Source organism: Lytechinus variegatus, chromosome 6 (genome assembly GCF_018143015.1).
Source record: "Lytechinus variegatus isolate NC3 chromosome 6, Lvar_3.0, whole genome shotgun sequence".
Taxonomy (NCBI): domain Eukaryota; kingdom Metazoa; phylum Echinodermata; class Echinoidea; order Temnopleuroida; family Toxopneustidae; genus Lytechinus; species Lytechinus variegatus.
In genome coordinates this window covers 3937963-4082141 of record NC_054745.1, presented here as the reverse complement: position 1 = coordinate 4082141, position 144179 = coordinate 3937963, and the positions used below count along the sequence as shown (strand labels likewise).

Sequence of the window (144179 nt, the reverse complement as noted above, 5' to 3'; positions counted from 1 at the left end):
TTTTTCTCTTTTTATTAAAACCAACTTTTTGCTATTATTATTATTATTTTATTCGGCATTTCAACAAAAAAAAGTTTACAATCAATTTACAGGAGAAAATACAATTACAGAGTGGAAAGGGATGTTTGCAGAACAAGTCTAGGTTGCCTGGAAAAGGAAAAAGTTAAATAACTGTAGCCCGCAGGCTATCCTTCCCGACCTGGACCTGTATGTAAACACCCCAAGAATAAAAACATGTATATAGATTATTATATTAATACAAGCAATAATTCATATAGAAAAAGCATATTGAAATTGATATGTATAAGAACAATGCAATATAGTGTGATTGAAACGTAATTAAAGGGCAACTTAAAGAAGTTGTAGTAAATTGGTATTTAGATATACAATTGAATTAGCCAGGTAAATATAAACTTTAAAGAACATTGTATTGGGGAAGGTGTATAAGCAGTAAAAAAAAGGGAAACCTCATAAGATTTGAAATTAATAAAAAGAAGAAAATATGAATATTAGAATAATGTACCGGTAAATGAGTGTATATTTAAACAGAAATTTGTCAGGTTAACAGTTCACTAGGAATTACAATAAATATACATTGTTTAACGTAATTCAAACTAAAAGTATATAAAAGCAAATGGATTAAAGAACATTAGATTAGACAAATTAATGCAGTGAGTATAGGAAAGATGAAGCTGACCAATATTCCATTCTGTTGCTCATAGAGCCCCCCCCCCCCGCAGTAATCATTATACATCTTATTCAAATAACTCAGTCCGTAAGCATCTTAGCCATGGATTTAAAGATCCACAGACCAGGACAAACTCGTTTCGTAGACTAGGTGTTAATTCCTCCCACACTCTTGGGAAATAGTGGATTGGGGAGCAGTGTAACCTTTGGGTCCTAGCCAGCAGGTGTCTGAACAGTACATTTTCTTGATGACGGTCGGGTGAAACAAGAATCTCATCAGAATTATAAGTAGCAGAAACGTATTTAGAAAAAAAAAACATTATGAAACACCTCAAATTATTCATTGAAACCTTTTCTGTTACCAATTTGTGATTGATCATTGTTTAAAAAAAAGAACTCATCTTACCTATATAGGAGCACATGATGTGGATGATCACATGATTTATGACGAGCTGAAAGCAAAAATTTATTTCTTTTTATTTATTTATATCTTATTTATGTATTCGTTTATAAATTTACTTATTTATTTATTCCTATATTTATTGATTGATTAATTAATTGATTAATTTATTCATTTATTCACTATTTCATTTAATCATTTATTTATGTATGTATCTATTATTAATCTGTTTAGGCGCGATAGCTCAGTCGGTAGAGCGGGGGATTCGTATTCCGGTGACCCGGGTTCGATTCCCACTTGGTGCGCTAGTGCCCTTTGGTAAGGCATTAATCCTCAGTACCAGGTCCTTCGGAGGGGACCTTAAGCTGTCGGTCCTCTGGTTGCTTGCTTACAAGCATTCATGCTTTCTTAGCAATCAGGTAAAAAATCACCAATCTGATCTGATCCGACTATTATTCGTTGATTTACCCAGAGTAAATTCTTCAGGATAAAGCTGCTTCACATAAGAACGATGCACATTTAAAATATTATCATATTAAAATATAAAACAGGAAAATTCTATAAGAAATACATTTTGAAAAACAACAAAACAGTAAAAGATGGCTGAACAATAAAAAATAACACAAAAACCATTTTGTGAAATAGAAGAATGAGGTTAACAATTCAAATTTTAACTATGTTTGGGATAGTCATGAGCCATATCATGCATTCACAAAGTCTGTGAATGAAAGGAAAAGATTGCCCTGAAAGAAGAACGGGGTTTATTAACAGCAGGGAGAATAAAGAAAAAAATATTGGTGAAAGTGTGATTAAAATATATCAAAGAATAACACAGTTATGAAGCTTCATTTATCTTAATTTGTGACGTCATTTGTGAGCAGAGTTTCATTACCATCCAATATAAATGCCATAAATTATCTTTTAAAGGCGGATCATGAGGAATAATAAGGGCTTCTCATAGCAGAGTTATATGAAACGAAGTTTCTGATGATATATTCACAAATTCGCAAATAATTACACTTGATGTGAAAACTGTTGATGCCAACAAAGTGCGTACAAGGGCACCATTATGTTATGATGGGGAGGGGGGGGGGGGGCCTAAAAATGTTGCTATTTTTCTCACTTGAATAACAAGGGTAATCGTGTAAATTAATGTTTCGTGTTGGGCAAAATAGGTTACTTACCGCTTTGAAAGACATGATCCACTTAAAAGTCACCAACACGGAATAAGACACAAGTGATGATGGTGATGATAATGATGATGATTTTGATGATGATTATGATGACCACGATGATGACGGCGATGATTAATGACGATGATGGTGATGACGGTGGCGATGCTGCTGATAATTTTGACGTGGATGATAGTGACGATGACGATGATGATAATTTTGATGATGACAGCGACGACGATGACGACGATGATGATTATGAAGATGGTGCTGATGATGAGGACAACGAATTAAATCAACGACAATGGCGACGATGGTGCATGATGCTTGTTGTGAAGATAGATAACACCACCAGTGGAGATGACTGTCGGAAGGCTTCTAAAGTGGAGTTCTCTTCAAAAGACTCAATATCTTGCATGTCGTATCACTGCGCATGCTCAAACACACTGCTGCAGATCAACGACATAATATTATCACCGATAAACCTACATATTGTAACCCATATATAGGCCTAAAGTAGGCCCGTAATTAGCGATCAATCGCTAAATGAAATAGCCTATCAAGACCATCCTTCCATGCGCGTTTTGCTCAATAGAGTGACCAGGAACCAATCAGAAGTCTTCTTTCAAATTAGCGATCAAACGCTAACCTTTGTCCGTGGGCCCAGGAGTAGCCTTGGTTCGAAAATTCAAAGATTTTAAATATTTATTGTGTGTAAAAACCCGAAATTCTCTATCCGCTCGTTATTATCACAGACCATGTAGACGGAATGCAAATATTCAATATATCAGATAATAGCATACGAACATAATAACATCATAAAAAATCATAACAATCGTGTATTCATCCTTTTTTAAGGAAAATTGATTTATATGGCTTCAATGCAATTGGGTACCAGATTATATTATTACTGCATGAACCCCCCCCCCCAGTGGCGTACCTAGGATTTTCCAAGGGGGGGATTCGTCTGCCCAAAAATTTAACAAGCAAAAAAAAGGTCTTCAACCACAAATATAGGATTTCGTACCAGAAAAAAAATGACAAGGAAAAAAAAAGGTTTTCAACTTCTCGTCAGGGGGGGGGCAGGGATAGGTCCCTTGTGCATGGGTTGTGACTCACCAGGGGGCAGTCTGCCCCCCCGTAGGTACGCTAGTGCCCCCCCCCCTCCCTGATAAAACTGCAAAACAGTCAATCGCCTTTATTGGGCAAGTGGGCATGCTGCATGGAAGAACAGTACGTCATGTCGACTAAACTGAACACCATGGGCTATCCATTTATTTTGTGTGTGTTTTTATACAGAAAATAAATACTGTACTATACTACTGTCACCTTCCGAAATGATGGATTTTTCTCATACCTTCGGCAATATTTTCATTGTTGAAACAATTTTTCAGATTTTCCCCATTATCTTTCAAATTGCATGTATTGCCTCATTCTTGGTCATAAAAAACATGTGGGAAGTAAGAAGAGAAAAATGCATGGCACAAGGCGCCGTCTTTAACCTCTTTGTATATTTTAAACTTTTTAAAGTTTAAAGAGAGATGAAATAGAAGTGATGATAAATTGTTTTATGTACTAAAACGATAGCCACTTAAATTTCATTTGTCATTTAACGGCATGAACAACCGGTATAGCCACTTATAGTATTATTTATTGTATCAACGGTTTAAATCACCCTGAAGGAAAGTTATTTGTAAAACTAGAAGGAAAAGGTAATCAAACATAATTGGTGAAGATTTGAGGACAGTTCATTGAAAATTAAGAACGATATTAGAAATTCAAGTTTTGGATTTGTGACGTCACTAACGAGCAGATGTCTCCTATACGTATGTTATGTAATGTAAAATTCATGAATTTATTTTTTTTGGTTACACTTCGTAATTCCGAAGGCTCTTTATTCCGAAGGTTCATAATTCCGAAACACGTAAATTTCCTATACCTCGATGTTCGTTAATCCGAACATTTGTGGCGTTATCCCGAAGGTTCGTTAATCAGAAAACGAAATAAGGTTCGTTGTTCCGAAGGTTCGTTAGTCCGAAAACGAAATAAGGTTCATTAATCATTAGTTTTCGGACTAACGAACCTCCGGAATTACGAACCTCATTTCGTTTCGGATTAACGAACATTCGGAATTACGAACCTCACTTTGTTTTCGGACTAACGAACCTTCTGAATTAAGAACCTCATTTCGTTTTCGGACGAACGAACCTTCGGAATTACGAACCTTCGGAAATACGAATGTATGCGCATTTTTTATGGTTCGTGATGACTTATTTTTGTTAACTTTTTATAAATAGGAAAGGATGTGAAATAATTTGTCTATTGATGCACTAGATGAAAATACAGTACAAACCATTTTCAATTTTCTGAGAAAATGGAAATTTATTGACTTTATTGTTATATTATCATTTAACGATTTAATTCAATTCATTCTAGTGCCATTTAATTCATTACTACTTAATTACAATTTAATGACAATTTATTGACTTTGTTACCATAGGAAAAGTGCTCGCATATGAGCATTCTAATATTTTTTTTTGATTCTTTGATGGATTTTTCTCATTCGGTAATATTTTCATTGTTGAAACAATTTTTCAGATTTTCCCCATTTTCTTTAAAATTGCACATATATATTGCCTCATATAATCCCCACCACATATGTAAAGGTCACGAGGAAAATAATGTAAAATATATCAAATAAAGGGGGAAATCTGAACAATTGTGTCCAAAACAAATGGAGAGTTGTCCACAAAATCAGCCATTTTGTGTAGCATGTTTGCCAGCATTTTAGGATCCCATAAATTAAGTACAATTGTACCTTTTAAACGTCCATAACTTGCTTATTTCACAACTGATTTTGATGAAACTTGTTTTGAATTGTTCTTTCCAATAAGTTTGCCTCTCCTCTTGGGTTTTGGTTTCCTTTAAACACAAGGCAGCACCCCGGAAAGGACGTTTCTATTGTAAACCGTAAAACACGTTGAATAAAACATTAAGTGAGACTTTTCTTCTTGTTCATTTCTCACCTAAAAACCTTCATTTTGGAGTGATATATATATATATATATATATTTAGATTTTGTGTGGGCTTGATAATTTTTTTTTCCAACGAGCACCCTACTAAAAAGGCTTCCCCAGGTTCCTGATACAGGCAAGTAGACTTTTAAGTCGAGTAATAGCTATAGGCTTTTACATATTTTTTCTTTAGAATGGATAAGGAGGGTTTATAGCATGTTTTAGCAGGTCGTATACCAACAAGAATCGTTATTTATTGTATATAAGATCGACGGTGTTAACAACGTGATGAAATTTATTGATATATGCTAAGTAAACTGACCTAATTATGAAGTCAATATATTTCCTTCTGTAAGGATCCATAACGAATGAGCCAAACACAATATGCAGTAACACGGCAACTGCATGACGTAGCTCTCTGTTTATAGCGTCTTTCTTTTCTTCATTTTGGAATCTTTTTACCCTCCAGCCCCCCTGGTTTTTTTTTGTTTTTTTTTAAACTTTGCTTGGTGTTCTCTAAAAAATGATGAAGATGATTATGATGCTGATTAAAACAATAGTGATGATGATAATGAAGAGGAAGATAATGACTATTGATGATGATGATGACTATTGATGATGATAATGACTATTGATGATGATAAAAACTATTGATGATGTTTTGATTGTTTTATTTCCACATTCCAATAAAGTCTTACACAAGTGAAATCATTTTTTTTCTTAGCATGACATAATAAGTAAATGATATAATTGATAACATATACATATATAAAATCTAATAATCTAATTAAGATATATTTATACCTGATAAATTTCTTTTTTTTAATTGTTACAAAAATAGCAGAAAAAATAATATAAATATACATATATCAACATAGTTCATTTTGAAATGTGGGGGACCTTCATCTTAAGCTTAGAGTTTGAAATTGATGAAGACCTCAAAGGGAAAGTGGACGGAAAATGAGACAAACAATGCAATAAAAGAGAATTATCCTTTACTGCACAAAATAATAGGAATATTACCAAAAAAGTAGATAGGGAAAGAAAAATTAAAATGAGGAAGTTATAATCATAATGATGATGATGATGATGCATGGTGGTGGTGATTATGATGTTGTTGATGATGAGGATGATACAGTGACGATTACAGTGATAATGATGATGATGACGACGATTACTGATAGTACTGTCGTACTTCTCTAAATCATTTATTGATGAAATGTATTTTGAAAATGATATGTAGTTACCAGAGTGGATGTAACTCCTAGAAGTAATAGGGTAGTTAACAACCAATGCGTTTTACGATTTTATTATGCTAAACACAGTTTATCGTGGGTTTTTGTTGTAGTTGTTGTTTTTGTTGCATTAGCTTTTAGCAACATAACTATACTTTTGTTATGAAAACATCTGCATTCATCATTGTAAGGATGTTCATTTTTACACATATAATTTATGAATTGTTCATTTTTAGATGCACATTCATTATTGTTAATATGTTCATTGTTATGCACATTTCATTATGTAAATAAATGTTGAGACTCTCAGACTTCCGAGAGTCTCAACTTCTCTAAATCATTTATTGCTGAAAGAAAACACGCCATGGCTATAGGAATTGAACCTAAGTCAGATTGAAAAACGAGATCAAGACATCGGGTATGTAGACCACGCGCGACGCCCAAAGTAGATGATGATGATGATGATGCCGTCGCGATGATGATATGTTTATGATGATAATGATGATGATGATTATGATTATGATGATGTTGACGATGAAGTGCATGACAATCATATTGATAATGATGATAATCATGATGATGATGACGATTACATCGATAATGATAATGATGTATGATTATAATACATAGTGATGATATGAGGATGAGGATGAGGATAAGATGATGATGATGATGATGGTGATGATGATGTTGATGATGATGATGGTAGTAGTGGTGGTGCACTGTGGCGAACGATGATAGGCCTACATTTTTTATGATGACGATTCGTGCCTTGATTGCATGTATTTCCAACTTCTGATGCCTCAATATTATATAGACCTCCATATACATGAGGGAATATTTTCGAGCACGTCTGTCATCTGCACTGTCTGGCTTTTGACGAAACCGTGAAAACGCCATCTACTTTCAAATACCGTACATCGCGGCTGAAGTGTTCAATTCAAACATGGCGCCGTACAGTGGAATCGTCATTTTGATATCAGTTTTTGTCACATTTCATTGCTGCGATGCCATGATAGATGGGCTTTACTGTGGCAAAGAAAATTGTTACGACGGTAAGTGTATTTTGCTCACGATTTCTTTGTTTCCAGGCCTACCCTTGTTATTAGCGTAGGCCTAGACCTCGGTTGAGAAAAGTAAATCTCGCCAATTTTACTTTAATTGCAGTCCCACATGTTAATAAATGAGTTTGCTAAAAAAGTTTTAGTAAAGCGGGTTGCCAGGAACAAGCGCCAGAATTGGAACGCTGATATAGGCCTATGTGTTGAAGTGATTGCTACACTAGACTTACTTTTCTTAAAAAGATATTTCTTCCAATGTTTCTTAGCTAGGCCTAGGGAGTTATATTTGGCCTTATAAATAAATAATCCCTGTGACTGTAGTAGTCACTAGTGTATCCACTTGTTCACTGCTACCATCTGGCCTGTGGAGAATCTACAGGTAGGACTATGGTATGCCAATGCTGTATAGAGCACACACTCTAAAAAAATCATTAAAATATCACTTTTGTGACCCAAATTACTAATTTTCATACAGTTTTAATTTATTTATCATTAGTAATGTGGGAATAATTTTTGTATTCACCAGAGCGCTCAAAAACTTGAATTTTGGGCATATTTTTGTGTACGCCCTCTATTGGTGGAAAGTAATATGGCAAGAAAATTTTCATTTTTTGATCTCTATTTTTAATTAAGAAAAAATGATATAAAGAATCAAATTTAAATAAGAGCCAAGCAGTATGAATTAACAGGTCTAATGAAAACTGTCAGTGTAAAAAAAATCAAGCATTTGCCCCAAAGAAAAAGAGAAAATAAGCCAAACATTGCCACCCTTATTTTGTCACACATGGAGATATAACTGAGAACAAGGTTATATTATAACCTTGTTCATTGAATGAGTGAGTGTATCCCACTCATTCAATGAACAAGGTTATAATATAACCTTGTTCTCAGTTATATCTCCATGTGTGGCAAAATAATGGTTGCAATGTTTGGCTTAATTTCTCTTTTTATATGGGACAAATGCTTGATTTTCTTACACTGTCAGTTTTCATTACAGGCATTCATCATATAACTTGGCTCTTATGTAAATTTAATTCTTGAAATTATTTTTTTCTTAATTAAATATAGAGATTGAAAAATGAAAATTTTCTTGCCTTTCCACCAATAGAGGGCGTACACAAAAATATGCCCAAAATTCAAGTTTTTGAGCGCTCTGGTGGATACAAAAATTATTCCCAAGTTACTAATGGAAAATAAATTGCAACTGTGTGGAAATCAGTAATTGTGGTCACAAAAGTGATATTTTAATGATTTTTCAAAGTGTGTGCTATGTAAAGCATTGGCATACCATAGTCCTACCTGTAGATTCCCCACAGGCAGGATGGTTGCAGTGAACAAGTGGTGTATCCTGAAATAAGTTGCCTCTCTTCTCGATCATGTGTACATTTCATCATGTGTGTTAACCCAGGGGAGCCCAGGACCTTACATGTAATTCCATACTCACCTGACTAGCGTGAAGTATGGTCAAAATAATTCTCCGAATAAACAGTTAAAACAGAAATCAAGCACTTACCATGATTATATGGATGAAGGTTTAACGAGTGGCAGTTTCCTGACATCTGGGCACAAACTGGAACCTAAAAAAACCCGAAAAGCTCTCTCCTACCCCAGTCTCGATCGGAAATTTTGTTACGATTCATACAAAAATGGAAAAGAGTTCCCTGGGTTACATGTGTGTGTGTGCGTGCTCGCTTGCTGTGTAACTTAATAAATGGGAGAGGAAAGAAGTCGCAGCCTCTGACGAAATGAATGGCAGTGAATGAAATGGTGACCAGGATAATGGCTAATGCCATTTATTTAATATTTGCCATGTTATTTTGTTAAATAGTCTGGCATGATTGGATTTCCAATTGAAACGATTGAGAAAACCACGAATTTGGAAGGAAATATCAAAATGAGATGTTCTGAATTCCGAATGGAGTGTTCCAAAAATCATAAGTCAGCTCAGTTATCATGCCTATTATTAAAAAAGGAATCTGAAAGCTGTGTCTGATTCTATGCTGTTTTTTTAACATCCAGCTGACAGCCTTATGATAAAAATAGTCAGAAGAAGTAAGAAAACATTTGCAATTGTAAGTTCAGAGCCCTCTGATTTACATGTAATGTTAGGCTTTGCCTGAACTTGTTTTGCATTTAAAATCGAGTCAAGTGCCCCATATTTGACAATATTTGTGGTTCCAAAAGATTTTATTTATTTCCACCAGTGTTTGTTGAATACATGAAGGCCTATAAATGTATATTAACAGTCTGTTCATTTATTGTGTAGTGTTCTAATATTTCTATTATTGTTGTTGAAAGATCCATATTTTTATGTTTCCATCTAGGATTTCAAGACTAATGAAAACTGGGCAACCACTATTTTTTTAGCCTGGCTGTTACAGTAAAGTATTGCTTTGAAATATTTTGCTAATTTTTCTTATCAGCGCACAGTGTTACTGTTTTTCTCTCAGATGAAATAATGCACAATGATAATTTACTTAAGTATACAAATTTTACAAACTATGGATTTTGAGGGGTTGTTTTTGTTGACTGCTTGACTTAAGACTTTGTAACCACATCCACATTCTTTGTGTCTAATAGTACTTTTCCTTTTTTTTAATTATTTCATCCCTTTTCAGTTCTTGGTGTCTCCAAGGATGCAGAAAAGGTAAGAACACTGTAAATCAGGGGGCTGTGTCACAAAGATTTAAAGGAGAATGAAACCATTGGAACAAGATAGCTTGTGTGAGAACAGAAAAATCAAAGAAACAGATCAACAAAAGTTTGAGAAAAATCGGACAAATAATGAGAAAGTTATGAGCATTTGAATATTGTGATCACTAATGCTATGGAGATGGCAAATTGGCAATGCGACAAAGATGTGTGATGTCACTTGTGAACAACTCTCCCCATTACTTTAGTATATATTTCACTTGAATTGCCTCTTTTATCACATCTATCCATAGATCATGTGTTCTTTTTACATGAGGGCATGTAATACATATTTTTTAAGAATACATCATGGATAGAGAGTTTGTATCATCATAAGAAAAAGCAAAAAGAGACATTTTGAGGGTATTTTATAGTCCACCAAAGGGAAAGTTGTTCATCAGTGACATCACACATCCTTGTCGCATTGCCAATGGGAGGATCTCCATAGCATTAGTGATTGCAATATTCAAATGCTCATAACTTTCTCATTATTTGTCTGATTTGTCCGTCTTTTCATTGCTAATCCCTATATTCATCATTGAAAAAAATAAACGGGGAATGCCACCGTCGGAATGAAAATATCAAAATCCCTTTATACTTTGTTCTCTTTCCTTTTAGCTATTTAAAATGAAGTGAATTATCACTTAAATCCCAATTCAGGTATTCATACTTTACTTACTCACATGGGCAAATGTTCATTTCAGTGGGTTTGAAACTGAAAAAGGGCAGATTTTAGGACTGATTTTTATGTGAATAAAAAAAATGGTCAGGCAATGCTGTTTTCAACAAGTACACTATATTCTGTATTTTTTTCAGTCTGAAATAGCCAAGAATTACAGACAGCTCGCTAGAAAGTACCATCCAGACAAGAATAAGGTAATTATCTTTTATCTGATTACCCTTAATGTTTTTTTACATAAATTACTAAATGATTTTTTATTATGATTAATAATATCAGTATTATTGGCTATTGTGTTCATTTTTTTTTCAGATATGGTAGAGTATTGGTTTAGCTTTAAATTGATACCAATTTCATGACAATATCTTTCCGTTCAACTAAGATATGGTATGTTTAAGTGAATGAAGATTAAAAAATGTAACACCGCCACTTTTTTGTGGGGCGAGTTCAAGACACATGGCCATAAGTGCTTACCAAAGTGCTTTGCTAATATCCTGATGAATTATTACATGTATTATACAACTCCCAAGAATGTTCTGCAATCTAATTGGTCCAAATCGGATCACATGATATTTAGCGAATTGCATCCAAAATGCACTCTGACATCAGAGTGCAGGATAGTGTGAGGTCTGGAATGATCTAGAATTATCTAGAATTAAGATCAAAATATGGTTTTTGGGGCAACTCAGTAACACAGGGGAGGGGGGGGTGTACAAAACAAATAATGCACATATTCTTGTGCATAAAGGACCTAAATAATGAACTCTGTGCTCGACTCACCAAATGGATATACAGCACTCTGTCCTGCAGACCTCGGTGCGGTATATCCATCGGCTCTTCTCGCACATCGTTCATAATTTGGCCCTGCTGCATGCGCTTATGTGCATTATTTGTATACTATAATGTCCTAATATCCACTCTTTGTTTATTTCACCACAATGTGTTTTTGGTATTACGGTAATATACTGCAGCCTTAGCATATTAAGTGAACATCTCTCCATATATCAGGGGCTGGTTTCATTAAGGCGACTGTTGTAACTTTGCCATTATGGCTACTACCATGGCAACAGTGCTCAGCAGCCAATCAAAATCAAGGTTACCATGGTAGTTGCCATAACAGCAAAGTCACAACAGTTGCAACTCTTTATGAAACGTGCCCCTGACCTACATCTACATGTATATCTCAAAGGTGTTGTTCCTTTCTTATGTGTAGGATGCTGGTGCCGAAGAACGATTCCAAGCAATAGCCACTGCCTACGAAATCTTGCGGGATGAGGAGCAGCGAAAAGATTATGATTACATGCTGGACAATCCAGGTAAAAACCTTTTACTGCTTGCAAAATTCCCAAATTTGTTAATGTCGCAGTTTTTATAGTTTTACAGTCTTTATAAAGTTATTTGGGATTCCTGTAAGGTGCTAGTTCTTCTAAAATTATGCCTTGAGTTGATGTTGGGTAATGTTCAGCTTGTGAGAATCAATGCAGCAAATAGGCCTTATCTTTCCTGGTAAACAAGACCAAAGAAAGGTATTGCAGTTGTCAAAGTCTCCATGGAATCATACAAAAATTATTATAACTAGTTGAAATTTTAAGAAGAATATTGATGATAATCATTTTAATAAGTTTCATGGTCTACTAGTGGTTATGACTATTGTCTTTCAATCAGAGGGACATGGGTTTGAATCCCATCCATTGCATGTTTTCCTTCAGCAAGAAATTTGCTGACATTGTGCTGCACTGAACCCAGGTGAGGTGAATGGGTACTAGGCAGGATTAATTCCTTGAATGCACTGAGCGCTGGAAGGCAGCTCGAGCTAAAGCCGGGGTATAAATGATAACAGCAATGTGCCTCAGAATAGATTATTTCTAGATAGATGGCGCTAAATAAATGCCTATTACTATTTTTATTACCCTGGTTATTGGATCCACGACTATTCCACACATAAAGTGCACCATCTCCACTCTCGGGGAGTATCCTGGCCAGGCAACTGCTTATCGGTGCACACGTGCCAATCCAATCCATAGATGTTCACATCCTACTGGGTACCCATTTAACACTTGAGTGGAGAGTGACAAACGTGGATAAGTGCCTCTTCAAAGGACATCAGCCTTGGGTGGGATTTGAACCCTCAACCCTTGGTTTAAGAGTCAAGTGACTGAACCACTACACCATCACAAATGATATTTCTTGTTATTTGTTTACAGATGAGGTTTATAGACATTACTACAGATATTACAGACGCAGGGTAGCACCGAAGGTTGATGTAAGGATCGTCATCGCTGTCTCCATCAGTGTCGTCTCTGCAATACAGGTATGTTGTTTGTGCTGTGGCTGAGTGCTCGAAAGACCACCGCACACTTTGCAATTAATTGGTCTGTGATCCGATTTGGGAACAGAACGTAGTAGAATTTGATGCTGATATTAAGACATGGAATATCATTCTCTGTAATGTTCTAAATCATTTTACAATTACTTTCAAATCTGTTGCTATGCTATCATCATAGCAATAATACAATTGACTACGGTTTAAAACTTATTTTTGGCTTTTACTCCAAAATGAAGGTTTGCAATCATTCAAAATTGTTATAACTCGAGAAGTATTTGGTTTCAGATCAAAGAGATTTTTTTTTTACTCTATGTTAAATTTATATTCTGAACAATTAGATAATTGTGATATCTACCTCTGAAGATGAGTTTCCCTTTTTGTGTGATGCAATGGGTGATTTCAAGTATAGTGTCAAAATCTTGGGTTGGTGTTGTGACAATACCAACATCAGCCACAACACTACTTGCAATGATGCTGGTGTTGGGATTGACCACTGAAATTATGACGCACTTCCGGCAGTTCTTGGTTGAGCGTGTGTTAAATGTTGTTTACTGAACCAAGCACTGCAGCTGGTGGTGCCGATCTATGTGTAGTTTCCCATACACCTAGGTATTGGAATAATTATGATTTCAAGTTCGGTGTTGGTGTTGATAATCTGCAGTTCACGAAAAGGAAGCAAACGGGATGAAACATGTAAAATTAGCTTTTACAGTTAAATGCAAAACAGCTTTATACAGTTTGATAAAATGTAACATTATTATCTTTTGACGTTGATTCTTTCTTGCGTACAGTTGAAATGATCGGCAGCGCAGTGCTAAGGCATGACGTTATGTGCTATCGATATCGCGATTGGTATCATTCCTCTAAACCCAGCTCGGTGTTGGAGCTCTGTTCAGCAGCATTTTCACGCTCTCAACACCAACTTCAAACTACCCTCTGTATAGTCTCATTCTAACCGTAGCATTTAAGGCATTTTCATTCTTTTTTCCTTTGCAGTATTTTAGTTGGTGGTCTAGGTATAATACTGCTATAAAGTATCTGGTTACTGTTCCAAAATACAGACTTAGGGTAAGTGTTAATAAAGAAATAGTGTCAAAATATGATAATGTTGAGTCGATACTTGTGTTAGCCTTTACAGCAAACTATAGAACACTTTTTTTTTTTCAGTGCCATTATTCTTGTCAGGAACACTGATGGGATTAAAAAATTGTTGCTTGAATTAAAATTTGCATCAGATTTTCACTTAAAATCATGCTTTTGAGCAATATTTGGTCTAGCATGCACTTTCACAATGTTGTGTAACATTACTTCTGAAAATCATGTAAAAATCAGGCATCACAACTTTGATGATAGACACAAACCTAAACATTGTAGATTTATCATTAAGAATCAAGGGTGTTGTAGAAGAGATTGGCCCGTTTCAAATAATCTGCCCTTCTGAAATATTGTAGAACTATCTTGAAGTTATAGCTAAATGTCTATATATTTTTATCATGTTTATTTTGTGTTAAGGTTAAAAAAGTAGCTGCAGCAAACAGTCATGAGTATTAAGTCTTTAAAATCAATTGAAGGTTAATAACCACCATATTATCACAGATCTAGATCTGGTACATTGAAAGAAGCTTATCTGTGTGAAATCAGGAATAATCTGAAAACCGATAATACACAAAGATGCATATGTGGGACAGTGTATTACTATTGCTTGGTCAAATACCCAACATTTTATGTCCAGAATTTTTGTGTTTATTTTGCTCATTTCTCAGTAATTACACAGATTTTCTCAGAGCCCATAGGCACTTATTCTTTATTCATGTGTACAAACACTTAGTTTTTCATAAATTTTATTTTATCCTGTTCATTCTCATATTTAGATTGTTACCACAACTGGCAGTTATCTTAAATGTACTTTATTGTTTTGTTTGTAGGCACAGGATATTGCCAAAAAGCAAGGTTTACTGAATGACTCGGTCAGAAAACGAGGGAGGAAAAGCAAGGTATGACCAAGTGGTATTGTATGTGAATTACAGTTGCCAATTTGAAGAACAAGAGCAGGGCCCCGTCTTACAAAGATTTACGATTGAACCGATCAACCAAAACTATGGAAAGCCAGCAACGTCAACATCTATAATGCATGTTTGTTCAAAATGTTATCTAGAGCGATTATAGTTTCGTTGTTGAAAATTCAGTGTGCTTCTCTCTCTTAACAAAGGACATTACGCAAATTTACTGGAGAAAACAATCATGACATTGTTGGATTTCCGTATAGTTTAAGATTATCAGATCAATTGTAACTTTTTGTAGGACTGGGCTTTGATCATTAGGGCTTCAGAATATAATGAGTTGCGTAGGTCGTGATACAGTAATAATAATAAATAATTTCCACATTTATATAGCGCTTAACACATCGGAACGACGTCTCTATTAAGCGCTTTACAGATAGACTATTACCCCGGTCATCGGATCCTTGCATGCCCGCATACAATGTATACACCTTCTCCACTCCCTGGGGAGCATCCCAACTAGAGTTCCAAGACTCAATTGCTAGGCATACTACATAGACTTTCACATCCTACCGGTACCCATTTTACACCTGGGTGGAGAGTGGCAAATTGTGGATTGACGCCTTGCCAAAGGACGCTAGGCCATGGTGGGATTCGAACACACGACCCTCTGGGTCAAAAACTAGTTATAGCAAACTAGTTATTGGCCTATTAGCGACATTTACATATTCAAATTATATTAAAACGCTTCTTGATGTTCAGGAATAGCACATCCCTTATCCACATAATGGAATATTTCAATCATGATTTTGCATCAGATATTGCTGGGCTTTGTCAAAACACCAAAATATCACTGAGAATCATGGGTCATTGGCTAGTAAGCAGAAAAATGTAATATGACTACTTAAAGGGATGGTCCAGGCTGAAAATATTTATATCTTAATACATAGAGTAGAATTCACTGAGCAAAATGCCTAAATTTTCATCAAAATCGAATAATAAATAATGAAGTTATTTAAAGTTTAAAGTTTAGCAATATTTTGTGAAAACAGTCGTCATGAATATTCATTAGGTGGGCTGATGATGTTACATCTCCACTTTCCGTTTTCTTATGTTATTACATGAAATAATATTTTTCATTATTTCATACTTGTGTGAATAATATGTCACCCTTATAATGAAATAAGTTACAGCAATAGATATCTAATGCACTATTAAATCAGTTATCAATCAAATTTTTCTAGTTCTTGGAGGGAAAACTTTGAATAAACCTAATATCAAGTAATAAAGTGCAAAAGAACAAGTGGAGATGTGACATCATCGGCCCACCTAATGAATATTCATGACGACTGTTTTCACAAAATATTGCTAAACTCTAAAATTCTATAACTTTGTCATTTGTTACCCGATTTTGATGAAATTTTCTGCATTTTGCTCAGGGAATTCTACTCTATGTATAAGAATATAAATATTTTCAGCCCGGATCATCCCTTTAAATGAGCGAGCTGCTTTCCCACAATATTTTTTTGCAAAGTGGATTTGCTATGTCTCTGAAAATAATGTCCTTTTGGAAGGGGCAGTGCCTGGGCATTTTACATGGGAGGGGGGAGGGGGTAAGCACCTATTAAGAAAATTAAATTAAAGAAGTAATGCAGAGTTACAGTATGTCCAAAAGTGTGTTCACATTTTGGAACACAAATATAAAACACTGACACACATGAACACATCCCTTTTTACTCTCCTGTTTTCCCTCTTTGTGCTCCCCCCCTCTTCTTTCTTTTCTTTTAAATTCATTACTCAAGAGTAGGGGAGGGTACCACCCCATGCAGTTTCTTATCGGAGCATTTTGCGATTTTCCATAACACCCCCAGAAATTGTTTAAAGGTATGTTTGAATTTCAAAACTTTTTGTGTTTATATCTTCTCTTTGTTATTACAGGAAGCTATGCGAGAAGAAGAGGAACAAATTTTAAGACAAGTAGTAGAAGAAAATGCTGATATACGGTGAGGATTATTATACAGATATTGCCTACCTAGAGTTTGAATATAACATTTCCTCTCCCTGACGGAGAACACCAAACTTGAAATCACCCATTATGTCTGAGGTGGGCAAACAATTAACAGTACTTTTCTTCACCTAATTTTTTTTTTTACAGGGGAGGATACAGTAAACCAAAAATTACAGATGTTTTATGGGTCCAGTTGATACTGCTTCCCGTCACAATAGCAAAATATTTCTACTGGTACGCTCGGTGGACGTGGAAATTTACGATACTAAGGGAGCCGTTTGGCCTGGAAGAGAAACACTACATCATTAGAAAATACATGCGGGTTACGCAGTTACAATATGAAGTAAGTATTTTTTTATTTTCTTTACGATGGATTTGTAAAAAGTTAGCTATTCTTTTGCTTCTGTGATTAGCTTTTGACCAAATTGTTGCAATGCATCATTACTGATATTTTCACTAATTGAGAGTGTAGATATGATTGAAAAGGGTACATGTAGAACAACTTGACTTTTAAAGTGATCGCACCTGGCAATTCCATGAAAAACAATCAGCTGCCCTTTTATATAGTTCTTCCAAATAAAAATAAACTTACCAATTTAAGGTACTTGCAAGCCTAGACCAATAGCTTCAGTCTCTGTATTTGGTTGTTCCACTGCGCATACATTCGTAATTCCAAAGCTTCGTTATTTCGAAGGTTCGTCATTCTGAAGGTTCGTATTTCCGAAGGCTCGTAATTCCGAAGGTTCATTAGTCCGAAAACGATATAGGTTTGTAATTCCGAAGGTTCTTTACTCCGAAAACGAAGTGAGGTTCGTAATTCCAAAGGTGCGTTAGTCCGAAAACAAAATTATTAACGAACCTTATTTCGTTTTCGGACTAACGAACCTTCGGAACAATGAACCTTATTTCGTTTTTATTTTTCATTAACGAACCTTCGTAACAACAAACCTTATTTCATTTTTGGATTATCGAACCTTCGGAATAACGCCACAAATGTTCGAATTAACGAACCCTTTTACGTTTTCGGATTAACGAACATCGAGATATAGGCAATTTACGTGTGTCGGAATTACGAGCCTTCGGAATAAAGAACCTTCGGAATTACAAAGTGTAGCCTTCCACTGAACTACATTGGCTCCACTCACCAATTACAGAGACCGAAGTTCTAGCTTGATCTGTACAGGGACCTAATGGCCATATGTCTATGTATTAAGTTCGGAAGTGAGAGTTGCGCGACAGCCAAATTAAGTCACTTTTTGTGCTGTATACTGCAAGCCATGACTGACACATAGGTTTCTAATAATACATTTACAATTGGTAAAGCAACTTCAAGTATCGATTTTTGATGGGAAAAGCTGGTCATTTGCTTCCCGACCAGTCACAATACAGCTTCTCCAGCATAATAATTTAAGCATTTTTAAACTCTAAATTCTTTTTTTTTCATTCCTTTATTCCATAGGGTATAGAGGAGGCAGAAAAGGAGATGTTTTTGAAACGAGAATTATGGATACCTGAAAATTTCAAGGTAACTAAAGATTGAGATCATTTGGAGGAAACAAAGTGCTCTCATTTCCGGTGGGTGACCTCCACCGGAAATGAGAGCACTTTGTTTCCTCCAAATAATAGGCCTTTGAAAGCTAATGCTAAGATAATATAATTCCCAGCTGACGGTCATCTGTACACATTAGCCCGTCTGAAAAATAGGTTGCAAGTGATCAATTCCGATAGCAGCCATTTTCTCCTTTGAGAAACACACGCTTTCATTCGACGGGTACATTTGTTTAGAACGAGGCCGCCATGACACCATGGCAACTGACGTCATCGCTTTGGTACTCTATACAAACTTGATTCTATTTTGGATGATGTACAATACAGTACCTGGTACTTCTCATCCCACATGAAAGCTAATGCTACACACTATATTTTTGGATCATCCCAAACTGATGAAGTTTCCAGTATCAGTAGCCACTCCAGGGGGCCTTTGCATAAAGCTGTTCGTAAGTTAAGAGCGACTTTAAAAATGACTGGTGATCCTTTCTTAGCGCTTAACCATCGCCAATTCAAGATACCACTTACTGCAAGAAGGGATCACCAGTCGTTCCTAAAGTCGCTCTTAACTTACGAACAGCTTTATGAAACACCCACCAAGGTCCCATAACACAATGGTTAGCGATTGATGTAATGCAATCAATCGTAAAAAAAATTGAAGATTGGGTCCTTTCTGCATGTATTTTCCTGTTTTCTGTTTCGTAGGTTTACAAGCAAGAGAAAGAGGAACAGATGAAAGCCGATCTTGCTGAGAATAGTCGATATAAAAGCTACCGCAGATACATGAAGAACCATGGCACAGGCAGAATGACCTTTCAGGAATAAAATGTTAACTCCTTGGATGCTGAATCCTCTAATTCCCTTAGACTTTGTACCAATGCCTCTCGGTTCCGGTAGTCTACAGTTAAAGGTGGAGTAAACCCCCCAAAATGTGGTTTAGTTTCAATTGATCTAATTCTGATTCGTCCAACTACCAACTCATCTACTATCATTTGGTCTACTATCGGTTCGTCCACTGTCCACATGGTCTAATTGCCATTTCGTCCACTCAATATTTTTTCTACTAATCAGTTGGTCCACCAGCCATTTAGTCCATATACCATTTGGTCTAATTGAAGAAATGTATATCTCTCGCATGAATTATCATATGATGGTTGAAGGTTTAATGATGGTATGGACAATCGCGGAAGCGTTTTAGGGTGTTCTAAGTAAGTCCAGTGCCCCGTCTTACAAAGAGTTATGATTAATCCAATCAATCATAACTGTATGGAAATCCATCAGTCATAATTTATTCTATAGGTAATTTGCACGATGTCCTTGGTAAACAAAAAAAGCACAGTGAATTTTCAAGAAAACAAGGAATGCATGAATATAAATCATAGTTAGAAAATATTTTGAACAAATATGCATAAGAGATGTTGATGTTGCTGGTCGTCCATAGTTGCGATTGATCAGAACAACGCAACTCTTTGTAAGACGGGCCCCTGGAAAGGACTAATAAATGGGGATAGAAGTAAAAATGAGTGTAGTCCTTTATTAAAAGGAATGTAAACCAAAATTGGTTTAGAGCCTTGTGTTCATGTATTTGAAACAAGGTTAGCTTGAGGCAGAAAGATGAGTGAAGGCTTTAGTCTACGAAATGACAGTGTTTTTTTTATCTGTCTCAAGGAAGGGTTAAGTTAGAAAATTGATAGAATATTGAATTAAATTGGATTCGGAATAAGAATTTGTGGATGCTTTGAAAATGCAATCACTGTGAATATACGCTTCAAGGCGAAGTTCACCCTGAAGAAAAGTTTCTTGTAAAAAAAAAATATTAGTGAAGGTTTGAGGAAAATCCATTAAAGATTTAGGAAGTTATTTAAATTTAAATTTTGGATTTCTAATGTCATACATAAACAAGCAGCTGCCCCATATGATATGTAATATAAAAAATCCAATAATTGAAATTCAAACAATGTTTATTTTCTTTGATGGATTTTCCTCAAATCTTTGCCAATATTTTTAAATTGTTTTTTGTGTGCAATGTTTGCGATAATCTTGTCGTCAGGGTAAACTTCCCCTTTAAACCCATAATTAGGAATTTAGGGAGTCAATTGTGTTAGAATAATCCTTGACTCTCTATGTATGAACACCATTGATTCATCTAGTGACATGAATTTGTTTTATGATATGCCTCTTCAAAGTGCCTTTTCTCTCGGTGATGGGGACCTTTTCATCAACATTTTTTTCTCTGACCGACAAGTTGTCAGATCTGACAGCTTTCCTTGATTCTGATTGGCTGATAAGCATAGTTACTATGGTAACTGCTGGACAGGTCCGTTCATGCAAGGCTCCCCAGTCCCCAGTAATGTGTTAGTTTATATTATGTTGTGAAGATGAATTGCAGATGTGTCTGCTATTGAAGGTCAAGTCCAAAAATGTTGATTTGAATGATTTTAGAAAATCAACTAGCATAATGCTGAAAATTTCATCAAAATCGGATGTAATATATTAAGAAAGTTATTACAATTTAATGTTTCGCTAATTTTTCATAAAACTGTGATATGAACAATTCAGTGACATGTACATGAGACAGTCAATGATGTCTTTCACTCACTATTTCTTTTGTTATTGTTTGAATTATTTTTCAATTATTATTTTTTACTGATATGATAAGGACCAACTTGACTGAATCATATAGTATTTAAGTCCACCCCAGAAAGTTGTTGATAGAGATACTTGTAAATCAAACGAACATAATACTGAAAATTTCATCAAAATCGGATGTAAAATAAGAAAGTTATATGCACAACTCATTGATATGCAAACGGTAGAGTCGATGTCACTCACTATTTCTTTTGTTTTTTTTAATGTTTGAATTATACAATATTTCGATTTTTACAGATTTGACAATTGGGACCAATTCCCACAAACTAAAAATAATGGTAATTGAACATGTTCAGGGAGGAATAAAATTTCGTTCCACATGACGATGAAGAGAAAATTAGAATTGTTCATATTTCATGTAATGAAATACAACAGAAATAGTAAGTGGATGACGTCATCAGTCCCCTCATTTGCATAACGACCAGGATGTGCATATAATTGTTTCGTAAAATTAAGCAACACTTTAAAATGTCATAACCTTATTTTACAACTGATTTTGATGAAATTTTCAGTGTTTGTTGGATTTTTCTCCTTACATTAAAACCAAGTTTTTATTGGGGTAGACTTGTCCTTTAACATTGCCAATTACACATATTCAGTAAGGAATTAATTGTTGTTTCACTTGACAGTGATAAAAAAATTAGAATATTTCATATAACAAAATACAAAAATAGTGAGTGGATGATGTAATCAGTCTCCTCATTTGTATACCGACCAGGATGTGCACATAAATGATAAATGAGATTAAGCAAAAAAAACTTTTAAATTTCATAACTTTCTTATTTTCCATCTGAGTCTGATGTTAAGCTTGTTTGATTTTTCTCTATTTCAAATCAACTTTTTTGGGGGGTAAATCATATTTGGATCACAGAAATCTGTAAAAATTTGATGAAACTGAACTGTTTGATGAATTTCACATGACTGCTTTATGTTGAAGGTTGAAATGTGCATACTCGGTATAACATTTTTCATTATTAACCGCATCAGACATCTGAACAGGGCAACTTTGATACATTGTTGCCTGCTTAAGACTGGGATCAAATGGCCGGTCAATAAATTTCCAATTGTTTATCGATGGGCCCAATTTATTGCCCGCTCAGCAAAGTCAGTGAGAAAATGCGTGGAAATGTAGCAGGCAATAAAGCAGAGCTAACATCCGGGTATTCTACGTGTTTATGTATGCGTCCTTGAACTGCGCAGTGCTATACGTCACAATGTTAATCAAGTTGAGACAACGCTGGATACTGCATCCCTAGGCCAGGGATGCGTCATTTCAATTACGTCACAATGGTAGTTTAAAGGCCCAGTCTGCTCAACATGACAAACTAGATTCTCATTCTTAAACTTTAAAATATCTAAATATAATAATTTTTGCTCTAGATGTCTGATTTTGTTAATATTTGCGATATTGACTGGCTTGGGGCCAAAAGGACATACATTGCCCTCACTAAATTGATATCACCCTCGTCTATGACTCGGGCGATATAAATCTAGCTGGGGCGATATATGTCGTATCGCCCCGAGGCCAGTCAATGTTGCTTTTTTTGAAATTGTGTATAGTGGTGAATATGTGGGTCTACAAAGGGTTAAAATACCTTTTCTGTCGATTTATATTTCATATTTTGATTACACTGGAAAATGTACAATTTTGTATTGCTCCTCTGATTTTCATACTGAAGAACTTGTAATGAGGGTTATCTATTTATTTCCTTATCATTTATTGTTTTGAAAACAAGCATTTATAATGATAATACAGATTATATAATTTCAGTGCATATTGAGCTTGAATTATACCCCTCTTTTTTGTTATCTTTTTCTTTTCCACGGCATTATTGTTTTTATGCTGAAAATACATGTAATTCATTGAAACGACTTAGAAAACATGCGAAATGGGTTCAAATAGTTATTGGGGAATTTTAAAACTTCGTTTAAAAAAAATTCAGGGGATTTTCTTTTCTTGAAAAGCTGGAAACCTTGATATAAGTAAAATTTTAGAGGGAACAAAAAAACTTTTTTGACAAGCAAAAAAAAAGGGTTATCAACCCCAAATTTTAAGGGGGATGCAGGAAACTAAATTGACAAGGAAAAAAAAGGTTATCAACTAAAAATTTAGGGGGAAATTGTCCCCCACCTCAAATATAGGGGGGACACGTCCCCCCGCTTCCGCCACCCAATATTGATATTGTTATTTTGCATTTGTTATTATAACAAGGCTTATGAAAAAGAACCCTGATAATATCCACATCTTCACCTTGAAAACACTTGGTCTTTTCTTCAGAAAATAAAATAAAATTCCTTAATGTGACCCAAATAACCCAAATGGGGCCCCATTTCATGAAAGTGTGTAACTCCAGCTTGCGCTGCTATTTCTATGGACAGCCAAGCTGGACAAAGTCAGGTTTGGCAAATGCAGATGAATGAACTTTGCTTGTATGAAGCACATGACTATCCATAAGCGATTATTGTCCTGCTGGGCTTTCTGTAGAGATGACATGGAGATTTAACTTTCATGAAACCAGCCCCAGGTTTCCATCATATAAGGATTTTTTTTTAAGCAGCTGTTAGAAACAAACAATTGAATTTACGTATCACCAACCTTAATAAACGCTGTTGAAAGGATTTGGAACCTTTGAGTTAGTTCTCACCTTTATTACCAGAGCTTGTGTCCAAAATAACACCTTTTGATAAAACAAATCTGCTGTATAGAGCAGATATATTCTTTTTTTAGTTCGTTTCAGCTCATATCATGATAGAGACAAATTATACAGGCACACCTTAAAACTTTTTATGGTGTCTCACAAAGAAATATTTAATATTCAAGCTTTTTTTGTCATGACTCATGCCTGCCAACTGAGTATATGAATTTAGGTAATGACCTGAGTCCATCTTTGTTTTCTGTGCAAAATTTGAGAAGAAAAAGAAAAAAAGGTTTTCAACCAAAAATGAAGTACATTTCGTCCATAAAGAAATTGACAAGCAAAAGAAAGAATAAAAAGTTTTAACTTTCTGGGGGGCACACCTGCGTTTTTAACATCAGTTTTAGATAAGGCCTACAAATTTGAAATTTGTAGGCCTTATCTAAAAATGCTGTTAAAAACGCAGGTGTGGACGCATACATTCGTAATTACGAAGGTTCGTTATTCTGAAGGTTCGTATTTCCGAAGGTTCGTTATGCCGTAAACTAAATGATTATCCTTATTTCGTTTTCGGACGAACGAACCTTGTTTCGTTTTTGATTAACGAACCTTCGGAACATCGAACCTTATTTCGTTTTCAGATTATCGAACCTTCGGAATAACGCCACAAATGTTCGGAATAACGAACCTTTTTATGTTTTCGGATTAACAAACATCGAGGTATAGGCAATTTACGTGTTTTGGAATTACGAACCTTCGGAATTACAAAATGTTATCCCGTGGATCCGCCAGTGGATAACAACATATTTGAATTTCCCAAACTAAGGACGAAACTGCAGTTCCAGTTCAAAGTTTGACAAAGACCTCACAGCTATTTTTTGTCATTTTATGATAATTGTCAATTTATTCACCACCTTTCATGGTGCACCATGTAGGGTACCAAAGTTTGACGTCATCATTTTTCACTTTTTGATAAAGACAAACACCAAATATAATCCAAATGCACGTGCTTATGTATAGCAGTTGCAACAAGTGAATACAGGAAAAAAAACACAATATGGGTAGGTAATCTATTAAGCACTATTTTTTAGTAATAGTTACAATATAAAAAGTGCAAGTATCATAAACATAGAGGAACTTGTTGCAATATGTCCGATATATTTGAATTTTTATTTCCAGTTTGAAATACCAAGCATAATGTTAGAGCTAAAATGCTATGAATTTGCCTGATATCATTTCATATTAAAGGATCTGAACGTTGTCCCTCGGAAATAGATTTACTGCAAAACAGCTAATCTGAATACACCGCCTACGTAATGAATACCATTCAGGTATAAGAAAGAGCAGTGGGTCGAGTAATGACCCTTGAGGTACACCTAAATGAATGGGCTGTATTGCGGAAGGTAATTACCAATCTAAACTGTTGACCTTGTGAACCACTCAAAAACCCTTATTCCACAGAGATTATTACATTCACAGCAAAAAAATATAGATTTACGCTATCAAATATATCCATAATTTCACTGATTTCTTGACAATTTGGTGTGTTCTTGGTTTACAAAGGATATTTTGCAAATTCCCTGTAGAAAAAATTATGAAACTGATGATTTTCCATAGAGTTACGATTGATCGAATCAATATCAACTCTTTAAAAGACGAGGTCCAGATTTAACAATGTGAACAGGATATCACAACGGTATACCGGGCATATGATGAAACAGAGGCGAAGCACCCTCATCATGAACTGAGAGTGTTTGGTAAAATCCCCGACGGAGTCATACCAAAGACTTAAAGGTCAAGTCCACCCCAGAAAATTGTTGGTTTGAATAGATTCTCCCTACTCCCAAGGTGGTCCAAAAATTCAAACGAACATATCGCTTCACATTTCATCGAAATCGGATGTAAATTAAGAAAGTGATTTGCAAATGAGAGAGTCGATGATGTCCATCAATCACTTTTTCTTTTGTTTGTTGTTTGAATAATACAATGTTTCAAATTTTACAAATTTGACAATAAGGACCAACTTCACTTAACCATAAACTGTTAAAATAATGGTAATTCCACATGTTCAGGGAGGAATAATGTTTCACTTGACAAGGAGAAAGTTAGAATATTTCATATGATAAAATACAAAAGAAATAGTGAGTGGGTGACGTCATCAGTTCCCTCATTTGCATACCAGCCAGGATGTGCATATAACTGTAATGTGAAATTAAGCGAAACTTTAAACTGTCATAACTTTCTTATTTTACATCCGATTTTGATGAAATTTTCAGTGTTTTGCTTGTTGGATGTTTCTCTTTTTTTCAAATCAACTTTTTTGGGGGTGGACTAGTCCTTTAAGAATTGGTGCCTTCTGTGAGGTGACATTACATTTTCTCCGGCGACAATTGCTCCCGGCTTAATTTCTAATGTAAGATGAAGGTTTAGGGTTAGGGCTAACAGGGTTTAATGTTGGGTTAAGGATAGGGTATAGTGTTAAAACCAGTTTTATTTGGTCATTCGATTAGCGCTAATCGAATGACCAAATAAAACTCTGGTTTTAACACTATACCCTAGAATTAGAGCGGAACAATCGTCGCCGGAACAAATATCGTGGAACATTCTGCGATGTCGATCAGTGCCTCATTCAACAACTTCATATCTACGTTGGATGTCCGCACCTTTATCATTGTTTAGAATCCCCGATACCCTCGATCCATTTATCCCCTCCCTATATTCATGGCTAACAGTCCTGGGTCCCGTCATACAAAGAGTTGCGTTGATCCGATCAACCTCAACTATGGAAAGCCAGCACCGTCAACATTTTAATGCATGTTTGTTCAAAATATTGTGTAGATCTGGGTCCCGTAACACAAGGGTTAGCGATTGATCGTACACTTGATTTTCACGATTGATTGATACAGTGTAGTAAATGGAATCAATCATAGAAAAATGTTTTACGATCATTGCTAAGTTTTGTGTTACGAGCTCCACATGTATGTTCATACAGTAATTTTTTGGTAGGTTCAGTGCGCTTCTCTTCGCTTACAAAGGACATTATGCAAACTTCACGTAGAAAAAAAAATTACATTGATGGATGTCCGTATAGCTGAGATTGAGTGGATCAATTGGTAACTCTTTGTTAGACCGGAGCCCCATCCTACAAAGAGTTAAGATTGATCCAATCAATCACAACTATGGAAAGCCAGCAACGTCAACATCTAAAATACATGTTTTTTTTTCAAAATGTTTTCTAGTTATGAGATATATTCCTACATTAACTGTTTTCTTGACAATCCAGTATGCTTTTCTTTGTTTTAAAGGACATTGTTCGAATTTCCTGTAGAAAAAATTGTGACACTGATGGATTTCCATAGAGTTAGGATTGATTGGATCAATCGTAACTCTTTGTTAGACCGAGCAAGCATGTTTTATTTTTATAAAGTGCGGCCCAGAAAAAAAAACGAAACCGAGATTAAGCGATGATTTATCATAACTTCATCACAAATACATGCAGTAGACAAATGACTTACCAATGTAAAGTTTAGAATCTCTTCTGTCATCTGATATTACCTAGATTATTCCTCATTCACACATGAGTGAGCAAAAACAATTTGAAGAAAGGATACCAAAAAATCATTTGGCGAGGGGTATCTGGATTTCAAAAAGAAAATCACATGCCTAAAAGTTCAATATCCGCACTTTTATTTGATACCTTAATCACAAAAAATGGTCAAGAAGTAAAAATGTTATGTTCCCTCGAAAAATGCTTGTATTTCCCTAATTTCATTAAATAAAACGTGTTTTCACCGGTTTCCCACAGAAGCTGTCGAATGCATGGTTAACAAAAGACATCGATAAATCTCGGTTTCGTTTTTTGAGGGCGCACTGTATAGCTGTTTGTAAGTTAAGAGAGACTTTAAGAACGACTGACGAACTTATCTTACGCGCTAAACAATCATCAATGAACATTATTCTAATGGTGAATATCATTTACCACAAGAAATTCTCAACGTTCCAGCCCGGTGGAGTCACTCAATCTGACTTGGGGACCGCACGACTGTTACCAAAATCAATGTCACACAGAGATCTTCTTCATCATGATCATCATCTTCATCATCTGGTACAGGAAGAAGGTGGTGACCTGTAATTCCCGGTCTGGTTTTAGTCTGGTGAATTTATTAATGTACGCATGCTGAGGAGTGGGAGTCATGGTAGATCAAAGCAATAATCAAACCAGTAGTTATCTACATGCCTTAGGCTGTTGCATAAAACTTTTTACCTGAGAAAACTCTGGTAAAAAGTGAAAACTAAGGTTAGTCTAATTTCTGCCATTGACTTAAACGCAGGGCAAAAACTCTGGTAAAAATAACCTGAGTTTTCTCAGGTAAAAAGTTTTATGCAACGGGCCCCTTGTGAATGATTCTGTTGTTGGCAAGTTGACTATACTTTCAGGGAGGCTGTTCCAATCATCTATCACTCTTCTGCTAAAAGACTTGCTCCGAATGTCCAGTCTACAGTGCTCTTTCGGAAGTTTTAGGGAGTGTCCCCTTGTTGATCTGCCTACTGATTTTGTGAAGAAGTGATCTAGAGGGAGATTGATTAGTCCATACATTCACTGGTGGACAAAGATCATGTCTCCTCTTCTGTACAGCATGGAGTACAAGTTCAATTTTTTGAGTCTGTCTTGATATGGGACGTTCTTCAGCTCTCTGACCAGCTTGGTTGCCCTTCTTTGGACCCTTTCGATCCTCCTTGCATCTTCTTTGAATCTGCTATGCAGGGCCACGCGTGTTGTGACGAAAAAAACAATCACTGCTGTAATAATTGTTTTATTAATAAATAATGATTTTATTACCATCATTATTACTTATGATTTCATTTACCCTTCATTCATCATCATACATTACGACCAATTCTTTGTTTATGTCGTCGTTATTCAGTATAAAATAAAGGGCAGTACAGGCAATTAAAAAATCCAAGTTACTTTATTTTCGAGAAAAGTATACAAATGAGACACGTAAACGCGTGCATGCAGGATGATGAGAGAAGAGCCAATGGATATACCGCATCGAGTGCGGAATATCCATTTGGCGAGTCGAGCACAGAGTTCATTATTTAGATCCTCTCTGCACAAGAATGCGTGCATTGTTTGTTTTATACACCCCCCATGTTGCTGAGTTGCCCCAAATGCTACATCTAAATTCTGGAGATAATTCCAGACCTCGCACTATCCTGCACACTGACGTCAGAGTGCAGGATAGTACTTTTGGTATGACGTCAGAGTGCTGGATAGTGCGTTTGGGATGCAATAGTGCGATTCGCTGAAAATCATGTGATCCGATTTGGACCAATCAGATTACAGAACATTCTTGGGAGTTTTATAATACAATATTAATTACAAATAAACAATATGACAGGAAAATGTACATATACCTTTATAAAGAAAGACTGACTGTCATCATACCAATGCACTTATCGAAATAAGCAAAACACACAACACCAATGGAAGTATACACAGTAAAAAAAATAAACAACGCTGTTTGCTATAATATGAACCTTACAGTAATTGTTGAAACAAGTGTTTAAATCTTAAGAAACAAAGTTTAATTTTCAATATCTAATCTTCAATAAATTCAACATGATTGTTTAACGGTTAAACAAATACTGTAGCGTTCATGTAGTAAACAGCGTTCTAGAAAGTATTACATACGTTCAAGTAGCTTTATTCTTCCAGCTCACATTAGCCATGTTAGCCTATACTCCTTAATATCATGGATACAAAAACTCAAATCAAGACTCCAATTGGAAGATATTCATATCGGGGGAAAATGGTATTTTTTACTTTGTACGACACTTGCAAGACAAAATGCAGAAAGCTTTATAGCGACAGTATTATTGGGATTTCAGACAAGCCACTCTCCAATAAACGCGTCCCACATTTCATTAGTCTCGTTGACAGCCTTTTGATGGGTGCTGTAATCCAGACAGTCCGCGTGGAACACAGATACCCCGCGTAACTGCTTTTCTTTGGCCATCTGAACACGTAGAGCGAGACTAGTTGCGTTGTCGTACCATACTTGGTGGGTTTGCCCAGTTTCAATGTCCTGCACGTATGAAGAGAATGATAATAACGATAATAATTATGCTGACAATAATTGAAATGGTAATGGTTATAATGATGGTATTGTTGGTAATACTACTTTATTGATGATAGCAATGATTATAATAATAAACGAAATAATAATCCCTGTCATATAAATCATCATCATGCATAATAATAATAATAACTAGTATTTAGTACGCTCTCCATAGTTAACTAGCGTTTACAATCGATTTAAAACAAAACTATATAATAATTACAATACAAATACATGCAAAAGAAATTAATTGGAAAAGAGGTATGTTTGTAGAAGTTTCTTGAATTGAACTAAAGAGTGTGATGATTTAATGAAAGTGGGGATGTTGTTCCATTCATCATCATCATCAGAATAATGATGAAAGAACGACTTAACTGTTTCCCACACTGCAAAAACGCCGGTGTTAACACCAGTCCGGAATCTATATATGTCCACACCAATGAAGTGTTGAACAACACCAGTTTCGTTTTGGTGTAACACCAGATAGGTGTTTATACAACACCAGTAGTATTAAAATAGCATCGATTTGATTCCAAACTGGCGTTGTTTCAATACTTCTCTCGTGTGGACGTATAGGCCTATGGATTCCAGGCTGGTGTTAGATTAATATCGGCGTTTTTGTACAGTGCGACCCTGTTAATGGTCACAATAAAGTCACTTCATTATCTAAATTCATGATAATTTCCCGCATCTTTGCCTAATTATGTATTTGATATCTGGCCCATTTCAGTGTTTCAGCAGCTAAATTCAATACAGAGTGAGCAGTTCCGCCACTTTTCGGTTTTATCGCGGTTTGCCTGATCGAAAATTCTCGATATTTTTTTTAATTTCCTTTTTTTGCAAAGCAAGCATCCTAAGCTCGACCCCTTTATTTATTTAATTTATCTATTTATTTATTCATTTATTTATTCGGCACGTCAAACATATTTAATATTTACAAAGTAATATCAAACATTACATAAAATGACATAAAAATTATACAGGTACGTGCAATACTTGATAGCAGTTTGCCCAGTGCATCAGTTGGTGGCCAGGGAAGAGGAGAGCAAACTTAATCACTGTGACCTAATGGTCCCTCCGCCCAGGATAAAAAAAATCTTTTACTTTTTCCCCGCAGGTGATATGGTGCGATGAATTGAGTTGATTGCTATGAATTCAACGGAGGGGGGGGGGTAATTCCCATCCAATTTTTTTGATCGAACCCACGACCTCCCGTTCATGAGGACGCGGACGCTCTAACATAGAGCCACCATGTCCGGTGAGCCACCTATCGGGACGGTGATCAGTGGGGCTTTCAGCGTGTTTATTTCCCCATGTTTTTTTAAAAAAGAAAAGAATATTACCTTGTAATCAAAGTAAGGTGATTCGTAAGAGTCACTCCACTTCCCACCTGTTGTCGACTTGTCCAGGAGTTTCATGATGTCGCCAAATCCTTTTTGATACTTTACAGAAAGATTCTTGTACATGCATACGTCACCCTGTGTGAAAATGAGGGATATCATGGAGAAAATATTAAGATGTGATACTGGCTTTTGAGTTGAAGGATCTTAAACACGAAAATTTCCATCAAAATCAAAATAATAAAAAGCAAGAAAATTACCGACATTTTGTGACCAGCCAAACCAAGAACAGTAATAAGTCACTAGGGGAGGTTCTTTGTCATTTTAGCCAAAATAGCAATTTTGCCCTAAAAAAATCGAAACATAGAAAATTTACTTATTCGGAAAGGGTAAGTTTTCTTCACACTGTCGAAGTTATGAAGTTGATAAAGATACAGGATAGAAGAGCTCCTTCTACATAATTTTTTTTGTGGAAACCTTGAAAGTTCAAACGAGATTGCATAATCTAAACATATCATGGTGGAGTGCACCCTTTAGTTTTTACCTTTCAAGCTGTGAGGGTTATCGATGATAAATTTTGGCAAGTGATATATATACCATTTCAAAGCTTACAGAGACTTCTGTAATATTTTTGGCGTTTTACTGTGCTTTTGGAGTCACTGGTCACATTCTGTAGTTATAGTTTTGTTTGAGCTTGAGTCATATACATCGGTTTCACTTCGTAATTCCGAAGGTTCGTAATTCCGAAACACGTAAATTGCCTATACCTCGATGTTCGTTAATCCGAAAACGTAAAAGGGTTCGTTAATATGAACATTTGTGGCGTTATTCCGACGGTTCGATAATCCGAAAACGGAATTAGGTTCGTTGTTCCGAAGGTTCGTAGTCCGAAAACGAAAGAAGGTTCGTCAATCATTACGTTTTCGGACAAACGAACCTTCGGAATCATACGAACTTTCCGAATAACGAACCTTAGGAATATCCGAACCTTCGGAATAACGAAATTTCGGAATTACGAATGCATGCGATATACATCACCTCTTCTATCGTTGAACAAGGAAAGTCATAGCCGTACCAAGGTACAATAAGAACAAGTTTGCTCGAGGGAACACCGATCTGGATGAAATCTTCAACACCTGGCATGCATGACAGTGATAATGGACATAACACACTGTAAAAATGGAAGTGCTGATTTAGCACTTAAAGTGCTTGTCGTAGTGACTGCACTACGAGTGCTGATTTTTTAGTTCAAATTTAAACTAGAAAATCAGCACTCGTAGTGCAGTCACTATACAAGCACTTTAAGTGCTATAATAGCACTTCATGTTTTTTTTTACAGTGCACTGGGTGTAAAGCGTAGGGGGTTCGTATATCATACAAAACGAAGAGCTAATTTAGCTCTTAAACATGTTACAGAGCGGGTATAGTGACTGCACTTCGGAGTGCTAAGTTGTCTAGTTCAAATCTGAACGAAAAAAAATCAGCACTCCGAAGTGCGGTCACTATACAAGCACTTAAAAAGCTACATGTTCATTATCCCTTCGTAGCTCATCGGTTTTTTTTTAGAGTGTATAAAAAACACTAGAATCCCCATCTAACATGTCTAACCTGAGTAGGGTGATCGGTCTGATACAGATGTGACAATGATTGTCGCGGTTAAAACCATTCAGGGTTTGGGAATGTATCAATATAATTTTTATACAGAAACTCGGTACAAAGATTTACAAAAAAAGGTCCGCATATCCTGAGTTGTTGACATGACATTCGCTCCGGTCAGAGGGCATAGATCAAGAGTTAGGATTGGAATAGAATGTTAGGTTCAGAATAATGTAAAAATTAGGATTAGGGTTAATTTTGTTTGGAGGTAAGGTTTTATGTTTGGCTTAACGTGCAGATTGTGGCCGGAGCAAACATCATGGAGCAAAACTATCCATATTTAAGTTTTTGTAGATGCTTATTTTTTGTTTTAAAAAAATGAGGGACTGAGTAAAGATCCCCCACCCACACACGTCTACTCCGCGTCCCCTGTTACGATCTGCGAAGGGGCATCATTTATGATATTGGCAGAGCATCTGTATGTACAGCTACGTTTCGAATCGGCCACTTCTCTGTGTCACCTCAATGACACAGATTACTTAAAGGACAAGTCCACCCCAACAAAAACTTGATTTGAATAAAAAGAGAAAAATTCAACAAGCATAACACTGAAAATTTCATCAAAATCGGATGTAAAATAAGAAAGTTATGGCATTTTAAAGTTTCGCTTATTTTCAACAAAATAGTTATATGAACGAGCCAGTTACATCCAAATGAGAGATTTTGATGACATCACTCACTCACTATTTCTGTTTTATTTTACATGAAATATGAAATATTTGTATTTTCTCGTCATTGTCATATGAAATGAAGTTTCATTCCTCCCTGAACACATGGAATTCCATTATTTTAACATTTTGTGCTTCAGGCAAGGAGGTCCTAATCGTCAAATTCGTAAAAATTGAAATATTGTATAATTCAAACAATAAAAAACGAAAGAAATAGTGAGTGAGTGACATCATCGACTCTCTCATTTGGATGTAACTGGCTCATTCATATAACTATTTTGTTGAAAATAAGCGAAAGTTTGAAATGTCATAACTTTCTTATTTTACATCCGATTTTGATGAATTTTCCAGTGTTATGCTTGTTGAATTTTTTATTGTGCTTGTCTGATTTTTCTTTATTGATTCAAATCAACATTTTTCTGAGGTGGACTTGACCTTTAAGCTTGATGATTATGATCATGATGACCCAGAGCATTTTCTTAAGCAATTTCTATGTTTAAAACATTCGCAGGTTCGTCATCACCATCATTATCGTCATCATCATTTTCGTCATTATTATATTCATTATCATAATTGTAATCATCACCATCATCATCATAATCATAATCATCATCGTCATCACTATCATCACCATTATCATCATCATCATCATCATCATCACTGACATCGCAATCATCATCGCCATCATCATCATCATAATAATTTTCGTTTTTATTATATTCATTATCATAATCATCATTATCACCACCATCATCATCGACATTATCATCACCATCATCATCGCCATCATCATTTTCTCGAGCAATATTTATATATTTTAATTTTCATGTTCATCATCATTATCATCCCCATCATCATAATCATGATCATCATCATCATCAACATCATCGTCATCATCAACATCCCCATCATCACCATCATCATTACCATCATCATCATCATCTTCACTGCCATTGCCATCACCATCATTCCATCTACCTCTGATTGTCTTGTTGAATGGTGCATTGGCCATCGCCCTGCCATCGAAGTCCAGTTCGTCGTAGGCCATGATCATGATGTAATCCACGATCTCGCCGATGGCATGGTAGTCGTAACACCGCTTGAAAATTCTGCAGTCCGGTGTATACGGGGAATCTAGCGTCACCTTTGGGGGGAGGGGGTTGCAAAAAAATAAGTGTAGCGCCTGTACACTAGTAAATGCCGAGGTGAAGGACTGGAACGTGTCTACTTAGCAAGATGTATAGGCCATTTTCACAGTGGAACTGAGAATTCACCCAAAGACTTTTGGCTAAATCAATTTAATAAGAATCATTTAGCGTATTTTTAACATTTTCATTTGGACTTATTCTTTTTTTTTTCAAACAATACTGAACCTCCTGCCTTATCGCTATGTATATTTGATTTTCATCCCCTCTTTCAAACCCTCACGCACCTGCACACACACATACACATACACACACCTACCCACCTACGCATTTTCACCATTCTATCTCCATTTTATTGTCTTATTTGTATATATAATCAACTTGGCCTGTTGGTGTCTTTATTACACTACAAACTTAAAAAACTTCAAACTGAAATATCGCTATGATAATATTAATGATTAAAAAATAACCAAGCTTAGAATAAAAAAAACATAAATACGATTAAAATCACTGTGTGATTTTACCTAATATTTTCACTGGCCCGTATCCTGATGTCGGGTTTAACTTAAACTCAGGTTTAAAGTTGTGGTATAAGTATGGATAGCCAAGTTTTACATATATCACTAACAGTAAAGATATCATATTTCAGCTCATTTGGCTCTCAAATCATTCATAATTGTGTAGGAAGTATAAATAGCTGATTGTCTTCACCATCGACGAATCAGGAAGGAGCACAGTAAGCATCAGAAACATACAACTTAATATTATTTTTGATAATTTTGGCCTCCCATACTTAAACCACAACTTTATATGATCACAAACTGACCTGTGAGTATGGCATGGCCTTCGAAAACGCATCCTTTATTTGTTTGACCATCTCAGTTAGGACACCTGCCTGTGACTTGTCTAATGGTTGTTCAAAATCGATGTTAAATCCATCGGTAAAATTACCAATAGCCGACTCCACCGTTCGCTCAATCCAGGCTGTGCGGGCGCTCTCATTGAATAGGGTATCCAAAGAAAATGTTCCTACAATGAGCATATGAAAGAGTTTTTGTAAATTCCTTTTGACTATGATATTGGACACTTGTGATTTTCATGCCTTTATAAACGCTATTGGAAATATCATAATCTCCCAGAGCATGTTTCACCTTGTCCACATTGTTTGTTAACAATGTACAGAGCCTCCTAAATATGTCAGTTATACATGTATGCCTGTGGGGTACCCCAAGGATCTGTTTGTGGACCTATTTGTTTTATTTTATTTAAGTATCTGCAATATCTTAAAACCGAAAGTCGTTTACGCAGTGGCGTTCAGAACTCCAGCAGCATACTGAATAACATAACTTGTAATCAGTGTAGTAAAATCACGCGAAATCGTCATTATGCAAACAAGTAATAAAATGAGGTCACCACAGTGAATAATGGTAATGCTATATGATGATAATAATAGCAGTGCCTGCTGGGAGAACAGTTTTCAAAACTGAAGTGGCTTCCCTGGGTAAATATACCTATATACATGTATTATTATTAATGCTGAAACAGACACTTTTCTGACAAATGATCTCACCCATCATAACGATCCTGACTCCTTTGGAGTGAGCATGGCACATTATCCGCGGATCAAATCCCTCCCGTACAATCACGGCTGTAATATTGTCCCAGAAATAATGTTTCCAGTATGCCCCACTTCCAGAAAAGGCCACCACCTGTGACAGAATCATCGTTGATGAAAATGATGACAAAATGTTCGATGTTGATGATGGTCATTACGATATTCCTAATCATGATTAGGGTGATTATATCACCATTATCTATTTCATTATTGTTCATGATTAAAATACCACCTTCGATCTCTACTCCTGTTTACTTGCTAAACCATGGCAAAGTATTGCTGAGTTAGAGAGAGGATCATGTATTTCATGTATTTTTATTTAATTTACAATGCATACTTTTCTTGTCATTCTTCTATGTATGCATCCAAACTCAGTAGAATTGCATTCACGTCCTTACGAAAACACTTCTAAATTAGCAAGTTTATAGCATTACGAAGGTCGACTATGTGTAAACAATAATTGGTATTCCTGATTATATGAATTACTGCATAATTGCCTCCCCAACTAAATAAATAATCAATAATAAATAGATTAATCAAGCCAACATAAAAAAGGTAGTATATACTCAACTGCCCATGATTATCATGTAAAATTAAGGTTTTTCAATTGATTTCGTTTGTGATTATTTGCGAAACCCTAACCATATTAGCTGGAAGAGCCGTGGTGTAGTGGTTCTGACTCTCGCCCTTGTAAACAGAGGGTCGTGTGTTCGAATCCCACCGCGGCCTAGCGTCCTTTGGCAAGGCGTTAATCCACACTTTGCCACTCTCGACCCAGGTGCTAAATGGGTACCCGGTTGGATGTGAAAGATATTGAATGCTTGAATTTGCCAGCGCCAGCGCGATGAATGCAAGGAATGCTCACCAGGGAGTAGAAATTGTGCACTTTTTGTGCAGGATTGAAATGAATCCAATGACCGGGATGATAATAAGCTGTAACACGCTTTGAGCCACTATTCTGGAAAAAAGCGCTATAACAAATGGTTATTATTATTATTATTTTATTACTATCATTATTATTATTATTGTTATTATTATTATCATTATTATCTGTATCCCTACATTAGTTTTATGTAATCAACAAAATTTAAAGGTCTCCGTCCTCTGAGGTGCAACAACAAAAGTGCATCATAAATAACTTCCTTCTCAGAACGGAAACAGTGAGCAATCCTAAAACTACGTGTAATTCAGGCAGGGGCGGATCCAAGATTTTTTCCCTTGGGGGGGAGAATCACATTTCCAGAGGAAAAAAATTGAGAAGAAAAAAAAGGAAAAAGGGGGGTTTGAACAAAACTTAAGGGTATTTCGTCCATGGAAAGATTTGACAAGCAAAAAAAACACACACACACACAAACAGGTCTTCATTTTCAAAGGGGATGGGGCATACTTATACTTATAATACAAATTTCATTGTGCCTCTCAAGGGGAAGGCGCGGGCAGGCTCCCCCATCCCCCCCCCCCCCTTGGATCCGCCAGTGCCTATATTAGCGTGGTGGAGATGGATTTATGATCTCCATAAATTTTATCTTCTGTTTTGAGATCTCTCCAACTGATATTTTGTACCCTCATTAAAATTCGAGTCTTTGTGCCATCTTGTCTTTCTTTGCGGAAGGCCTTCTTCTTTGTCCAAGTTAATTGACACTCTCTTTCTATACATGCCCGAAACAGGGATAGTTTTGTGGACAGAGGAATACTTAAGTGAATCCCAAATCAAAAGCAGCTCATTACATGAATTCCATGCAAGAGCTTTCCCCGATGAAAAGTCTTTTCTCAAGTTTTGTTTATTGAAATATATTTATTCAGGAAAAACACAAGATCAGTATAAAAACACTGTTTTACATCAAGGTCCTGAAAAGGTTAAAAAGTTACACAAAATTTCTAAGCTGGTATAAGAATACGTCCAACTGCATAATTATAAAAAGCTAAAAAAAGAATGACAGTGACAGTTCCTATTACGCAATTTATTGAGAATCAGTGTTTAGGTATATATATGAACCTAAATAATGATTAAAAAAATCATCCACTTCTTTAAAAGCCTCTTTCCTTGTCAGTATTAGTCTGCTATGCATGCAGACTCTGAATGGCTCGTGAGGTGGGATCTGCTACTGGTTTGCGAAGCAAACCAGCCTGAAAGGGCGAGCGAAGCGAGCCATTTGCCTCAGTAGACCTAGTCTGCTATGCAGACCCGTTGAATCAGCTGAGGTACACACTGCAGATGTGGGTCTACATTTGTAGACTATGTCAGTATTGATGCATGATATTTTAGAAGTCTGTGCAATACCTCATTTCCATTTATTGATATTATACTGTTTTTCTGTTTTACATGTCAGATTGCCCTATAAAATTGTACTTGATTTGTATTGCTTTATATTACTTTGTATTATGTTTTAAATGGAAATGAAATAAAAGAATTGAATTGAATTGAATACCCACCTCCTTCTCCGCCTTGGTTCGAATCGGCTCACACAGCGTGTGATTGGAACAAGGACATGATGTCGGGCGAAGAACTTTTCCACAAGCAAAACACAGCAATCCAGTCATCAAAAACAAGAACATAGCCAGTAGATAAATCTGCTGCAATTGCTTGGACGCCATTTTTCGTAAGAATGGCTACGCGATCATGAGTTCCGACTTAAAGTCATGCATGCAGTCATGTGAAATGTCCTATAGACCCACATATTTACATTATATCGCGACCTTGCACTTTAATATTAGGCCTATTGTTTATATTTATGATAGGTATATCATGACCCGGGAGTACAGGGTCCATTCTCTTTTAATGCATTAGAGGGGGCGGGTGTCTAATGGGGGTGTTGCAAGAAGCTTGAGATAAATTGCAAGTCAATCTTTGGTCCCTAAAATCAATCACAATTATGTAGTTAATCGCAAATTAGTGATTGATTGCTAATCAAAAGCTTCACTGTTTAATAAGTCCCTCATTTTCATTTTCACATGCTAACTCACGGTAATCTATAATTTGTCTAATCATCAAATGTGTTTGGAACAGAAAGAATTATATATACTCCGACTATTTCCTATATATGAATTTGTTAATCAATTATTGAAGTATTCTTATGACACTTATTCTGTTATGTACATTCATACATAATTTATGTATATATATGTTTGTTATGTTTATTATCAGAAAATGGAAGTGAAATAAACTGAAACTGAACTGAACTAATTTGCTCCTTGAAACAAGAAGTTTAATATAATTTGCTACAGCTAACGTTGGTCTATCAGTTGTAAAAATTGCAACAGAATATTTGCAATTGATCACAAATATTTTCTTGCAACATCCCCTTAGAGAGGGAGATGGAGGGAGGGAGAGGATGAGGTGGAGAGGGTTGAGAGGAAGTGAGAGAGGGGGGAAGAGATGATGAGGGGAATGACTTACTTTTGAGATATACAACCGAAAAGAAAAAAATGTAAAGAACGGAGCAATAAAAAAGAAAGACAGAAAAGAAAATAGAAATTAAAAGAAATGGCTTGAGCACCTAACAAGGTGGAAATGTGCGCAATATAAATATCCTATATTATTATCATATCCCCACTTGTTATTTTGTATGAAGTTATTTCAGTTTATTCACTAAAATATTGTCCCCAATCAGGTACATTGACAAAATTATTGATTCAACTTAATTGTATAGGGAGATGTTACACATTATCAAGAATTATGATACGCAATAACTGTAGATTTCCATCTAATAACAAAATGAGAAGAAAAAAAGAATAATCACAATCCTATGGCTATGTTTTTTTTTACGTTTTTGTACAATACTGAATAAAAACCTTTAAATGCGTTTTCATTGTGTACAGAAATATTTTTATGTTTATCTTATAGTTTTCTTTTCCTTTCCCTTTTCCCCCATGCACTTTCCTCCTTTTCTTTCCTTTTCCCTTTCCATATCTTCCCTTTTTCTTCCTTCCATTCTTTCTTCTTCCTTCCTTCCTTCCTTCCTTCATTTCTTTCTTTCTTCCTTTCTTTCTTCCTTCCTTTCTTCTCTCTTCTTTTTTCTTTCTTTCTTTCTTCTTTCTTTCTTTCTTTCATTCATTCATTCTTTCTTTCTTTCATTCTTTCTATTTTTCTTCCTTCGGCCTTAATTCCTTCCTTTTCTTTCTTTTTTCCTTCCTTCCTTCCTTCATTTCTTTCTTTCTTTCTTCTTTCATTCATTCATTCTTTCTCTTTTTCTTCCTTCGGCCTTCATTCCTTCCTTTTCTTTCTTTTTTTTCCTTCCTTCCTTTCTTCTCTCTTTCTTTCTATCTTTCTTTCTTTCTTTCTTTCTCGCTTATCTCTTTTCCCGTGTTTTTCAATGATTTTTTCTTGGTGAAATCCGCCAGGGGGGGACGTTGCTCCCTTTTGCCCCCCCGCCCCCCGCCTGTTACGCCACTGCCAATAGCCTATACGATGGGGGAGAGGGGCTCTAAAATCATGATCTTTTTCACTCCATGCACCGAAATAATGTTTTTTTTTTAATGTTACAACATTGTTATCCTTATTTTTTTTTATTTTTTTAATATAATTTTAAATTTTGTAGATCTGATTTTACTTAAAGGAAAAAAGTCCACCCCCTCAAAAAAAGTTGATAAAAAAGAAAAATCCAACGAGTATAACACTGAAAAATTCATCAAAATCGATTGCAGAATATAAGAAAATATGACATTTTAAACTTCTCTTAATTTCAAAAAACAGTTATATTCACATCCTGGTCGGTAGGCAAATGAGGGGACTGATGACATCACTCACAATTTATTTTGTACTTTATTATTTGTCATTATGAAATAGTAAAAAAATATTCCAGTTTTCTTCCTGTTAAGTTAGGCTATGTATATATGAAGAAATACTTCTTTTTTTTATACATTTTATGGTCCATTCAAGTTGGTCCTTGTTGTGAAATCTGTAAAAATCGAAATGTTGTTTAATTCAAACAATAAAACCAAGAGAAATAGTGAGTGAGGGCATTGGCGGCGGAAGCCAATAAATTTAGGGGGTGTCCACCTGAAATTTTGGGATGGACACATGTAAAGAATGGGAAAAGCGCCCCAAAAATTTTTGACAAGCAAAATGAAAAAAAAAAAAAAAAAAAAGGTCATCAACCTAAATTTTAGGGGGGGACAACACACGTTTCAGGGGGGGCCACGTGAATTTAGGGGGGGACGCAGGAAAAAAAATTGACAAGCAAAAAAAAAAAAAAAAAAAAAAGGTTATCAAAAAAAAATTTAGGGGGGGACCGTCCCCCCCACATAAAATTTAGGGGGGGACCGTCCCCCCCACATAAAATTTAGGGGGGACACGTCCCCCCCGTCCCCCCCGCTTCCGCCGCCTATCAGTGAGGGACATCATCGACTCTCATTTTTTGCTTGCTTGTCACTGAGTTGTGCATATTAACTGTTTTGTGAAAATTAAGCGAAACTTTAAATTGTCGTAACTTTCTTATTTTACACCCGATTTTGAACAAATTTTTAGCGTTATGCTTGTTTCATTTTTCTATTATGATTACAACCAACATTTTTCTGGGGTGGACTTGATCTTAAATCTGTTCAAATCAATTGATTTGTCAGAACCAAGCTTCTGAAACAGCCCTTCTCTCCCCGGAGACGAGGTTGCGACAAGCCGATGTTTCGTAATCAAAGCGCGCGCAATTTATGTAAACATGATTTTTCACGTGCATAAACACGACATATCGACCTATGGCTATGGTCAAGCTGCATTGACATGTGTTCAAGCGCAAGCTCTCGCTCGACTGGCTATCAGATGCTGAATCTGCTATAAATGATTGCAACCAAAACATTTTATAAATCAGCTAATATGGCACCTGTAACTCGCACTCGAAATCCAAGACCAACGCGAGAAGGAGGTCCCGCAGCAGCCGAATCAACGTTGGCTTCGAAGAGAGCAAAACGGGTAAGTGGGTTCTTAGTCTTCTTCAATAATGTCTTGATTTCACCAGGTTTGATCTCGGTGTTCGCGGCGGCCGCGCGCGCCGAGGGATGCCGGGATCTTCCCGGTCTTTGACTGGTAATGAACCGAGCCGTAGCCAGGCTATGGACGGAGCTGTCACTAATTTCTCAGGACTTTTAGCCTAACACTTTTAGCCTCACATATCAGTGTGTTACTAGTAAACTATGAAAGGGATGGTCCGGGCTGAAAGTATTTATAGCTTAATGAATAGAGTAGTATTCAAATGCCGAAAATTTCATTAAAATCGGATAGTCTAAGTTATTAAAAATGAATTTTAAGTTTATCTAGATCTAGGCCTAGGCTAGATCTAAGTTGCAGCAATAAATTCTAATGCACTAAATCAGTTGTCAATCCAATTAGGTTTATTCATATTTTTTCCTCCAAGAACTAGAAAAATTGGATTGACAACTGATTTAGTGCATTAGATATTTATTGCTGCAACTTAGTTCATTATAAAGGGAGACATATTCGCACAAATATGAAATAATGCCAATGGAATAAAGTATGATTTTATATAATATTATTAATTTAAGAAAAGGGGAAGTGGAGATGTGATATCAACAGCCCACCTAATCATGCTAATTAATATGATTGTTTTCACAAAATATTGCTAAATATTAATCTTCAATAATTTGTTATCCGATTTCGATGAAATTTTCAGCTTTTTGCTCAGTGAATTCTACTCTAATAAGATATGAATATTTTCAGCCTGGATTATCCCTTAAATGTGCCATTCACTGTAATCAAGTGAGTGCCATATTTTTTCAGAGTCTGTATTTGTTTTATTTATGAAAAAAAGAAAGAATCACTCCCATGAGGCATGACACCTGAGACAATGATACTAAACCTCGCGACCATAAACAAGCTGAACTGACATAGAATCACTCATGCATGCAATGCACTCCTCAAAATTCAATAGGCATAACAATAGCTGTACACCATTGCATGAGAACGTGTTCATGGCACTCCAGTGGATGCCCAAACATGTGTTATGGTACGTTAAGGCAATTCTAGAAACATGTCATTCACCAGAGTAAATTGCATAGCCTCCAAGTGGTTTTATAATGATAAGAACCTGGAAAACATTACAAGAGTGCCAGAAAGTCCTCATTGTATGTTAAGGCTTTCCAACACTGCAGATATATCAATGGAATTAGGTTATGAAAATTAGCCCCCCCTCCAAACTTTTTTTTAATTTTCATCTTTCTATTTTTGGTTGATTTTTTTCAGACTTCTGTTTGTTTGAAAGCGGAGACGCTAGATGCCGACTCATCCCCCGCTGTCAGACGCTCACCAAGAGTTATGAAAAAGGTGGCGAAGGTGTCCCCAACAAAGACAAACATCTTAAAGGAAAATGTTAAGAGAGGGAAGGGAAAGGTGAAGAAGGAAATCAAGGAGGAGGAGGAGGATGAAGAAGAGGAGAATATGGATTTCAGGCCTCTGAAAGAAGAATCAGATGTTGAAATGGTATTAATAATATTCATTAACTTAGGGTATAGCCACTACAGTTAGGAATAATAATAATAATAAGTATTGTGGAAGCGCCCTCGTGAAGTGGTTCTGACTCTCGTCTTGTAATCAGAGGGTCTTGTGTTCAAATCCCGCCATTGCCTAGCGTCCTCTGGCAAGGCGTTAATCCACACTTTGCCACTCTCACCCAGGTGCTAATTGGGTACTGGTAGGAAACAACCGTCGTCGTGGTTGGTGTAGCATGTTTGCGCCTTATCGGCTGCTTGAAATGCTATGAATCCAGTAACCGGGTAATAATAATTGTGAAGCACTTTGAACAGTCCTAAATTGATAAAGCGCTGTCCCCACCCCCTGGATCCGCCAGCGATTGAACCCACTACCTCCCATTCATGAGGCAGGCGCTCTATCACTTAGCCACCATGCCCGGTAAAATCTAATTTATAGCACTGAAAATAGTAGTAAATTGCAAGAGAAGTTTTGCCTAATTGTATGAAGAATGCAGTTTCGCCTGATGTATGTATGAAAAATCATCTTTTCCCATAATACCTTGCTTTGGCCTTTCCTAGATTTTATTCTCATTTTTTTTCAGTGTTGTTTTGTTGCATCATTAGTTTTGTCTTCTATGTTTCTGTGTAGGGAAGTTGCTGTAGAAATATAATTATCTTTAGGGGAAGGCGGGGTAAGTTGAGCATAGGGGCAAGTTGAGCCACCAGACCCAGGCCAATAATGAATGAGCCAGACATTGTGGTGGTGTCATGTATTGATGACCCATAGCATAACCCCTAACCCCACCACATTGTTTCCAACTTTGAAACAAAAACTAGTTTTTTAGAGGGAAAAATATGAATTTCAGCCAAAAAAGTAAAAAAGAGTGTGAAATAGATAAGTGCTTTATAAACACACATGTCTTTAAATATAATAAAGACATGATAACAACATTATTAGTCCAGGTATGGATCTTCATTCTTGTCATTGTCTTTTATATGATGGATGCATAATAAATGTGTGGATACAAATTATCGCACTAAGTTCGGACTGGGGTAAGTTGAGCCAAACAGCATGGGGCAAGTTGAGCCATGGTAATTCCTATGGTAATGTATCTTAAAAAACAAACCATAAAAATCCATTGAAATGCAGGCTGAAAGGAGCAAATTTACATAACTGCTCTTTTCCTTTTACAGGATGTTAGTATTTATAGAGAATTAGCAAGTGAAAAGACTTTAAACAAAAAATTGACATGCTGGTTCTCCCCCATACATTTTGTACATAGTTTTTGTGGCTCAACTTACCCCAGAAGGTGGCTCAAACTTACCCCATATATGGGGCAAGTTGAGCCATTTGACATCGTTTTTTTCGAAGGTCACGATGACTTTCAGTGTGGGGATAGAAAGTTATATATAGGTGGAAAATATTTCAGAAGAATTAAATTTCAAGGCAAGGTACATATTTCGACAATATTATTAATCATATCAATTCTAACATGCAAAAAGCAAAAACTGTCACAACTTACCCCGCCTTCCCCTACCGTGTTGATACAGAGCATAGTTGAAATCTGTTCAATTTGTTTAACATTTATCTTCCTATTCAATATTTCATTAACACAGAGTGATGGTGAGGAGACCCTTCCAGGTTTATCAGAATACGAGAGGAGGAGGATGGAGAACATCTCCAAGAATGCTGAGTTCTTCGCTTCTCTTGATATCTTCAAGGTCAGTTTCTTCAGGAACAGTCGTATCGTTCCGTGCAGACCTTGCGGGTTAGTTGTGGGCAATCACTTGCAACTCGCCCGCAACATGGTTTTGAGCATGTTCAAATCTTTTATGTGGGCAATCAGACTTGTGTGTTCTCCTGTTGGCAACTGTGTGCAAGCTACATGTCAGATGTAAGACTTGCACGGAACGATGTGACAAGGCCTTAAATTATATAAATTACAAATCTTATCGCAGATTAACATCTGTTTTCGAGGGGAAGTTGACACCATTCGGACATAAATCATAAAATTTAATGAGATTTATAATCTAGGTCAGCTTGGTAAGGGTCAGAGGTCATAGGTCATCAAAAACTATTTCAGAGTAAGAAATGACAGTGATAATAATGATGAATATTTCATTCACAATGCGTAAGTGTATCAGGGTGTTCCAAGAAACTTGCGATCAATTGCAAGTTTATTTTTGGTCTCTTAATCAATTATATGTCTTGCAGTTAAATGCAAATCAGTGATTGATTGGTAATCTGCTCCTTGAAACAAGAAATTTGATCTGATTTGCTACAGCTATCAGTTGTGAAATTGCAACAGAATATTTTCAATTGATCGCAATTATTTTCTTGCAGCACTCTCATAGTTTGAGAAGGTCATATGTATTTCCAGTTTCAGTATCTGTATCTAATGAAGATGATCTGTGCTCACACTCTTCCCATGAGCTCCTGAAATGGACCAGGTTAGCACAACTTACATTGGATGATATTTGACCTTTGATGATCTTTTAACCAACTGACCCTGTGATCGTTGATCTTATTTGGCCGAGGAAAATCTTGTTGCCTTCACTCCTACATTGCATACATTGACTATTTAACCTTTGATCTTTTAGGCCAAAGAAAATCTTATTGCTCTCAGTCCTCAAGCCCAGAAACCCAAGATACAGACCAGAGGACTAAAGAGGTATGTATAGTGATATTATTTATGACCTACCACCCCCAAACCAATACTTAGTCAACTGACACTTGTTTAATTTAAAAAATCAAATGCTGACCTTCAAAATGATATAAAACTTGTCAAAGTTGATAACAATAACCCACTTAAGATTCGGGATTGAATGTAGAAGAAATTTATGGAGTTCTTCAAAAAATAAGGAGGAAGCAAGGTTTGAAGTTTTGGGTTAACTCAAGCATGAGATGTGCATAGCTGTGCAGTCACAATGAAATTTTCAAGCTTTTTAATAGTCAGACCTTCATCTTAGATTGCGTATTTACCGCTGCAGCAGCATGGTGCTTTGTGGGTGCAAGAACATTTTCTTAACCCTGGGACTGCAGAATTCTGTAGTTCCCATATATACTTTCTACAGGGTCCTTTTGGTTCCAGTAAGCAACTGCTTAAGTTACCACATCTATTAGGTTTACATTTCATTGATTTGTTATCCCTGTTTTCCAATATTAATCTATTATTGTGTAAAAAAAAAGTCTGTGGTATAAGAAAAGAAATAAAGCCCAATTATATATACAAAACAAACAACTTTGCATGATTTATTATTGATTATAGATTGAAGATTTGATCATAATTTGCTCTTGTTCTGATTGCTGTTTATTTGGTTATTTTCTTCTTTAATTCAGTCAGAGACAGTCCCATTCTCCTATTGTCCGAAGACCGCCCTCGCTCCGTCTGCAGAAGAAGAGCCCGGAAGGAACAGCATTACCCGAGGGTTTCAAGGAACCACCTCTCCAAAGTTATTACACACAGCAGACCAGAGAACGCGTAGGTTTATTTTTTTATTTGAATACTCCAATTCTATTAGAACACTCAATCCGTGATTGGTGGCCATGAATTTCAAGCAAGATCTTTTGAAAAGAAGGGTGTACTTATGAGAAAGTGTTTGCATAATGCCAATAATTAGGCTAAAATAGAAGCACATGCCCCCTGTATTTCTCTTAATCCATGCACACTCCAATTCTATTTGAATACTCAATCCTGATTGGTCGATACAGGAGAGATTGCCCTCTGACCCGATAAAAAATGGAGGCCACTGATCCCAGGCAAGATCTTTTGAAAAGAAGGGCGTACTTATTAGAAAGTGTAGGCATAAAGCCAATAATAGGGGCAAAATAATAATATATGCATGTTCATTGCAGTTTGAATACTCTATCCTGATTGGTTGTTACAGGAGCGATTGCCCCTGATCCAATCAAAAATTTAAGTCACAAATCTCAAGCAAGATCTTTTGAAAAGAAGGGGGTATAGTATTTGTGAGAGAGTTGGAGCATAGTGCCTAATTTAGGGCTATTAAAAGAACACATGCCCCTGTCTTGCATACTCCTATTAGAATACTCAATCCTAGTGTTGGTCGACACAGGAGAGATTGCTCTCTGACCCGGTCAACACTGGAGGCCACAAATCTCCGGCAAGATCTTATTAATGCCAATAATTGGGACAAAATAGAAGCACATGCCCCCTGTATTTCTCTTAATCCATGCACACTCCAATTCTATTTGAATACTCAATCCTGATTGGTCGATACAGGAGAGATTGCCCTCTGACCCGATCAAGATGGATGCCACAAATGTCAAGAAAGAGGACAAGACGGATGCTGGAGCTGACTTTGTGAAGGGGCTGGCTGCCCTCGCCAAGGGGAAGAAGACCAGCATCAAGGCTGACGAAAGGGATCTTGATAAGTAAGCTCTTATTTCTCTGTAACATTAACCCTATTTTAACTGGGTTATCTTGGACCAAGATATACTGGGGTTGATTTTGTGATCGCCTCAAAAATTTGCACGCATGTAGAGCCGTAATCGTCAAGACTGCGCATATAAAAATTTTCAAAAAATAAATTGTGCAAACAAGCATATGAAATTTGCTCTGAATTTGTTTTATGTGTACCTTTTTCTGTTTAATTCACTTTATACATTAGCTTATAGAATGCTAATTTTTGGTGAACAAAAATTTACAAAAAAATTGTGCCAAAATAATTGATTTTCATTTTATATTTTATTGTTCTTTTAATTCTTATGTATTTCTTTGTTTTTTCATTTTTGGGTAAACTTTGTAAGGGACCCTTTTGTAATCATAAATAACATGACGTAAATCCATATCAACAACAGTAAAAATAATCAGTTATGAATTTTGGTTGAAATAACATAATTTGCTTTGACTTTGTACACAGAATCACATTTCTGAGCAAAGTTTGGATTGACATGCATTTCCAAATGTTGCATAATTTCGTTACCTCATACACGGGTGACGCCATTTTGGTCTCAAAAGATGCGCAAGACTGGAAAGTAAAAAGTCAGTGAGTGGCGAGGTAAAAAATATTGTGCGTCAGCGTAGCGATGAAATTTGTCGGGGGGGGGGGTCAAATTGACCCCCCTTCCCCCAGTTTAATAAGGGTTAAACCCCAGGGCACTCAATTGTACTCAATTGCATTTTACATTAACTGAAGGTTCCAAGAAGTAAAATTTTTTTATTTGAAGTCCTACATTATTTTAGGAATAATGAAATCATAAATTTGCTTTGCGGAAAGCCCTGTGGTCAGAGTAAATTTAATATATGTTTCAAGTCGCAGCCGATGATGACATCACTATGATGTGAATTGAATTTGCTTTTATTCCTGCTGGGAGGCACGAACTAGACTGAATTTAGATTTCAGTAGTCCTACCACTATTCTAAACTGTGATCACTAAGATTTTATCAGCTGGAAGGTCCATCTCAGATGCTTTTACAATTCCCTGTAAATTAGGTACTCAATCGCAACAAATCGCATATTGTACGCAGGGCTTAAGATGACAATAAAGCCGCGAAACTAATATTCAATATCCAAATCCTTTGAAAGCACATAAAGACTTTATAATGTGATATGCGTTAATAAGTAAATTTTTTATTACAATTATTATTTTCCCATTGAATTCATCATCTTATCAATCTTTCTTTAACAGGTTTGCAACACAACTCCAGAAGATGAAGACGAAACCTCAATACGTAGCTAAGGTTGTTCCGGAGCGCATCTTCTCCGTCGTCGTTCACCCGTCCGTCGACAAGACCATAGTAGCAGCTGGAGACAAGTGGGGAAAGATCGGTCTTTGGGACGTGGTATGTATTTAGCCAATTTACTGTGTTTCATACCAAGTGGATGCAGATTTTTGTAATCATTACTAATTATTATTGTTGTTATTGTTTTTTTTCTTACATCAAGGATTATTCATTATTGTCGTGGTCTAGTGTGTACTACTCTTGTCTTTCAATCTGAGGGATGTGGGTTACGTTTCACAGCCATGGCATGTTTTCTTTCAGCAAGAAAATTTAATTTACTCACATGTACTGCACACAACCCAGGTCAGGTGAATGGGTACCCGGTCAGAAGAAATTCCTTGAATCCTTTGGTGCCTATACGGAAGCACAGCTCAAGCTGGGGTAATATTAGGAGCGCTTTGCATCCTCAGGCGAAAAGGGCTTTATAAATCCAGTTATTATTATCATTATTATTATCATTATTATCATCATCATTATTATTATCATTATTGTTATCATTATTATCATTATTTTATTACTATTATCATTATTTAATTATTATTATCCATGGAAACACTATTCTTATTCCCTTCCCAGAATTCCTCTAAAGGCGACGATGGGGTCTTCCTTTTCGCTCCTCATGCCAGACCCGTGAATTGTCTTCGGTTTGCACCCAACGATCCAAACAAACTCTACTCCGTGTCTTACGATGGGACAGTGCGGTGCGGAGACTTCGCCAATGCTGTGTTTGATCAGGTACAGTGTTGCGCTCTTTTGGCCATTTAATCGGGGTGGGGGCATCAGACCTGCTAACCAGTACGTTTAAGGTGTATTGAGTACGTTTTTGCAACCAAAATACGGCATTACTTTTTTTCTTTAAAAAATATGATTTTTGTTAAAAAAAAGGTTTCTTTTTTTGACAAAATCGTAATTTATTGAGAAAAATCATCTCAATATGTCTCTATTTCATAAAATGTACTCAAATATGGTTTATTAGATCATGTTATTTCAGGTAACTGTTTTTTCAATCATTTTGTTAAAACCAGGGTGAAGATATACACATGTTTCAATGTTTTTTTTTCATCTGTAATAGCAGTGCACATTTTACCTTGCATGCAGCTTGAGCGTCGTGATGAGCGAGTGCGCCAAGCATTTTATTATGAAATACACTTTTTTTTTAAATACAGTTTTTTATCACAGAGTACAGTCTTTCATTCCCAGGGGTTGGCACGTCTGGGGCATCAGATCCTACAAAGCATTTCATGGACCCAATTGTCTGGGGACGATAGTGACTCTACTATACATGTGTACGGGTCTATACATTTCTTCGTCATAGTTGATGCTCTATATGCTTGTGAAGCCTGTGTTGTTTTTCAAAAGATCAAATTTATATAAAGATTTGAGATTTTGGTCAGACTTGCTTAGTTTGCTTTGTGCTTTATTTTCCAAAGATGAGTACCTAAAATGAGTCAATAGCCCAAAACTCTCGGAAATGAAAATGATGTCCTTTCTTTTGCGCACCTCTTGATTTAGCGACCAAATCTAGAATGGTCATATAAGATTACCAACTCAATTTTTTTATGCAAAGAGACTTCAATCCAGATAAACCAATTCAAGTTCAATCCGCATGATTGCCTTAAAAAAGAAAACAAAAATATGAGATTGGACCTCTTAAACTGCCACAAAGCTATGAGGTTTTTCTCTGCATTTTGACTCATTGCATTATCTGAAAAGTTTTAAGGCCACTGCACACGTTATGATTGATCTGTAACCCAATTTTATATTAAAACATAGTAGAATTTAATGCAAATATTGAGATACAGAACTTCTTACTGTGCAATCACTCTATGATTGTACAAATACTTATGTTCAGATCTGTGACATAACGACCACACTTCCAAAGAAATTGAATATTTGGCCATAATGATGCCTTGGCAATCATATAATTTGCTAAGATTTTGAACCAATTTGGCCTTTACTCCAAGAATAAAGGCCTGTAAACCATCCAAAATTAATATTCCTACTTTGAATGCATATCATAGCAATGTACTTGGCAAACTGTGAAATACCAGTCGTCCGTGGACGCATTGTTGTTATTTGATGTAAATGAAACACACGATTCAAAAGAATATATGAATAATCAAGACATCGAAGTTGGTGCTTATCTCATTAGATTTTAAACCACCATGTCATTTTAGTACAAATGACCTTCCTCTGATCATGCGCAGAAAGGAACTACGAACTGATTTATTGTGTGAAGTAGTGATGCTACGCCTACGGGCAGACAGCCAATTGCTTGCGTATGCCAATACCAAGAAAGAAGGGGACACATTTTGAGGGAAACATCAGATTTGGACATGCCACTGTAATGGATGGATTGCTTCATGACCCTTTACCCTAGAACACATAAACATCACTAATCCTAATATAATTATAATATTCATCATTTATATAGCGCTTAATACATCAGAACGACGTCTCTAAGCGCTTTACAGACATATTATTACCCCGGTCATCGGATCTTTGCATGCCCGCATACAATGTATACACCTCCACTCCCTGGGGAGCATTCCAACAAGAGTTCCAAGACTCAATTGCTAGGCATACTACATAGGCTTTCACATCCTACCGGGTACCCATTTAACACCTGGGTGGAGAGTGGCAAAGTGTGGATTAACGCACTCTCGCACTCTTAATGTGACTCTTGGGACTCCATTTTTTTTCAATGTTCAGGTATATGTAGCAGACGACGATGAAATCATGTGGACCAGCTATTTTGACTTTCTGTCGGAAACCTCGCTTCTTGTTACATCAAATGATAGGACTGGGAACGTAGCAGTTGTCGACACTAGAACGAGGTAAAGAGCTATCTTACAAAGGCACAGTTTCATTAGTTTTTATTGAGATTTTGCCACAAATGGCACAGTAGAACATCACCCATATAATGGAAGTTGAGAATGTAAGTTAAGCTACCAAGCAGTACTGATTTTTAGTATTTAGTACTGAATATGAGTAGAATACTGGTGGTTCCGTGCTAAAACCTGATTTCTAAAGTTTCAGTTTGTATGTTATCCTATGGTAATTTTCCTTAAATACTGGGGGCAGTTTTGTGCTAAAACCTGATTTCTAAGATTTCAGTTTGTATGTTATCCTACGGTATTTTTCCTTAAATACTGGGGGCAGTTTCATAAAGCTGTTAGAGCAACTTTTAGAACGACTGATGATTCTCATTTGTTGGAAATGCTATTCGCCATTGTTTATTGGTGATTATTTACCACAAGAAAGGATCACCGGTCGTTCTTAAAGTTGATCTTAACTTACCAATAGCTTTATCGAACACACACCTGATGGTGGCAGCTTTGCAGAATACTTACGTCTAACTGACCCTTGATATTCATTCTATGTGTATCGGATGAGCATTACCATTTTTTTTGTTTTCGTTCATATCTTTCAGCAACAAGAGCGGTGAGATGGTGTACAAAGCACACCCTCGGTATATTAAAACTCTCTCCGTCCATCCCACCATGCCTCACTACTTTGTTACTTGCTCAAATGACTGGTAAGCATTATTACTTGAGATTTTTTATTTAAAGTACAAGTCCACTCCAACAAGATGTTGTTTTGAATAAAAAGATACAAATCCAACAAGCATGACACAGAAAAATTTATCAAAATCGGATGTAAAATAAGAAAGTAATGACATTTAAAAGTTTTGATTAATTTCACAAAAAACAGTTGTATTCACATCCTGTACTGGCGGCATAGAAATCAATGTTCAATCTATTCACTAACAGTAACAAGGGCACCGATAGTGACAATTTTTGTGAATATCTCTTGCGTGTCTTGCGTAAAACTTTTTATATCAAGTGTTTGAAATAGACCTTGATCGAATTAAAAGGATACTCCAGGCCAGGCAGGCTTTAATGAAAATGAATTATTCTCTTATAGCACGGCCCAACTGTGGGACATCCGTAGCATGAAGGAGAGCGGGAGCAACAAGTCCATCGCAGTGATGCCGCACAGCAAGAGCGTCAACTCCGCATTCTTCTCACCGATCAACGGATCAAGGATACTCACTACCTCCCATGACGATAAGATCAGGTGAGGGGGATTCGTGTCAGAGGGAAAAGAAGTTTTACCCTAATGAGGGTAAAGTCACACAGGGGCTTTGTAATGATGATGATAACGGCATATTTACCCAGGGAAGCCACTGGCCAATGGGAGAAAACTGTTCTCCCAGCAGACCCTGTTATTATTATTACCCCGGCTTTAGCACGGCTACCTTGATCAGGAGCTCGAGCATTGAGGAATTTCTTCCGACCGGTTACCCATTCACCTCACCTGGGTTGTGTGTGACACAATGTGGATAAATTTCTTCCCGAAGGAAATTATGCCATGGCTGGGATTGAAACCCACGACCCTCTGTTTCAAAGTCCGGAGACTAATCCACTGGGCCACAATGCTCCACTGGGCTTGATGTGATTTAGCACCTGAAATGCTCAAAGGAGCACTGGAAAGTAATCAAGGGAGAGCACTTGAAACCCTCATTCATGGCAGTGGTGAAGCTTATCCGGTGTTGCGGATTTAGGTTGTAAGTTGTGAAAGGGTGCCCCTGAAAATAAAAAAAAAATAATATAATTTTTTGCTTGAACCAAATGATGGTAGGAAATTCAATCTACCCTGTTTACACAGCTTAAATTTTGCTGAATCTGTTTATTTTTTGTCAATTATTTCATTTGATGCATGGAATGATCATATTTAAGATTTGCGAACGGAAAGAAGTTAATTTTTACCCCTTTCCGTGCATGGGGGGAATGCTGACTGGGAAGAACGCACTTGTCAAAACGTTGAGATTGGGTGGTCCTTTTTAGGACCAACATTTGCCCAAAAAGATAAATGGTGTACCGTGAAACCTACAACACTATTCTTCTTCGCCATAGAAGCCTTCAGAAGTTACGTAATGTAATTGACTGTATTTTCGTTCTTGTTTTACAGCATCTTTGATACTGAGAGTGCTAAGACTGGGCAACTGAAAGGAGTTCAACGAACTCTATGGATGAGGTAAGATTGTTGGTGATTTCTTGATAATCATAATAGTTCTTGTATAGCGCATAACACATTATGAATAACGTCTCTATGCGCCTTCAAAGGACTTGGATATTATTACCCTGGCTGTAGCTCAAGCAGCTTTTAGCTTTGATTTGTGAACTGCTAGCCATTTTGTCCTTAAATTCCAAGTCGACCCCAAGAAAAAAACTCAATTCGAATGAATAGGAAAGAAAATGTCAAACATGTTAATTGCTGAAAATTTCATCAAAATTGGTAGCATAATTACAGACATATTAAAGTTTTGCTTAAACTTTAGAGAAGGGAAATGAAGACCTCACCCGCTCACAAATCCTTTTTATTTTATTTTACAAAATATGATATCTTTTTTTTTTCTCTCTTATTGTGTGAAATGATGATCGATTCTTACCCACATGTAAAGATGTGGAATTGTCATTTGTCTAACCAAGTCTGATTACATGGAGTGCTTAACCCTATCTAGGCCGGGGGGGGGGGCCTCGGAGGCCCCCTCCTCAACGAATCGCGCGATATTTTCGCCGTGCGAAATTTTTTGACCGCGCCACTCGCTGACTTTTTACTTTCAAGTCTTGCGCAACTTTTGAGACCAATTTTGCGTCACCCGGGTACGTGGTTCCAAAATTACGCAACATTATGTAAGTGCATGTCAGACCGAAAATTGCTCAAAAACGTGATTTCATGTACAAAGTCAATGCAAATTGTGTTTTCAACCAAAATTCATAAATGTATGATTATTTTTAGTTTTTCTAGTATAAATTTATTCATTTAATGCTTTTTATGATCACAGAAGAGTCCCCAACAAATTTCATTGAAAAAACAATGAAAAACAAAAGGTCAAAAAAACAAAGAAATACATAAGAAATTGCAAAAAACAATATAATACATAAGAAAATGATTTGATATCACAATTTTTTCATGTACACTTGCTAAGGACACCACAAAGAGTTTCTATTCCAAAAATGAGTACATTTGGAGCTTTATTTAGGAAGTTAAAGGGAAAAGTATGATTTCGCATACTAATTACGCATAAATTAGCATAATCACCTGATAGCGATTCGCATGAAATATATGACTATACAATCTTGTAGATTATGCTCCAGGCAACCTGCGTGCCAATTTTCGTCGCGATCGCACGCTCGACGGCCAAGATCTTAGGGGGGGCCTCCCAGGCCCCCCCCCCCCCGGCCATAGGAACTCCCAAAATACCCCGGCCTAGATAGGGTTAAATATTGAGAAATCTATAACAAAAATTTGTTCTATCTTTCATACATGTATAAAACATAGATAAAATTGTATTATGTGAATGATGCAAAAAGCAGTACAAATATCGTTATGAAAGAACAATCTTAGGCATGAATCCTGCCAGCAACTTTTCATTTTAAATTATCACCATCACTGTTTTAAAAAAAAGGATTGCAAGAAAGCTGCAATTAATGAGAAGTTACCATATCATCTTAATTCTTTTTATTGTCTTTTCAGTCATAATAACTATACTGGTCTTAATTCTTTTTATTGTCTTTTCAGTCATAATAACTATACTGGTCTTAATTCTTTTTATTGTCTTTTCAGTCATAATAACTATACTGGTCTTAATTCTTTTTATTGTCTTTTCAGTCATAATAACTATACTGGTCTTAATTCTTTTTATTGTCTTTTCAGTCATAATAACTATACTGGTCTTAATTCTTTTTATTGTCTTTTCAGTCATAATAACTATACTGGTCTTAATTCTTTTTATTGTCTTTTCAGTCATAATAACTATACTGGTCGGTGGCTCACTGTATTCCGAGCAGCATGGCATCCGAGAAGAGAAGATGCATTCGTTGTTGGAAGCATGTCACAGCCGAGAAGGGTAAATAAAAAATTGCATTCTTAAAGAAAAAAGGGGCAAAAGATAGTAGAAGTACTATTTAATGAAGGCCTATACATGTGTAGGTACAAGATAACTTGTAACCCTAATTTGACGCGGGGGGAGGCATAACCTTATGGTTTGTACTTCTGTTCATGAAATTACAGGAAAAAAAAATATATATATATAAACGTAAGAAATTCCTAAAATAGAAATGTGCAAGAGAAAATTTGGTTTTGGTTTTAATGACTATGATTATACATTTAACTGGCTTTATATTAATATTTGACTGAAGCAAGGTCTGTAAATAAAATAAGTGATTGTGGCCATTTTAATGTGGTGAAGCAGGTTAATCAGGATGGCATAAAAGATGTCTCTTTAAGGTTATCTCTAATATCCTGCGAAATGACAGCCTTTATTTCATTTTATTGTTTTAGATCGAGGTGTTTAGCTCGAAGGGAAAGCCTGTCCACTTTTTCTATGACGATCACCTAGCGTCGGTCTGCTCTATCAACGCGTTTCATCCAACAAGAGATCTATTGGCTGGCGGAAATTCTAGTGGAAAACTCCACGTCTTTATGACATAAAAGTGGAACATTAGAGTTTCAGTAATGTTCTTCAGCCATCTCTTTGAGATGCATTCTTTGCGGAGCTTATTCGTACCTGAGATGAGAGAATTGGATTGACATTTTCATCTGAGTCTTCTGTTTGTCAGGAGCAATTATGGTGGAAAACTGTCACGTAACAGATTTCTTGGTGGAAATTCTAGCGGAAAGCTCAATATCCCCATTGGCATAAACTGGTAATACACATTGATGTGCAAAATGTTTAAGATGATGTTTGTGCTTCCATCTCTTTAATATGCTTCTTTGAAGGAGATGATGTGTGACAAAGAACTGAGCATTTAATTGATGGTTTTATTGGAGTGATCCATTTCTTGGTGGTAATCATAGTCTAGTAGATGAGGTCTAGTGATTGCAAAGATTTCTAGTGGAAAACTCCATATTGTTATGACGTCTCGTGTACATGATAATGATGATGATAAAAGTCATCACTTAATATTCTGATGACTGAGCGTGTAATTGATGCTTTCAGCTCAGTGACCCCTGTGTTGGCAGAATTCATATTCAGAAGATTCATGTCTAGAGAACAAGATCTATTGGTTAGCAGAAATTCTAGCTGAAAATTCCATATTGTCATGACATTAATTGTAACGATTCGTGTTGATCTGCATAATTTTTAAGATGAACTATGTTTTCAGCATCTAATAATGTGAGGAGCTAAGCATTTTAGCAATTTTTTTCAAGCTTGTGGGAAACCTCACTGAAAGTTATGTGTCTAGTGAACAAGATCCATTTATTGTCAGACAATCTGTACCAGTAGTCGAGTCCACATCTTCATGGCATTATTTGTAACTCCATATATCGTTCTGCACGATATTTTGAAAATTTATTCAAGTTTTTGCCTCAGCCTTAATACGAGTAAGACAGCAATGGGGTGATAAGAAAAATGCCTTCAAGGCAGAATTCTCGAATGAAACACATTAAAACCAAAATCAGTTACAAAACTATGAGCACTTATTAAGATTTATAGAAATGAACTTGGTGTATGAAAAACAGAGCTGCCAAGTAGTACGGATTATCCGTATTTAGTACTGAAAAATGAGAAGAATACTAATGGTTTCATGCAAAATACTGATTTCTTTAGTTTCCGTTTTATGTGTTGTCCATTGATATTTCTTTGAAAATACTAATTTCCCCACCAAACTACAGATTTTCAGCGTGAAAAAATACTGACATGTTCTTGTTCAGGTTGGCACCTCTGGTGTAATATATTGTAACCTAGGGTATTTTTATATCACCCAATCAAAGTTGTAACAGTGTTTCAAACTTTTATTTGTATACATGATATATTTGTTGTGTGTCATATCTGTGTCTGTAACATCAAAGGTAGTGTTCTGGTGTCTTTGTCTGAATGCCTCAGGTATTACAAATATTTGTAAACAGACTAATAAATTTTCGCCATGAAGTTGATCCTGAAGTGTTTTGCCTTTCACCCTTCAAAAGTGAAGCAATTGTTCAAACTTCTTGTGGGAAAACTTAATATGTGATATGATCTTCAGCCACGTCTCTCTAAGTTATGACAAGATCGAATAAACGTTGTATCGGTGGTCCAACTTTATCTATTATTCAGCTTTAATGTATCTTTTTCCTGACCTCTCCACATCTATTGCTCTGACCTCAAAGACATCGTTTCTGGTGTCGAAATTCTGCAGGAAGTTCAAATATTTGTATTACAGAATGTAATTCTAGAGATCTTCCAAAAGAGACCAAAACAGTATATAAAGAAGCGGTGAAAATTGATGGCATGGTGAAAGATATATGGAAATAGTACTATTATATATTGTGTGTGTAAAGTTTTTTTTTTACATTTGTGTTTTAACTTTATTATAATGTATATCCTTTTTAGTGTAGATGTTGAAGATGTTGAGTAACTGTAAGGTTTTATAATAAAAACATAGTTTTTTATCAAGATTTTCAGAATAATGGAACTCCTGTTACTCAGTGCGCCTTGTTTTGCTTGATGCAATCAACTTATCACTACCAGGAGTTGATCCGTGATTTATATTCCCAAATGGGGGTAGCAAATGTGCCTCCTTCTCACCCCGCACCCCACTGGATCTACTTCTAAATCCTGTTGCATAAAGTTACTATTCTGGTAGCTTGGCCAGTCATTGGTATCCTTAATTTAATCCTTGATTTTGATTGGCTGAGCATTGCTACCATGGTAGTCACCATTAGATGGCAAAGTTACTATGATGGGTAAAGTTATGCAACAGGGTCCTGACTCGTGATTGACATGGATTGGTATAAGTTGGTTATGCTTGGTTGGTACAAATTTGACTGATTATTTGAATGATCAGCCTAGTGATTGGTTGGTTGGTTGATTGATTGAATGATTGGTTGATTGATAACTAGGTTGGTTGATGCTGCCGCTCGCATCGTTTCTCTATCCACCAGGCGCACTCACATTACTCCTATTTTAAGATCCTTACATTGGCTCCCTGTAAAACAGCGTATTATGTTCAAGATTTTGTTGTTAACTTTCCATTGTGTTCATGGCTCATCTCCCCAGTACCTTATTTCACTGATCAAAAGTTATACCCCTTCAAGATCCTTACGTTCCTCCCTTTCCAATTCTCTTGTTACCCCCAAAGTTTCCAAAACTTGGGGTGAAAGATCATTTGTTTATTCATCCTCGAAACTATGGAACAGCCTCCCTCATAACATCAAACAGTGCTTGACTTCTGAAACTTTCAAAAATTACCTCAAAACATTTCTGTTCAATTCTTAATTTCTTTTATAATTTCCTAAAAAGCGCCTTGAGCACTCTACAGAGTGGATTTGGCGCGATATAAGTCTTAATTATTATTATTATTATTATTATTATTGGTTGATTGGTTGAATGAATGATTGATAGATTGGTTGAATTAATAGTTGGGTGATTGATTGATCGATTTGTTGGTTGATTCTTTAATTGGTCGGTTGATTGATTGACCGATTGATTGATTGTTTGATTGATTGATTGTTGGATTAATTGGTTGATTGATTGAATGAATGATGGATTGGTCGAGTGATTGATTGATAAACCCGTCCATTGTATGATTGAAATATTGATTTCACACGTTTGATTTGCACACTGATTGTTAAAAATGAATATTTGATTAAGTAACCGATTTACTGATTGGTTGAATGAACAATTGTTGAATGAAGTGATTAAACAATACCGGTATTCGAAGAGACGGGTGGCGGTGTCTGGATGTTTCACAATTATTGGCGAGGGGGGGGGGGTCTTTAAAATATGACTCTTCCTCTGTCAGTTTAATAAAGGGGGGTAAAATAAGATTACACGACTCAGAACTCTGTTTTTGAATGCATATTGCTTAAAACAGTGGGCGTATAAACATTTACTTTTGCAATTCTGCCAAAAATATGATTTTTTTCTTGGAACGTTTAGTACAATATTACAAAACCACCAAAAGCGGACCTTATTATAAGCATTCTAAAACAATCTAAAATAATAACCCCAAAAATGTTACATTAGGAATATGACGTTGCCCTATTCTTATGGGACCGTTGGGAATAAACTGTGAAATGAATTTCTCAGACCTTCCATAAAAGTTATAAAGCGTTGTGTGCGATCTGGCATTGGTATAATTTGGAAATCTTTACGGGTTGCGTTTGAAAAGACTTTGAACTGAGGTTCAGAAATTAAGAAAGATACAGTTCAATAATACGATTAAAAAAACATTCCCCTTCAATTAGATTTAGTTCTCTCAAAGTTGTATAATTGAAAAATCAAAATTTGCTTTGTATTTTATCCAAGCGCACCCTGTCTGGACGTCTGAAAGCCAAATAATATGCATTGTTGTACAGTTATTGCAGGAGTGATTGCATACTCGCTTCATTACCCGCGATAAAAAGCAAAAATCAACCGCAAAATTCATAGATTTGAGCAGACTAACTCACAATAAAAGCGTGTGTACTGATGGAGTGGCACCCCAATTGATACGTGAGCTTGTAATACACATAGCAGCTCGAGGTTCGGTGTTAATACACATGGCTGTACGCTTTTTACACTCTGGAAAACGTGCCTATTAATGTAACTCTTTATTATATCATTCGTGCTTCCGAAATGGCGCTTTAACGGTCGTGAAACAATATTGTTTCCGTTCAAGTATTCTCCTTAGGAACTCGGTTGACCCGCATCATCGCCAAGCTGGTATATAACCCATTACATACGAAACATTGTACTCCTCAGTCAATCTGTCATTGTGGCCGACCTTATACACACGAGAGAAATTACTCTTGGCCCCTTTTCGGTTTAAGTGGAGATATTGTCGAGCTGCGTTTCGAACTCACAATCAGAAGTCTAATGCTCTATCCACTAGACCACATGACCTTATAAGGTAATACTCCAAGGAAATACTCCAAGAACAGTACATATATGTACTGTTCTTGGAGTATTTCTTCTCAACTGAATCAAGGATAGTTAACGATCTGTTTGTTTTTTCGACTGTCCTCATTGGTCTAATCGTATTATAGAATCACCTCGGTCTATTTATCCTTTGGATTTAAAGACAAACATCTTGAAGCGGAAAACAAACTTTGCTAAAGGTTTTATGGTATATGTGCCAACAGTCTGTAGAAGCGTGTCTAGCGGATCAATCTAGTTGGTCTACAGAAAATAAAACATTCATCTGATGTGCTTGACGTTTGGGTCATTATTTCCCTCATCAAATAACATATAGGTAAGTGTGTATTACAGTTTTTTTTATTGTGTAGCCTTCCTAGCCACATCCTTTCATGTACTTCAGTACAATCACTTTAAAAGGGCTAAAACCCTTTTCATTTTTTTTCATTAACGCACACTACGTATTATGTATTATATCTTATATGGTAAGACGCTTTGAGTATGCGCTAGCGGATCGAGTATTTTGGCGCCACAAAAAGAATGAAATGAATATGCTGGAGAAATTGTATGCCCAGCGATGCAAGCTGCGTTCCTAACATGTTAATAATATTACATCTCACGCCCACGCTAGAATTTATTTATTATACTTATTGCAAATTTATCTGTAGCTGTTTTACTTTACATGTATTTTGTTGAAACAAATTAATGATTGAAATTGAGAGCTATAATTATACTAAATTTACTTCCACCTTCATGAAATCGTAAAAAGCTTACTTGTTCTCTTGTTGGATTATTTTGTTTATGAAAGGTGTAATATAATGATAGTTTTTTTTTTACTTTCCATTTAATATTTATGTTTCTATTAGTTACTTGTACATAAGACTAAATTACTTATATGTAAAGCGCGTAGAGATTCCGGGGGGGGGGGGCACTCTACCATTGATGAGTGGATACCATGCGAGACGATGGGGTCTCGAACGGAAAGCACCCTAAACAAGTATTTTCCATATTCTGAAAATGCACACCTTAACAAGTATTGACGTGTGAAACCCTAACCTTAACGAGTATTGGAAACATAACGATGCGCTAATTGGCAAGTATTCCCTGAATTGAATCCCTAAACAAATAGAGATTCTGTTATATATTATATGCGCTATAGAATCATTTATTATTATTGTTATCATTGTCATTATTATTATTGTTGTTGTTATTTTTATTATTATTTCACCCCCCCCCCCCTCTAATGGAAAGAACACGGTACGAACACGGTGTCACATATTGGACTATGTGAAAATAAAATTATTCACACTGTTAAAAAAATAATCAAATTCAACAGTGTGAAGATATTTTCACACAGTGGACACAGTGTGACTGTTCACAGCGTGTTCACACGGGCGACTATGATTGTGAATTATTATGTGATTCACACTTGAAATGCTCAAATTTAACGTGTAAGAGATTGTGTTCACACTGTGAACATCCTAGACCATGTTCTTACTTGCAGAAGGGCAAGCCTCCGAATTAAGGGAAGAAAAAATATACGTTATAATTCATGATTCAACTGTTCAAAGAACGTATGAAATGCCATGTAAATGTCATGTAGTTTAATCGTAATATCCAATCAGGTCTCTGCATTATAGGTGCCGCGAGCGTTATTAGTTAACCCATTCGATTTTTTTCAATTTGATATTGTTGATTGACAAACATGTATGAATATGATTCAAAATCTAACACTGATTCTAGAAGTGGTAACTACTGAACTTCCTTTGTCCTGATTGGGGAGATATGTCAATGATTTGGAACGATTTTTGACTGGCGGAAGAATTAGGGCTATTTTACTGTTTCAGACGATGAATTTTGATCCCATCATAGTTATCTTCATAAATAGCGATTTATTTTTAAAATGAGCTGGCTACGATACCCTTTCCTGGTCAGATATGGAATGTCTGATACATATCGTATCCAAACGTAGTAAACATTCCACCCTCTAATTTCACATTTATTTTTTATGAATTTTTATGAAGTGCCTTTTGAACACACAAGTCTATGGGGTATGTTTTACGCGTGTGACACCTATGGCTGCTCATGTATTCTCTTCTAGGCATATGGAACACAAACATTGTGCAAGGACACACGTTGTAATATTAAGTTGTGACCAAGGAAAAAAAGTTTACTTCAATTTCAGCGCTAAGATTACAGTGACACCCGGGTGGAGCTTTTGATTTGATTTGATTTATTTATTACCACATTCCAGTAACAAAAGTATATGTAAGAGTAATCATTTTTTTTCTTAGCATAACATAACAATAAGCAAATGACAACGAATAACGTATGCCGCGTACATCCTAACAATCTAATTGAAATATATTTATACCTGATAAATTTCTTCTTGTTTTAATCATTGAAACAAATAGCAGAAAATGTATATATGTACATTTATTGACAATACATTTTGAAATGTGGGAGACCTCCATGATGAAGGCCTCAAAAGGAAAAGGGAAGGAAAACCAGACAAACAGTGCAATACCCAGGTTAAAGGAAAATCAACAACAGCAACAAAACAGAAACAAACAAAACGGGGGGGGGGGGTCTGTGTGTTCTTTTACAAAGCTGTTCGTGAATGACACAGTAGGAAAGTTATGTTCCAAAATAACGACCCAAAATTTGCCATGAAATTCTCACGAAATATGTATTTTTCAATATGCGACATGTGTGGGTTTCGTGTTTTCAACATTTATAAAGTTAATGTTAGTCAACATTGGATTGTTTCTGTGTACTTCAGCTAATCCCCATGTCAATATTTCTATTTTATTTTGATCAGAACCGGATTGTCGGAATGATTATTACAATAGCGTTCAAATTGGACTGTGATTCTGCTTTACCATTTTAATTTGATTTTTTGGTATGTCATAATGTATTGTTCCTGTCATTATAACGAATTCTACAACGGTTTTTACTTTACAGCCTACATTATACAATTATACATCATTAATCAAATGTTTACAATAAAAGTATGGTTTGAATACTGGAATAAACATTGTAACCGAGGGATACGGTTTACCGCCTTTTAACCCCATATTTGCAGACGAAATTTTTGACAAACATTTCACCAATATCGGAAAACAATATACAGACATTCCAAAATCAGTAGACATTTTCACAACCCCAGCTGTTATCCTACATATGCTCTTTGTTCTAGAGGTACAGGCCAGGTCCTAAGCTTATATTTCTGTTTGTATATAGTTGAATTGTTTGTTGTTTAGGGTTTCATCGAAGACCAGTTCTTCTTGAATGAGCTACCCTGGTGAAATATGAATTGGTAAATAAATAAATAAATAAATGAATGAATGAATGAATGAATAAGTAAATAAATAAATACAAGAAATACCAAATTTAATAATTTGAAAGCAATTTGATTCTTAAAAATCGATAAATGAATAAAGGAAATCAGTCAATGTATGAATAATGGGTAAATATGAAGTTGACTGGGCTTGGATGATGTATGCGTTGTTGTTTCGAGATAGAAATTATCAAAGATATGTATTTTTTTTAAATCTTAGATTCCTTTTTCCATTTACATGTAGGTTTTCGAAGGATGACTCTTGGCATGAAATCAGACTTCCGAGAATGTTGATAACATTATCGTCAGGAAATGTTTTCTCTATAATGGATTTAATTCGAGCAACCATTAAGACCATAATGCCAGGAAAGAAATGGAAGAGACTAAATACTTCACGTTGTTGTACCTCAATTATGACGTCATGAATGTAGGACATTGGAGTTTCATAGTGCGATTCGAACCCTAGACGTGGAATCCGAGAGCTCCGTTTCCCAGATGGCTTGTTATTATGGTGAGTACACGTCTAGAAAAAAGAAAGAAGGAATAGAACGATTTGAAAGGACACGTCGAAGAAAAGAGAGAAAATAATAGTAGGCCTAACGAGTTGGCGGTAATAGTCAAATATGACTGGTCGCCATATCCAACAAACAACAACAACTTAAAACAAAGGGAGAATATTAGAAAAGGAGAGGACTGATTCGTGACTCGATAGGCTCCACTAACTGAAGGCCTGCTGTTGTGATTGGCGCGTGTGATAGAGGGGGGGGGGGCTTTATTATTTGTTTTAATATATTGTTTGTTCTATATAGTATTTGAAAGCAATTTTAATCTTCAATGTGTAATTTCAGCACCCCAGTGTTGTCCTCGCCTACTGGGAAGGACACAATGGAATCCCTGCAGATATAGTTAACTCATTATCTTTGGACTCCTTCAAAAATGAATCAATTAATGCTTCGAGTCACTCCACACGTAGCGTGCTCTTCAAGTTTTGATGTGCCAATCCGTGTATTTTGCTGACTGAACGATACAGATACAGAAACAGAAAACAATGTCCCACGTACAGTGTGTTCACAGTGTGGAACTCAATATGTGAAGTCACCTTCACACTGTCAAATTTAAGCATACCAATTACAGTGATATGAATTACATATTCACACTCAGTCGACCTTGTGAACACGCTGTGAACAGTCATACTGTCGAGGTGTCCACAGTGTGAAAAACACCTTCACACGTGCTGACTCTGAGCGTTTCAACAGTGTGGATAATATTTTCAACATATAGTCCACTATGTGAACATCCTATGGCACTGTCCTTTCCGGCAGGTGATCTAGCCTCTAGGATCCCCAATTGGTATGCAAACTTACACCCCATATTCGACAGCGAAATATCAGGCAGGCCTGGGGCCGATTGCACGAAAGGGTCTTTCCAAGGATCGTCTTTCGTGTCGTCCATATTTTATGATACGCTATAAGCGGGGTGTTTCTGAAATTTATGATAAAGAATAGGATTCGTTAGCATGCTTATAAATCAAATTTTATACAATTTCATGATATATCACATCATTTTATAAACAAATATTTTGTTTATTTTAACGGACGAATAAAATATGTTTGCAGATGATTTATTTAAAATACGTTTCACATGGCGCATCATAAAAAAATGGGCGACACGAAAGACGGTCCTTGCAAAGACCCTTTCTTGCAATCGGCCCCTGGTGGACTGGCCGGCCTCATATGTGGACTTGTTTATTCCAAACAAGTTCATACACCCTACCCTTTCACACCCACGTCACTCTAGCATTCATAATACACGGATTATCCCATTGCCCCCAAAACACGAGTTAAGGCGCTTTAGCGATCGATTTACAAGAAACTATTGATTAAAACTTTATAAAAGAATTAAGATCGTGGCTCCACTCCCATTCACCGCGCCTTGTACCTCTTTTCAAGAACAACTCGGGGGTTCTATTATAAAAATCTATCTGTGATTACTCAGGTATCAAAAAACGAGAAGAAAACTGCACGCAAGTTGGAACATTGTATTAAGAAACGCACTCAAATCTTATTCAAAACCGCTAGACCCTGGGTAAAAACCACATGAAATCTTTGATGTTTTTGTTCAAAATGCTGGCGGCTGTCTACAACTTATGATGCGCATGTCCTCGTAGAAACGCTGGTTTGTTTCAGTATATGGTTTGTTTTCCTGTTGGGAACTTTGAGTTTTGGAGGATCATACGACGTTTGGGATATATACCTCTCGACGATGCTGCGTCTTTTGATACCCTGTGATGACGGTATGTAGTCCAGTATACATGAAGCTCCTAAAGCTATATGTGTGGTGTATATAACACTATGTACATGAAGCTCCTAAAGCTCCATGTAAAATCTTTCTATTGATATGTTTTATTGCATTCGCCTGCTGTGTATGTATGAAATTATGTCTGCACTACATGAGATCACCTCGACTATGTCGGGTATTACAATAGAACCAACATTTCCCTTACATGAAAAGATGAATAATTAGCCTGATTACCCATACAGCGGGGGGGGGGGGTCACCCCTGTTTCAAGTGGCCTTATCTCTAATGTAAATATGATTTAGACTCTAATATTTTGTATACACATTGTAAAAGTGTCCAGGAACCAGAAAACATTAAAAAAATCTAAAAATTTCACCCATTTTTCCAGCATGGGCCACATATAAGTTATAAAGTAGTCGAAGCATAACGCCTTGAATAATCTTTAATATACCTTAAAGGCGAGAATTCATCTCATTGTTTTCATATCGAATTTTGACGACAACGAGGACGAATGCCTTTAATGTATTGATATCAATGACGGTGATGGTTGAAGGGTTTAAGGCAGGGGTGGCAGAGTTGGGGGCGGGGTGGCTGGCTTAGTGTCCATGAGATCTGGAATTGAAGGAATGATTTTTGCCTTGATAGAGGACTCTAAGAGATTTTATCAGTCAATCCACAACATGCCGACTGAAGTTGTTCTTTTTTTCTTTACTTCCTATCTTCTTTTTTATTCTTAGCCACCGTATTAAGCTCTTTCATATCTTACATATTGCTATCATATTATTTTGAAGAGGAATGGATATAAAAAAGATCAAAAGAACATATTTTTACCATATACTTCATATAACAATCATGCAATCTTACAATTGTGTTGATCGAAATGAAATTCTAATTTTCCAACCATTTTTGTATTTGTTTTGGCAAAATCAGTATGTTGATATTTGCGTAGTTTCAACACATGTACTTTTCCATGTGTACAATGAGCTTATTCAACATGTTTAACTTACAGATAATAACATAATACCCTTTCATTCTCCATTAGCCATCAGTCAATAGTGACACCATTCAGCGATTTATGTCAGTGTTATCATCGTCCATTTCATTGTCATCTCTCACGAAGCGATCCCCCACCCATGATCCCGATTCTTTCCGTATTTAATCCATCCCCCGTCGTCGTCATCTATATCATCTTCGTCATCGTTCCGTGGTCATTGATCCTCGATATCCTGATCAGAGCAAGCTTTGTCTTCCCCCTCATTGTCGTCATCATCATCCATTTCATGAATACCATGTCAGGTACATCAGGGTTTGTTGCGTGATGTGTTGAATCCTTCCTAACGAGTCCTTAAAGGGATGGTCCAGGCTGAAAGTACTTATAACTTAATAAATAGAGTAGAATTCACTGAGCAAAATGCCGAAAATTTCATCAAAATCGGATAACAAATAAAGTTATGGAAGCTTAAACTTCAGCAATATTGTGTGAAAACAGTCACCATGAATATTTATTAGGTGGGCTGATGATGTCACTTGTTCTTTTGTATTTTATTATATGAAATTAGGTTTATTCAAATTTTTACCTCCAAGAATTAGAAATATCGAATTGACAACTGATTAAGTGCATTAGATATTTATTACTGCAACTTATTTCATTATAAAGGAGACATATTCACACAAGTATGAAATAATGAAAAAAATACGATTTTATGTAATAACATATGAAAACGGAAAAGGGAGATGTGACATCAGCCCACTAATGAATATTCATGACGACTGTTTTCACAAAATATTGCTAAAGTTTAAGCTTCAATGACTTTATTATTTGTTATCCGATTTTGATGAATTTTTTGGCATTTTGCTCAGTGAATTCTACTGTATGTATTAAGATATAAATATGTTCAGCCCGGACCATCCCTTTAAATGTGTAATGATGTGAATTTCGTCAAAGCATTGCTCTAACATTAAAAACCTACTAATGTTTTTATTCCTTTGTTTTGTCTTCTTAGCTGTGCATTTGTTTTTTTCTCTCTCTCTCTGAGGGAGAGAATGTTTTTATAATACCTTGGATAATACATTTGATATAGGCATTTAAAGTTAATAACTTATTTGCCTCTCGGTTACTTCTCATGAACAATCCTGTACACTTTTAACTTTTATCATTTTTTTGTGTGATGTGTGTTTAACCCTTTGCGCGCTATAATGTTGCAATAATATGTACAATCGTACAATTGAATTTAACAATTGTAATAATTAGTTGTTTTCTCCTCTATGTGCATATTAGAGAAATGTATACATTATAATAGTTCTTGGATAACGTCTGTACACTAATCATACGCATCAATGGTTCAATATGTAAATCTTGAATTGAAGAAAATAACATGGAAACAACTGTCATTATTATGCCCCCCCCCCAAAAAAAAGAAATTAATCCAGCGTGCAAAGAGTCAACAATGCGATGATGACTTTAAAGGTTGTTGTCCCTTCCCGTCGTGTAATAATTTTTTTTTTAAATTATCATTTATTCGGCATATTACTAGATCTTGCCAAGATTTACCTCTTGTCCTCAGTTTGACGTTAATTACAATATCCTTCACCAGTATAATTGAGCTCAAACATTCATTTAACATTCCAATCTTACAAAGTAACGTATGTAAATGCTATATGATTTACATATTTTTCCGCTCTGACATCTTTCATGTTATCATATATGTTAAAATGTTTATGTAATCATGTAACTAAACATTGCCTAGGTACTGCCTCTGATATTGATGATTTGTGTTCAGGTCATTGATGGAAAACATTTTTTTTGCTGATCTTTTTTATCTGACTACATTATATTCTAATACATAAACAAATAAAAAAATAAACAAATACATAAATAAATTATTCAATTAATTGATTAACGATTATCAATTTAACCTGTTGCTTACTTAACAGTGATATCCGTGTGCAAAGGCAATAGGATATAAGAAATATACTAGTCAATGAGTTAATGATATCATAAACATGTATTAGATTAATCTGACATCTTATCTTATTATCTAATCTTATTATCTTATCTTATTATCTTATTATGTTGTGCGAAAGCCACACTAGTGAATGCGTTCCGCGGACCAACCAAATTTACTACATTGTTTCTAATGTCACTCGCAAATAGGTTAGACAATAGTGCAGGTAGGCGTTTAATAAAGCTGTTCGTAAGGTACGAGCGACTTAAAGGTCAAGCCCACCCCAGAAAAAAATGTTGATTTGAATAAATAGAGACAAATGAAACAGGCATAATGCTGAAAATTTCATCAAACTCTGTTGTAAAATAAAGTTATGAAATTTTCAATTTGGCATAAATAAGTTGAATTATAATGTGTTAATGGTAGCATTTAAACGCATTGACTAGCATTTGACTTTTTTTCGTAGGGAAAAAGTCAGTTTTAGTGAGCAACAGGTTAAAACCATGCAGGATTACACCAAAACCGAATTCTACCGAATAAATTGGAACCGATTCTAGCCGAATTCGGCGTAATTCGGATGGTTCCGGTGGATTCGAATGTTTCCGAATCCTTCGTGAATTTTTCTCGCATTCACGGAGGGAGTCCAGAATACTCATCATGCCACCCAAATAGTGTATTCAGACGGATTCGCAGCTGATTCGTTTCCGGTGTAACCCGGCCTTCAGCTTACTATGGAAACCCATTTGTCATAGAATTGTCTCACCTTCCTCTTGACATAAACGTAGGAGATCAGAATCCAGAATCAATTGGTAACCTTGTTTCATCTACTTTCTTGTAGGTTCAAGGGCGTCATCAGATAACCTGGAAGCATCGACAGATATGGGCAGCGCCACCAACGATGGTCCAAGTCCAGAGGCCATTCAGCAGTTGTTTGATGCTTGCGATTTGGATGGTAACGGGTATATCGAATGGGAAGAATTGGAGATGGTCTGCGAGAATCTGGACAGAGATGAACTGGAGCATATATTTGAGGTCAGTGATGGTGCTGCTAAACGGAATCTTGGAAGGTGGTGGGGGAAGGGCGGGATGGACTCCAATGTGACGAATACTTTGTGAGATAGACGAAAGATTAATTCTAACCCTAACTTGTTATTAGGGCATGCAGGTAAGAGGACCCTACACGAGAAATCTTTCTTTCGATTCAAGAGTAGCTTTAAGTATTTGTCGTATTATCCCACCGTAAATGTCGAGAATATTCTGCAAAGTATTCTTTGTAAAGAGTGCCTGGTTTGAGTCCTATATATCTCCTTCCTAGCCTTATCTAGCAGCCTTAATTGCACCACCCAAATGCATCAACTACTCATAGTTGGCCAGGTTTCTAACCATGATATCCTGAGTAATGTAGTCTTGTAATATAGAAGCCCACATAAAAGATTTTCACACCAAATAAATAATCATGTTACCAAGCTGCGAAATAAGCACCCTTCATCTAAAAAAAAAACATTCTCGTTTATCTCTTAAAATTAACTTATTGGCTGCTTTATTTTCTGTATTATCTCAAAAGGAAGTTCACCCTGAAAAAAAAATTGTTGTAAAAATAGCAAAGAAAGAAATAATTGAAAAAAAATGTTGGTGAACGTTTGAGGAAAATCCATGGAAGATTAAGGAAGTAATCAGAATTTTAAGATTTGGATTTGTGACGTCATAAACGATCAGCTTCCCCATATGTTATGTAATATAAAAAATCCATGAATGTACAGTAAAAATATTTTCAATTTTCTGATTTTTTTATATAGATTTTTACCATTCGACATGTAAGAAAGCTGCTTGCATATGACGTCACAGGTCAAACGATTAAATTTCTAATAAATTTTTAGTTCTTTGAAGGATTTTTCTCAAATCTTCGGCATTTTTTTTCAATATTTTTCGGCTACTTTTATAACAAACTTTTTGTCAGGGTGACATTCCCCTTGAAGAATAGCTATTTATAACATACAGTCAATGAGCTATCACACTCACAGTGGTTGCCCGTTCTTTCATCCTTTTAATGATTCTTCTTTATTTTGCATTTTGTTTCGTATTCCAGGCGTTAGATGGAGATGGTGATGGACGAATCAGTATCACCGATTTCACTGAAGGCTTCCACAGTGTCAGTGAAGCTCTCCTGTCCGTCAGCCGTCGTAGGCGGCGCCAGCAATATCTACAGGATTACGACAGTGAAGAATTCGAGGTCTTTTTGCAACAATTGGGACCAGATTTTGACCTCGTGTCATGGTGAGTTAGATTCTTGTAACCATACGTAGTATTTGTGAAGATGACAATTATGGCAAGTTCCCCCTGTCTGCGCAGTCTCCCTTGTCTGCGCAGAGGCGTATCTGTGTGATTCTAGTAAAAGAATATACGCAACGAACACGGACATTATACATGCAATATATAGACAGATATTCATTAAAAAATCCTACTCGAAATGATGGGAAAATAATGAATTTAGGGCATTTCATGTGACGACCTCAAAACGCAGCCTTTCTCATCAAAATCCCTGATTCGTATGCAAAGTGAATGGGTACGTTTTTTCTAACTGAAGAAATTCCTATCATTTCTTTCAAATTTTTATGAGATGTTTGGTACACTTACTCATAATAATAAAAGGAACGTTGTTAACTGAAAGATTTTGTGAAATAAAAAGAAATTCACGTTAAAATCTTAACTCAAAATTGTTAGGTGCGCAGACTTGGGGACCACCATCATAAGTTTAATTCAGTAAGTAATAAAATCTATTGTTTTGAATTGTTGTGATAATGCACTGTTTCAATGTTTTGAGACGTGACTTTATCAACAGATTTAGAGCAGAAGTAGCAATGTGCATCTGTTATCAATGATCATTTAAATAAAAATGGGCTTGATTAAATATGCATACGATAGAAGATACATGTCATGTTAATATTTTCGTCTCCCAACAAGAAAAAAATGAAGATAAATATGTAGAAGAAAATTGCTTTTCAGGTGAATAGATACAGATGCACAACGTATCCGAACTTATAAGACTATGAAGCAAATATCTATCTATAAATACTCGAGAATGACCACATAACTTATACAAATCATAGTAATGAATGATTACTTGAAGCATAATAACCTACAAAAAACTGATGAAGACAAGAGGGAAAAGAGTAAAGATGAAAGGGAAAGCACAATTGCCATAATTACACTGTTATATTCAACAATGATTGATGTTTATTTTGAAAACCGTCATGCTACACGATCAACTGGCCCCCCCCAAAAAAAAAAACAACAACAACAACACAAAAACACCCCCAAAATGGTATGGTTGTGTCTATGTGTTCCGCTATCTGCGCTCGGATTGTCATATATTTGGATGTAAATTATGGTAAATAAAAAAGTTGTAACCGTCATTGCTAGAATAATGAAGGTATTTCCCTCCCATTATTTCTGTCCTTTTAATTCCCGGCTTTGGGCAAAATAATTCTATAAATAATTTAAGGCCACCGTGGAATTAAGAGACCTATATACGACCAAATTTCGACTGGAAATAAATGGATGAAAAGATTAATCAATGCAAGAAAAATAGACCCATTGATCTGTATTGTCACACCACTAATGGTTTAATAAGATTTTATGGCTATGTCATATCTCTGCTTCTGCTGACGTATAGACTTGAATAATTACTTTGAAAAATTATCATAAAAGTTACAATTTAAATAAAATAAGATAATTCAATATGTTTATAATATTGACCAAAAATGCTCTAAATGCTCAATCTGGTATGGACTAGTCGTCAGGTTTGAGGTGAGTTTTAATTAGAGTGTATGTTTTAAATTTCACTTACTCCTTTGGAATTTCATTTCCTTACTCTCTTAAATGTGAGTACTCAACCACAATATAGTTGTCAGCTTACACAGTAACACGTTAAATATTTGATGTGATACTTCATCTCAGCATCACTGTTGTGTTACTATGTTATTTAATTGGAATTTTAACAAATTGGCTGTGACAGGTGTTATACATATGATATAATATGCATGCAGGTTTTTCTTTTATTGACATTGAAATAACAATACGCTGTGTATATCATCGCCCTTGTCAACTGCATCGAGCAACGTAAGAGTAGAAATACGATATTTTATGTAATCATTGTAATTGAAAGAACGCCTGTACAAAATTTAGGAGCCTAGAAATGTACAACGATTATAAGCAGCAACCATGCAATACATTTCGCGCCTGAATGCTAGTACATTAAGAAATTCCAGATGAAAAAAAACACACTGTTTCACACTGTGCCAAGCAGTAGTGGGTGCACTGTGTGGAGCACAATGCGAAATTACATTCACGCGGGTTTTTTTTTTTGGTTTAATTGTGACTTACCACCCCCAGAACACCAATAAAGGTTGAAAATAACTTATCTGAAAGAGCGATTCTTCTTCTTTATACTGTAAAAATTTGAAGTCGTGAAGTTGAATAAAAGAAAAGATACAAGAGTTTCGCTTGGACACTACTTTTTCGGACTGCATGGAAGTGTCAGTGAGATTACGCAGTATGCACATGTCATGCTTGAGTGAACCCCAAACTTAAAACCTTGTTTTCTCCTTATTTCATTGCTATTGCTAAATTTCCTCTGCATTCAATCAAGTACTTCGAATGGTTATTGTTGGTCAATTTTACCATATCATGTATAATTTTAAAGCTTTGGAAATTAATTTTCATATTCATTTTGGCCGACGTATTGTGGGTTTATATGGGGTGGTAGGTCACGTTTACAATTTTAACCCTCAATCGCCTTTTCTTTATCGTCTGAATGATATGTCATACATTTTAACATACTCCTGCTGTGTTCCACAATATGTGAACAGTGTGCAACACAATTTTAAATCACCATTTTAGCAGCAGGAATTACATTCACACTGTGAACTCCTGGAACATCCACACTGTAGAGGTGCCTAGAGTATGAAACAGTAGTAATCGCCATCATCATCATCATTATCATCATCATCATCAGCAGCAGCAGCAGCATCCTCACCATCATCGTAATCATCATCACCATCATTACCATCATCATCATCACAATCATCACCAACACCATCGTCATCATCATCATCATCAAAACTACCACCATTCTCAGCATCTTCATCATCATCATCATCATCATCATCACCAACATCATCATACATCCTCCTCCTCATCATCACCAACATCGTCATCATCATCAACAACATCCTCACCATCATTACCAACATCAGCATCATCATCGTCGTCATCATCATCATCATCCTCACCAACATCATCATTATTACCATCATTATCATAGTCATCGTCATTACCAATGTCGTTAAAACCATCACCATCACCACCACCACCATCATCCTCAGCATCATCCGTAGCAACATTAATTCGTCATCCTTGTTATCGTCATCATTATCGTGAACACCAATATACTCACAATATGATCATCATTCCTTTACTAGTACACCCTGTACATATTGACACTGCCTGCTTTTTTTTAGTCACCCTGTACACGAACACCTGTTACATTGCAATTTTCGTACACGGAATGCATATACCGTGCTTCTATTTGCAATTGAGTATACCTTTATACTACAGTCACATCAACGATACCGATTCCAAACTGATCGATTGTATGTAATTGGTAATAACGTAGTAGCTTTGATCGGTCTGGAGTGTGTGAACAGGGTGTGACCGTAACATAAACGTTTGCCATGCATAACGTGGCTGTGTTGGGTTTGAGTAATACAACAAATATCACGTCATACCGAGGCTATAGGCTTACGACAGATTACAAAGGATTGATGTCAGTTTACAGCATCTAAAACCCCACGCCTCAAACAACATAAAAAAACTGAAACGTTATATACTATATTTTAATATCAATAACAAGGCTTCGGCAGATTCCAATCTATGTTAACTTACCTTTTAAAGAAAAGAACGTATTCGACTTTAAATGTTAAATGATGGGCGAAATTAGCAATACTGTTCAAGCTCGTCCTAAGATTATGTCTTTTAGATAGTTAAAAAAATGGCCCACTTTTTTTAAAGAGAAACTATAGGCCTAATGTTATTGAGATGAATATATTAGTTCGCTACTAGATGATATTAAATAGTGAATTATAATGGGTTCTCATTGAAGTGGGCCTATATTACATCAACTACACTGCTAAGAGAGTTGCATTATGGATGAGGCATCTGGCTAGGTTTGAGCATGGACCTATAGGATGGCGATTTGGTGCTCTTCAAAGCTGCTGGTTCGGGGCTGCTTTAAAACGTAAAAATTTCCACACGCCTAACCAATACTCATACTAGGCCTATCATAGATGTATTGTGGCTCAGTGGGAAGGTCTCCGGAACTTGTGCACCACAGGATCCGGGGTTCAAATCCCATCGCTGCACTTTTGCGTTTTTCTTAATTGGCAAGGCATTTATCTACCTTCGCCATGTTCCACCCAGGTGTAGTAAGTGGGTACCTGGTAAGCAATAATTTCTTGAATGCCTGAGCGCCCGGTCGGAAGGTCAGTGTGGCCTTCCTAAAACCTAGGTATGCAACGCTCAGAAACATTGTTTTGAGAGATATACATTATATTATCGTTATTTATCATAATAATCTTATATTTTTACATTATTCATATTTAAAAACGAATGAGGGTATCCATGGAGACATATACCAATATCATATACGTCACCTAGCTGTCGTGCGTTATACAGCATGTATGCCCTGTTGTTCAAAGAAACGTCAATACCTCGAGGTTTAACAGTGTAAACTCTGAGTTATGTGTGTATATACCAATTGACATTTAGACGGTTTGGTTGGGGTGGGGGGTGTCACACGTCATTAGAAGGCAGGGACCGTGCTTGTATACATGCACTTTAAATAGATCCTTAAACAAGACGAAATAACCATCTGAGAACACCCTAACGAAGTACATCTCAAATATTTCATCTCCATGATAACCCATTTTTGCGTTTCTAGGTCGAAAAAATCCCTTTTATCCGTTTTTGCAATTCTAATATATACAAATATGAATGTTCGTAAGTCGACGGGCGGTCAACAAACAACCTATTTACATGCAATTCCTTTTCGCTTCACAATGAGAGTATACAATGTCGACACAGATTTTAATCAGAGCTGCATCGCTGCAAGAAGAGAACGGTTCCTTTAATCTTCCTTAAGTGTGAAAGACGGATGTCGCTTAACAATGCAACAGGTCCCTTTATTTTAATTACCAGTGTGTCGTATATATTGTTACCTGTCGTCATACGAAGTGTGTCCGTTCTTGATCACGACGTCTGGCAACAGATGTGCTCTTTGCCAGTGCTTGGTTGAATGCAGAGCGGCATTTATCAGCTTGCGAAACTAGCATTTTAATCTGAAATTGAAATGATTTGAAATGGCAGTCACTCGCTGAAGGAATGGAAGGATAATGCCCTGAATTCGGATTTGTATTTTGGAAATAGACAACGTCATTGGAAATGAATCCCAGAAGGGGATGCAGTGGCTCGAGTAGTTTGGTTAATATATTTGAGATGAAGACTGTTTCATGTGGATAATTGTTTGCCGATTCCATTTTTTGCTGGTGACGTAGACCACAATTGTGTTTTTGTTGCAGTTGGAACAGTCTGGATAGGATCCAAGCATATTGTTTAGTTTTCTATTACAAAATAATAGTTGGAAGAAAGGGGTAACATTTTTTGTCGTCACCCTCCTCAGGTTAACTACAATTTCATCATAAAGCTCATCTGAATCTAGATTTAAAAAGAAAATCCTACAACGCCAACAACAAAACGAGGCAATCCTGAAAATGGGGTCTTACGGATAAGTAGATGTTGTTGGATGTAGGCGATTGTTATTCTGGGAAACACGATTACAAAGTAATCATGGACGAATCACGCATCCGACACCTCTTCGAAGTCTGCGATCTCAACGCGAGCGGATACATCGAGTACGACGACCTCCGCGATCTCTGCCTGGGAAGCGACCTTGAGATCACCGACGCCGAGCTCGGCAGCGTGTTCGACGAGCTCGACACCGATGGCGACGGGAAGATAAGCGTGGAGGAGTTCGAGCAGGGCTTCCAAGGGGTGGAGGAGCTCCTCCGACGGAAGGTCAAGACCAGCAGTAGCGGTGGTGGAGGGGTGTCGACAGGGGGGCAAGATGGAGTTGATGGGGGTAGTGATGGGACCAAGAGGGGGCAAAAGAAGGGGGAGAACAATAATACCGTGCCCGGTAGAGATGGGAAGACTACCCCAGCTTACACTGCGTGGCAAAGCTTGGTTACCAGCCTCGGACCGGGCGTTACGCTTCTCCCAAGGTGCGTATCATACCTGTATACGATGGAATTCAATTCCAAAAACAAACTTGTGAAAACAAAAATGCCTAGATGAAACAACAAGGTGTGTATATATTTCAGGGCCCTGAGTTATAAAGGAGGTTCACTGTAAAATGAAGGTATTCTGTGGTTGGCTTCAAAATGTTGGTCATAACACTTTTTTGCTTGGCAGCCCAAGGGGGAGGGGGCATTAATCCCTTTAATCTCCCGTAGATCTGCTACTGATCGTACTTTGGATATGATGTCATTACAATTAGAAAAATCATAAGAAGAGTTACAATTTCCATGAATATGAACCCAAGTTATTATTTAAAACAAGACAAAATAAGACGTTCCATAAATAAATAAATCCAAATATGAGAATTTGGGGAACATGGCGTCTTATTCCAAAATCAGGTCGTAAGCCAATTGTAAGGTTTGCGGTGATCCTTAAAGAAATGAGTTATTAATTTTTGAGTTCATTATCCCTTGATACACTTTCTATATTTTTTAAACGAATGCGCAAAATAAATAAAATTACGTTATAAATTATGTAAATAAAAATGGTAGAATAAGCAGTATACGATTAAGCATGCCTTGAAAACCACATAGTGGGTAGGAAAGTTATAAGTGATGTTGTTTATCTATTTCGTTTTATTTATACAGAGTGCCCCCTCTTTATTCTGGCTACGTCTTTTCCAGGGGTCCTGTAAACAAATATTTTCAATATAACAAGCAAACAAATAACAAACAACAAAATAAATGAACAAAACAAAAAGAATAATCGCAACTTCATACGGTATTTATGTGTTTAATGGGTTTATCATGTTATCTTTTCATAAGAGCGATTTATTTGATTAAAATTAAAAGATATAGGTCGATGTAGATGTAAAGGAGGTGCAGGGGAGAATATAGAAAACCTTATCAGAAAGGCCTAAATTTTCTTGACAAGAAGTAAATAACAATAATAATGATAATAAAAATCTGGGAGCACTGACACACAATATATTATGTGTGACTGCTACCTCTTATTCCCTCCAAAAAATGAAAATAAAAAAAGTCATTGAAATTTGTCGGTGTTGAGAGGAAGGGACACCTTGCCACCTCTGCCTAGCATCTAAGGAAAGCTTGTGATTAAATGAAACCGCTACGACTTTGAAATACATCCTACCTGCCTCCACGGCTCACTAAATGAAAATTTTCGATTTGGAATATTAGAAATGTATAAGGTGAAGGTGAAAATAATAATAATAATAATAGCCAATTTTTATAAAGCTCTTTTCCCAGACTGGCTCAAAGCGCGTTACACATGTTACAGCATATTATTAACCCGGTCATTGGATTCATTTCAATCCCGCACGAAAAGTGCACAATTTCCACTCCCTGGGAAGCATTCCTTGCATTCATCGCAGTATAGCTAACCATATATGTAGCTTGAACTAAAAAAATAATAAATAATATACCATTAAGGATTCATTCTTTGCGTCAAGGAGCCGGCCAATTTAACAATTTTGCAACCAATTTTCGCATAGATTAAACCCATAAAAAGAAGTAATTTAAACAAATATACCAGCCACAAAATCAGCAATATGCCTGCATAATACCATTTACAAAGTAATTTATGCACATTAAATACTCAGCAAGTAGTACGCGGTGTACCATTAAATTAGGGGCGGCGCAAGTATATTCTGATTAGGGGGGGGGGGGGTGTGAAATAATAGCTACAAGTGACGCATGATGTTTCTTTGAAACACAAATGTTTCATAAATTAATACGACCCTGTCGTTTCCTAGATATTCTTAATGTATATTATTTCATACTCTTTTTAATTGTTTACAGTTACTCTTATTTTCTTTCGTATTATTATATAAATACATGTATTGTTATTATTATTATTAGTATTATTATTATTATTGCTATCATTTTCATTATCATTATTATTATCATCATCATTATTAGCATTTATAGTTAAGTTTTGTTTATACAGGGTAGCCTCATCAGTGACGCACACTGTCCTCCCAGAGGCCCCTGTTACATGAAAACACACACAGATAACAAAACAAAAACAAAGGAGAATAAAAACTCAAAAGGTACCAAAAAAAGTTTGCCGAGTTGTTTCGTAACTCTCGGGTTAAGGTCTGAGGGTTCTACGACAGGCTGAATTAAACGATGTCATTTTTCAGAACACAATTTTAATATTTTATATCAAATAATATATCTTAATAACTTAAAAGAAAATGGGGGTCGTCCCCATGCCCCCCCCCACCTGTTGCACCACCAATGCGTGGGATATTGAATAATATCCAACCTTGTCACGGCTGTTGACGCCAGATGGAGCCTTCCCATGCATAATACATGCATAAACGTGATATTCTGAGTATTTACCGAACACACAATACACGATATACCTTTCTGATGAAGTGTGTGCGAATATACGTAGGCCTATATATAATATATTTAATCCTGTATAGCATGCATAATAATTATCAGTGTATACCAAGTTATGAAATGTCATTGTAACGTCATAGGATAAGTTAAAGAAGGAGTCATTTTAAACAAATTGCAATGCATTCCCAAACATGCAGGCTGTCGCAAAATTCAAAATCTAGCAATGGGTTCATGTGTCATCCTCGGAATTGTTAATTTTTATTCGAAAAAATAATAGATAAATAAATAAATGAATAAATAAATGAATAAAGAAATGAATAAATGAATGAATGAATGAATAAATTGATAATTAAATAAATAAATAATAAAATGATAGAATTGTGCTTTTATTGTCCCTTTCCACATCTTTACGGAGCAGTATATTCAGTCATGGAGATTTGATACCCCCGTGACTTGAGATTATGAACGTATTACGTTTTCCATACCAAAGCACCAAAGCAAGAATTATTTGATATACGTTTGTAGATTGTTTTTCAATGCTAGTCATTATCTTTTTGTGAACTTAACATGCAGTCTACTTTTCAACAGAGCTATCATAATACACTATACTCTTTGAAGAAGGATTTACTAATAACTTTTTTTTATTTAAAAAGACAAACAAAAATCTAACTAGCATATCACGGACAAATTTATAACAATGGACATAAAACAAAAACGTCTTCGCTTTTGTTAAGCCCCAATGTGCACAATATGCCAAATCGTAGAGGCAATGTAATGCTATCTCAACATGAGTCTATTTCTTTTCATAAAGCCTGAATGATTTCGAATTTCCTTCTGTGATTTGAAATCTTCTGTCACTATACAGTAAAGTTCAAAAATTACATTTACTGTATGCATGTAGGTAGCATCGTTACACTCAAATCTAGAACAAAAAAAAACAATGTTACTTAGTAACATTATTTCGGTATAAATGTACTTGAGTAGTTATTACTTATTATTATAGTTAGCATGCTATCATTCAAGTGGGTCTATATTACTAAACTACACTAGGTTTATGGGTCAGGAAACTGGCCAGGTATGAGTAGTTGAGGACTCGAGATAGCGCTTTTGGTTCGTATCTGCTTTAATTAAGCCAAACTTAAAAATGTCATAATTTTGCAATATCTTACATTACATTTTGATGGAATGATGCTTTAGATGATGTTTACCAAATAGATCACCACCAGCTGCAAAATTAGCAGAATGACAAATAGATCGGACTTTGAACATTTAGCACGGTTTTCATATAAAGGTTATACTCGTCTGACGGTGTCCAAATTTGCCGTCTCTTATCTTATGACGTCACAAACCTAATAGGTCTGATCTCGTTCAGTATTTCCCCATTTAGTATTTGGAAGTCCGTTTTAATTTACAAGTATTTAGATATAAATGTATTAATGTCTAATCTACATTGATGTTTGAAAAAGATTAACCACAGAATGTCAATTCTACCATTCCATATTAATGGTTGACACGTACATGATATATCCAATCAATATTAACAAAATAAATTTTAGAAATTGTATTCTTCTCGTGATGCAAATGGTATGCGCTAGCATTCCACACGATGATTTATTTTCAAAGTTTGTAATATTTATAAGTTTGATATTCGTTAATTCATTACTTTAACTCTCCCTTTTTATTGGGGAGGGGGATCACTTTTCAAACGAGCCCATTTTTATTTGTATATATTTTTTCTCGAATATTTATTATAGAGGAGACCGTTCAGTTAAATAAAGAACACAATTAAGAATATACAAATGCAAACAAATCTAAAAAACATACCATAATTTATACCTCAGTCACATTTTCCCTACGGCAGACATTGAGCGAGTCGAAAACAGCCGCTTTATTAATTTTCATTCAAACCAATTGTATGTAGCTGGTATAATAAATGTTAAACCGGCTGTTTTCGACTCGCCGTGGAGCAAATGAGACTGAGGTATAAATCAAACTCAACTGTCTCCATTAGAATGATTAGGGCCTATTCGTTCTTATATCACAGCAGGGGCCCGTTGCATAAAACTTTTTACCTGATAAAACTCAGGTTGTTTGTGAAAACTAAGGTAGACTAACATTAGTTTTCACTTTTTACCAGAGTTTTCTCAGGTAGAAAGTTTTATGCAACAGGCATCAGGAATGCTATTAGATACACACACACACACGCGCACAAACAAACGCACCCTTCCACACACATAGAGAAGTAAAGGCCGGTCCAGTAATTGCATTGAGGTCCAGGCCTATATAGTCTAGGATTTGCGTTGAATTGATTTAAGGCTAGAATGTTACTATTTACATCATGCATCATAATTATTGTAATAGTTATAATGATGACTGGTTTACCTGTATTGTTATTTCTATTGCACCTAATGTTGTAGATAACTTATCTTGTCACTTAACCGATGCAATAAATTTAACTATTTTACAGGTTTATAGCTAATTAGTTACGAATACATAGAAATGCAATGATAATAGGAACAAAAGAATAGCACGAATGTGGAACAAGTAATAATAATAGTAATAATTAAATATTTAAATAGCGCCTAACAAAATTTCTCTAAGCGCTGTACATGCACAAAACCTACTTAATGCACAAAACCTACTTAACTTAATAAACTAAACTCACTTATCAACTTAACTACCTTACATATCTAAAATACTAATTTAACTACGGACATATTAACTGTAAAAAATCATGCAATTTACGGAATAGATATGTCTTAAGTAATACTATAAAGGAACTTAGAGAAGAATTGGATCTTAAGCTAATTTAGGATGTAGTTTAGGCGGTTGAATTGAACAGTCTATTAAACATTCTGAATCTACTAAGTATAGTATTAATACATGTATAGTATAAACAATTACAACAATGACTAAAAGTTCTTGCATGTTAAGTACTTTATTTTAATAATACCAAATTCCCATGTCTTCATTTTTCTTACACAATTAAGTTCCACGACAGATTTACCATTTACAGCTTTTATCATTATTTCTTTTTAATATTTATTTATTCTTTTAGCGAAGTCTCAAAACAAACGCCTACATTATACACATAAAATAAAACATTGTTATTTTTGTTTACATGGCATGAGCAAACGAAACAGTATGAACAGTGATACAAGCTGGCCAAGGGTGAATAAACAATAACAAATATATGTTGCCCCAAAGCATATCCCCCATATAGCAAAGTGCATCATTATAATCATTTAAAAACAAACATACACAACTGAATCAATCAGATTCAACATTGATTAATTATTGTCTACTTTGTTTTCATTTTCTTTCTTCTTTTTTTAACCAACAGTGCGTCGTACAATCTCTTTTGGGATTTTAACCATCAATGATATAAATTCGTTGATTTTGTACCAATTTTGTCGAATTGTAACATTTCTACAGGCTTTAACTTGTTTAACATCGTATACATTCGTACATGTAATTCCGCAGCTTCGTTATTCCGAATGTTCGTTAATCCGAAAGCGAAATAAGGTTCATTGTTCCGAAGGTTCGGCAATCCGAAAACGAAATGAGGTCCGTTGTTCCGAAGGTTCGTTAATCCGAAAACGAAATGAGGTTCGTTGTTCATTTCTTTTTCGGACAAACGAACCTTCGGAATTACGACTCTCATTTCCTTTTCGGATTAACGAACCTTTGGAATTACGCCACAAATGTTCGGATTAACGAACCCTTTTTCATTTTCGGGTTAACGAACATCGAGGTATAGGCAATTTACGTGTTTCGGAATTACGAACCTTCGGAATAACGAAGTGTAACCGATGAAGATGATAAGACTTAACACGGACCCGAGTGTGTATATATAATTACCTTACTTTACATGTCAACATTATCCAGCATTAGTGTTTGTATAAGAAAGGTCAAAATGGTTGAAATACACATACGCCAAGGGTTTATTTGATTAATATCATGTGAAACATATGGATGAAAATTCCTCGAAAGCCGACTCTTAAAAATCAATAGTACGGCCATGAGAGGACTGAGAGAGCAGGACAGTGAGAGAGAGACGGGGAGAGAGGACTGGAGGAGGAGAAAGATGGAGAGGGAGAGAAAAAAAAACGGTCTGGTTTTCGCTGATGCGTATGTGGGCGTAAAGAATGCAGGGAGGTTTATGGTGTCCATTTTGGGGTTCATTTAGAATGCTAAACTGTTTATGCATGATGAACTAAAACACAATTACAAAATATTAAGTGTTAATATATACTTTGTTAGATACAGTAAAATAAATAAAGCAAGGGAAATACTTAGCTTGAGGATAAACGTTTTGTTTTGCTTTGCTACGAGGTGATGTAAGCCGTGAACCTTATCATCATTACTCAAGTTGCCATCTATAAGCATACACGTACAAAATATTGCATTACGGGTTAAAAGCCTGGCCAGATTCGAACAGTTGAGGACTCGTTGTCATGGCAATGGGGCAGCTTCAAAATGCTGCTGGTTCGTATTTGCTTTAATTCGTTTTGTTTTGGTTTCATTAAAGATAAATGCCAGTTACAACGATTCAGAATAAGTTTATCCAGATCTAGATCCACACTGATTAAGTGAAAATCTTGGTTTTACCGGCTTTACTGTAATTATTTTCATTTATCATTTATTTATCTTTTCTTATTTTCAGCCAAGATCAAATTTGTGAGCTATACCAGCAGCTCCATTCTTCGGAGGTCCCTCAAACACTTCGCCAGTATGAATCCGTCATCTATGACGTCATAAAGGATCTCAGGCAATACCAGTCGGAAGTCGATAGGTTAGAGAAATCATTAAAGAGGTAAACTTTTTATATTTCCTTCCTTTTCAGTATAGTATTGTGACTATTATCATATACAGTTTATTTTATTATCATTATTGTTATCATTATTATTATTATCAGTAGTAGTATAGTAACATTTATCATAACTATAATCAGGTTGAATTCATATACATATATAACTCATTGTATTCTTTCATATTTTTTGTTATGATATCATACCCCGGGAGGGGGCCGACAGATTCAATAAATATTATCTTATCAGAGTTTTTTGCATTATGTAATAATAATAACATTGCACCTCGGAATAGATTGTTTCTAGATAGATGGCGCCATACAAATGAATATCATTGACATGATGATTATCATCATTGTAATTGTTAGTATTGTTATTATCATCATAATTTTCATTACTACTGGAATTATTATTACTATTATTATTGCGCTCATCCACTTCTGGCCTCCTTGTTATTCCAAAGGTTTGAAAAACCGGGGGGGGGGGGATCATTTGCTTTTTATGCCCCACTATGTGGAATAGCCTTCCCGAAGACTTAAAAAAATGCACCTTTGTCGAAACTTTCAAAAATCTGTCTTAATTTGGTTTATTTTTTTTTATTTAACTCTTTGCTCTTTATGTGCATTGAACACTATACAGAGTGGATTTGGAGCCTTATAATTCACATTATTATTATTGTTGTTATTATTACTCCATCATTGGTATTATTATCATTTTCATTATTATTGTCATTGTCATCAAGATAATCATGATCGTCACCATTATCAAATCCAATCTATTTTGCAGGACAAATGAAAGCAATACCGAGCACCTACAGCAGCTGGAGTATGAGATGGAAGTACAGATGACAAGAACAGAACAGAGAGTTAGAAAAGAGGTAAGAGATGTCGTATCAATGACTGAAGATACTGCGTATACATGGTATATGACCACTACTACTACTACTACTTCTACTTCCACTCTACTAGTATTACTTCTACACTATTACTACTACTGCTGCTGCTGCTGCTACTACTACTACTACTACTATACTACTACTATTATACTATATTATTACTACTTCTAAAACAACTATTCTACAGTAACTTCTTAATTGACAATTCTACTACACATTGCTACTGCTATTTGATCTACATGTCTATTTCAATGTGATATACAGAAGTATACACTTGTTTTTCAACACGTTCAGCAGTTATCATTGTTTATTCATCGCCCTATAGGTCCGTAATAAGAAGAAGTATTTTAACATGTTTTTACACTGTAAAAAATGAAGTGCTAATTTAGCACTTACAGTGCTTGTATAGGGACTGCACTACGAGTGGTGATTTTCTACTGTAGTTCAAATTTAAACTAGAAAATCAGCACTCTAGTGCAGTCCCTATGAAGCACTGTAAGTGGTAAATTAACACTTCATTTTTACAGTGTATATTAGTGTGACCCGTATGCTTGTAAATTTACCAATACCACCGAGTCTCTATGTCTATGGAGGTAAATGATATTTCAATGATTAAATACCGGTAAAAGACTACGACAGCGAATCAGATAATTGATTTATGGATGCACTGGCAGTTGAACAATAGGAGGATGAATGGCCCAACGCTTAACAATAAGAAATCAATACACCTATGTGTACCGCCGTTCAAAAAGACTGTATTCCGCTCCCATCTTAACCACCAATAAGGTAACTCCTTCATACACAATGTGCTTGAGATATGCTCGGATACCAGTCTAAGAAAAAAAATAAGATCAATAATCGGGGTGGTTTCTTAAGATGTTTATTGCGACCTTGCTCTGCCTACGTCCAAACCTACTTTGACCACATTCTGGACCACAGAAGACTTAAGCTCGAATCACTGTGGATTGTGCCATACGATCGTTTTTTAATCTGGCATCTATATGGAACCTTACCTAATAATTGGTCCGTGAAGAAAGCATCCTGAACACGCTTCATGTTTATCCTAATCGGTCATGGAGTCTGGAGGTTTGGGAACTTGGATGATTTTTAGGAATAGACCATTCCCCAATAGATGATTCATTGGTGCCTGGAAGTGAGTGTAGTGACATTGGCTTGTTCCTAGCAATCGTTGGCGAAACTTCTGTCTAGGACCTGGCCTCCCAGGTGATTACCTCCAGAAGGGAAAATCGAAATGGATGGTTCCACGTCCCTGGGAAAGTTATTTCGGATCTTGATTCATTCTACAATATGTGACAGAAAATGAAGATTTCCAACGGGGATCGTCATTTAATTTCTTGCTTTCCGATGTAATCAGTTTACGATGTTATAGGTCTCTTTGATTTGTTGATCTGGACAACCTTCAGAATCACCTGTAAGTGATTTTTAGGTGGGACGTATTACAAAAGATATTTATTTGGAGGTTTAGGAAAACGTAACATAAGCACGATGGATCTCAGCTTTAACAGTCTTAAGGCTGCTTGGAGCAATGTTACTGAATCGCTTGGTGAGGCTGGCGAGGCCTTCAAGTCGCTGGCGATGGATGATTTCTCTCAGCCCATGCCCGCTCCTAAGCCTTACGATGCATCCGCCCATAAGTTTAAACCAAATCAGCAGGTTCCACAGACGTCAAAGGCAACAGGGAACTACCAGCAGTTGCAGAGACCGTCAGGGAACACTGTAGCGAAGCAGAATCCATCATCGGGTCTTCAACAAAGTGTATCTGTCAGTAAACCATCCAGTGGCTTAGTAAATCCACAAAATGTTCACCAGAATGGAATGGCGCAGAAGTCCCAGCCCTCCTTACCTCACCAACAGGGTCGTTCTATTTATGAGCCGTACTATGCCCCGTCGCCAAGTTTTCCATCTGCTTCTGACCAAATCAGGGCTGCTCTTCAGAAGAGTGCGGCACCAACGCCCAAAGAGGCTAAACAAATCAATGATACTTCAAGTGGTATGACGAGTCCTCAACAAAAATTTAATCTCTCTTCAAATCCTTCTACAAGTAGTCTCCACGGGAGTGAACACAATCTGAATCAGAATTCAGTAGATACTGCTTCCCAACTTTACAAACCACCACCTTTCAAAGATGAACATGCTGATGTTGGAACACATTATTTGCCAACAAAGGAACAAGAGTGGGCAACATCCACCTCAAATCGGAATAAATTGCCGAAATACTACAAGCCAACACCTTTACTTGCACATTCTACTCAAAATGCAGCTCATAGTATGCAAGGAATCAATCATGGGGAATCTCCGCAAACACATTCCATGGCCAATAACACATTGCCGAAACATTTCAAACCATCCCCTTTGGTAGGACATTCAGGAATATATTCAAGCTCTGGACCGTTTTCCAATAGTGGCCAATTTAATATGCACTTGACGGCTGCTCCGAATGAAGAAATTCTGAGTCATGACCAAAACACTCCACTGTCAACTCGATCAAAGTCAGTGTCTGATCTTAAAAAAAAAGCAGATTCTACACCCGATCTTCAACGGGTTAGCAGTTCATCCGGCTTCAGCAGTGAGCATTCTAGCTTCCAAAGGCCAGGCCAGCATAAACCGCCGCGAACCAGATCAAGCTGGCAAGATCTAAACTTGCACAAGTCAACACCGGACCTAAGAAGATGTGGCGTCAGCCCAGGACCTGGATATGAATCTCCAGGAGCAGTGGTTCTTTCAAGAAGAAACTCGATAGGTTCAAGACCCAGAGCATGGAGATCCTTATCGAGGGGACCAACCCCATCTCAGGTAGAGGGTGATAGCAATGTAATTTCCTGTTTATCACCAAGGTCACTTGTAATGATCTTGATGGTTGGCATAATACTACAACCAATAAAATTTACCATGAGGTATGAAGCACGTATACCATCGTTATTTCTTTCCTTTTGCTCTAAGGGCAGAGGATTTGTTGTTGATATCGACATGCATGTATCAGGTCAAACTACACAACTCACGTTCTTCAAGAAAGACGCATTGCACATGCATGACACGATTGAGGTCAGTAACGGAAATGACAAATTTCACGCGTTTGCAAGAATTCGTATAATGTTAAAATTACCGGTCGCATGTAAAAATGAGTATAACTTAGGTTAAGAAATTGATGAAGTTTTTGTCTTCTTTTTTTCATCTTTATAGGAAAGGGAAAGAATAGAATCTGAGAAAGCCGAGATCCAGAGGCAGCTTGAGGCAGAGATAAGAGAATTGAAAAGTAATCTAAATCAAATACACAATGTAAGTGCTAGTGTATACTCCATAGATAATGCTCTTCTATGACTGAAGATTGAGTACAAATCCATTTTCGGTCATTTGGTTAAGGATTGTCTTATTATTTCAGTAATAAATGAATCCATTTGTGAATAAGTTTCGAAAGTTACTCCAGATTTGAGTTTAAAAAATAACTAAAGATGTGAATTTTTTTCATAATTTCTCTAGAATATGGAGGAGGATAAATAGATAGATAAATAGATAGATAGATAGATAGATGGATAGAGAGGGAGAGAAATGGAGAGGAGGGAGGGAGGGAAAGAGTAAGTAATGTTGGGGAGGCGAAAAACAGTTATTGATTGATAGATTATTCACCTGTTTACTACCCAATTCATGTTTCTCTGGATTCTAAAAAATCGTTTATTTAAATGATATATTGAAATAAACATTATTTTGATATCATCAATCAATTCTGTACTACAGACCCAGACTCGTTCACCAATACCTGTGTGTTAAGCCAAGTCGAGCACAACACTTGACCATAGGCGGAAATCTGTCCCCACAGGTAGGGGGACCAGAGGCTGGAAAATTTAACAAGCAAAAAAAAAAGATAAAAGGGTTATCACCCTAAATGTAAGGTCATTTTGTAACCCAAAAATAATTGACAATAAAAAAAAGGTTTTCATCCAAAATGTAAGGTCATTTAGTTCTAAATACATGTATTATTTCGGTTGTGAATGATGTATTTTTCTCCATCATACAAGACGAAAAAAAGTAGGGGACATTTGATATTGTGTCCCCCTACTATTTTGGTAGGGGGACACGTCCCCCCTGTCCCCCTGGGATTTCCACCCATGCACTTGACACGCCTTCCCAGTCAACATCAATTTGGCTTGAAATTCAGACGACTCTTGTTTCCGAAAATGATTCGGCCATCAGAGGTCTTTTATAGAAACCATGTAATAATGTTTCTCCATTATTCTCCTTTAAAGGCTGAAGACAAAGTCGACAGAATAGACAAACCACGTGAAGACCTGCTTCATTCTCTGAAACAGGATCTCGAACAACTGAGAAGTGAAAATAGGAGTCTGAGAAGCAGCCTAACCGAGGCTCAGACCAACTTGGTCCTGTCAAGAAGCGAGCTCGTCACCCTGAAGAGTGACTTTGAAGAACAGAATGGATTCATTTCAAAGTATGTTTGACCAAATGGCATGCTACTGGGATTATGTTTGTCATCTTATTTTCAATCCTGATTGTTTGAAAAATAATTAAACGATCAAATTGATACTTTTTTTAGTCATGTATGTGTTAATGTCTTATCTAAAAAGTCTAATCGAATGCAAATAGTCCTAACTAGAAAACAGTACAAGACAGTGTCAGTTGCACACTACGGATAGCTAATTATATGAACTTAAACAGCTTATTTTCAGAGTGTTATACTGATAGAAAAATTGTTTAGACTTATAGGAAATGCTTCTTAAATACATTGTTCCGGTAATGTTTACTAAGATCATTGCATTTGTTTGACTTTGTTGCAACTAACAATACCAATATTGTGTATATATATATTTTTTTCATTATTTTTCTTCAGTAATCGTGACGTCATACAGGATTACATAGGAGAACAGGAAAATCTCACGAGACAACTCCAATTATTACAGTAAGTTAGGAGATGTTTCGAAGACTGCACTGTAAAAACATTGGAAGAATTTTTAACCAGTACGAGGGTGATTATGTGTCCAACCAATTTGGGGTAGTGTTTTACCCAATGCGGGAAGTATATTGTCCAGTAAGGTTAAAAAATTAGCAGCGATTAATTTAGAATGGGCAAAATTTTCATCACACTGGATAGATAAAAATGCACAAAGGAAATGCCCAATGTTGGTTGGACGCATAATTATCCTAATGGAGCATTTTTACACAATGTTTTTTAGAGTGTAGTATAAACGTATTACAAAGCAATACAGAAATCATGTTAGCAAAAGGTTACCGTTATGAATAGATTTTCAAAATGTCCAAGTAAATAGTTTTATAATGTTATGTATCTTAAGAACACATTGAGCAATAATATTACAAATAATACTTAATCAGTGTTCTCTTTCCTTGAAAGGTCATTACGATATTTTACAAAATCAAAAGTAGGATATAAAAAACATAAACATCTTAAACTACACATAGTAAAATTCTACATGAGGTATATGATTTTCTGATATCAAAACGGTTAAAGTAACATGTGCAAAATATTTGTTCCACCGTTTGGAAATGTCATAAAATAGCTGTTTAACAGCTTGAATCATTTATACGAATACGGATAAATCATGAAACAGTTTGTATTAACATATTTTGACAAAATACCCAAAGTTTGTAGAGATCCATTAATTTCTGAACGTGTTGTCTATTTTTATTTCTGATTTACAGTGAGGCAAACAAAAAACTTCAAGACACGAATGACGATCTTAGAGCTGCACTGGAAAATGTATCGAGGGTAAGTAGCCTAGCTAAAGGGTAGTACATGTTATCTGGTGGTAAGATTAAGCATTGCAATAGGCCTCAAATAATATTAGGTGCTAGGACGTAATCTGATTTTCTTTTGATTTTTTTAATCAAAGCGTTAATTGAAATTTAAATAAATTCAATTCGAACGTGGAAAACATTATACTTTTCTTTAATGAACATTTTCAATCCATTTTTTAATTAATTTTCAGTAAGAATGTTGACTTACGTGCAATTTTTTTTTAATGTTGTCACTTAAATTCTTTGAGAAATCCCTTATTGTTTGCTATATTCTAGGCGATTAGTAGTAGTATTTGGTTTAGTAACATCTTTAACCATGATTCCTCTTTTCTTGAATTAATTACATAATATTAATCATTGAAAGATACACATGTATTATTATTATTATCATCATCATCATTATTATTATTATGCCATCTCATAATCTTCGATCAGCTCAAAATGATCTTTCAAATTGCCCCAGTGTTCAGACCAAGTTTTATGGAGAACGATCATTTGCCCATGCTGCCCCTTCACTTTGGAATACCACCCCATCTTATGTAAAGAACTCTTCTCCACCCAAGTTTAAATCCACTTTGAAAACATATTTATTCAAAAAGACTTTTAAATGAGTTAGTGCCACAATTTCCAGCAAATTTCTCATTTTTTCTTTGCCTTTTCTGTCTCCTTCAAAAGCGCATAGGGACGCATTTGGCAGTGATATGCGCTATATAAGCATGTTGGTATTATTGTTATTATCATGATTATTATTATCATCATTACTACTACGCATTTAGTATCATTATCATTTATATATGTTTCATTATCTTCAAGGATGTGAATGTAAATGATCGGCTTAAAAATGATATTTTCCTTTCAGTCTTCTCGTATGTCGCCTCGAACGACACGTCTTCTTAGTTCAGCATCATACATGAATGATTACGTAGATGATGACGTCATAATAGATCAGTAAGTAAAAAATGCAGATCATTTTCACTCCCCCTTCTATTGATAAAGTATAGTCAACCGACTGGTGTATTGTCGCACTATATTTGGCAGGTTACTCGCTAGTATTTTCAGACACGTCTGTCGTATCTTTGTTTTAATGTTATTTGTTTTATGTTGGTTCACTTTTGTTTAAACTGTTATTTTTTGAAATTCCTAGTTATTTATTATTATTTGGTACTTGTCGCATCCGTACCATGCGATACATTCAATTTGAATGTTTAATTGATTTGGTTCAGCACGCTTTAAGAAAACGTGTAAAAACAAGACCTTCACATGATGTAAAACAAGCCTCCATGTAATAAACTCTTTATACTATTAAGTTTGAGTGCTTGTCGCCATTATTCCCGCATTCTTGTATATACTAATTCCAATTTTTTATTAAGCCTTTGTGTTTGCTGATGTTTCGTTGATACATGTATGACTATTTTTTTTCTTTATTGATGTTTCAAAAGCTGTTTATAACTTTCACAATTTCAAAAGAAATTATATCTGTATGAGAAATTATATCTATATGAGAAAGAACAAACCAAGAACATGCTACAAAATCCTTGTATTATACCTATCACGGTATATCCAGCTCATTTAAATTTGGTGTTCAGATTGTATGTAATGTATCACATTTTGAATTTGCTTATTATTATGCTCCGTGGAGAAACATTCAATAAAGTCATTAGCTGCAAGGAGTATTTTGGGTTTTTTCTTCTATCATTTGTATGCAATGATGTTGTTGCTATCATATTCTTTCTCTAAAAGGGGGAACAACATCCGCATGTAAATGATTTGATTTTTTTCTTCTGACATATCACACCCGCAGGTCTAGGCAGCGTAAATCGTACGCATCGCAAGGTTCATACGATGGCTCGGAGGTTCAGATGAGCGGAGGAAGGCGCCAATTTGCTTACCATACCACAGACGGTGATAACTACCCCGATGACGGAGGTAGGTTGTAATACACTGTATGTAGCGTGGACCTTTGTGGCCCAGTGGATAAGTCTTCTGACTTTGAAACAGTGGGTCGTGAGTTCGAATCCCAGCCATGGCGTAATCTCCTTCAGCAAGAAATTTGTCCACATTGTGCTGCACTCGACCCAGGACAGACGCTCACACTGTACAGGTGTCCACAGTGGAATTTCAGCATTTAAACAGGATGAATCATATCTGTAAAAAGCACATTATGTGAACACACCCAAACCTCACTATGTAGAGATTTACAGTGTTGAAGTACATCCACACTGGTAAATTTTGGCATTTAATCTAATGTGAATTACATACGTATACACAGTCAACTATACATGTATGGACACACTGTGAACGAAATGCATGACAATGTGTTCTTTCCTACTGCGGTCGTCCTTTACAGTTTCATGAATTCGAGGGGCATGCTATTATTATTCAAGTGATTATCATGTACCCATCACACACCTAAGGGGCACTATCGTACCTACGGGGGGGGGGGCAGTATGTCCCCCTGACGAGTCACAACCCATGCAAAGCACGTATCCCTGCCCCCTGACCAGCTTGAAAACTTTTTTTTTTGCTTGTCCCTTTTTTTTCTGGTACAATATCTTTTATTTGTGATTGAAGACCTTTTTTTTTGCTTGTCAATTTTTTTGGCGGACGATTTTGCCTCTCCTGTGAAAAATCCAAGATACGCCACTGCCAAGGGGATTTGGAGACTGTGCCTTTTCTTCTATTGCTCCACACCTTTGAATCTCCCTCCCTTAATTCACTTCATGATATTGACAGCATAGCACTCGTTAAACCGTCTCTCAAAACTCACTTATTTCGGCAGATGTGTAGTGATTAATTTATTGGATGAGCCTGCGCCTATGAATGTTTTTAACTGATAGATGGCGCAGTATAAATGCTGTGGATCATCATAATCATCATACAAAATGCAGATTCAATGTCACTATTGTAATTCAATTCAATTCAAAGTCTTCTTTATTCGCATAAAAATGCACATATGTATAAAAACATGTTTTCCAATTTACAAAACAAACATATTCAATATATAAAAATATGCACTGTAAAACATCTATTCAACACCAACAAAAACAAAAAGAATTAATATGCCTGTAGGTACAGAAAGCCAATCAGTTCCTTCAATTCACTTTCAGTTAAATAAGATACATCCTTTTCATCCCTAATAAAGATGGACAAATATTATATTTTCATACTTATACTACTCATTTCAATTGTTATATTGCTGTTTTATGGTATATATATTTATCTTTAACATGTAAGTTATATATTACTTATTCCAATGCCTAAATCTTGCAGGTTCGTCACTTATATACGATAAACATTATATGCATGGACTTGGGTGATTTGCCTTAGTATAGATTGATGCGCTACGATGTTGAAATAATGAAAACAAAAATCAAAATAATCATTGTATCAATATTTGATGGTCTAGCACTCATACAACAATCTGGAGCGAGAAAACTTCTCGAGGAATTTCTCGGTGAGAGTGTGTGGCGATTGCTGTGTAAAAAGCTCAGGGGGTGTTTCACAAAGATTTAAGCATGACTTAGAGTCGCACTTAAATTTCTAGTTGCGCGCAGTATTAAAGGCATATCAGCATTGGTCAGATCATTCCAAGAGGATGCGCACTACTGCGTATTGATCAATAAGATTTCGCGTTGCATATCATGTACGCGTGGACATTTAAGTGCGACCTAAGTCATACTTAAATCTTTGTGAAACACCCCCAGATATGATAAATAATAACCACCTACCATGTTCTCATCGCGTGGTGACATGATATCGCTGATTTGCACTGTGTGGAAGCCTAATACACCTATTCCTTCCTTTAGATGTTACTAATTATAGACTTCTGCACTGAAATTTTGTTTGACTTTCTTCTATTATGATATGGAAAAGTACATCGTGGATGTGCATTGTGGTGGAGGCTTGAACAGTATGGACTCCAATTTACCTCTCTTCGTTAGAAGAAAGCTCCTATTACCAATGTATGAACTCTTCCCAGTATTGCGTTGTATCATATGTACTTTCTGTAAAGAGTAATTACTTACATAAAAAGAACAAACTTAAAGACAAACTAGAAACCAAGTGTTAACTTATTTGGCGTGACTAATACACCCTTTGTTTTCCCGAGAAATACGTTAATACATAATTTTTAAAGCAGTTATTATTCCAAAGTCAAAATATGAATAAAGAAAAAATAATCATGTTATCAATATTTTATTATCACGCTAAAAGCGTTGTTAAAAATTCGATATATCAACGTTTCCTATACGAACATTAAAAGTAGTTGTTTAAAAGGTTTAAGCAATTGTTTACAACCTTAAACAACACAATTTATTGTTTATAAATAAAAAAAAATTACGATTTTAAAATATTGAAATACTTTTAGCATGGTTGGTTAACTGTTAAACAACCTCTGAAAGGTTGATATGGTATAACAACGTTGTATTAAGATGTCAATTTATCCTTAGTTTCCGTGATTGTTACACGCGGTGTGAAATTTCCTTTACTCTGTTGATTTTTAAGCATTATCACAGTGTGATTCAAACGTTGGAACAGTCTACTATGTAATTTTTGCAAATGTTTGCACTTTTGAGCTATCCACAGTGTGAAAATGTCTTCACACCGTTCAGTATGAGCATTTCGACAATGCTGCTCCCATCTTTACACTGCACGTTTACACTGTCGACTTGTCCCCATTGTGGAATAAGGCTAGCACTGTTTAATCTCACACTATGGATTATATTTTACACATGTGTGAACACACTATACATTCACGCTCTGAAGCTGTCCACAGTGGTTAATTTGGGCATTTTAAAAGTGTTATACCTTGGTCTTATTTGCTCTACGGCGGCCGTACGGCGAGTCGAGAACAGCCGTTTTAACATTTTTTGTGGTTCGAATTAAAATTAACAAATAGGCTGTTTTCGACTCGCCGTACGACCGCCATTAAGAAAATGTGACCAAGGTATTAATGACATCTTATCTTTGCATATCCCATGGGAACGCTGCATGGGCGTTGGGTCGTGTGCCTGTAATTCACGCTAAAGTTGGAAAGTTACAAATTGATGCAGAGGTTCGAGGTTCCAGCCCAGGTTCTGTCTATTAATTGGTGACGTCATACGTCTGTTCCAGGCTAAACAGTCCAACATACACACACACAAATAATTGGGTGAACCCATTTTAATGCACTGTGATAACAATGTCTTATCTCACAAGGCAGGTAGTTTTTTTACTCGCCAATCCTTATTATCACATCTATGCTTATAAAATAAGAATGATAATAATATCATCATTATTGTAACCTCCTACTGTAACCACCCCCTCCCCTCTAGATTCTGGAAACTCTACACTTCGGGACCCGAATGAGCTCGACTCGGAAACCGAAGATGATATCAGAAGAGCGCCACCATTGCGGGAGGAAATTGCAGTGTCTATGGTATGTGACGCACCGTCAAAATCCCCCCCCCCCCCAAAAAAAAAATAATAATAACAATAATGATAAATAAATAGATAGCTAAATAGATAAACACTAAATCAAATAAATGAAATAAAATAAAAGTAGAAATAAAAGAATGAACAAGTAATTAAATGAACATTAAATAAACGCAATAAAAGGAAATGAAAGGGGGGGGGGGGTTAATTTTCAAACTGAGCCTTTATTGTTTAAAAATTTGAGCAACACATAAAAGTAAATGAATGAGTATTAATTTCATTTTCCAGTATCTATAGGTATGTTGTTGTTTGAATTTGGGAAATCTCTTTGAGCTCTTCATTAACAAATATAAATCGTATGGGTCTATTGTGGTTTGTTACGTGGACTATGTTCGCCTCAGGCAACCAACCTAATTCCAAGTATACATACCATGATGCGTTAATCTTTGATATTTGCATGAATAAATGAATAATCTATTAATGTACAGCTACACTTGTCTACATATATCAACGAGAAAGAGGGTGGAGAGAGAAATAGATTACAACAATTCTTGTTGTTATATAATACAAAATCTTTTCGCATATTTATACGTACAAGTCTGAAAGCAGCATGATATGTCATTGATTATAATGACGACACTCGTACAATTTTAAAGAAATATAAAGGAAAGGGTGATACAAAATAAAGCGGATATTTACTTCTTTCCCATTTTTGTAAGAGTGCTGTGGGGGGACCCCAAAGAAGTTTAATAGAAACACGGTCGAAAGTAATCTCAAGGGCTGACCAAGTACACAAATTCCAAATGAAATGGCTATTCATGTAAAAGATATCAACGATATTTTCACCTACTTCCACCATTCTAGAAACAAGAATTGAAAGACGCACATCGCCAACAAGCCTCGCACCAACGTGCGACGCATGCTACGTCAACCCAACATTCGACCAATCCCAGGGGAGCAACAAGCGCAAGTCTCCATACGTCAAACTACGGGGAACCAATCAGAGACATGCGTTCATTATCACGTGGTAGCTCCCCGCGATCCAGCGGAGGGGGATCTCGTAAGCGCGCCCTTCCCCAGCTTCCCCAACAGGTACGTGATTCGTAATATGATGTTTTTGAAGTACACTCGATCACACATGACTTTTGTCGTGAAAGATCAGTGTTGATCGCCTATTTCACGACTTAATAGTCCTGTTTGCCAATTCAGGTGTCATACTTCGTGAATAAATTCAAGATTTTTGGTTATAACTTCTTAATTTAGCCAAAATTTTCGCATTTTATTATTTACACATTGCACAACTCTAGTCGCAAATTTTCAATTTTATTTAGCAGCAGATTTTGGAACTTTTCCCTGTAGAGGTTATTTTCGTTGCGAAATGTTGGCGTAATGGGATATCGGGTTTGGTGACTACTGCCACTGTGAAGTTTTTTTTGTTGCCTTTTTTTTAAGTGATGACAAATGCAATGATGGTGGAAAGAAATCGAATATGGGATAGGAATGAAGAAAAAAATATCAAACGGGTTGTTCGGCGTCAATAAGCTGTGAGGCACTTTATGTTGTTCATTTGGGAAATGTTACGTGGCTTCTTGCCCCCTCCTCCCCCGCCCCTCTCGCACCCTTTCACTACACTCAGTCGCATCCCCCAGTTAAGAATCTAATGTGTGCACTGTATAAAAATGCGGTGTTAAAACTGACACCAATTGGTGTTAATAGAGGACCACACCCTGAGGTGTTAAAATTACACCCTAGAGATTAAACATAACACCAAAGAGTGTAAATGTAAAAACAAAAGGTGTTGTAATGACACTTATAGGTGTAAAACTAACACCACCACCATTTTAACACCGGTGAAAAATAACTGGTGTGGTCCTCTATGTACACCGGTTAACACCACAGCTTTTGCTCTGTGTGTGTTTTCTTAATTGCAAAAAAATATCATGTGACTGGTTCGGTTCAAAAGCAATGTCAGTAAATCCCGCTAGGCATCCTCCTTTTTAACTTTCATGAAATAATCTTTGGATTGCTTAAAGATAGGACTTTCATCACTCTTACTTATTTTTTGTTTAAAAATACTTTACTCCTACCTTGTTCTCATTGAGTTCAATGTTTGCATTCCTAAACTATTTATTTGTAAACAAATTTATAGATTCCCCATTCGATGGAATAATTTTATCATCTGTCACCACTCAATTTTTCAATGGAATGAAATTATTAGAGTATGATACATAATGTAAAGTAATATCAAACATTGATGCATTTCCTTGGAGATGATATTTGTTATTTTTATTAGAAATTGAAATTTGTTTGACTAAATATCTATTATTGAGATCATTTTTATATTCTTTACTTTACTTTTAATTTTTAGGTGACATCAGTGGTAAATAATCTTATGGAATATTTTGAAAATGAGGTATAGACATTCACGCTGACATAAAAGACACTTCTCAGTGGATTTTAAGTTCATCAATCTCACTAATACTTTAACACCAAAAAGAGACGATTTACTTTGTAGGCATACAATGGCTGCGTGTTTTTCACTGTAACATTACTCTGATAATTCCATGATATAGCATTTCCATTTTAAAACATAATCTGACTATAGAAAAGTTGCATAGAGTTCGATTCCTAACTTTCCGATGTTCTCTTGTTTCAGAAGTTACATATTAATAATATTCATCCTTAATGAAACCGTTGTCCTGTAAGTTATATGCAATAAATCTTTGGGTAAATTGTGACAAGATTTCTTGATGGTGAACACGCTTGGTACAAAATTACGGTCTGACAAACTAATAATATAACAATACATTCCTTTGACAAACTCTGAATATTCAATATTTCAATAAAACTAATTGTTTATCGTAGGTGTGTTCCATATTTTTAGTTTTAGTTTTGATGAAGTTCTATAACACCCGAATTAACATATGAGTTGAATGTGGTTAGAAAATTCTTTAAATAACTGCAGCGCTACGTTCGAAAAAGAAATCTACGGACTGGTGTCTGTTCTTATTGTTGAATAATTGTTAAGTTGTTATAACCAGGTTGAATTTATGCCTTCGTGTAAGTCCGAAACCTTTACAATGCCGTATATTTTGACCGAGTTCTCTCTAAGAATAATCTCGCTGATTCAGTTTGTCTAACGTGTGGTTGTTTTATTTACTCAGTGTAGGTATATCATAATATGTATTTAGGACAATCCTCTCTCACTTCTTGAAAGATTATTGATTGATTCTGGTGTAAATTTAGAGCCTTCAGTTCGTTAAATCGGTTTAGATAAATCATGTATTTATTGTTTTTGTCATTGCTTCAGTTTATGAATATAAAGTCGATGACTAAAATTGCATAGTTTCAAGAAATCTAACAGCATGGATAATGAAAGCTTTCCAAAAGTACCTTATCTTTCCATTAAATTTAACCAAAGTACCATTCGAACTTGGTATGCAGCTATGTTTATGCCTATATATTGAACATACCGGGTGACATAACGCAACCCTTGCTAACTCCTCTTAACTGATTCTAATCTATGAAATGTATCAATTGACATGGTTAACTAAACCTCAGCTTAGGCTGACCTGGCAAGTTCGTAAAAAAATGAGTATGAATGGTTTAAGCGATTGTTTAGCCGCGGAACACGGGAGGGGCATTCTTGTTAACAAAATGTGACAAGTAGCGGGATGTGCCTCCTGGATCCGTCACTACGATGGTTAAAGTTTAACAATGATTTAATGTCTTGATAATAATAATGATAATAACTATAATAATAATAATAATGTGACTTATAAAGCGCCAAATCCACTTTGTAGAGTGCTCAAGGCGCATAAAAACTTAGAGTTAAATACAAAAAAAGTTTTTATAAGATTCTTGAAAGTTTCGACAGTGCTACATTTTTTATGTTTTCAGGACGGCTATTCCACAAAGTGGGGCATGCAAAAGTAAATGACCCCCCCCCCCCAGGTTTTTGAAACTTTTGGGATAACAATGAAGCCAAGAATTTATTTTCATTTTCTTTTGTTCTAGCCTCTCTCGCCAACACCAACAGCCCAACCAGAGAGAATGTACAAGATTGTTTTAGCAGGAGACGCAGCTGTGGGCAAGTCTAGTTTTATCATGAGATTGTGCAAGGGGATCTTCCACAGTAATCTCAACTCAACATTAGGTAAGTTTATTGTGCTACCCCTGCTGGAAGGAACAGGGGAGCGTTTCATCAATATTTTCATCCGACAGGTTGTCAGATCTGACATCTTTCCTCGATTTTGATTGGCTGAGAGGCACTGTTCCTATGGTAACTCTCGGATAAAATGGGACTTGTCGGATAAAACGTCTGACAAGTCCTTTCAGGAAACGCCCCCAGTGTCACACGGTGTGTTGACAGTGTGGACTATGGCCCGTATTCTGAAGTCGGGTTTAACTTAAACTCGGGTTTAAAGTTGTGGTTTAAGTATGGATACCCAATTGTTACATAAATCACCAACAGTATATTCAGCTCATTTGGCTTTCAAGTCATTCATAATTGTCTAGAAAGTATAAATAGATAATTGTCTTCACCATTGAAGAATCAGGAACTGAGGAAAGAGCACAGTAAATATAAGAAACATACAACTTCATGATTCTAGCACAGAGTTACAATATGGTCTAAGTTAAACCTGACTTCAGAATACGGGCCTATGTCATAATGTTGTTCCCAATGTGTGAAGACAGTGTGACTGTTCACAGCGTGTTCACATTGTAAACTATGTCAATATGCGATTCACACCGTTGAAATGCCCAAATTTAACAGTGTGAAGGTGATTCCACATTGTGTTACGCACAGATTGCTCTTTACCATGTCAACTTAATTCTGAAATCTCTGATTTAAACCTATTTTTTTTGGGGGGGGTATCATTTTCCTTTCTTTCTTCCTTTTCTATGTATGAATTCTAAACCATTCTTATGGCGTTTTGAATCAAAATCTCCTCACATCACACAGGTGTTGACTTCCAAATGAAAACCATTGATGTGGATGACCGAGTCACATCTTTACAATTGTGGGACACGGCAGGGCAGGAAAGGTTTCGAAGCATCGCTAAATCCTACTTCAGACGGGCTGATGGTGTGTTGCTCCTATATGATTGCACGTGTGAGAGATCGTTCATTAACGTGCGTGATTGGATTGAGGCAATAGAAGTAAGTATTTTATGATAACAACTAAATGTTTAAAAGGAAACTTATCATTCTCATCATTTCAAAAGAAATTAAAGTATCAGCATGAGATAGAACGAACTATGCACATGCAACAAAATAAGTTTATTGTATATCTTGATGAATCGAGGCACATCGAGCTTATTTAAATTATGTATTGTGTATATGTATAATATTGAATTTGATGTATCACATACATTTTGCATTTGTTTATATGCGTTGTGGAGAAATATTGAATAAAGACTTTCTTTGAAAGAGAGAAAAAAAGTATTTTATGATAAAGTTTATTATGTTCACGATAGCGGCAAAAACAATTTAGTCACAATCACTTTTCTAACTACATATCGATTATACTACTGGTAATAAAGACAATGACAGTGATAATTATATCAATTACATAATCACAATAGAAATAGTAATAATAATAAATATTATCATTATAATAATGATAATAATAATTATCATAATGAAAATGGCAAGATCCAGCTATCTTCTCGTAGGCCAAATTTGATTCATCAGACTTGGGTTGCATAGTGGCTACAAAACCGCTTTAAAAATTAAGAAAATGAGCTACAGAACGGATAAAAAGCAGCAAGGTGCTCACTATGAATTACTTACAACACTTTTTTGACATTGTTTTTCTTTTATAGGAGGGCTCACACAAACCGGTACCGGTAATGATCTGCGCGAACAAGTTGGATGCCAGACCGCTGGCTATGGCTGAGGGCGTACGCTGTGTGAGGACAGAGGACGGCCAAAGACTCGCTACGGTAAGGATTAAACTTCCTAAACAGTTAACATTGTATTTCGGTTAAAAGGGAACATGCACGTTAGATGTACCGACGCTTGGTTAATGCTTTGTAAATTTCGCGCGATGCTGTGTAACGAAATACTTATGAACCAACCACCATGTTGGTTCATGAATAAACAAATAGGTTCCATCTTTGCATAGACGTGTTTATAATAATGATAATATTCATAAGAATATTAATATGAATAATAACGTCATATTTATCCACGGTAGCCACTTCATTTCTGAAAACTGTTCTACCAGCTTAACTCTAAATTTCCAGGGGTATTTTGATTCTTGTCATTCCCGAGGGGGGCATTATGCCCCCCCCCCCCAGGAGAGTTAGGGTTAACATGATGATGTTATCATTATCATGGCTGGCTTTAGCATGGATATCTTGATCGCTTGAGCAATAATTCACCTCACCTCACCTTGGTCGAGTGCAACATAATGTGGGTAAATGTCTTGCTGATCAAAGGAAAGGAAAACACGCCATGGCTTGGATTCGAACCCGCGTCCCTCGGATTGAAGGACGAGAGTCGTAACCACACGACGCTCCCACTCAACCCGTATACTCGACTCATTTTAGAGTGTATATTGATTGAAGAATGATACTTGAAAAAAAATCATATATATTTTTAAACGGATTTGATGGTTCACAGTCCAATTTTCATGACAACAATATATTCCATTAGTATTTAATAAATCATACCAGTTTTCCCGATTCGGTAGCTTTTCACATAAAAAAAACGGTTACGTGCATTCAATCATCGGGACCACTTTGTAATGACAGCTACTCCCCTTAGATGTCGTAAAATTCTGTAACCTCTTTCTAATTTTTCTTATTTTTCTTCCAGTCGTTCAACGCTCTGTTTATTGAGACCAGTGCCAAGGAGGGATCGAACGTAGAGGACGCTGTCATAGAGTTGACAAGGTAATAGCAAGATTTATAATACGGGTTCAATGATGTAAGCAAGATTGGTCAACATAGTACGTCACGTGGAATGCATTTAATCTTCCCACGTACGTGATAATTCATTGCCAAAATCATTGCAAAGTTGTTTTATTTTTGAGAATATTATACCAATTAAACGAGACAACCGACAACCATGACCCCTGATATAAACATTTTGTGACAGTTGAAAACAAAAGAACAATTTTAATTTTTTGAAATAATGACAATCATATAACCAGCTGTAGTATAGCAGCAGGCACTAATAATTCTATATAGTATGATTATCATGTTCAAAGCAGTTCTAATAGTGGCGTTTGTGTGGCGAAGTGCTGATGATGGTAGAACGTAATATTCTTACTGAATAATATTTAATATTGATCTATCCTTCTGCTCCTTTTTATCAGGCAACTTCACAAGCGGGAAGATCTGGAAGTCAGTTCCAGTGGAATTACGCTGAACAAAGAAACCCCAGCGAAGAAAAAGGAATCGGGATGCTGCGACTTCTAGGGCTACTCTCGTTAGCCGCCGCCTGGAGTTTACCGACCTTTCCCGAAGTATGTCGAAAAGTGTCGATCATAAAGAGATGGTATAATATGCTTCAGACATTCGGAAATAATTGGAAGGATGATGCATGTGGTCTAAGATTGTAGCGAGTCGCAACTTCATAAACTTACCCGACTGAGCCGACATGATCCTCCCAAAATCCAAAGATGCTGGCGACTCCATCCGAAGTTTACCGACCAAAAAATACTGAGCCAATAGCGCCACCTACGAATACTGAGTGTGTAGTTTGAACACTCCCACAGCTTGATGGTGGATTTCCCTAGTTCGTTCATGGAAAAAAAGATCCGGTTTTGCTCCTGATGCCTTATTCAAAATACATAATAAAAAGTACATTGGTGGTTTACCGTATCATTCCCACTTGATGTTTCCTACGAGCTAAACATGTTTTGTAATATTTTATTTATAAACGTATTTGTTTTTCTTTTTAATTATCCTTGTTTTCCTTGCCCATGTAAATTACATTCCATTTGTACTGTATCTGTAGTACGTGCAATAGGATAGCATGTTGAAATATTTGACATTTTAAACACGACGCGTAACTGTAGATATAGTGAAAATATCGTGAAAAAAGACAGTGACGTTCCGGTTGTAAATTTTATTTTATTTGTCACTGATTAGCTTCATGGAAATGAGAACACGGTTCGGAATTTAATTATAAGAGCATTTTTTATGACGTCACATAGATGTCTGAAGCCGCGGCATGGATGTAAGATGTGATTTTTTAATGATACATTGCTTTTATCTGAACTCTGAATGTCAAACACGGGGAGAATCGAGGATCGACCGGCATTTCCAGAAGGGACATCCCGTGTAAAGTAAAACGTTTACATTTGAGGCATTGAGTCAACCTATCTATGAGGGGAAACCCGAAGGCATGACGTCACAATAAGAACGCCACATGCGCGCATGTGATTAGAAACATACGAACTGACACTCATCGACTAGACATTTTTTAATTCTTAACTGAATTTCCATGCAAATTTGTATTTAAATTTTGACCTCATTGCTGAGAATAGAATAGGAATACGTGTAGTGCATTTTTAGTCTGTTTTTAACTTTTTTTAATCATATTTCTGTCAAGCATACTCAACTGGTTGGTATGATGCCACAGTTGTCACTTGCATGTGAGTATTGAAACAACTCCAGTTTGGAATCGAACCTATGCTGTTTTGGTGTTTGGTGTTGAATAAACACCTATCTGGTGTTAGACCTAAACCAAACTGTTGTGGTTTAACACTTCTCTGGTGTGGACATATATAGTTTCTGGTGTTAAATCAACATCGGTGTTTTTGCAGTGTAATAATGCACAGGCGAATACGTGATTAATTCGCTCAGGAAAAAATATCAAATTTGGCACCTTTAAAAAAAATATTTAGAAAGAAAATACAATGTTAAAAAAGGTATAGGATTTAGTTTAGCAGAATTGAAAGAATTAAAACTTTTTTTGAAGGGCCAATGAACATCCTGTTATGCTTAAGACAATCATTATTGTAATAAATTAATGCTTGTATCGAGATCGCCAATAGTTAATGCCTTGCTTACAGTTAATATTTATAGCATGTATATAAAAACGTTTGATTTATCATGTACATATTGATTGGCCGTAGACAATTTCATTGTGTAGCATAGTAAACATTATAAGTGCAATATGTGCTGATAATTTTAAAACAAGTAATAGCCTAAATAATTTTTTTCTTTTGTATGGAATGTGTAAAATGGGCTTCCTTACTTTATATAAGTATACAGGTCGAGCTTTGAACGCCAGCTATATTCTTTATTTGAAGTTTTATTTATTTCACTTGTCAAAGAAATACAAAAGTGCCTTACCCAGAAATAGTTATATACAGTTAGACCATGGTCCGGTGCCTTATCAAAGTTAATATAGTAGACTAGAACTCGTGTGAACAGAAAATTATAGTTCTACTTTTTGTCGTAGGTATGTTGTAAGTATAGAAAGGTGCCTCAAAAGATTGCCTTCGAGAAGAGATGCATGAATCTTATGGATAACCCATAAGATCGTCATTTGATAGAGCATACATTTCTTGGCTACGAAACATATAGAATTTTGTGTTCTGTTGCCAATATGAAATGATCGCTTTCGTGGTAGCTTTCCGAACGAAGTTAAAATGTAACTCTGATTTTAAAGGGATGGTCCGGGCTGAAAATATTTATATTTTAATACATAGAGTAAAATTCACTGAGCAAAATGCCAAAAATTTCATCAAATTCGGAAAACAAATCATACAGTTTTTGAAGTTTCAAGTTTAGCACTATTTTCTTAAAACAGTCGTCATGAATACCTATTAAGGTTGGCTGATGATGTCCTATCCCCACTTTCTGTTTATGTTACTACATAAAATCAAAATTATTTCATTATTTCATTATTTCATACTTGTGTGAATAACATGTTTCCCTTATAATGAAATAAGTTGCAGCAATAAATATCTAATGCACTAAATCAGTTGTCAATCCAATTTTTCTAGTTCTTGGAGGAAAAAAAAATGAATAAACCTAATTTCATATAACAAAATACAAAAGGACAAATGGGGTTGTGACATCATCAGCCCACCTAATGAATATTCATGACGATTGTTTTTTAAAAAAATATTGCTAAACTTTAAAATCGAATAGCTTTTTTTTTAAATGTACACCTAGTTACCAATAATGCATATAGCATTTCCATTTATTTGAAAGCAAGATAAAAGAGCATTGTAGATTAAATGCATTGCTCACGGGCATAGGTGCCGCGGCCGAGGATCGAACCCCGGACTTTCAATGTGTAGCCAGGCGTCTTAGACCACTCGACCACGGCACCTACACAACTTTGTTATTTGTTGTCCGATTTTGTTGAAATTGTTGGCATTTTGCTCTATTCTATTCTACTGTATTTATTAAAGCTATAAATACTTTCAGCCCGGACCATCCCTTTAAGTTCTTGATTATGTACACTGTTAAAAAACCCGTGATTTTACAGAAAATAAACAGAAGATTTTGCAGAAAGCAATAACAAAATCATTCTGTAAATTCATAAAACAGGAATTTTTCTGCAATTTAACATAACATGTTTGTTAAAAAAAGAGGAAAAGGGTGTTTTATTCAAGGAAATTTGTAAGATTCCACTCACCAAATATCAAATTCCTGTAAGATTACGCAATTCAATAAGATTACAGATGATCTCGAGACTCTGCTGCAGGAACTTCTTTTATTTTAAGGATAAATTTTCTAACAGTGTAAGGTCACACATCAATATCAGTTGCAAAATATATATATTTTTTTTATTATGGAAAATTATAACACACCTTAGTGATTGCCTTTTCTATCGATTACTGAGACCGCAAAAAATAATGAAGGTTTGACGCAATTTGATGTGCATTGTAAGAAAGAGTTGTGAGGAAGAGAGGCAAATGTAAGGTTATGTAATGTGCCTCAATTTTCCTTGCTTTTCCTTGTGGTTTTAGTTAAAAGGAAAATGTATCTCTTCCTTTTTTATTTATTCAATCATTCTATATTTTGGTACTTGAAATATAAAATGTCTTCCCACAAAATAATATCATACCTGTATTTCCAGCTAGCTGAGAAGTTGTGTAATAAGTTGCGAAATTTGTATGACGTTACTTTTTGTAACTGAGTGCAGCAGACTAAAAGCCACCGCAAAGTTTAGGATTGGTCTACAACCTGATTTGGAGTAACTCATAGTACAATTTCATGCTAATATTGAGACATGGAATATCTTATTATGTAATGTTGTAAATCCTCAACGAAAATATATTCCAAATTTATGTCTATGCCATCGTCATTATTTGAACAAAAGCGAATTTCAAATCTAGTCGTAATGACATCGTAGCAATCGTACGATTTGCCACGATTTAAAACAAATTTGACCTTTTCTAAAAAAAAATGGCTTGCAATCAACCAAATCTGTTACATTAGTATTCTTTCAGTTAATTTGAACCGCAAATATGAACATACTTTTCATTAACGTTGTCAGAAATTGAGCAATATGCGATTTATTCCAAAATCGGATCGTGGACCAGTCGTAAGGTGTGCAATGGCCTTTATACTGTACTATTACCGAAATCAACATGTTCATATAATTAAATTAATAAAGACTTTTCTTCCTCTGATGGGATATGTGAATTCGTTTCTATTTTTTTTTCAATGACTCTGAGTTCCAAGGACCGTTATTTAGATAAATCATAGTCCTATAGGTCAAATTCACCCTAGAAAACACTTTCAATCACTAGTGAGAAATCAAACAACCATAATGCTGAAAATGTCATTAAAATTTCTCTTGCACCGGGAAAGCTATCACACTAGCAATTTTGCTAATTTCTCATACAGTTTTATGCACAAACTCAGTGTTATGCAATTGAGGGTGTCCCTCATTCATTATTACTATTTTTTTACTGTATGAAATATACAATATTTCTCCGACTTGACAAAAATGGACGGCTTGATTGATCACAAAATGTTAGAAAATTACAATTCCACATGTTCAGGGTAGAATAAAACTTTGTTTAACATTATGAGGAGAAATTATAATTAGTTTTGTCTTTTTGCGCGAAGCGTGGCTGAAATGTTGATTTTTCCGACCTGAAACCTTGACGTTTTGAACAAAGAGAGAGAGAGATAAAAGAGAGGAAAGTACGAGGCCGAGAGCTGAGCACGTTTGTCGTAATTCAATAAAATCGTCAACTAGCGCAATGTCATGACATATGGAAGCAAACATCCGATACAAATGACATCATATCTGAAAAGTCGACATTGAGAGACAGATTACCTTGCAAAAAGAAACACTCTAAAAACACTGAGTAAAATTTTACCCAATATATGGTGGGAAGGGAACATGCATGTTTCCTGGGTAAAATTTTTACCCCGTATTGGGCTATTTCAACGCAACATTGCGTAAAATTTACAAAATATCTTTTTACCCAACCAACATGCATGTTCCCATAATACTGGGTAAATCTTTTTTAGAGTAATACGCAATACTGTTTATATTGGATTGTACTTCTGATTCCATGAAGGCTCCAACTTTTGTTTGCATATCGGGAGCGGGGATGATCCCAACTCACTTAATGGACCAGTTTACGTCAATACCGAATTATTGAACAAAGAGATTACAAGGAAATGCAAATATAAACATTTAACTCCTGGAAACCACGTCTGGCCTCGCGAATGTAAATACATGTACAAAAAAACCCTTCTCGGATTTCCCCCTTACACTGCAAATGTAAGTGCAGTTGCAGACAAGTGAAACGGGATATTTTAAAAGGCATTAGTAGGCTAGCATTAGCAAAACCGTCACATTGGTAGAAAAAAAAGGATTGCTTTCTATCCATGACCCTTCTTAGGTTTCCATCTCAAATTGTGAATGTGTAAGGAAATCACAGACAGCTTATCAAGTGAGACAGTATATCTTCTGAGCCACCAGAGAAATCGTCACACATTGAAGAAAGAATCTATTCTTCGTTTGATGTAGGCCTATACAGATAAAGGTAAGTGTATATTAATACATATTGTTCGTGTCTGTTATTATTTTTTTGCCACTATTCTCTGTGTTTTTAATCGTACGTAATGTAGTAATCAAGGGAGTCGGCTTTGACATGTCAATGGCCTTTCTGACTTATACATCCGCTACATTTTCTTTTCATTTCTTTTCCATTTCTACCATTTCTATTGCTTATACTGTGACTTGATTTTTTTATTCTTATTTTTATGTTTTATCATATATATATACTTGAACATATGTTTGTATATTTTGAAAGGATGTCAAATAAATGAATTGAATTGAAACAAAAAACATTATTTTTGTAGCTCGCAATACAGTCACATTGGGTGATTTCAAGTCCGGCGTTGGTGTTGTTGTTAGTATTGGAATTTGGATTGCTTCCCCCTTTAGCTCCAAAACTTATTCTGAGTTTGTAGAACTGGTCCAGATCACATTATTGACATCTCAACAACTAGTGAGTGACTTTTCAGAAGCATATTCATTCTATGTTCGGTGTTATACTCGTGTAAAAATTGACCTAACACCAACACCAAAGGTCAACACTGAACTTGAAATCACCCATTTACTCTCGTTTCCCACACGACAAGACGAAGAGAATCAATTTATTTCTTTCTTTTGGCAGTTTTTACCGCTTAAACGCCCGTTTTCGATGAGTTCGACTTGTGGTCACCGACGTGGGAATATAATTCTCTCGCAAAACCAACTTCTGTTGTATATATCTTTAGTGCTTGAATACTATTTTAATTTCTAGTAATTGGGCCTCATATACATTTCGTAAATATACATATTTGTTATTATTGAAATTTTATTATGAAACAATGATTCATTATTTTTTCTAGTCATATTCAGTATAGTTAACTAGTTTAACTTTCGTAGTATTTTCCTCTATGTGCTTTATGTTGTGAAAGGTGTGACAATGCCTAAAGCTAACGCTTGTATTGCCATACCTATGCATGTTTGTCTCTTACATTTATTACTATTATCAAATGAAGACCTCCTAGTACAAAACTTATTTTAAATTTATTTATCCATACTATTAATAAAGCACAATTTAACATTTATATATAAATTCATAAAATATATTAACAGTTTGGAGTCTTCATGGTCGCGTATCATTATACGTTTATTCAATAGCAATTATATATACATGATATATAGAAGGGAGTTTCGTAAATCAACGCAGAACTAATGCGAGAACACAGCAAATGTATTTACAGTGCCCATTCAAATGACAATGAACAGTAGAGAGGTCTTTGTCGAAAATTGGTGAACCGGTAGAGCAGTTTCGTGCTAAGATTCGGAGCTGACAAAAAAAATGAAAAAAAGGTCGTTAGTGCAGAGTCCAGGATGAATCTGCTGTTTCGATTCACAAATTTTCGACAAAGATTCCTTGGTTTCTCTTTGTCACGAAGGACATTGGACAATACATGTTCTATGTTTTTGAAATCGTTCTGAGTCGCGGTGCAAAAATTCGTCATAATGTTAGATTTGATAAGAGCATAATACTTAAAACTAATATGCGCTAAATTCAACCGTCCAAATTCACCGTCCAATGCCACCGTCCAATGGGACTCGAGAACAGTAGTCACGTGCACATTATATACAGCTGCCATAAAATCCGGATGGCATTCCCACTAGCAATGTAAAATTGCCCACACCTGTATCGCATTCTTGTAATGACATTACATACATTTCATACACTCGCATACACAGACAGCATGGTCATTATCAATATCATTATGCATGCGTGCTCCTATGCAACACGTACACGAAAATGCCGAAGCCTATGACTAACACACATGTTATACCTCCATACACACGCATAAACACATTGATAAAGTGAGCAGTGTATTGTATGAGCATTCTGTGCGTTCGGACTATGTCTACGGGGACGAGGAGCGCATGAATACTAGCGTGCAATAGTGAGTTCATATCGAATGAAGAAAGTGAACTATCGTCCGGTGGTTAGCATATCTTCACTGCCGCTCAACGAAAGCGCCGCGCCGGCGAACACAATCCTTTAAACTACAATTAATTGATTTAACGCTTGGCCAGACTGAATGGATACATGTGGACGTTTCAGTGATTAAACCCTAACAGCATTTCATTGACTTTCCAGACACTTGTTGCAGGCACTCGTCACGTGTGACGGTATTTTTGAAGAATAGAAGAGCTTCTTAATGGAAAACTACCGCGTCGCTTAAGTTGATGTAACCAGAACTAAGAGGTAATTGAATTTTGTTTAATTATATTTTTCCGGTGGTTATTATTCTAGCGCTCGTGAGAATCGTTCATATTGTCTTTATTTTTATTTTTTTAGCGAAATGAAACAAAATTGTAGGTAAAAGATAAGTATTTTTGTTTAGAATTGAGGTTCTGTATAAGCATGATAAGAAGATTACTTGATAACATTGGGCATTTCTTTTGGGCATCTAATGTGATGAAATGTTGCCAATTCTAATGTAATTGCTGCTCATTTTTGAACATTACTGGACAATATGCTTTCTGCATTGGGTAAAATACTGCCAAAAATTGATTGGACACATAATCACCCTCAAGCTGGTTAAAATTTCACCTGATATATTTTACAGTGTAAGATTAAAAGCGCAAGGACAGATTTAAATACAGAACTAAATCGTCATCAAACCAGAGAGTTTGGAGTAGAAACACGGAAACACAAAAAAACATAAATACAGAACTGAGAAGGGGAGAGAGACAAACTGAACAAAAAGGATTTTCGACTGAGTGCGTGTGCGTTTCAGGTATTCAATTTGAGCGTGTGGGCACGTGTGTGTTAGAGGGGGAGAAAGAAAGGGAGAGAGAGAGAGAAAGAGGGGTACAATGGGAAATTGCATTATCATGATAATTGATAATTATTTTACTGTGCTATCAACTCGAATGGCAAAATCGTAGAAGCTTTTTTTTGCAATGAAATGCATTTTTTCTTTTTCCCCACAGTAGGGTGTTTATTCAATAAAACTTCAGTTTACATTTGCTTTCACAGTCAATATGGTTCCAGTTTACATTTGCTTTCACAGTCAATATGGTTCCAGTTTACATTTGCTTTCACAGTCAATATGGCTCCAGTTTACATTTGTTTTCACAGTCAGTGTTTAATAACAGTATATACAACAATAACAGTATATACAACAATAACAATAATATACAATCTTGTCATGAAATCTACAGTACCCCAAAAAAATAATTCATGTAGAGAACCAGAGATAATAATGCAAAACTGTTTCTAGCAAACCGATTAAAAATCTATTTGACATTTAGTCGACAAGATTAATGAAATTTGACCGACATTTTCAAAAGATAATTGCTTCCAATTTTCACATGAAATAGATTTTTTGTAAAAGAAATTATTTACATCGTTGAGGATTTTTTGTGGTTTAAGACGAATTCCAGCCAATTGGATTTTATATATCATCCATTTTATCCAAATAATAAATGTATTTAAGGCTCTATTATACTTAATGGGAGTAATTCCCAAAAGGTAGCTCATGCATTTTATGTAGCTCACATCATGGTACCTCAAAACAACCAGCTTAAACTGTAAAAGGATAACGCTCTTTTATCATTTAAATAAGACAAAACGTCTTGAAAAAACATTTCAGCTAGGCTGGGGCATTTTCGGATACGAGTGGAAGCCAATATGCACTCTGTCTAATGCACGAATGACGAATTATGTCTCGTTAATGGAGATGCTGTCACGATTACTGGTCATAAATTACCCAAGACGGAATCAGAAGATGTAGGATCGAGAGTGAGGGGAGCTCAGGGGGGTAGTGGGTTTGTAGGGGGTGCATGTATCCCTTTTATTTCCTTCGTTTGCTTTCATTTATTTCTGAAGGATAGAAATCGCATCCTTTCATATACAGACCAAGATGTGCACATAACCATAATAGCTGTTTAGCTTAATCAAGCGAAATTATTATTTTTTTCTCTTTTTATCCATTTTGTTGGGGATGACTTGTCCTTTAATCTCTCACGAAGAGCTCACTAGTCAAACAAAAAGTTGCGCATAATACGTCAGTCACATTTGCTCTACGACGGCCGGACGGCGAGTCGAAAACAGCCACTTCATACTTTTTTGTACCAGGTACAATAGGGGCGGATCCAGGATCTTCCAAAGGGGAGGGGGGCACATTTTTTGGAGAATAAATTTTACAAGCCAGAAAAAAAGGTAAAAAAAAATTGACAAGAAAAAAAAGGTCTTCACTTTCAAAAATGGGAAGGGGCACATATTTGTTGTAATTTTAAATTTGCTTCTCAAAGGGGGAGGGCACGGTAATTTAAATAAAAATGAATGAAACGGCTGTTTTCGACTCGCCTTACGACCGCCGAATAGAGCAAATGCGTCTGAGATATAACTCAATTCAGCTTGCCGGAACGAGGCCATTGCTATCAGGGTTGACTTATCTTTCCTTTAAAGGAGAAGATCACCCTGTTTGTTGTAAAGAAATAAAAAGATAATACAAAATATATTGGTGAATGTTTGAGGAAAATCCATTAAAGATTTAGAAAGTTATTGGATTTTTAAGGTTTGGATTTGTGACGTCATAAACGAGCAGCTATCCCATATTTTATGTAATATAAAGTGAATAAATTTCAATTTTTCATTTGTTCGTGATAACTCATTCATTTTTGGATAAACTGTAGGACGGTATTTTTTTATTATTTTTCCTGAGAAAATTACATTTCATTGATTTTTTATTACAATACAATATGTACATGGAAAAAAAATGCTCACAGATCAGATATTCAAAATCCTAATGACTTTTTCCTTCTCTTTTGATCAAACCTTCAGCTATATTATTTTGTTATTTTTCTGCTATTTTGATAATAAATTTTTGTCAGGGTAAACTTCCCCTTTAAGTAAGTCTGTCAAATCGAAGTGATGTATTACTTGAAGCAAAAAGCACTCAGCATTTCTGAAGCGGTATACCATAATGGGCTAAGTCGCAATAAGCAGTATACATAAATAATAAGTGATGACAACCATGGCTCATTGGGGATTCTGGCACATTTATAGATATAGAGCCCTTGAATACAGATAATCGGACAGAGTGTGGAATTGTTGTGTGTGGGGAAGCAATTCGGTCCTATACTCCAGATGAGTCTTATTCCGTTAACATAATTTCACATTTAAGCAAAATAAAAGTAGTTGCAGTAAAACGCTGATTTCGTGAGAAAGTCTGTAAAACCAAGGTCAGGTTTTACTACATGTATTTCGTCGTGGATCTAGATCTGGTACATTTACATCAAATGAACTTTGTGAAATCATAAAATCTAAGCTGAAAAACGATCACACTGAAGATCGTCAACACAGATAGGCACACGATGGACAGTATATTATTGCTAGAATAAAGACCCGACGGAAGTGCCCGAATCCACGTTTATTTTGCTTGTTTCTCAGCAATTAAACAATTTCTTCAAAAAAAATTATACGGCACATATTTTTTATTCATACAAACAGACACTATGGTGGTCATTATATTGGATTCTGTAAAAAGTGATTTTGAGATCGTTACCACAACTGACATTTATCCTTAAAGGAGAATGAAACCATTGGAACAAGATAGCTTGTGTGCAAACAGAAAAATCAAAGAAACAGATCAACGAAAGTTTGAGAAAAATCGGACTAATAATGAGAAAGTTATGAGCATTTGAATATTGCGATCACTAATGCTATGGAGATAGCAAATTGGCAATGCGACAAAGATGTGTGATGTCACTTGTGAACAACTCTCCCCATTACTTTAGTATATATTTCACTTGAATTGCCTCTTTTATCACATCTTTCCATAAATCATGTGTTCTTTCTACATGAGGGCATGTAATACATATTTTTTAAGAATACATCGTGGATAAAGAGTTTGTATCATCATAAGAAAAAGCAAAAAGAGACATTTTGAGGGTATTTTATAGTCCACCAAAGGGAAAGTTGTTCATCAGTGACATCACACATCCTTGTCGCATTGCCAATGTGAGGATCTCCATAGCATTAGTGATTGCAATATTCAAATGCTCATAACTTTCTCACCGTTTGTCCGATTTTTCTCAAACTTTCTTTATTCTTATTCTTTGATTTTTCTGTTTCTACACAAGCCTATTTGTTCCAAAGGTTTCATTCCCCTTTAAATTTGAAAAGAAAGGATGTGTTGCCCCAGATCGTGGTTGTGCAAGAAACTTGTTTACATATGGAAAACTAGCGGACAGAAGGTCCTCGCTGCACGCGCGCACCCTTATAACACGCAGAATTCCCTTGCATCATACCCCTTTTTCACAAACAAATGTGTATCAAGGACAAGCGTTGATTCAGATAGAATTTCCGCCTCCCTGAAATGAATGTTAATAACTTCTTCTATCAGATGACCATAATTTTTTTTTACATTCAATTGGTGGGAAATATGGCACTTTATTACATTAAAATCACTAAAAACCATCCATAGTCAGGAATATGTATTGGGATAATGGGTTAGGGGGACATTTTTATAGTACCCGGGTGGATTACATCCGTCGTCACATCGTTGGGTGATGGTATCAAGAATTTCCGCCCAGATTATAATAAAGGGCACATTGTAAGGCAAATACTCATGAAAGAACCATGGAGATTGGTTAATAAGGAAATAGTGCACTTTTATCATCAAATCAGAGGAGATTTTCTTTGTGATACTGATGTCCGAAGAGCAAACCTACACTCGACGTGCATTCAACACATAGGGCTGGATAGAGCTTTTGTGTACGTCGGTGTGTTGTTCGAGTCACAGCGGTTTTCTAGCTCTTTCCATTGCAGTGCTGAACATTTTATTAGGAATATATAAATATATATACCTTGTCAGTCCGAAATATGGATATAAATTTATCAGATACCATTATTTTTGCCAACAAAAATCAATTTTATTCTCTGAATTGGATATGTCTCTGAATGTTGTGACGGGTCCATTATGTATACGAGGGGTGCATCCTAGCTTATCACTGCATTGGTAAGTCTGAAATTTAAGTTTGCTTATTCATTTCACTTTAAATGATGTTAAATGTAAGGATAATTTATGAAATCGACATAAGATATTGCGAATCAACGCTGAAACATTATTTGTGAAGACCTTTTATCCCTCTGTAATGCTATTTCCCCCATAAAGCCGCAATGGAACATTCTGCACCACTAGTCATACGATGATCGCGAGGTCTGCAAACGTCGTCTGCTATGTTTTTACATGTCCGGTACACTGTATGAAAGTTTTCGATATGAGTTGGTAAATTAATGGTCATTCTCATTGAGATAAGTCGTAAAGGATAAAGTTATTGTAATCTCAAATGAGTTCGAATAGAATCCAATAAAATTACCACCCAAGTGTTTGTAATTATAATGGGTACCAAATGACTGTAATTGCTGAGAAATTAGCATAATAAGCACGGAATTTCAGAAAATGTCGAGTATTTTTTCCGAGCAATATTAATACACTATCCTTTATTATGAGTTTCCGTGTTAGTGATCATCGGAATTATCTGTTTTGGGCTAAGATTTCATAATTTTTACAAACATAAGTTTATTTTCACGTACCAGAACTAGATATATATACGATATGGTTGTACATAACCTTGATTTTAAAAACTTTCTAATGATTTTTTTTGCTGCAAAGACTTATTCAGCATTTACTTTTACGTTTATACCGAAATAAAAAATATCAGATTTGATGTTTCATAGAAATAGGGTCTAGCTCATTGGGTCTATAATGAATCTCGTTTTGGCTACTAGAGAGGATTTCACGAAACGCACTTAGTCAAAACACAGGGGGGGGGATTTTTACTCGCTACTATAAGCTAGTGCAACACTTGCATCTAACTGGCTGAGAGCACAATAAAAATGTGACAACCAGTGACTTAAATTTTTACGAATTTCTCCCTTGGATGCAAGTTGATTCTGTTTAACTTGTTTCATAAAGCTGATGCATTTCGCCTTTAGCGGTTGCATCATAAGAATACATCCCTTCATCTCTGGGGAACTGTGGGAATTAAGAATCGATCCCCGTTTACAGGGAAAACCGGCGGCTTCGATCGCTGCACGGAATACCGAAGGGAGCTGTTGTAATAAAAGGAGTTTTGCTCTATAACAACCAGGAAAAAGAAAGAGATAGCGAGTCTTATTTGTCATGTTTTTCCCCCAAAGGTTATTAAAGGAAATTTGATAATGTACTTGTCAACAATTTTGTCTACTGAAATTCGGAACAAGGATTCATGTATCATCCACGTTTTTTTCTTCTTTGCTTTTATCTTTTTCATGTTACAAATTACAGAAGACAGTGGCAGACCTGGACCCGGATGGAAACAAAGCATTGGAGGGGCACAGCATTGTTCACAAACAATACAGTGCCCCTTCAATGCTTTGTCTCCTCCGGGTCATGGTCCGCCACTGACAGAAGGTACAATTATAAACCCCATGTTTGCCCATTTGTATATCTGTAGCTGCCTAATAAAATCAGAATTGAAAGATCGCCAACATTTTCTCGAGCGAAAAGAAATATTTATGACTATTATTATTTTTTTCACCAGATACATTTTCAGTAACATATCAAGATTTTTTTTCATACGGAAACTACGGCCGTGTATTTTTTGTATTTTATTTTAGTTTTAGCAGAAATCACACACACACACGCAAAATCAATAGCTTGATGGAAAACATTTGTATGCTGAACATTATTTTTAAGAAAAACGAAACTTAATTCTAAGTTATGTCTAACCTTAACATCATTAGGCTCTATTACTTTAAAGAGAAATGCCAGTAGTTGCAGTAAACACTGATTTCATGAGGAAGTCTGTAAAACCAGGCTTAATTGTCAGAATATCATCGAGGATCTAGATCTGGTACAGTTACATAAACTGAACTTTGTGAAATCTTGAAATCTACGCTGAAAAACGTTCACACTGAAGATCACCAACACAGATAGGTACACGTGGGGCAGTGTAATATTATTGCTGGACTAAAGACCCGACGGAAGTGACCGAATTGCGCTTATTTTGCTTATTTCTCAGCAATTACACAATTTCTTCCATAATCCTTTGGCACATATTTTTTATTCATACAAACAAACACTTGGGTAATCATTGTATTAGATTCTGTAAAAAGTAATTTTGAGATCGTTACCAAAACTTGAATTTATCTTTAAAAAGTAAATTGTATAACACTTCCCATTACATCATGACAAAATGATAGAATTCGAGACGAATCTTCATAAAACAATATGAATTTAGTAAAGAAAAGTATCCCCCCTAAAGAAAAAAGATTATGATAATACTATTAACATAAATAATCTGGGTAAATTTCTTGCTGAAAGAAAGCACACCATGGCTTGGGATCGAGACCACGTCCTTCAGATTAACCACTAGACCACGACGCCCCCAAATGTTGTTAAGTATTATGTTCTTATATGGTTACTAGCTTTCGAAATGAAAGTGCTAGATAAATCTAAAACTACAATTATTCATTGTAGACTGTAGAAAATTAAACCTTTCAAAATATTTTCATTAATTTAAAAAGAATATATTTCTAAGGTTTAATTTGGTTTAATTTAATTTATAATCAAACTTGTTTTGTGAGGTTTCTTTGTATGAAGCAGATGAAATTGTCACGAACATGAAGACATGCATCGTAATTTTTTTTTTACTGACCTAAATTGTTTGTCCAAAACAGTATGAGCTAAAACATGAAACATGGCGAGTGACTTTTGGAAATGCAGTAGGCGGCATCCATTGAATTATCTGTATACATTCGTAATTCCGAAGCTTCGTTATTCCGAAGGTTCGTATATTCCTAAGGTTCGTTAATCCGAAAGCGAAATAAGGTTCGTTGTTCCGAAAGTTCGACAATCCGAAAACGAAATGAGGTTCGTTGTTCCGAAGGTACGTTGATCCGAAAGCGAAATAAGGTTCGTTGTTCCGAAGGTTCGTTTATCCGAAAACGAAATGTCGTTCGTTGTTCATTTCGTTTTCGGACAAACGAACCTCATTTCATTTTCGGATTAACGAACCTTCGGAATTACGAACCTCATTTCGTTTTCGGACGAACGAACCTTCGGAATAACGCCACAAATGTTCGGATTAACGAACCCTTTTTCGTTTTCGGATCAACGAACATCGAGGTATAGGCAAATTGAGTGTTTCGGAATTACGAACCTTCGGAATTACGAAGTGTAACCGGATTATCTACACCGATGATCAGCCTGTGTCATTTAAATACCGGAAGCTTTCACTACGTGGAAGACCTCGGATTTATAACTCGGACCAGCGATGGAAGGGAAAACCCCATTACATCATGGTAGCCAAACAGAAAAACACATTATACACTCAGAGACAAAGGCTCAAGTTTTCACCTTAAATTAAATCCTTTCGATAGTAATCTTGCGCTGTATTAAGTGGCAAATGGGTAAAAAAAAATGGGTGCACAACGTATTTGAAGCCAGAAATTTTCATTTGAACACCTATAACTGCAGAAGATACGGATATAGGTAGCGTAAAAGACCAAGAGAGAGAGAGAGAGAAGGGAGGGGGGGGTGTGAAGGAGAAAAAGATACCAAGATAAGCGAACAAACGCAAGGTCATCATTTCAAAACTTCATTGATTAGTGGCATACTAATATAACGATGGAAACAAACAATGGAACAAAGGATATTTGATTCGTTTTAAAATTTCCTTTATTATATTTTATGTTGTTAAAGACCTTTCGTAATCGCTAACCTTGATTAAATCAGTCTAAATTGTATATACATCATGGGTGTTTGGTTCAAATTGGTTCGTACCAAATGAAGTCAAGAAGCATTCATGACGAGATCTTGGTAAGATATGAACCTCCCGACCTTATACATATACATGTATATATGTATGTATATATATATATATATATATATATATATACATACATATGCCAAGATAAGGTGTGAGAGTGCGTGCGCAAATGTGTGTGAAATCACAGCATATCGTCTCGTTTAACTTTTTTTTTATCCATACCGATAATAAAAAAATGATAATCTCGGGCAAAACTGATTCCCCCTTTAAGACGACAGCTTTAAAATAGAAGTACGGATTCGATTTCGCAAAACGTGCTAGGCATTAGAGCTTTGCCATTTTGGTAATTCTGCAAAGAGAAAACCCACAAGTTATTTATCTCCTGAGGGTTATGTTAATTTGAGGATACCCTGTGTACTGGCGGGGACCAGACTACCCATTGCCCTTTGCAAACTGCAGCATCGATTTTTTACTCTCCCACTCAGCTGAGGAAAATTGATTTCAACGTTCATCATGTCTCTCTCCCTCTATCTCTCCGGGAAATTGATTTCAACTCCTACCAACCCCCCCCCCCCCTATTTCTCGCTCTCCTGCAAGGGAAAATTTATGTCAGTCTTAAATATCTCTCTTTCTTTTCTCTGTTATCATTACAACCATGGAAAGATGATTTAAATCTTGATCATCTTCACCCCTCTCTGTTTCTCTTTCGGAAAAATGGTTTTGGAACTTTATCTCCCTCTCTTCAACCAAAAAGAATCTACCTTAATCTTCAGCACCCCCTCCTCTCCCCCCTCCCCTCCCTCAATCTCTCTATCTCCCTATATCCATTTTTTCTCTTTCTCACCAAGTCGCTTCCTTCCCGATTACCAAATGCAATCCCTCCTCTATTTCGCTTACTCTTCATCCTCTGTTTCTACGTTCACATTTGTTACATTTTCATCTCGTCATGCTCTACCATTTGCCCATCTCTTCCTTTCCGTTTTTATTTCAATTCAATTCTGGTTTATATTGTGAGAAATGGTTTCATGGCCAAAGTCTAAAGACTCAACATATTCAAAAAGTAAAAACATGTACATGCACTGGCAGATCCTTTGAGAGGCACAATGAAAACTTGTAATGCCGTTAAAACAGAAGTGCCCCCCCCCCCATTTGAAAATGAAGACCGTTTTTTTTTGGTTTGTCATTTTTTTTCGTGGACGTAATTTGCAAAAATATTTTGTTGAAACCCTTTTCCCCCTTTTTTTATTTTGAGCTTGTCATTTTTTTCCTGTGGAAAATTTGCTTCCCCTTTCGATAAATCCTGGATCCGCCCCCGTGTACATATGACTATGACCTAGTTTTTTAATGCATTTTTTGATGTCTTGACTATATGGGTTAGATCTAGTGGTGACATGAATAAATGTCCGCATCCGACCCGCCTAAACGGCATCTCCCTGATTAGGATTTATTACATATATTCATTTTATTCTCTTTATTTTTTGCCCCGTCTTACAAAGAGTTCCGATTGATCCAATCAACCACAAGTATGGAAAGCCAGCAACATCAACATCTATTATGCACGTTTTTTATAAATATTTTTATACGATGCATATTCATACATTCAGACATTTATTGTTTTCTTGAAATTTCGATATGCTTCTTTTGTTTACAAAGGACATTGGGCACATTTCCTGGAGAAAAAAATAGGACATTGATGGATTTCCATAAAGTTGAGATTGATTGGATCAATTGCAACTCTTTGTTAGACGGGGCCTTGGTCTATTTTTTTGTTAATAATGACCCATTTAATCTACTTTCTATCGTTTAATTTTCGACTTCTGTTTCTCTACTCTTTTGCTACATATTTGCGTATACAAAATTTACCGCGGCTTCCTTTCATTATTAGAAAAAGAAATTTTAAATCACCAGCTAGCAAAGGTCGCTTAATAAATTATTAATGACACGAGCAGTTGAATTGTACATCTGTTTGCTTTACAATATGGAATCATGCCTCGGTATAACAAAAGTAATTTTCCTAAAACACCCTCCCAAATTGCTGGAGATTCGCTGTAGGCCGAATACGTTGGACACAATTTTCTTTCTAAAAAAAATCAATATCAGCATTATGTTCGTATGCAGCAGCGTTCATACATGTCACAAACATCTGCTTTATTACAATAACAACGACAACAACTTTGTATCAATAAAAGGACATAGAATCAAAACAAGTACGCCGACTACAATTTCTTCTAAATTCTGACTTAATGTTAGTGTTTTGTGACATTTCCAACAAAAGTGTTGCATTCATACCCGCGTTTGATTATTTTGTTTTATTGCGATTTAAATCAATTTTCTCATTTCAATGAGCCCATCCTATTCTTGGACTGGATGTGATATTATGAAATTGCGAATTGCTTCAGTTGTATACAATTTTTTTGTACGAAAATGGTAAGGTAACCACTATTTTTTGCTCTTTTATCACGCCCTTGTTCCCTTCTTATCTCCCCTTCCATCCGCATCCTCCTTTTCATAGCCCCCTTTTTTCTTATCTGTCTAATGGTTTACTAAACCTTACTTGCCTATTTATTCAGTCAATTGTCCTAGCTTTATTTTTAGAAAAGTAATGTATCTATCCGTTCATCTTTTACCCTTTCAGGTGCAATATAAAGTGCTCCTACGTCATCGTCAATTCAACATCCGGCGAATTCTCCAATAACAGGTCCCTCCAACAAACAAGCCGCAATTACGCGCTCTCTCCATCCATCTCGACCTGCATCCAGCTAGCGCTCACACACAGAGAGAGACACACTCGCACAACGCCACACACGCGCGCACACACACTCAGTCCAGTAATGCTTCGAACCGTACTGGAGACGACCGCATAAAGAAGGGTCATCCAACGTCTGCTTCGATAGGGAGTTGATTAGACTGAATTTGCCCTCCGTTTGTTTTACGCCAGTTGAGTATTGAACGAATCAATAGTGGAGTTAGAGACAGCGGATGCATTCACCACTCGCTTGCATCGTGATCACCTTCTACGGAAGCCAGTGTCCCACCCTTGAAATACGGCCGGGTTGGGATTTCGCTGACTCTGAGAAACTGACAAATTCATCCATTTGAAAAGGTGGAAAATGCATGACTGATTGTTCTCCCTTGGGGGGAAAATAGTGAGATACATTTGTGAAATATTAGAAGGGACGTGTAGCAAGTGATAGTGGATCTTGAATTCTTACTGAAAGGATGTTATCATGATGGATAGGTGAACAGCTCGCACTGGGCATTTTAGGTCGTACTTGTTGAGTGAATATCCGGCTTGAATATCCGGGAGTGATCCTTCGACATCGAGGAACTACCCCCGAGAGGAAATATTTGGCCTAAAAGGAGATACTGATGAAACCTGTGCTGAACGTTATTTATTACTGCCATTGCCTCAAAGGCAATATAGGTTCATGATTACAAAGAGAAAATAAAATCATCTGGGAAAACATTTTCATGTGGCAAACGCGATTCTTCACGTGTTAAGTAAAACAAACGACAATGGTTCCTTCAAGACATTTCTATTATTTCTGCTTGTATCACGACCGGTGCTAGATACGGAGTAATTATAACAGAGAAACGGACACAAACCAATCTGGAAGTTTCATTCAAACCCATCAAGCAACAGGAGGACACAGTGCAATATATAAGGTGGTTGATGAAAGGAAGATCAGGAAGGCTTTGCCTAACGGGATTTTGACCTGTGCTTTCTGAATGTAACAATGTCTCCAGGTCGTGACGGCACCCCAAGTGTTACATCGCTGAAGGACCAGAGATTGAGTGTCTACTGTTCGCCAAGATTCTGCAGGAGAAGTCGGTATCTTGAGAAGGCCTGCGTGAACTCGATGCTGGAGAAGAAGGACGATTTCGGGTGGCAACGAGCTTTTAATCCGCGTTTCTCTAGCAAGGGGCCGTCCTCGTCGACTCGCAAGGACGGGAAGCGAGCCATCTCTGCAAACGGGGCCAGTCCGCCGTTCCAGTGTCAGCGCCGGAAGTTCACCTCACAGTCCACACTATCACATCTGTCGTCTTCAGACACCGATTCGCTTGGGTGTGCTAACTTAATGGCGAATCTGGATCTTAGCTCACCGAAAATCACCACCAATGACGCCGGCGCGGAAGAGGATGACCCATCGGCACCAGGCACTCCGACGCTTCTTCCAAAGCGACAAAAGCAGCGTCCCGCGTCTCTCGCTCTGCTCGACAACCACGCTTCGCAGAGTCTGGATTCGAATGCAAATGGTGAGCATCTTGGTTCGGCTTGTTGCAGTCTACACGTGCGGAAGGACCGCGCCGCTGACCGTAGCCCTGCCGGATCAGCTCGGGCAATTCCAACCTCTTCAAAGGGTCTGAACCCACCTTCCTATAACCCACTGAGCAAGTCGTGTTCTGATTTGCGAGGGGGAACTATCGACGAATGCTGCATGATTCATCGTAACTTTAGCTGCAGGTGCCCCAGTCACCTCTCGCTTCAGTCTGCGCGCGTATCTACGCCTTCAGACTCGCATACTGGCTCTAGAATAAGCCTTTTATCGGAAGGAGTTGACTCCTACGAGGGACTATATGAAAAGGCCTACAGAGCCACGTACGTGATGGACAGGGACCGGCTGGTGAATGAGTCTAAGGTTTCTCCAGATAGACTGGTACGGGAATGGTTAGCAAGACAAGAAGAAGTTACCCAGAATACACCAGAACAACAGGAAGTAAAACAATGATTCACTTGATATATTGTGTTGCATTAATGTCATTGGAAACAACGAAATGTAATAATGATTAATCTTAATTGTACAAGATTCCATATGCTAGAATACATTTCCCATTAAATAAGGGTGACAGAGTGATCACAAAATATTAGGTAGAGATAACTGAGACTAAAATATCATGATTTGCTGAAATTTTCATTTACAATATGCCTACCGAATCTTCCTTTGATTAAAAGAAAAAGAAAGGTTAACTCAAAATTGGGAACGTGTTAAAATGTTTGACCAACATTTTTCCAATTTGTCTAATGCCAATTCGTCTAATTACCAACTCGTCTACTATCATTTGGACTATCATCAATTCGTCCACTGTTCACATGGTCTAATTGCCATTTCATCCACTCGCCATTTCGTCTATTAACCAGTTGGTCCAATAGCCATTTAGTCAATGGACTATTCGGTTTAATTGTTGAGTTGATTGGAAGATCCTGTTTTGTTTCCTTATCAGTTATGAATGTAAAAAGGGAATAGCCTAATGGCTTTTTGTTACTCCCTCACATCCCATTCATATACTTTATATTTTATGTTTGTCTTCAGTTGTAAATTTTGTCTAAATAATGTACAACTGTCAATGTTGTGTTTACTCAATTAGATTAACTCACTATTAAATTGTACCCTGTTTTTTAAGAGATGTGAAATAAATGAATTTGAATTGGAAAAGTTTTAATTGAGCGATATGAGTGAAAAAGAATTTGGGTTTTAGACCAACTAAATGTTATACGAAATGGCCGTAGATGAACTGGTGATTAAACAAATTATTGGACCAAAATGGTGATTAGACCAAATGGTTGTTAGGCGAAATGTTTATTACTGGAATGGCATTTGACCATTAAAAGGAAGTTAAACCATGTGATGAGTGGACGAGTTGGCAATAGACGAATTGGCAATTTACCAAAATATCAATGATATCATTTATGTTACGAACAAGTAGTTTACTTTATGTAGGCTCATCGTTTCTGTTGATATTACCAGAATTTTTAAACTCAACTCTACTAATTTGTATAACAACGTTTGTATTACACACGCTTGTCTGAAACAACAAAAAAAACCTAGTTGATAAATTTAACCTGTAAAGTTTAAGAGCAAAATGGGCTTCTTATATATGGCAATTTGTAAATACCACTATATGTGATTTATTTGTGCTGCAATTGATATATATATATGTATGTGTCCTGTATTTATAAAAAAAAATGAATTGTAACCCGATGTAAGATAATTTAGTTTTGCAATGTAATAGCTTTAAATATTATATTTTGATACGTTTTTATTGTGTTGACCCGTTTATCTTCCATGCTTCAACATTTCAACATATGATTCATTTTCTTCTTGCGTAGGTGTATATGTATCACAATTACTTTGAAAAAGAGTTTAATTCATGAAAACACGATTAGAACGATCGACTTTCTGCACTATAAAATCAAAGGCATTTGTCTCAACTATTTCTTCTAAATTTCGTTAATAATCCACGCGACGGTAACTTTCTAAAAGGGTAAAACACCCACAATAATCCAAAAATGTGTAAAACTGAGAAAGTAAAGCAACAGGGTCAATTAAAAGGGTATTACTGTATTACAAGTTGTGTATACGGCCTTGTTTTAACATTTATATTAGATTTGTTTTGATTTCGTATCGATAAGAAGTTCCATGTCAGTGATGTCACCTTCTCTGCCATGCCTTTGCACTTTATTAAAACGAAATATTGAAGAAAAGGTGACACAATGAAAGAAAGGGGAAGAGAGAGACGACAAGGAACACATTTTTAAAACAAAAATAGTTTAAACGGTCATATGAACATGCGATTGTTTTCTTGTAATCATTATTCATTGGCGTTGCCGTACTGGTTATTGTGCATATCATTTTATTATCTTTTTTTCTCCTCGACATGCGATGGCATAACGCTTATTCTGATCAATCCGTAAAACTAAGCACTTTGAAACATCTGCATTTCTATGCAATATAACATATTCTTCATGATCTTTGAAACGCATCATTTTCCGAAAATGGAAAAAAAGATAATAAATTGGTCAGCTTTTAGATGTAAAAAAGCGGGCACTGTAAAAAGATAATGCATTTTGAAAATAGTCTAATTTTGTTCTATGAGTGTTCTTTATTACCTTTACAGCCCCCCTCGAAAAACTGGAATTATGTATGTGGCATTGAATACCTGGGATGTCGATATTGATGGTGGTAGTGATTTCGATATTAATGATTAGAACAAAAATGATATAATTGATATTACTGATGATAATGATCCTCTCGCTACTAATTCTACTGCTACTTTCCCTACTACTACTACAGATAATAATAATAATGATAATAATAATGATAGCAATAACAATATCTGTCATACTTAATAGCTAATAACGATGAAGTGCTATCTAAAATCCTAAAATCACAATAACGACTACTGTCGTAAAGAATCAATAATGTCTAGTTCTTTCTTGTTGAACTAGAAGATAGAATTGCCAACTTTCATTCATTAACTATCACTTCATAATACAGTTACAAGCGAAATTGTGCATCCTTTGAATGAAACTGTCCATAGTATCGTAGTTTCATCACAGGCACGTACACTCGTAGAACATACATAAAACAACGGTAAGCAATATCCTCTTTGTCATCAGACATGTTAGATTCGGCTAGCATATTGGCATAATTCCATTAATCAATTGAATTACTCTTTACAAATCCTCTAGAAAAGGCGACCTCTCTGTCTGAAATAGAGAGTGTTCGCTCCGCGAGGCGCAATGGATTCAAGAACGCAGTAAATGTATTGAAATGCAAGCCAAATCGACAATGAAAAGCTGGGTGGTTCTTGTGAATCGGAACAGCAGTTTCGTCTTAAAGGGGACTGAAACCTTTGGAATAAGTAGGCTTGTGTCGAAACAGAAAAATCAAAGAAACAGATTAACGAAAATTTGAGAAAAATCGGACAAACAAGGAGAAAGTTATAACCATTTGAATATTGCAATCACTAATGCTATGGGGATCCCTCTATCATGCCTGTTGGCAATGCGATAATGATGTGTGATGTCACATATGAACAACTTTCCCTTTGATGGACTATAAAATACCCCCAAAATTACTCTTTTTGCTTTTTTCTTATGGTGATACAAACTCTTTATCCATGATGTATTCTTAAAAAAATCTGTATTACTTGCCCTCAGAAAAAAACACATGATCTACTAATAGATGTGATAAAAGAGGCAATTTAAGTGAAATATATACTAACGTAATGGGGAGAGTTGTTCACAGATGACATCACACATCTTTTCGCGTTTCCAATGTGAGGATCTCCATAGTATTAGTGATCGCAATATTCAAATGCTCATAACTTTCTCATTATTTGTCTGATTTATCTCAAACTTTCGTTGATCTGTTTCTTTGATTTTTCTGTTTTCACACAAGTTATTTTGTTCTAAAGGTTTCATTCTCCTTTAAGTTTCGGAGCTGACAAGAAATTACAAATATGTCGTGTGTGAGAGTGTGTGTGCGTGCGTGCGGGTGAGTGTGTGTAGAGTCTAGGAGGAAATCGTTGCTTTGATTCACCAACTTAAAAAAAAATGGTTGCTCATTATATAATTATCAACGCAACACATAACACTTTATTACACTTCATATTCAATATCCTGTTCAAGGGAATAAACCTGCAGTAGAAGATGTGATCTTTATTTTTTTTTTTCAGAGAGAGTTTCCCATTAATTCTTTTAAAAGGCCGTCTAAAGCTATTAAAATATAAATTTGGACTCTATATTTTTGTATAACTTAAAAGATCCATTTGAGTAATTACAGATATAGCAACTGATACTAAAATTATCTACCCATCCCATGATGTTTGAGAAGGGTATTATCATGTAAAAACAGACGAAAATGCGTATATAATTCATTATTATTGGGCACCCGACCGAATTATACTATAATATCGGTAAATCTGTCAAATAAAACATATTTAGTTTACATCTATTCCATATTGACTATATTCCAGTAATAAATTGGAAAAGTGGCTTGCACTTTGGGGGATTTGTTTTTATATGAATAAAATAGGATTTAATGAAGACCTGTATGATATCAAAGTGAGCTCAGCTACCAGCCCCTCAACTTGAGATCTGTAACAATGTTCCAATTCAAAAATGAAAATTAGTATTTTATCCGGTTTAGAGGATGATAGAGTAGAGAGAGAGAGAGATAGAAAGAGAAGGAAATCTTATGGATGCCAAGTATGAATGATTACATGTACAGTAGCCTTGGTATGTCTTTTATGGTATGTTTTATACATACAATACATGGGGACACGAGATTTGTTCTCCTGCGACAATTGCTTAATTTCATCTAAGATGTAGGGTTAGGGTTGCAATAGGGTTTTATGTTAGGTTTAGGTTATGTTTAGGGTAGGGTATACTTTTAAACGCAGGGTTGAAGTTGGTCATTCGATTAGTGTGTGGAATTGTCTTGGGACAAAATATGGAGTAGCACTACATGGTATATATCGACACAAACTCACGCACAGAACCATCCCACCCCACAAACACACACACATGTTTATATACATATGTGTGGTACGTTGCGTTTGTATGTGTGTATAAGGAAGTCGGCTCTTGGCGGAACGTATATAAGGTGCAACGCATACATGGGGAGATAATGATGCAAGACATACTATGTAGCTTTCAGAGATTTTATTAGGCAAGCCTCCAAGCCGAGACTAAAGGTTTGTCTGGGGATTTATCTACTGCATTTCATTCTTCTCCTTTTTTTTCTGGAAATACAAATCGTCACACGACTTAGCGTTGTGGCCCAGTGGATTAGTCTCCGGACTCTGAAACAGAGGGTCGTGGGTTCAAATCCCAACCATGGCGTAATTTCCTTCAGCAAAAAAATGATCCACAATGTGCTGCACTCAACCCAGGTGATGTAAATGGGTACCTGGCAGGAATTTATTCCTTGAAACGCAGGGCGCGTAACAGCTGCACTGCTAAAGCCAGGGTAATTATGCTGCATACTGTAGAGCGCTTAGAGACTTCTGACAAAGTAAGTATTAAGCGCCATATAAGCAAGTATAATTATTATTAACATGACCATCAGCCCCTCCCCTTGTCGAATTCAGAAACATGCAAGTCTTTAGAGCATGAGTGAACTGACCATCCGTGACCTCTGTTTACGCCAGACGGATGTTTGATGATGCGAGTGTGGTAGATTGTGAAGAAGAGCGCTGCTGATGTCAGTGTACCTTGCAGAGGTGTGACAAACGAAGCCATGGTACCCGTTTCATTTAGACTTACAGCTATGGTGTCTTTGGCGTTCTTGGAAACTACCATGGAAGCCTTGATTGTGATTGGCTGCTGAGTCCTGTTACCATGGTAGCTGCCAAAATCAGACAATTTATATAGTTGTAACTCTTTATGAAACAGGCAACTGCTATTCTTGTGAAGAAGAGTGACTGCCTAACGGGGCGCAGCAATAAATTGACAGTCGGTTGTGGGATAAGATTAGCTAAAGAAGCCGTCTTAAGTTTATCAGACCTACAACAAACTATCGTCTGGTTTCGTGCAAATGTTTTGGCTCCAGCTGGCAGAGATCGGCCACAAACTGAAATTCAATTGATCGCAATCGTTTCTAGCGGTGTATAGAGGGAGGCCCGTATTTTGAAGTCAGGTTTAACTTAGACCATGGTCTAAACTCTGTGCTATAATTATGGGAAGCCAAATGTGTCAAAATTTTTATTAAGTTATAGGTTTCTTATGTTTAATGTGCTCTTTCCTGATTCATCGATGGTGAAGACAATCATCTATTCGTACTTCCTAGACAATTATGAATGATTTGAGAGCCAAAAGAGCTGAAGTATTATATCTTTACTGTTGGTGATTTATGTAACAATTGGCTATCTATACTTAAACCACAACTTTTAACCTGAGTTTAAGTTAAAACTGACTTCAGAATACGGGCCAAAGAGTTTGATTTTACTAGGGCTAAAGTTAAAGTTTTCTGTCAATTTTTTTATTTATGATAAAGAGTTAACGGGTCCAAGGCTGGAATAAAAGGAACTGGCATCCTTCTGGAATCATCTCTGCTGAATTAATTTGACCGTTCATCGGGCTTGGCGGCTGGAAAGGTGTTGGACATTTCTGAGCATCAATGAGGGGGAGGCTTGACTGGGCATGGTACAATGGGCGTGGGCGAAGTGTAGGGTGCTGAAAGCATGTCTGGACATCTCTGAGAGCCGAGGTTACACTGTCCCAAAGGCATTGCTCAAGAAGTTTTGGCGATGTAAGAGGTGTTGGATACTTCTATTAATATATATCACCATGATCATGATGATCACATGTATTTTTTCGGCCTCCATAGGGAATATTGACGCAGGGATGCTTCTTTCACTCAAGCATCTATGAGGGGTAGGTATATATTTATGAAGGGTGTGTGTGTTTTTTTCTAAACGTTGCCAAAAAGTAGTATAACCCTCGGGCAAAACTAAAAACTGACTTTGCTTACGGGTTCATGTGAACATGTTGTTTAAAGGCATTTCGATGTGACAACCCCTCCCCCCCCAAAAAAAAAAAAACATCAGCAAATTACAGACAAAATAATGCATTTTTAATGTTTTCCTAGGTTATGAAACACAATATTTAACAGGCCTACCCCTATAAACGCGTCGTAGTCTAGTGGTTTTGACTCTTGCCTTTCAAACAGAGGGTCGCGGCTTTGAATACTAGCCATGGCGTGTTTTCCTTCAGCAAGAAATTTATCCACACTGTGCTGCACTCGACCCAGGTGAGATGAATGGGTACCCGATAGGAAGAAATCCCTCGAATGCTCGGGCGCCCGATCAAGGTAGCAGTGCTACAGCTGGGGTAATAACATTATGTTAAGCAGGTCCCGCTGTTACAGTCAGTCTGCAAGCCCCTGTGTTTAATGAGCAAATGTGCATGATTTATCCAAGTCCTCTCGCCATGCTCGCGGCTGAATTCATATCTTTACAAAATCTTGTGAACTGTGAGACTTTTTCTCAAAGAATTTAACAATTTTTCCTTGAGTAAAATTGATTTTTTTTATACCATAGGAAGGAGTAATTGTTACTCTTTCATATTGGTTATTTCTTTTGAATAAAATATTCTGATAAATAGGTGAATTTCAGGCCTGAAAAGTAGAGAGGTCTCAAACAGAGTTTTCTTCCTCTGTTTTTTTTTTGTGCAAATTGTGCAAGATTTTTTGTTTTGGGCACAAACATTATTTATATCATCAGAAAGCTCAAACTATACCTATTTTCATACAGTGTCACTCTTGATGGAAAAGGCTTGCTGCTGAACCATCTGAAAGGTGTCACATATCAAGAATGACATTGTATGAAAATATTATCATCGCACTTGAAATTATAATTTTTTCGTCATTCTGTCATGATTAATTCGCAGAGTTAAAACATTTGGTACTCGACAACTCTTTTAAAGAATCTTGATGTAAAGGGGAAGTTTTCCCTGGCATTTTTTTTTTGTATATCCAATCAATTCATATTTTCCATATGGATGATGTGAATTTGTGACACTGAGCAAAAAAGAAGTCTAAAATTGCGAATGGTATTTTCGATTATAACCCCTTTTTTCTGACGGTCGACTTTGCGGACCATCTCTTTTGAAATTATTACTCTGGTGCAATGATTTTTTTTATTTCTACCTTATCATTTAAGCTATTCAGTTTGTGGTTCTGAATTCCGGGTATTCCAAATTATTGTGGAGAAAAGAGAGGAAAAAAATGGAAAGAATCTTTCTTTATTCTCGGCCATCCAGTCTCCGCTTACCCTCTGCAAAAACCCAAGAGTGAAATTCTAACCATTACAAACAAGAGTAGTAACATAATTCCTTGCCCCGGAACATCGAACGCGATAGAGATTGAACGTAAAAACGATTTATACGTTTGATGTAATTGATTATGGTGTGTGGTCAGTTGTAAGCTCATACCTACGATCAATCGTTACGCTTTGTGTTACCAGGTCCACGGTATCAAAGGGGAGACTAACTACTTTATCTCCTGGGGAAGAGTCGGAGTATCATTGGAAGTATCTGATAGTTTGTGGCTAGGAAGAATTTATTGCATTTTTTTGGCTTAACCCATTTTCTGCCAGCAAATAGTCTGTGGAGAAAGTGACGAGACCCTAAAATAATGTAGCTACATTAGTAACTTCTTGTAACCGATTTTAAATGACAAAATAAAGCGACCCCTTTATATTTAAAACAGTTTCTCAATGAGTATCACCCGAGTAAGCAACTACATATTACTATTAAAAAACAGAGAGATGATGTTCATCCCTCTATTATGGGGAAAAAAGCATTTCGATATTCAGTCCCTCAATTATTGAATAATATTAAACATGCTAAAGAAGGATCTTCTCTTGACCCTTTAAGTTTTGATAGAGTGTTACCTTCTCCAAAGATAAATTCCAATTTTTCTAATGTTGATGCATTGTGTACTTCAATATTTTCAAAATTCAGTCTCAAATATGGAAGTATTGAGGATAAATATGATTGTTTTTCCTTTTCATCTCTCTCTTTCTCTCATACTACATTTTGAGTGCGTAATGATACTTAACTGTAATTCATGCTTCATCAAAATTAATTGTTTGTCATTGTTTATACTTGTTACATTTTCGTAGTGAAGCTGATTAAAGATATATCGCTTAGGAGATTTATTGTTTGCCTCATTTGCAGGGACCAAAATGTGATTCGCCTAGTCAGGCAGCATATGTCATCTACTTCGACAAATTGGCTAAGTCTGGTTTTTCACTTTCATGTGATTGATGACGTCACAAGGAACAACTTTCAACTTGGTGACAAATTTCTAATGGTCATTTTGACCATGTGAGGGGTCAAAATGTGGTCAATAGGGGTCAATTTTTGAAATTGCCCCGATTGTGTCGAGTCATGCATCAAATTGTTTGTTTTGTTATACTGAACAAGAGAGTTTACACAACTATATACTCTTGACCTCCCGTTAAAAGGTTATGACCAGAAAGGTCAACGAACTTTCGGTAAATGGCAAATTACACTGAAATTGCTAAGAAAGCTCTTTTTCCGTATATAGTTGTGTACACTTTCTTGTTCAGTATAACAAAAAAAAATTGATGTATGACTCGACACAATCGGGGCAATTTCAAAAATTGACCCCTATTGACCACATTTTGACCCGTCGCATGGTCAAGATGACCATTAGAAATTTGTCACCAAGTTGAAAGTTTTTCGAAGTAGCCGGTAATTCATGACATATGCTGCCTGACTAAAATATTTGCTTGACATTCCACATCAGAATCAATTTAAGAAATCAATAATAGGAACTTGAATGACACAGATAATAAATTCCAGCATGGGTGGAAATCCCGAGGGGGGGGGGACAGGGGGACATAATATCAAATGTCCCCTATACTATTTGTGGTCTTTTATGATGGTAAGAAATACATCATTCAAAATCGAAATAAAACCTGTATTTTTGGACTAGATGCCCTTACTTTTTGGATGATAACCTTTTTTTTTGGCTTGTCAAATTTATTTTCTTCGAAATGACCTTACATTTTGGGTGATAATCTTTTTTTTGCTTGTCATATTTTCCAGCCCCTTGCCTCCCCCCCCCCCCCCTACCTTTCGGGAGAGATTTCCAGTAAGGGATAAAATACCTTACCTTACCGATGTTCCTTCTCTTTACAAAGAAAATATATGCCAGGGTGAACTTCCCCTTTACATCAAATTTCTTGAAAGGAGTTGTCGAATATCAAATTTGTTAACTCTGCGAATTAAACATGACAGAATGACGAAGAAATTCTTATTTCAAGTGCGATGCTAAATACCCCGTGGGTACGTGTACCATGAATAATGCATTACCCTTTTGGTGTTCGAGTATCGACGCAAATATGACTGGTCTGTTTTCAAGAACAAGCTTAGAGTAGGTAAGAATACAGAGAAGGGGCGAGAGAGAGAGAGAGGGGGGGGGGTATAGAATGTGAATGTGTGAGAGACGTAGGGGTGGGGTAGTCAATGAAGCAGAGCATTGGCGGCGGAAGCCAAAAATTGTAGGGGGACCACCAAAATTTTTTGACAAGCCCCCTAAAAAAAGGGGTTATCAACCAAAAACTTAAAGGGGGCGCAGGAAACAAACTTGACAAGAATAGAAAGAAAAAAAAAGGTTAGTGGGGGGTTCCCCACTTCAAATTTAGGAGGGGACATGCCCCCCCCCCCCCGCTTCCGCCGCCTATGAAGTAGAGGCAGAGTGTAAGAGGGAGAGAGAGATGTAGGGTGTGAGAGGGGTGTCGAGTTAGGGGTTGGGACAGTGAATGGAGAAGAGATCAATTGTGTGAGAGAGAGAGATGTAGGGTGTATATGGGAGGGAGATGTAGAGTCAAGGCCACTGCACACCTTACGACTGTTCGCGATCCGATTTTGGACCAAATCGCATTTTGCTCATTTTCTGAATATGTGAATGAAACATATCATTTTATTTGAGATTAAAATTAATTGAACCATTTTGAAAGATTGCAAGCCTTTATTTTGGAGTAAAGGCCAAATTAGTTTCAAATCGTAGCCAATCGTACGACTGCTATGACGTCATTACGACTAGATACTAAATTTGCTTTTAGATGATAGCATAGTCACAGATTTGAACATAGGTATTCGTATGATGATTTCGAACATCCACAGTAAGATATTCAATGTCTCAAAATTAGCAAAATTTAGTCGCTGGCCGATCGTAAGATGTGCGGTCGCCTTTAGGACACTGAATGGAGAAGAGATAGATTGAGTGAGAGAGAGAGAGAATAGAAAGGGGTGAAGTAGAGTATGTATGTGAGAGAGAGGGGGGGGGGGGGGGAGGAAGAGAGTGCATGAAAAAGCCTACATCGAGGAGCATGAAATAACATTCTATTAAACTGCAACAAGCGTGCTAATCGAATCAAAAGGGGAAAATAATCTAGCGCGTGTTTTTGAAATTTGATATTAGCATCTGCATTTTCTTGCCAGGCATCGGTTATTGCCTAGATGTAGAAAATTGAAATCATTTAAAATCGGCAAATTCAATTACGGCACCATTAATTAAATACAAAAGTGCGCATCTTTCGGTATCTAGCACTGGCGGAAATTTCGTTGTTTTTTTTTTACATTGGGGAAGAGGAGATCGCTGGGAGGGGGGGGGGGACTTATCAATCTTCTCTTAATAGACTGCAGTTCACAACAATGGAATCAAAGCCAGGATACGCCCCCCCCCCCTGTTCCATTGGGACGGCTAACCTTTGTACTTACATCCTTTTGAATAGTATTAAACACAATTTCAATGTATATATCTTTTTTTTATTAATTTTAATTGGACATGTCGGATGTGCACGCTTTTTCGTCAACAACAAAGCAATCATATCAGCAGAAGCTCCTTGACATCAGGGAGTATCTTGGATATAGCCGAGTTAATACCAGATACGGGAGGTAATTTGACCTTTCCATATACATCTCCACAATTTATTAAACTTCCTCCAGTTTGATGAAGAGAAATTATTCAAATTTGAGTCTTACTGTGTCATCCATATTAACCTCCTTTTTAAGGCGTTGACCCCGAACGAATTCCTGTCCGAGACTTTTTTCTGCCTCTTGTCCTCTCTCCTTTTCTCTCTCCCTCTCCGTTTCTATGTTTATTTCTTGTCGTTTATGTTTCTTCGCTCCTAACTTGCTCTTGTCATATTTTTTTGCAAGCGCGTTTAATAAGAAAAGGTATTATTATAGCATCCTCCCCGTTTACCTGTAATGCTTAGCTAAAATAGGCGGCGAAAGCGGGGGTGGGTGGGGGTCCTATCCCCCTTTATTTGAAGTGGGTGGGACGGACACTCTCCCCCTAGGATACCCTCCCCCTAAGATTTCTGTTGATAACATTTTTTTTGGCTTGTCAATTTTGTTTCTGCGTTCACCCCTAAATTCAGGTGGACCTCCACCCCTACAATTTTGTGGTCCCCCTTTGGCGTGTGATACGTCGAAATTAAAGGGCACACATGAGTATTACAGACCCCCATTTACTCACGTGTTATATCATAGCTCATCAAAAAATCATTAAAAATCAATCCCTCGATAGATTTTGCTTTAATTCACTGACATTAGTCACAATTAACAGTACATTAAGACTTGATATGTTAATCAGGTACTTGACCAGCTCAATCAAAAGTTAAATGGCCTGAAATAAGACTAACCATAATTTCGGCCAGTTCATTGCCACAAAAACCAGAACTGCATTGTGGGTAATAATAATTAAAATGAAATACAAAAATGCAGTCTAGCCTCCCCAAACGCCTTGATTATGAAACAGTATGAACATAGCATTATGTCTATCGTTTTTCTTTTGATATACAAACATTTGACAGTGTTTGATCTTTTTTTAATGAATTATTTTAATCAATAAAGTCATGTGATCTTTACTTACGCCTGTCCGGCATGCTTTGCGCGCGGTTGAATTACTCTCATGTGCCCTAAACAAACCAAAGAATCAGAGCGAGTCTAGTGTGTTGATGTGTGCACGATGAGACTGGTTCAATCTGCAATTTAATAACAGAATAAACAATACTTGTATAAGCTGAATCAACAACATATCATGACACATAATGTCTACAGATTTCCAAACAGGCAAATAACGTTGACCTGCATTACAACTTAAATTATCCAACAAATGACCTTGGCATGTTTCAATGTTATATCAAGTATAAGCATACTGTATATGTCATGTATTGATTAATGCACCCTAAATTCATCCTTTCTGTAAAACAGTTTTCATAATAAAACAAATCAACTACGAATTTAAATGCGTAGAATGCATACATCACGTGTCAGAAGGCGCCAAATTCAAATTGCTTGCTTTCATGCACATCGACCGCCACGTACGTTTTCTATTACGTAATGCATGCACGTACACGTATACGGCGTTCTCATTTGAACAAATTCCCTCGGCCTACATAACTTTGACGCATTAATTTCTAATAAGTAAAACCATATTTCAGCATGACACTCAGCTTATCTGATAAAATAACTAATAAACTTCAAAATAAACAAATTAACACTTACGTCATTGCGCTCGTTTCACGAAATAAAAGAAATTTAACAACAACTATTAACATTTGAGACACTGTACATACATTGCACCTGCACAACAGTACGACAATACGCCAGAAGGTGGCCCTTTACTCATAAAGAAGAAGAAGAACTATACGGACAAGCGACACGCTTTCCATGACTGTACAAAAAACAATACGCCCTCAATCGATGAATTCAAATCTAAATAAAAAATCTATTTACAAAATGAAACAAAGAGAGCCATCATGAATTAAAAAATTATTAAAAACTTCATCCTGCTTCTCCAATTTCTTTTTATCTATGTCCATCACAAAATTTCAAAAATTTTTGGCTTCCGCCACCAGTGTTTGATAATAGTCCTAATAGGTATGGTCAGACAAGTTCTTGTTCCTATTCTCCTGGAATTACCATTTTTCTTTTGAACTTGGTCGTGAAAAGTTCATCTATCAACAGAAACATCATGCCCATGCACCACCGTCAACACCATCATCAACATCAACACCATGAGCATCAACGATCATTATCATCATGACCATTATCATCAATATCGCGGCCATTATCACCATGTTGAGAGTGCTCGTCATCATCTTTATCGCCACCATCAACATTACCATCATCACGATCATCATCATCACCATCATCATAATCATCATCATCATCATCATCATCAACGCCATCATCATTAACATCGCAATTGCCACGTCCATCACCTCCGTCAGTGACAGCGATCAGTATCATCATTCTTCGTCATCATTATCATTATTTCTATCATCACCACCATTATCATCAACACGATCATCATCACCACCATCATTATCATCACCATCACCATCATCATCACCATCATCATCATCATCATCATCATCATCATCATCATCATCACCATCACCATCATCATCACCATCATCATCATCATCATCATCACCATCATCATCATCATTATCATCACCACCATCATTATCATCACCATCATCATCACCATCATCATCACCATCATCATCATCATCATCATCACCATCATCATCATCATCATCACCATCACCATCATCATCACCATCATCATCATCATCATCATCACCATCATCATCATCATCATCATCACCACCATCATTATCATCACCATCATCATCATCATCATCATCACCATCATCATCATCATCATCTTCACCATCACCATCACCATCATCATCATCACCATCATTATCATCACCACCATCATCATCATCACCATCATCATCACCACCATCATCATCACCATCATCATCATCATCATCACCATCATCATCACCATCATCATCACCATCATCATCATCATCATCACCATCATCATCATCATCACCACCATCATCATCACCACCATCATTATCATCACCATCATCATCATCACCATCATCATCATCACCATCATCACCATCATCATCATCATCACCATCATCATCATCATCACCATCATCATCATCATCATCATCATCACCATCATCATCATCATCATCATCACCATCATCATCATCACCATCATTATCATCACCACCATCATTATCATCACCATCATCATCACCACCATCATCATCACCATCATCATCATCATCATCACCATCATCATCACCATCATCATCACCATCATCATCATCATCACCATCATCATCATCATCACCACCATCATCATCACCACCATCATTATCATCACCATCATCATCATCACCATCACCATCATCATCATCACCATCATCATCATCACCACCACCATCATTATCATCACCATCACCATCATCACCACCACTATCATCATCATCACCATCATCATCACCACCATCATCATTATCATCACCATCATCATCACCACCATCATCATCACCATCATCATCACCATCATCATCACCATCATCATCATCATCACCATCATCATCATCATCACCACCATCATCATCACCACCATCATTATCATCACCATCATCATCATCACCATCACCATCATCATCATCACCATCATCATCATCACCATCACCATCATCATCATCACCATCATCATCATCACCACCACCATCATCATCATCACCATCATCATCATCACCATCATCATCATCACCATCATCATCATCACCATCACCATCATCATCAACACGATCATCATCATCACCATCACCATCATCAGGATCCCTATCAACCACTATTACGGCTGCCGTTGTCCCTCCCTTGCTCACTATAAAGCTTTGTCAGTATATCAGCGTCAGCTGTCATATCATTCACACAATTATGATGTCATGCAATACCATAGGAAGAAAGAACATGGGGATGTGACATCATCAGTCCATCTAATGAATATTCATGACAATGTACATATAGCTGTTTTCACAATATATTGTTAAACTTTAAAGTGCAATAACTTTGCTATTTGTTATCAGATTTTGATGAAACTTTCAGTATTTTGCTTTGTGAATTTTACTCTATTTATTTAGATTGATTGATTGATAACGAATTTATTTCGTTCTAAAATTTCAACAAGGTTACAAAGTAAAGCAAAATATAATATAATATTATGAAATGAAATAGAAACCTTCTGAAAAGCAAAGCTTGTTATTGACGGTTTCCTTGAATTGAGCATGTTAATCCCGGAGCATCCCTTTAAGTTAAATCACAATAAAGTTTTTCTCGATGGTCGGTAAATCAGATAAGCAGTTTCGCCCAACGTTTCAGAGCGGACGAGAATCATCGTTTATGCAGAGTCACGGAGGGAACTGGCGTCTCGATTCAACGGTCCTCGACAAAGATCTCATTTTTATGAAGAGCATTCGGAAATATATTATCTATGTTCCAGAAAACGTCTACGTTGCTACTGCGAAAACTCTTTTACACTGAAAAACTGTGGTGTTAAAACTGACACCAATTGGTGCTAATAGAGGACCACACCCAGAAGTGTTAAAATTACACCCTAGAGATTAAACATAACACCAAAGAGTGTAAAGGTAACAACCTAATGTGTTGTAATAACACCTATAGGTGTAAAACAAACACCACCAATTTAACACCGGTGTAAAATAACTGGTGTGGTTCTCTATGTACACCGAATAACACCTAAAGTCTTTTACCATGCACCTCCTTGTGCATCATCATAATTGTCCATTATAATAATTATTATGTCTTGTACAAGTGTGTGTCTGTTCACACACTCCTGGGCCCTGTTGTACAAAGAGTTACGATGGATCCAATCAATCGTAACTCTTTGGAAATCCATCAGTGTCATAATTTTTTTCTACAGGAAATTTGCACAATGTCCTTTTTATGCAAAGAGAAGCGCGGTGAATTTTCAAGAAAACAATGAATGCATGAATATACATCATACCTAGAGAATATTTTGAACAAACATGCATAATAGATGTTGACGTTGCTGGCCGTCCATAGTTGCGATTGATCAGGTCAATCGTAATTCTTTGTACAGGGCCCTGAACTCACGGTTTGTTTTTTATACAGAAGGGGTATGATATAATATTCGTTTTTAATTGTAACATAGTGAGTAGGCATAAAAAGCTTGACCCCACTAGTATTCTTTTTCATTGTACAAATCTTTTTAATTTACAATTTGAATTTCATTGATCAAAGATATACTTTAATTAACTATTTATTGCAGGGAACCCATACTAGCAAGCTTTGCTTTCCAGTAGGTTCCCCTTTTTCATGTCTGTATATTATAATTTTGTGTTTTGCTTTACATTGTAACTTTTGTTAAATTTTTAAATGAAAAAGAATAAATGCAATCAATCAATAACTATTAAGATAATAATTATTATAATGGACAATTATGAGCCAATACCTCCTCCTCTACGATCATCATAGTTGTCCATTATTTTAGAAATTATTCTAAAGTGTACATGTATAATAATAATATGTCCATTTATATAGCGCAGTTACTATGTGCATATACTCAACTTCGCGTTGATACTTGGTGTCATATTATTACCCCGGCTGTAGCTGAGCCGCCATATTAATAGGCGCTAAAGCGCTCAAGGAATAAATCCTGCCGGATACCCATTCACCTCACCTGGGTCGAGTGCGGCACAATGTGGATTAATTTCTTGCCGAAGGAAATTACACTATGGCTGGGATTCAAACTCACGACCCTCTGTTTCAAAGCCCGAAGACTAATCCACTGGGCCACAACGCTCCACACGATTAAACAAGTGTTTAAATCTTAAGCAACAAAGTTTAATTTTCAATATATAATCTTCAATAAATTAAACATGATTGTTTAAACAAACGTTTAAACAGATAATGTAAGGTTCATATAGTAAACAGCGTTGTATAATGGACAATTATGATAATAATAAAGGAGATGGTAATGATGATAGTTTAGAAAGCTTTCGCACTACCAACACAAATATCAACAAAAACGCAAGTGTGACTTTCACCCAAAATCCTCGCTAGTATTTAGCATTAGAGCTACATGAACACTACTTGACATTTACTATCGTTAGATCGTATGAACGGATGAATTACAAGATACTGCAGATAATATCTGGCGGTAACAATACATCGAGTGAAATTAGAGTCGTCTTCAATCCATGGCGGTTCAACGTGTTTCTTGATAAGACATTTCTGCCATTGTTTCGTGTCCTGAATTTTAGCAACCCTACGTGACGTATGA

General features: G+C 36.2%; 5 protein-coding genes across 11 annotated transcripts; 4 read left to right on the top strand and 1 right to left on the bottom strand.

The window, feature by feature from the left end:
• Positions 1 to 7435: 7435 nt before the first annotated feature.
• Positions 7436 to 20230, top strand: LOC121416461 (dnaJ homolog subfamily C member 25 homolog). 3 transcript variants are annotated; one of them, XM_041609955.1, is made up of 11 exons: positions 7436 to 7563; positions 10188 to 10216; positions 11077 to 11136; positions 12153 to 12255; positions 13144 to 13250; positions 14262 to 14333; positions 15191 to 15259; positions 17204 to 17268; positions 17421 to 17616; positions 18733 to 18798; positions 19527 to 20230. In XM_041609955.1, exons 1-11 carry the CDS (start codon positions 7455 to 7457, stop codon positions 19644 to 19646), a joined length of 996 nt encoding a protein of 331 aa, XP_041465889.1. In that variant the 5' UTR covers positions 7436 to 7454; the 3' UTR covers positions 19647 to 20230. The 3 variants fall into 3 exon arrangements, with proteins under 3 accessions (XP_041465889.1, XP_041465890.1, XP_041465891.1); XM_041609956.1 differs by lacking the exon at positions 14262 to 14333; XM_041609957.1 differs by lacking the exon at positions 10188 to 10216 and having other exon boundaries at positions 7443 to 7563.
• A 9552-nt stretch (positions 20231 to 29782) lies between these two features.
• On the bottom strand, positions 29783 to 39436 carry LOC121416460 (di-N-acetylchitobiase-like). The gene is made up of 7 exons (XM_041609954.1): positions 39086 to 39436; positions 36608 to 36746; positions 35864 to 36066; positions 34871 to 35036; positions 32607 to 32704; positions 31572 to 31706; positions 29783 to 30195 (listed from the first exon to the last, which is right to left on the bottom strand). Exons 1-7 carry the CDS (start codon positions 39245 to 39247, stop codon positions 29995 to 29997), a joined length of 1104 nt encoding a protein of 367 aa, XP_041465888.1. The 5' UTR covers positions 39248 to 39436; the 3' UTR covers positions 29783 to 29994.
• Positions 39437 to 42289: 2853 nt separating this feature from the next.
• Positions 42290 to 59263, top strand: LOC121416871 (WD repeat-containing protein 76-like). Its single transcript, XM_041610395.1, has 14 exons — positions 42290 to 42557; positions 43845 to 44081; positions 45689 to 45793; positions 46673 to 46743; positions 47412 to 47553; positions 48316 to 48467; positions 49725 to 49878; positions 50395 to 50553; positions 52531 to 52655; positions 53252 to 53356; positions 53746 to 53898; positions 54793 to 54858; positions 56632 to 56734; positions 57169 to 59263. The coding sequence occupies exons 1-14, from the start codon at positions 42426 to 42428 to the stop codon at positions 57316 to 57318; spliced, it is 1854 nt and encodes a 617-aa protein (XP_041466329.1). The 5' UTR covers positions 42290 to 42425; the 3' UTR covers positions 57319 to 59263.
• A 7729-nt stretch (positions 59264 to 66992) lies between these two features.
• Positions 66993 to 107487, top strand: LOC121416870 (ras and EF-hand domain-containing protein homolog). Of its 4 annotated transcripts, XM_041610394.1 has the most exons (21): positions 66993 to 67338; positions 68386 to 68639; positions 71127 to 71320; positions 72375 to 72562; positions 85676 to 85825; positions 86607 to 86697; positions 89917 to 90012; positions 90978 to 91177; positions 91577 to 91645; positions 92404 to 92470; positions 93359 to 93447; positions 94301 to 94425; positions 95906 to 95953; positions 97812 to 97915; positions 98776 to 99003; positions 100280 to 100324; positions 101929 to 102067; positions 102878 to 103074; positions 103740 to 103859; positions 104737 to 104813; positions 105239 to 107487. In XM_041610394.1, exons 2-21 carry the CDS (start codon positions 68477 to 68479, stop codon positions 105339 to 105341), a joined length of 2493 nt encoding a protein of 830 aa, XP_041466328.1. In that variant the 5' UTR covers positions 66993 to 67338; positions 68386 to 68476; the 3' UTR covers positions 105342 to 107487. The 4 variants fall into 4 exon arrangements, with proteins under 4 accessions (XP_041466328.1, XP_041466326.1, XP_041466325.1 ...); XM_041610392.1 differs by lacking the exons at positions 95906 to 95953; positions 102878 to 103074; positions 103740 to 103859; positions 104737 to 104813; positions 105239 to 107487 and having other exon boundaries at positions 66994 to 67338; positions 101929 to 102174; XM_041610391.1 differs by lacking the exons at positions 100280 to 100324; positions 102878 to 103074; positions 103740 to 103859; positions 104737 to 104813; positions 105239 to 107487 and having other exon boundaries at positions 66994 to 67338; positions 101929 to 102174.
• Positions 107488 to 110621: 3134 nt separating this feature from the next.
• Positions 110622 to 126785, top strand: LOC121416869. Of its 2 annotated transcripts, XM_041610389.1 has the most exons (3): positions 110622 to 110896; positions 113030 to 113137; positions 124334 to 126785. In XM_041610389.1, exon 3 carries the CDS (start codon positions 125436 to 125438, stop codon positions 126426 to 126428), a length of 993 nt encoding a protein of 330 aa, XP_041466323.1. In that variant the 5' UTR covers positions 110622 to 110896; positions 113030 to 113137; positions 124334 to 125435; the 3' UTR covers positions 126429 to 126785. The 2 variants fall into 2 exon arrangements, with proteins under 2 accessions (XP_041466323.1, XP_041466324.1); XM_041610390.1 differs by lacking the exon at positions 113030 to 113137.
• Positions 126786 to 144179: the final 17394 nt, after the last annotated feature.

What these genes read in the sequence shown, in the direction of transcription:
- LOC121416461 (XM_041609955.1), top strand. Translation starts at nt 7,455, where the DNA reads ATGGCGCCGTACAGTGGAATCGTCATTTTGATATCAGTTTTTGTCACA. An exon ending in GTGTCGTCTCTGCAATACAG is followed by an intron (nt 13,251 to 14,261) that starts GTATGTTGTTTG and finishes TTTCCTTTGCAG; the next exon opens with TATTTTAGTTGGTGGTCTAG. An exon ending in TTCCAAAATACAGACTTAGG is followed by an intron (nt 14,334 to 15,190) that starts GTAAGTGTTAAT and finishes TTTTGTTTGTAG; the next exon opens with GCACAGGATATTGCCAAAAA.
- LOC121416460 (XM_041609954.1), bottom strand. Translation starts at nt 39,247, where the DNA reads ATGGCGTCCAAGCAATTGCAGCAGATTTATCTACTGGCTATGTTCTTG. An exon ending in AGTCAGGATCGTTATGATGG is followed by an intron (nt 36,067 to 36,607) that starts GTGAGATCATTT and finishes TGCTCATTGTAG; the next exon opens with GAACATTTTCTTTGGATACC. An exon ending in CTTGTTCAACGATAGAAGAG is followed by an intron (nt 31,707 to 32,606) that starts GTGATGTATATC and finishes ATTTTCACACAG; the next exon opens with GGTGACGTATGCATGTACAA.
- LOC121416871 (XM_041610395.1), top strand. Translation starts at nt 42,426, where the DNA reads ATGATTGCAACCAAAACATTTTATAAATCAGCTAATATGGCACCTGTA. An exon ending in CACAGCAGACCAGAGAACGC is followed by an intron (nt 47,554 to 48,315) that starts GTAGGTTTATTT and finishes TGGTCGATACAG; the next exon opens with GAGAGATTGCCCTCTGACCC. An exon ending in GACGAAAGGGATCTTGATAA is followed by an intron (nt 48,468 to 49,724) that starts GTAAGCTCTTAT and finishes TTTCTTTAACAG; the next exon opens with GTTTGCAACACAACTCCAGA.
- LOC121416870 (XM_041610394.1), top strand. Translation starts at nt 68,477, where the DNA reads ATGATCCCGATTCTTTCCGTATTTAATCCATCCCCCGTCGTCGTCATC. An exon ending in ATCTAAATCAAATACACAAT is followed by an intron (nt 90,013 to 90,977) that starts GTAAGTGCTAGT and finishes TCTCCTTTAAAG; the next exon opens with GCTGAAGACAAAGTCGACAG. An exon ending in TGGAATATTTTGAAAATGAG is followed by an intron (nt 100,325 to 101,928) that starts GTATAGACATTC and finishes CTTTTGTTCTAG; the next exon opens with CCTCTCTCGCCAACACCAAC.
- LOC121416869 (XM_041610390.1), top strand. Translation starts at nt 125,436, where the DNA reads ATGTCTCCAGGTCGTGACGGCACCCCAAGTGTTACATCGCTGAAGGAC.